Genomic DNA, 144,179 nt, shown 5'->3' with positions numbered 1-144,179 from the left:
AAGGCCAGAGTGGAGGGGACTCGGGCGATGCTGATGGAGTGAGGGATGGAGCCAGCGCCAGGAGAAGACTCACTCAGGTTTGCAGTCTGAGAACTGCAAGAGAATTATTAATGGTGATGATAGAGACAGTGTTTGTTTCGCACAACCCTTAATACAGTTAATCGAAGTTCAAGGAGGGAAAGCTGGGCTCCTTTTTAGAGTGAAAGGCCTTTATCTCTGCTCTTCAGAGGGAGCTTTCATCAATACCCCGCCTCGGTGAAACGCTATTAAGACATACAGCACTGAGACAGCACCGGCTATGAATGCGGCGGAGGAGAGTAAGTCAATAGATCCCTACATACAGAAACAAAACTATTTTATCCCTCTCCCATAATGGGTTGGGAGAACAGCTATCAGGTTATATTATCTTATTGTAAATGTGAATGGAGGCTAATAGCCTTCTCCAGTGCTAAATTAAAAGGAGGATTGAATCAATATATGCGAGAATATGAATCAAGTGTCCATTTCCTTGAACTGATAGCAAAAATAATGTGATAATGCACGGGAAGCCCTACTCTAACATTGCCAGCATGTAACTGTAGAGTTTTCACTCAGCGCCAGTGAGAAAATGAGGCTCCTCTGACTTGGAAAGTAAAAATGAGACTTGATGTAAAATGCATTGCAAAAAGAAGCGAGCACTGCGAATTCAACTACTTACCAAAAACTTGTGTTCAGCAGCAAATCTGTCAACTCATTTGTTTTTCCCCTTCTGCTGGATTGGAAGCAGTGCAAAACGGGATCCTTGAAAATCATTTATTATCATATCTGCTATTGTTGGTTGGCCCTGGCAGCGTCTCCGCCATCAGCGATGCTCCTGTAACGATTCCAAATTGGCTTCAGGAGTTACTTTGCACAACTAAAAGGCAGCAATCAGAAATACATCACCTGCTCTCTGCTGACTTTCCCAGGGCCGGGCCGGGCAGTTTAAAGGTGAGAGGGCACCCAATGTGACTCGATCCCACCTTATCCTCACGAAGCATTTTCTTAATGCCATCGGCACCGCTCGTCACCTTAAATTTTAGAGAGAATTAAACTGTAATTGCAAAATGGTGCTGTTGCAACTGCCCTTATGTTTTCGCTGATTAATCTCACAAGCTTTTTAACAAAACAGCCAGTTCCTCACAGAGGGAACGTGCAAGGGAAAAAGAGGTAAGAGAAATGGTCATTGGCATTATTAATGTATTGATTGGAGTAAAGAGCCTGGGCTCTGTTTCCAGCTCTGTCACAGACTTTCGATGTGACCTTGAGCTTTTCTCACTTCCCTCATCCCATTTCCCTCGCTGTACAATTAGGACAATACTAATTCCTCACCCCTCGCCTTTGTGTTGTGATGGGCAACACAGATTATCTATTGACAGTATGTTAAAGCGCCCTTCCTGAACCCTCTTTGGTGTGACATAATACAGATATAACCTTTTCTGGCACTGAAAGCTAGTTTTCCTAAAAAAAAATAAATAAACAAAACAAAGAGAGATCTCTATGAGTATGGCTCAGAGTATTTCAAATAGCCTTACCATATACCTATATTATTGGTATCTATAAGAATTGTACAATAGTCGAGGTTGGAAAGGATCTCCGGAGGTGGCCTAATGCACCCAGAGCAACAGCTTGAAGCTTTTATTCCCAAATAATAAAACTGCACAACACATTTGCCTGTTAGTTAATCTGAAACATAGCCCAGAATGGCTTGAGACGGGACAATCCTGCAGTACACCAGTGAGAAGACCTCCTTTCTCAGGGAAATTAAGGCCGATTCTCTAATTCTGTGAACAATTTTCATCTTTGTTTCAATCCTATTTCAGCAGCCTCTATTCTCTTATTTGACTGAATCCCAGGACTCATGAGCCTTTCTGGAAATTTGTGCTTCTCTTACTCTTCCCCTTCAGTTATCACTTACTTCTTTTAGTCTCTTTATCTTCTTCTGCAGAACATCCTACAACGAACCTCCTACTTCTCCTGACAACAAGGTCAATGGCCGAGCAGATTATCCACAGACAGTTTAATGTCCATTTTTATACAAATAACTCTCAAATCTATCTATCCAGTCACAATTTGTCTCCTTTCACTCAGCCTTGTCTTTCACACTCTCTTTTGACACCTACTCCTGAATGTCTCCGTGCAAAGTGACCAAAATTGGGCTCCTGATCTTTCCTCTTCAGACACCCTCCTTCCCAAATTCACTGTCAGCCCTGTCAACACTCTCCTCTTCCCCGTCCTTCAGAACTGTAAATGAAGAGGTCACTGGTGATGACACCCTACCTTCAATATTTTAGCCAATTACTGGTGACTGGAATGACAGAGATATGAAGATAATGAGCATCGCTGCTATTATTTGTAATTGTATCCATGAACTTTGATTTTTATCGGTAAAAAGTGTTATTTTAATACAGATGCATAGCCTTATACCTGGACGTGCTAAATCTAAAATCTGGAAATAAAACCTAGTAACTATTAAAAGATTTTCTGTAAATTCTTGGGGGGGGAAAAAAAAAAAGTAAGTATTAGCAAGAAAAGCTTTAAAAAAGTCCCTAATTGGGAGAGGGTGCTAATAGATGGTTTATAAGATGAAATATAAAAGTTTATATATTGGGTTTGGGGTTTTAGAAATATCCACATGTACCTCTAATGCTTTCCCAGCCCAGTAAGGTGTTACAGAGGATATAGGTTCCACGTCATATTATGGGTGAAAATGAAACTCCTCTAAATTTTTACACCATATAGCAACAGGGACCCCATCAAAGTCATATAAATGCTTCCACTGTATTAAATTAACACGGATACAGTTAACCAGGACCTGCCTGGCAGTACTGGTTTGCAGGGAGCAGTACCAGTAGGGCTGGGGCAGGGACCACGACAGGCAGCTTAGTGCCACCTCCATCCACAGCATCCCTTCACGCACCACAGGATCCCAGCAGCCGGCGTGTTCTTCCCTCGTCCCGGCCCAACTGGCTAATAACTCAGCAAAGGGCGGGAGAGGGAATACCAGAAAATACGAGACCAAAATGTAGCTCTTTCTGCAGAAGAAACTTGGTGGAAGGACTGGCAGGAAGGATGCTCCTTCTGAGGTCCGGCCACAATCATCCCACACGCAACAACAGCCGCGTTCCTGCGCAGGGTAAAGAGCGGAAATTCTTGTGAAAAACCTCATTTAAATATATATTTTTAAAAATCACAGATACTTTTAATATCTCCAAGGTTTTATGCTTCCCTTCCCGCTTGCTACAACAGTTTTTTAAACATAATAATTCCTGACTTGGACTGCCAGACTCTGTCATGTGGAGAAGCTACGAGCCGCTCCTCCTGCTGCAAGACTGTCGTCCTGCTGCACCTCACACATGCCTTCTGGCTGTAGATGCTTTCAAGATCCCCCAAAGGCCTCTCCACTCTGTCAGAAAATAAGTAAGCATCTTGTTTTTGTGCAAGATGTTGTTTCCTAACTGCTTTTTTTTTTTTTTTATATAATTTAAATCCTGGAACAAACTAAGGCATTGTCTTGAAATGGAAAAAACAAACCCTCTGCTGTCTGCCAGGTCTTGCAGCTGCTTGAGGAGCCTCAACTAAAGTTGTCCTGGCTGAGCTGTACTTTGGTTCAGAGAAGAGCATTCAAAGTTCATGACAGGCGTGAAATCACCCACGGCAGCTTGGCAGAGGTTGCTTCAGTCCTGCAAAGATACGTAACGTAGATCAGACAAATTAAAGTCTTACACAACCTGAGCTGGCTCACTTAATTCAATATAAATGCATCTTGAAGCCCTGATGATCCTGGGTGCTTGGATAAAAAGAAAGTAGGTCTTCCTAGATAACACACAAGAAAATTAAGAGTAGAGCTGAACAATCTTTTCCAAAGACTGACCAGGGATCCCAGCAATGCTGCCAGTGCTAATAAATGCAAAGTTTGCCATATTTTTTCAAAAAAGAGAGCACACCCCAAGCACTGCCTGTTGCTAAATGACGGGGATGTTCATGTGGGTGCAGGGACTCGAGTCTGTCCCTGTGATCTGCCTGGCACAGATGAAATTTCCTATATACAAGACAAATAATCTGACCACATTGCTATTTGTGCACTCTGGTACCTTCAACGTGAATTTCACCCTGAAATTGAGACGTGTCTTGGCATAGAAGCTTCATCAAAATTGGAAGTTAGGGCTTTTCCTGCAGGGGAGGCTTTACCAGGGCGATAAGGAAGAGGCAGCAAAACGATTCCAGGCAGGACTTCTCTAAACAGGTATTGCTTTTAGAATCGTGCACATATGTCTTTTCCATAATCCTGTTAAGATGACCTCATCATCATCACATCTTATTATTGAGGGCTTCTGCCAAAGTGACAACTTATTCATATTAAAAAAACCCCTCCACCCCTGGGGCTGCTGGAGCTGGACCGAAGCGATGGCCATCATTGAGGCAGCAGAAGGGCTGTTTGTCACCTTTCCGTAAACCAAAAAACGTATGCAGAAAAGCTGTGGCATCATTCATAATACTTGTAAGCAGCAGTTTGAGAACCAATTTTAAGTCAATCATAAAAAAACCCCAACCCAAAAAACAACCCAAAAGCCAAAATAGAACAAGAGGGAACTGTCTGCCCCGAGGCTGCCTTGCAGCCTTTTAGCAGCAACTCACTTTACACCTATTTTTGGTGAAATCTGTGTTAAAAGCAATGGCTTCACACCTTGACTCAGCCTCACCCGCAGCAGCCCCAGGTCTTGCCTGCACATCCCCCTGGCTCCTCTCCCCACCAGCTTGGGCAGCTCAGACCCACCGAGGACAGGTGGATGCCATCTTCTCACTCTGAGGGTGGTGAGAGCCTGGCCCAGGTTGCCCAGAGAAGCTGTGGCTGCCCCATCCCTGGAGGGGTTCAAGGCCAGGTTGGAGGGGGCTTGGAGCAACCTGCTCTGGTGGGAGGTGTCCCTGCCCAGGGCAGGGGTTGGCACTGGGTGGTCTTTAAGGCCCCTTCCAACCTAAACCATTCTATGGTTCTATGATTCTACAAAATACACGCTTGCGGTTTATTCCATATCGAAGCACTTTGATTTACTTAGGAAATAAAGTATCTTCTCTTGCTCCATTCAAACATTATATACAGATTTAATCACAAGTCCCAGGATACCTAGCATTACTCACAAAGCCGTGCTTTTGTACATCTCCAATTCCTTTCCTTTTTTTTCCTTTAGGTACCCATAAGGTTAAAAACCACAGAAGCCAAATACAGGGACGCCAATGACATTTTTCTTTTTACAATCTTATTCTTAAGCCAAATGATGTGATCTGGGGGACTCACCTCAATTCCTGAATGCTTGGGCTCGCTCGTGCATTATGAGACACGCTCCATCATTGGCATACAGCACTTTGTAAAGAACTGAATGCCACAACTGATTCCACAATGCAGCAACAAAAAGGTACACAGTCTGCTGGGGGAAAGGAAAAAAAAATGGTAAAACAAGCAGGAAAGGAACAGAAGCAAGGACCTGGATTCAATTTAGGAGGAGAAAGGCGTCCCTTCAAAGCATTAAAATCTTAGGAAAAGAAGTAAAGAGAAAAAGGCAGAAAAAAAAGTTGAAACAAAGATTTGAAAGGGTCACACCTTTATAAAGACACTTATCTGAACACCAAAGCTTTGTCAGGATTGAACTTCTGAACTTTCTGAGGTCCCTGGACTCCAACCACATCCCCACGCTCCCCCCTCCTCCTCCTCAGCCCTTCCTCACTGCTCGCTCCCCAAAACCAGCTTCTGCGCCCCCCAGGTGAAGGAGCTGGGACTGAGCTTCCCTCCCACCAGCAGGTCTCCAGGAGCCAGCCCTGGAGCGGGTCCCAGGCTGGGAGGCAGCACCGGGAGCAAGGAGGCAGCAGAAGGAAAAGCAGGTGCCGCAGCTGAGCTAAAATCTGTTCCGCTCGCTCCGCTCCAGCAGACGCAGTGTATTTAAGAGAGATTGCACTTACTGCCGCTGCTGCTCCGAAAAACATACCATTTTATATGTACAATCATTCTAAACGCGTGTGGGATAGTTTGTGCAAAAGATACAGCATCAAGCAAAAATTCTCATGCGCGTTTAGTGTGATGTTGGTAAAATTCCTCCATCACATACCACTTGCTGAGAGGAGCACACTGGGGCTGATTATCGGGCAGACAAAGAGATAAAAGCAATGGCAAATCTTGGCCGTCCTTTTCAGAAACACCTTTGGGCGTGTTTCTCTTTTCTGGGGGTTGTCTCTGATCATCTCACCAAGCTTCCCTGACGGCTTGGGGTCATTCTTAGATATCCAACATCAACACCTTCTGATTTCCTTGAATAAATGTTGTCTTCAGCGGTACCAAAAGTTCTTGATCCTTGGAAACTTGCACTGACCACATCATGGAATTCTAGAATGGTTTGTGCTGGAAAGGACCTTAAAGATCATCTATTTCCAACCCCCCCGACTCTATCTTAGCATATCTTCTGACCTTGAATAATTACTGATTTTATTCATAAATATCATAAGTGAATTAATGAATTCTCACTTAAAACAGACCATACCTCCGAGCTCTCCTTTCCAGTTTCACTCAGCCACTGGGAATACAGTTTCCAAAAGCATCCTTGGCAGTCATATGCACCGAGGGCCCTGAAAACTTCTCCTTCCCCTCTCCTTCCCATGTTGTTTACATTTCTTAAATCGTATTTTTGGTGTTTCATACACTGTGATGCAGAAAAAAAGCATTTGAGAAGCACTTTTTTAAGGGTGCAGTGTCAGTTGTGCTGCCATGCTAACAGCCATGGGCAGGCAGCAGAGCATCCGCGGCCCCCTGGGAGCCTTTTTTTGGGGGGGAATCCTTTGATTCTGTTTTCCGATGACTTTGCCAGTCCTGACTGTTATCCCAGGCAGCCAAATTGCTGGGTGGCAGCCTCCCACGTCGGCAGAGGGAAGTTTGGGAGCAGGTCTAGGAGGAAACGGCTCCTCTCCATCCTCTCTCCTTGGCTCCACCGGAGGCTGGGCAGCAGGAGCGAGGTGACAGCCAGGAAACGCTGAGAGCAGGGTACAAGGGAAGGCTGAAATAATTGAACTGCATGGAACAGGCAGAACGTACCTGTTGCTTTAAGCAGCTTTGTCTTTCTTGAATGTCTGGTGGCAGCCAGGTTTTGTAGGCAGATTCGGGCCTGCACATCACAGGATCACAGAGAGCATTAAACTTAAATATCATTTATCTATACATTTGTTTCTCCGTGTGCCACGCTTGCTGCAAAATGTTTATTCCTAACCCAGTAATGATAACCATAGGGGGAGGAAAAAAAAATAATAGAAATACACGATTTGCACCTTGTGGCCATAATTTTTCCCAACAGAGTTCTGTACCCTGACGCACATCCCCTTTACACATCATCCCCCTCGTGCTTTTGGGGATGAACACACCCAGATTGCCTCATTTGCAGGTCAAACCGATGTCTATTAGAGAGAACACCCATATTTGCATCAAAATCTAGGCCAGCAGCAGGCTGGGAATGGCTGGAGCCAGGGAGAGACTGACCAGTGCCAAAGGCATCTTTGGGAATTGCCGCGTTGCCCGAGCTTTGCTGGATGGAGCCGTCAGTGCCCAGGAGTACATCACCCTCGGCTGCCTCGTGGTGGGCTGCAGCTGGGCTTTGATGCAAGAACACAGTCATCCTGTGAAAAACGAGCGATAAATTATTACAGTGCCCTTCAGCAAAGGCGTTACGGGAACAAAATACCGGATCGCCAGTAAATATGTCAAAAAAACCCACCCCAGAGCAAACACCAAACTTGGGCTGTGACGGTTCATGTCTCACCTTCTCTGACTTTTCTGGGACCACAGATGGACCCCCCCACCACAAACCCCGCCAGTGCAGGACGGAGGGACAAGGCACGGTGAAAGCCTCCGCGCTTGCAGAGGGGTCTGGTTAGAACACGGCCACGGCACCGAGCCCCAGGTTCAAGGTAGGAGAAGAAGAAAAAAAAAAAAAAAAGAAAAAGCCAAGGATTTAAAACTTTGCTCATATATATTCTTCAAGTGGTGTTTAATACCGCTTCTTTTGTTTGTTTTGACAATGGATCTTATCTTTTGGTAAGGGCTGTGTTCAGGACTATTATTACCCTCTATAAAAGCCTCATAGTCTTTCTTTGCACTTGTTCAGCGCACCAGAGTGGCATAGCAAATTTAATCGAAGAACGCAGCTCCAGGGAGAGCCTTTGGAGACTCTCCCCTTTCTCATCATGCTGTTATCTCCCCTTCCTTGTGTTGGGGATGCATAAAAATCACAAAAAAAGTCATTCTGAGTATATTCTTCCCGATAATTATTGTCAGACTCCGAGATAAGTACCCTACGTGATGTAATGTGTGTTAGACCCGGCTCTCTGAATGCAAATCCTGCAACACTTATAGGCCCAAACAATGGTCGCCCTAAACACTAGGGCCTGGTATTTTGCCACAGACAAGAGAGAGCTTTGATTTTTTGTGTTTCGATAAGGCGCAATCTGGGTGCCTTTATCTCAGCTGTTATATTTAAAGATGACATTCTAGCCTTGCAGCCTCGCCTATTGTTTTGACCCTGATTATCTCCAAATGTTGTTGTTTAGTCAAACTCACCGGTTTAATGAAAGGCCTGCTCCCAATTTAAGGAAAATTATTTAAATGCAGAGTATCCTATACACTGCGGTTTCGAAAAGAACTAGGCGGTTAATCAAAAGTTAATTGTATAATTCTCATGCAGATTAGGGCCTCTTGCAAATGAATCCCAGGTTGTGATTATTAAAAAAAGGGAAAGTGCTGGAGTAATGCACAAGGGTCTTCAGTCTGGTAAACAATCAGCTAAGGTTTAATTTGTGGTAAACAAAGTGCTGATACACTAGGGGTCTCCAAAGGAGACAAAAAGGTGAAAATAAATTAAAAAACAACATACAGATATGATCTTTTTGTTTTTAGGCATCTTTCAAAAACACAGGCTAAATGAATAAAAAGTAAGCCATTAATATTTCCCGGCAGCATCCTGGCAATATGCAAATGAGCGGTTCTATAATTATACTCCAGCCCTCGGACAGGGATCCTGATCACGCCGTGTCGCCACCACCTCCAATAAATGCCTCCGCGGCGCTCCCGCCTAAAATACAGGGCTGTAATGAACACTTTGATTAATCACAAAGTGTTTCTCTATATGCCAATAAACAACCTTGGCACAAATAAAAAAGGGCACAAGCGGTACATTTAAAGCCTATACGTGGGCTTTGGAGGTATCTGAGCAAGGGAATAAAGGGGCAGCGATGCTTTCCATGCCAAACCCAATCATTTCTAAGTTTACAAAAAAAAAAAAAAGAAAAAAGGCATTGTTCAAGTCAATCTTTAAAGCCTTCTGTGCTGAAGTGGTGAAAATTGTACAGAGTTGTTTGCAGTAGTTACAGCTACTTATGATGAAAAGCAGAGGTGACGTGAAGGCAGTTAGGGGAAGGTCATCCGCCACTGCAAAGCCCACTGCTGTCATCGTTGGGATAGCAGGAACCAGAAATACTTGTCTGCCTGCCCAGAATTAGTCTATTATTAGCTCATTTGTTTACTGATGACAATATGCTTGGTCCCATAAAACCCAGAGGACAGCAGCATCCCCAGACAAAGACAGGAGCTGCTTTTAAGCCCTCAGACAGGGTAACCACCGACCCCCATGAAGCCACCCACCGATGGGGACACTTCTGGAAGGGTCTTATGGACAACCTCACCACCAACCCCAGCTCTTCAAACCTCCGCGGGGCCAGCCCCAGCTCCATCCCAGCGCTTGGGTCTCTCACCTTCTCGCTTTTCACTTTATTGAGGGAATCCAAGTCATAATTTTTCTCTGCAAGGAAGAGATTTATCCTGTAGCTTTCCATTAAGGACAGGATCCTCAGCCAGATACGGGGGGTTTCAGCAAAAACTTCACAGATGGCAGATCGAGCCAGTGTCCTAGAAGAGGAAAAGAGGCGCTCATGTATTTGAGGAGTTATATTTATATACACACAGGCACACAAATATAAATACATATGCACCAATCCATGTATATGTATATATATATGTATTAAAACATGATAATAATTCAAGGTATTCTACACAAAGCAGATTTCCAGGGAGAAATAACACTGCTGTTTCTGATTACTGATGGCGGTGGTCACCATCAGATCCACAATTTAATATTAACAAAACACGCTGAAGCTTTACTGGAATTTGTCTCAGTTTCTGAATGTGTGAAATTAAACACGGAAGCCGGGATGTGAACGGCAAGAATCCATCATTCTACCTTTAGCAATGAAATGCTATCATCAGCCACAGTTTCAAGGAGAAATGGATACAACACACTTCTAAACACCCAGAAATTTAAAAAATTATAACAATCTGCAACATACCAGGATTCAAGAGTAACCATTGCAATATTTTAAAGAGATTATTTATATAAAAGACAACCCCCAGAGCTAGCAAGCCTCCTGTAACTCGCGCCGCAGCCTTCACCTGGAGGTGAAGGGAATGCTCTTTGACAGTAATTAGTAACTACAGGCAAACATGTTTATCTGCCAGTGAATTGAAAAAGATTACTAAGAATCAACAAAATTTGTCCCTAAAGGGAGTTTTATTTCTTTTTTACCCTGCAAAAAGCCAAAAACCCGGAGCCGCGACACTGGTCTACGAATGTATTTATGTACAAATACACCATTTATACACCGGGCATCGCTGCCGACGTGCAACGCCCACCGCTCGTGGTTATTGTTTCTATTAGCAGAGGAACCCCAGAACATCAGAGACCCTTAAACACCGCTGCCCGGGGTGCAGGGAAGGGCAACGTTGACTCTTCACAGGTTTCAATCAGCCCATGGCAGATACCTAATAAATCTTACATCACAGAAAGACTTTTGAAACTAAATTGTTCAGTAATATGCATTTTCGATCAAAACACAAGGGAGACTTTAAAAATTTACCGCGCATAAATAAAATATTTGATCTTTCTGATTCTTATTTTCCAAACCCTTACAGACACTTCATACTAATATTGACATTAAACTTCAATATTGATGTAGGAATGATAAAACAGAACTGTGCGCTATAAATATTTGAATAGGATGCAGTGGGATGTTTCCACAAAAATAAGTGTTTTCTAAGGGGTTCTTGGGATCATTTCCCCACTCATGTGATATGGAAGCGCACGGGGGAGTTGATTCCCCCCTTAATGAGATGAGTCCAGCCCTGGGCTGGGGAAACCCACCACCGTCCCAGGCACCAGCACCCACCTCCATGGAGGAGCCCGGCCGCAGGCAGGAGTCTGGGCAGCATAGCAAAGGATGGGGCTGCAGAGCAAAGGACAGCCAAGGAGGACATGGATTGCCCAGAGAAGCTGTGGCTGCCCCATCCCTGGAGGGGTTCAAGGCCAGGTTGGATGGGGCTTGGAGCAACCTGGTGGGAGGTGTTCCTGCCCAGGGGCAGGGGGTTGGAACGAGATGATCTTTAAGGTGCCTTTCAACCCAAACCATTCTATGGTTCTCTGACTGTAGATGAGCCTGAAGCAACAAAAAGGCACATCTGGAGGTCACCACCAGGTTTTGGGGCAATGTTTGTAAAAGCCATCAAGTCTTTTTAGTCTGGAGAAGAGAAGGCTGAGGGGGGATCTGATCAACACCTATAAATACTTAAAGGGAGGGTGTCAAGAGGATGGGGCCGGTCTTTTTCCAGTGGTGCCCAGTGACAGACAAGAGCCAACGGGCACAAACTTGAACATGGGAAGTTTCATATAAATAGGAGGAGGAACTTCTTTCCTGTGAGGGTGGCAGAGCCCTGGAAGAGGCTGCCCAGAGAGGTGGTGGAGTCTCCGTCTCTGGAGACATTCCAAACCCGCCTGGACACGTTCCTGTGCAACCTGCTCTGGGTGGACCTGCTCTGACATGGGGGCTGGACTGGATGATCTCCAGAGGTCCCTTCCAACCCCATATCGTTCTGTGATTCTATAATTGAGATGGCTCCTACCTTGCCCAAAGCGTTCGTGGTCCTCTGCTGCTCTCTAGCTCCGGGTGAGTCTGGGGAGATGGTGCAAGGGGTCCCCAGCCACACCTTGGGGCTGCAGCCTTCTACTCAAGGGCAGAGCCTGGGAGCACAGAAAGAAAAAATGCCCTGAGAGTGTCTCTGATGGGGTCCGGTCCCACGCAGCCAGGGCCACCACATCCTTACTCATCAGGTGAGCAGAGAAACCTACAGAAAGCCACAATTCTTACTAAAGCACATTAGATGCCTCCTTAGTGCAACAAGAAAGAACACAGTCTCCATGGCATGTCCTACTGTTTCTACAAGAACATTACATGCTTTGTAGGGTTTTTTTCTCTTAAGAACAACCAGTTTTTTACATTTAGGTCTGTTCTCCTTTCGTTCTGGAGGAAAAAGCAAGCGATCAGGGCCAACATCAAAAAATAGCACCTAATCTATTTTAAAAACAGGAAAAAAAATTTCAAATAATTAGAGTGAGGTTGCACGGGAATCATTACAGAAATCAATATCCAGCACCAGTAAAGACCACCAGATGGTCACTAGTAAAATAAAATACATGAGACCTAAAAATACTGTCCTTCAGGGAAAAAAAAAAAGAAGATTGTGAATTTTCCTTGGGGGGAGACAAAACTAATCAAAATTAAATTCTTCAATTTTGTTACCAGCTTGTTTTGCTAATCAATATCCAGGGCACAAAGGCCAGGCTGCAGGGTGAGCAGTGTGCCCCAGCTGGCAGGAATCCGTGCGGGGAGATGGCCAGGGCTCCGCTCCTCTGGCTGGTGTGCACACACGTGCCAAGAGCTCCTCCTGCCTTCCCATGACTAGAGACACCTAATTTTGAGCTACACCGTCAATGAATTCAAACAAAAACTTCTCAAAATAGGTGTTTGAGTAAGACGTGGCAGAAGGAGTAAATAAGAACTGAGGAAGTAACCGCAGTCCCTCTCCTGGTGTATCTCCTGGGCCAGGACCCCGGTGTGTCCCTTGGCCATGTGCCACCCCTCCTGGAGCTCAGACGGCTGCTTTTCCCCAGCTCCAGCTGAGCCAATCGATGAATCTGGTACTCTTTCCTCCTCATACGATGCATTTCCACTGTGTGGCTCAGTTTATGGGGTCTTCCTTCTTTGGGCAGGAAGGCTGGGAGGTCTTTGCAAAGACAAGCAGACATTTCCCTGGTTTTCTCATGTCTGACACATCCACTTTGAGCAATGTCTAGAGAGTGAAAGCTTTTGGATTCAGCCCAGTAACGGGAAACTACATACAAACAAACACATTTTAAAAAATGAATTCAGTGTCTTATTTGGAGTTTAAATTCATAAAGAACTCCTCAGACTTATGCCGTTATTTCCAGGGAAGCTTAAGTAGTTTGTTCCCCAATTAACCTCAGATAACAAAATAAATTGAAGAGAACTCTTCTCCCATCCTACTGAGAACTCATTTTCCACAGCATGTCTGTAGGTACCCTATGGCATAGACCGAAAGAGTTTTCTTTTACCAGATCTTCATGAAGCTGAAAAAAAATGGGGGGTTGTCCTCTTTGCCAGCATTTCTGTTAGTTATGGAAGCGTGTCCATGTGGTCACTGCTTCTCTCTTGGAGTCTAATTAAAGAAGCAATTGCACCCACTACAAATCAAGAGGAAAGTGTCCATCACCACAAATATTTGAGTTTGGAGAAGTCTGGGGACCTCCAGGCCTGAACTGCAGGTGAGCTTGGACCATCACCTACAGAGCTCTGTCCTAACCAGAAACTCAGTAACTCCAACCTTGACTGTAACTGATGGACCTTCCTTCTGCTTGACCCGAACAGAAGCCCAAGACCAATGATCTTCTCATCCATGGGTAAGAACATCCTAATTCAGCCAAAGTGCCTGGTGGATGATGACAATAAATAGCAAAAAAACATTCACAGCAAAATCTGGGTGTTTTTTTTTTTTAGGTGAGAAATTCCTTACTTTGTAAAATTTTTACGAATCGTTTGCTGTAGGTGATGGGGATAACGACTGAAATAAAAGCAAAAAAAAAAGAAAAAGAACAAAATAACCTGGAACGAACTGTCACCGATTTCTTTGAAGTCCACGAAACTAGAAGTATTACATCTAAATAAGCGTGAGTCTTGCAGCCCTGAGTGTGGGACAGAGTAGTAGAGCATCCCTCAGAGGTAGGGCCATGGATGGTGGCCAAAAAAAAAAAAAGCTAAAAAGAACATAGTAAAACCAGGAGTCACAACTCTTGCCTTACCGGTCACCATTGGGTCATTTTTAATTCTTCGAAGCCTGTGTGTGACTTAGGGTTGAAGACTTTTGCAATCTGTGGCCTCATTCACAGGGGATCACACATAAACATGATGGGTTTGGCAGGAATTTTGGGTTGGTTTTGTTTGTGTCTGGATACCCCTCTGAGCTGCCCAAACCAGCCAACATTACCGTTATTTCAGCTAAGGAATAACTTCATTACCTGGTAATTAAAAGCTGGACAAATGTGGGAATGCTAAACACGCTCCAAATGCAAACCGGGCATATCTATAAAGGGGTGAGATCATTTTGATCATTTTATATTTATGTCAGGTTTTAAGGCACTGAGGTCACCTATGCAAATTCCCCTACTATTAGCTTAAGTGCAGAAAATATGCAGAGGCATTAATTTGGTAATTTATACTCTGCCATGAATCAGTCATAGAAAGAGTCGATGGCTGCATTTGTGAATGTCAAGACTGTAGAAAAACAAGTTAGACAGCAAATATAAATTAAAATTATGAAGCATGCAATGTGAAATATCCTGAAGATGGTCCTGTTTTGAGCTGTGCTTTATTTCCCCCATCTATTAGACACCAGATGAGTATTTCTGTTATTGCAACCAAACTCCAAATACTTATCAGCTCATACAAAATGGATTGGGCTGTAGAGCTTCACGGACCCTACACTTTGTGTAACAACCTACAGACGAGTCGTATTTCATCTTTAATTCATTTAAAATAAAGTGGCTGCATGACATCACTCTGACATTTCCTAGGACAGTAACAGCTAGCTGATGTCACGCACATCCTAAGTAAATATGTCAAAATATATTAGCTAATATTTTTATCTGGACAGCTATCAAATTAAGTCAACAGAAAACAAACTAGGTTGAAAGCAAACATTTCCATTTTTACAGTCGTCTCGAAAGGGAAAGAAGAAATTATTTATAACACAGCGATTTTTACATGCAGGCAAGACCTTTCTCTTTAGACTTGAGGAAAAAGAAAACAAGAAGAGTATTACAAGCAAGGCTTATTTTCAAGTCTGCACAAATTCCAATTTCATAGGTGTACAAGCCGGCGTTCCCAGAAGACCGTGATTCACAATTCTGCCTAGAAATGGGCTAAGTAGCACTCGTCGTTTTAATGTGAACATGGTGAGAGCTCGGGGAAAAAAAAAAAAATGCCAGATGACTGTTGCGGCAGTTGTTTTCGCAGCGACAGAGGCTGTTCCTGCCTCTCGCATCCCGGTCCCACCGCGAGCACACACAAATACTGGCACCTCCTCACATTCGCCTTTCACCCAAGCCTCAAAGGCAAATGGCAGTGACTTTGCAAGCCTGGGGAGACTCATCGAGAGGAGTCTGACCCTCTGCCACACAGCCTGCTGCGGCTTTAAATAATAAATAAGGCGTTTTTCCGTGTTATTGACACATTTGTCACAGGAGCCGATGGTGGCAGAGAGCGATGCCCGTCTCTGGTCCCCACCTGTTGCACAGCGGCGGGATCCAACGCCAAACCTCCAAACCCAGCATCGGGTGGGAAGCAGCTTATTGCCATTTTATTCCCAATTTTACCCTTGGCTTCGTGCCCAGTTTTGTTTCCAGAGATAAAACCCTTACACTTTAGCAGGGAATCTCTGACCCCGGGGGCACAGGGGACAGCGAAGGCGGCGGCTCGAGGGGGACCCCAGTGGCAACTAGAGACCCCCTCACCCAGTTGCTTCCAATTTCCTCGAATTCCTGCGGGGCTGAGATTTTCCATGTTCGCTCTCTGCCCAGAGGCAAACAGTTAGTTCCCGAAAGAGTCATCAGAACCTGTTTTGCTCCCTGCAAATGTTTACAAAACAAGTTTGCTCCAGTCCCGCAGTCAAGAAAGGTTCACGTGCAGCCAGTGACGGGGTATTTTTGACCATTTTCTGGACATTAACGGCTCTGAGGAACAAATAAAGTTTGAAGGAAATGATCTTTCTAGGATGGGAACTCCAATTCTTACAAATTTTGGCACAGAAAGCTCATTTTCAGTACTGGATTTTCAGGTAGGATTTTGATTTAGATCACAGCTGTGAGCACTGGTTGTTCAGAAATTCACTTAAATTTTTTCTTATGCTAAAATAGACAAATACTTAAGTCTTTCAAACAGCCAAAGGAAGAAGTGGGAAATACTCCCACCATTTTACTGCAATCTTTCACGGGGCAAGATCAGTTTTTATCTCCAACTAGACAGATTACCTCCAGTGGACTGGTTACATTTTTCAGAGAACCCCACAAAGCCCAAAGCCTTTCCTGCTCCGTAGGCACTGGGAAGTTCAAGGAGGGGGTTTGTAGAAGGGATTTGTAGAACTGTCCTCACGTTAAACACCTTTATTGCCAGATATTGGGCATCACAAACTATTCTGATGATAATAAAGAGCCTTCATCAAGGTCTGCTACTGTTTTCTAATGGGATGGCTCAGGTTTAATGGAAAATAGCCGGTGAAGTTGGACTACATGGTATTTTCTTGAAAAGTCAATAAACTGTGTAACACTCAGGCCACGAGATCTAACAGTCAATACGTCAGGGTAATACAGCTGCAAAACATCTCACAGACTCAGGTTCAGACTTCACACAATATAAATTAACATCCACCCACACCGCAAGTGGAACAACACAACCAGGGAGGGGAGAAATATCCCAGAGGGAGATGGTGAGGAGAGGAGAGCCGGTGGCGAGTCTGTCCCGCAAATGGTCTCAGCCTTGAGCCAGCTTTTATCTCCCATTTCTTTCCAGGAAAAAAATGCACTTTGGGCATCATTCTCAAAGCCACGTGGTCTCTAGCGACTTCTTCACAAGTCTCCACTCTACAATCTGTTCAGATGCAATACCTCAGAACAGAAAAATCTCTGCGTTCCTATACTACTACCCAGTTATGAAGGTAAAACCCGTGATCGACTCCTAATTGACCCATCATTTTGGATACCTGCAAAGATTTTTAAGTCGCTTGGTCTAATTCTCATTTAGGTCAATGTGAAAACAATATTCGTTCTCCCTGAAGTGCTCTTTGCAGCACAAAAGAGTTAAATACGTTTGAATGTTTACAGAAGCGTAGCGTGTAGATAAGCGAAAGTGATCAAAAATTAAGCTCCGGCCGCAGAAAGTCCCACACTTCATTTGTGCTACCGCTTTGGAACAAGCGGCAGAGCGCAGCTCTCGGGAGATGCGGACTCAATATGGGCTCAGAATCAATTTGTGGGACGTCGCGGTGACGGACCGGGCGGGAGCAGCCACAGCCCACTGTGTCAAGGCGGATTTTGGGCAGGCTTTAATCTGAAGAGCCACTCGAGTGCCGTGTAACTACGTATGTTAAACTCATTACATTTTTGATAAAATATAGTAACTCCCTATTCACAGCAGCCACTTCTCAAAATTGTGACTTGACTATTTCTTTTTTTTTTCCAGATAGCAAAGGATGCGTAGTCTGCATCACAGACTGATAATAATCAAGATCATTGTACAGAATAAAGTCACTTTAAATGACGACTGTCCTCGGAAAAGACTCTGTATCCTGAAAATACTGTGTAGGTCATCCTTACTTCATTATCCCTTGTACGTCTACTTAAAGAGTAAATAACATAGGGGAAACTGGAGGAGTTTTTACATTTAACTCAACCAATTCATTATGCATTTGTACTTTAAAAGGTCAAACATTTGCAAATGTTGTCAAACAAGAAGCAATGGAGAGAGAACAATTGACTTGTGCTGAGACAGAGAGAAAAACAGGAGGTCAGTGACCTGACCCCAGCTTCACATGGACTTTCCAGGACGGCACCTGACATCTACTTACTCTTTGCCTCCTGAACATGCGACTGCTTTTCTCGAGTCCTCGAGGAAGAGTGACAGAGTTAAGAAACCCCCTGCAAGACAAATGGACGTGGTTATTTGCCAGCCCTGACAAAAAACACCTCCTTCCTTCCCTCCTCCCCGGAGTCATCCTGCCATTCATGGAATTTACTTTGCTTCTAAGCAATCCTTTGCCCCGGGAACACACAGAGATCAGAGTCCTTATGAATACCCCCACCCACGGCGTCCACCGTTGAGAGTCTTCAACCTTTATTGCCTGCTATAAGCAAGGCTTGGGAGGAGCCACCGAAGCTATTGCTCAATCCCCTGCTACCGAAATAAAAACCTACCAGTAGAAATTCCATTTAGCAGGGATAAAAGACAGGAGAAACTGTATTAGCAACCCCATTCAACAACAGCTTGGGGTTTTCTCTTTCTCCGAGCTCCAACCCAGGCTGAACTGCAGACGGGGCACCCGGTACCTCCCCCGAGGAACACAACACATCTCCCCTGAAGAACTTAAGAGTTGGCTTTGACCGGGATGAATCAGACTTGGAACTGGGCTCGGGGGGTGCCCGGCTCGGCAATAAAGCTCTCGGCTTTCTCCCAAAACTAGCCCCGAGTGAAAAACCTGCTAGGACTACGGAATCTGATGTGTTCATCTGTGTAAATTGTGTATCCCTCAGATAACACGCATACCCAAACATCACCAATATAACTCAGAAAAGCTAAAGTTGTGTGCAAAAATAACTCGAGAAAAGCTTTGGTCCCCAAGCCAAAGGTAGGGAAAGAGCATAGTGATCAAAATATCATAAAGGAGATAAAAATAATCATAAAGGAGGTAATAACAAGGACACGGATAGGCCTGGGAAAGAAAAGGCATTATCAGCTACTAATTTGTAATGCTTTCTCTCGTTTGCTGGGCATCTGAGAGGAAGCAGGGCATGACGCAGGCCCTTCACAATATACCTCGAGTACAAGGAGAGGTAAGATGTCAGCACACTTTACACATACAGCAGTGATTCAAAAAATCACCCAGGAATAATGCTTACAACGTGCAAAAATCTGAAGTGTAAACACGTGTGTGAACATTGAACCTGTGGGTGACAAAGATGATTTACGGATAGACAGAAATTTATGATAAACATATATATAGGGAGTATAAAGATATTAGACAGAACTAGACCATGCTCACAAAACCCCAAATTGGTTAGAGAGATTTTAAACAGCTAGGAATTACTGATACCCCTTTAGAGAGTGGATAAACTGAACCACATGATGAATTTCTTCACTGTTAAAGTAAATCAGAGGAAGGGAGCCCTCCCCTATGGATATCCCCTCTCTTTGCTGACTGTTCTTCCTCTCTCCTGAACGGTCCCTGGCAAAGATTCAAGACGAGCATCTAGAAGTTGGGTTCAGGGTGTAACATCTGTCTGTAGCGCTGTCGTGGGAGTTTGGAAAAGAATGAAAGGATGATGAGTCGATTGTCCAAGAAATTTGTCACTTTTAGAAGCGGTCCTGCTCGTCCCGAGCCGGGTTATCAAAATGATGTGGCCCGAGACCTGCGTGAGCCTCCCAATGGTCCTCGAGATTATAAGAACTGGAAAAAAGACATAAAACAATGCCAGGGCCTAAGACAGGGTAAGAGCATTTGGCAGGAAGCCTGGACTGAGTTTCTCCCTGGAGAAGATCCGTTGGCACTTGTACTGGAAAGCGATGAACAAACATTTCTGCTTGTGCAGCATTTGCAGGATGGAAGGACTGAGAAACCACTCTACAGAAAGGACTTACTGTGGGGTGTGTTTTGGAGGTCCAGGAAGGATGGAATTTGAGATTTGATTTCAAATTGAATATATCAAGTCCAGAGACAAATCACATTCCAGCATCAAAGTGACAACCTCGTTCCTTCAGTTTCTACTCATTTCTGCAGGATATAAGGGGAAGCACCTACAGTTTGAGATCCTAAGGACCTATGGGGAGGAGGTGTCCAGGGGATTCTGCTGGCCCCCAGGAGTACGACTAGTGAGCTTTCTATTGCAAGATGACAGTAATTAACAAAGTTCCCAACTTCCAATTAAGATATCTGTTACAACAGTCGTAGCTGGCAGAACACATATACATATTATACATACACACAGAACACAATAACATATTATGTTATTTCAAGGACATTTTTAGCAAGTTTAGTTATCACACAGAGACAAATACTTGTGTTCACGCCTTGTGAAAGGCAGCTGGAAATTTGCTGTCCAGCAGAAGTCTCTGCTTTGCTCCAAGTCTTCTCCTATGAACTCACGATGATTCAAAACATGAGCTGTTCCTTAAAAGTCAAAAGATTCTCAAAAGCAACTAGATTTAGTAAATCTGAAGACTTGAAAATGTGTCTGGCCAAATCCTGTCTCTCCAATTTATCTGGAAATTAATTGGTTACTACCAGTTTGGTACCAGTACCCTGGTAAGGCTGATATTTATTAAAAATCAGCTTTTCCCTCTCCTGTCAGTCTCTCTTTGAGACTGTATCAATTCCCTTTCCCTCTGGGATGTTGCCCAAATATTTCCTATTTCGTTCAAATCCCACTTTACCATTCACCATAGAAGAAAAATGCAAGAAGGAAGAGAGTCCTCTGTGATCCGTGGAGATCACGAGAAGATGAGAACATTGCTACGGGAGGACAAGTCTCTCCTGAGGTGCAGGATCCATGCCACACAGTCCCTATGGAGATAGGACCATGGTGACCTTCAGTCCAGAACCTCTGTTAACATGGACATAGTGCTAAGTACAAATGGTATCCCCTGCTCTTGAAGGTACTCACCGTAAGGACACTCCCAGAGTCACGGCTACACTTTGAGGATTTCAGGAAATATTATGGAGCCTTGTCAATGCTGGGGATGTTTCCTGCAACAGGAATGAAGAAATTGATTAAGAATCTTAAAACTAAAAAATGGCATAGGGAGGAATTTGTGTTGCAGAAATTTAAACTCCTGTGCATGCAACATTAAAAAATAACAATAATTAAAAAAAAAAAATTGAGGGGTGGGGAGCACGTGTAGACAAGTGTATCAACAAGAAATAACCAGGCTCAGGCATCCCTGCTGTTTGCTTTCATTTCCTTCTGAGCAGAGGGAAATCTTGTCAACTCTTCCCGTGCTACAGGAGGAGGAAACAAAAACCAAACATGGTCAACCCACTTCCCAATCCAGGTGCTGAACAGAATCACTGAGGATAACCCTGAGACAGGATGCCCCTGATGTTCCCAAAGAGTTGCTGGATGGTCGTACAACCGTCAACGACAACGACCAGCTCAATGATGAACGGGCTGGGTGGAAAGCCCAATGCCTGCTCGCCTGGAGAAGGTGAACAGGGGCTGCCAATGTGCCTTACATGGCTACTTACTGAGATACCGATAGTAGCCAGCCCAGCCCAAACCAGCCTTGCACTGGAGCGACAGGAGCCCTGGAGAACAACCATCCTCTTCAGTAGCTCCGAAAGTCCTACTGGCTCTCGGCTCCCATAGACCCACGAAAGAAGATCCTTGGCTTTCGCTTCTGGTCTGGGATGAAAATAGTGAAACTCCTGGTCTGGGCGCCACTGAACCTCTGGGGAAGAAATAACTTAGAGGGTATTCCAAAAAATCCCAAACTCTTGATCTGCACCTGAGAGAGTATATAAGATCATCCAATAAGTGATGGTAGTTTTAAGGAGAAGGGGGGAAAAGCAACCCTGTGTCGAAGGTAAATTGAGAATTTGTGGAGAGAGGAGCCAAATGTTCAATATTTAGAGTTGAGCTCTGTTCCTGGCTCACCATTTAGGAATGTTCTAAATTTTCACTTACTTTTCTGAAAGAAAAAAAAAAAATCCAAATAATAAAGCCTAGGTTTTGATGATGAAGGGTACATCTATCGAGATTTTACTATAAAAAAGGGAACACATTTTGTTTGAACATTACAGCCATTGGCATCTGCTCAGCTCCTTATTAATTTTTAACCACAACTCTATATCGCAGGCTCAGCCCAGTGTTGTTTGAGTGAAGCCGAGGGTGTTACCCAGGGGTGACCTCGTCCCACCGCGCTGGGCTGCCCGCTGGCCTCCGGTGGCCAAATCGGCTCCTTTCCATTTCCAACAAGGGGAGCAAAAGCCCTTTAAAGCTTGGGAGAGGAAAAATTCCTGATAAATAGTAAAATTTGGCCATCATTATTACAGACAGTTCTTTTCTTATGAAAAGCAAGGTTTTTCAGCTAACATGGGTTTCCAAAATTAGGTGTATTTCTATTTTGAAACCTGTAAACTACAAAGATCTCCTGGTTTTAAACATAAGGTGGTTTTTTTAGGTACGTTCACCACAAAACCTGATTTACATTTCTATCACTTTCACTTCTATCAAACTTCGAGCCAATTTACTGCGTAAATTGATGCAACTTTGGAACTGAAAAGCTTTACCTAATACGTTATAAATACTGATTAGGCTTAAAGTATCAATTGGTGCCTATATGAAATATTCAACAAAAAGGTCAGAAATCCTATTTCCAGACACAGAAACTTCAGGGGTGGATTTCTGAAGATGGGGAAACAGTATTTTGGTTTTGTTTGGAAGAGGATACTGAGGATCAGTGAAGGGCAAAGTTATTTATGAGGAAACTACTAGAATTGTGCTGGCACTGATGGACTTGACCCAGGTACCTAGCAGTCTTCATCCCACCTGGCTAAAAGAACTGGACTAAGAACAAAAATATGTTAAAAAAATGAAGTTTACCAGAAAAAAAAAGTGACAGGGCAGGAAAAAGAAAAAAGTACCTCTTCTTTTCAGGCTGATCCCAGTGAAACAAGGACTTCAGAAGAACGGAAAAGAGCTGCAAGTGCTTGACTGTTCTTAATCTTAACATGTAAACGCCTGGAACAGCCAAGGGCTTCTTGGCCAAAAGAGAGAGGCGAGAGAGTCTAAGAAGAATCATATCCTACAATTTTGAAAGAAGATTAAAAGTACTATAACAAATACCCCGTTCAACATTTAACTGCTTCATCTTTTCTAAAGCCAAATCCGTCGTTAATGCGCTTACACTAGAAAAATTGTATCAATATAGCTCATGCCGAATACTTGAAAAGAAAAGAAGTCTTTCCTCCTATTACAGTCTTTTTTAAATTGTATATATGTGTGGGCAGAAGAGATTTTTTTTTTTTTTTTTACCTGCCAAGAGTAAACGCTTCTAGTTGAGGCAGCTGTAGGCATAATTAATTGCAGGAGGAAGTCTGTTTTCACACACCATCTATATAAATCACAGATTCAGGTACATGTATTTTTAATAAATGCACCTTAAAAGCACAGATGAAATAAGATCACCTCAATATCTCAAAAGCAAAATTATTAAAGGTTTGATTCTCTTTCTGCCTAGTCCCAGCATCTGCTTTGCTGAGTGATGGGTGTCTCTTGACATGGAATGTATGTGAAACGGAGGGAAAAAACGTCAGGAGAACAGGAATATAACATAAAGAAACAGTTACAGAAGAACCTCTGTGTATGTTTTCTTTCGCTGCTCCATCAATACCTCAAGCAAACCAAAAAAGCTTGTTCGAGTTTTCTTTTGAATTTTTAAGTCTTTGATTTTACTGCTTTTCTTACTTTGTTTTTTGGTTTTAATTAGTAGATTTTTCTACTAGTTTATAGCAGGAGAGTTTTCATGTATGCCTATCGTTTACCCAAAAACAATTAAAGTGCTAATAGTCAGGTATTTACAAAATCAAGTGCAGATGATGTACAGCAACTGCTGTACGCCAGAAAATAACCTGAAGCAGGAGAAAGAGGAGTCCTGGTACACGAAGATTACTGAAGAGACTAATCTGGGGCAGTAAATTTAAGTAATCTAATGGTACATTTTCTTTTCAAGATTTTTCCACTAGGACAAGAGACCTGATTTTTTTATTTATCATTTACATTTTCAGCCTTCTTCACAGACAAATAAGTATTTGTCTGTGAAGAAGGCTGAAAATGTAAATGATAAGTAAAAAAAATAAATACTTATTTGTCTGTCTTAATGTGATTTCTTTCCATTCTTTTCAGAAGAATGGAAACCACTGGCAGCAAGCCATGCCTCTCTATAAAAATAAAATACATGTTTTGAGTCTGGACAACCAGTAAATCTACAAACCACCTGTGGAAGCTGCTGGGCGCTCAACTCTCATGACTTCAGTGGGCAAACAGCGGTGCCCAGCTCTTTGCCGTTTCAACCACAAATCTTTTCTCTGCACATTAAAGCACTTCTCGATCACGTCGGTGGCAGGTACTTCCCTCCTGCATCGGGGACAAAGGAAAACAGAAATGTTTCTTCTGATAACATGTAACAACACCGCTCGCTTATCAGCCGTTTTCACCTCTGCGATACAGCAGCACCTTTGATAAACAGCAGCGCATCGGTATTTAGTCAGGAGCAGTGATTTAGTCGCCTTGCTGCCAGAATACATTACACACTTAAACACACATATTCTGAACAGGCACTAGAGGAGAGAAAAAAAAAAACCTTCCTTTTTTGTCTTCTTCGGTTTTGCATGCTAATTGTCACGCTCACACAGCTGAGAGATTCCATCAGGCTGGAAAAGCTCTTCCATGCTGTTTTGCCAGCACGCTTCGGTCCTGCCCTCCTGCATCCCTGTTATTCCAAGCTTTTGCCCTCTCTTGAGCAGCCGCTGCCGATTGCGCTAAATTGGGTAGTGGTTTTGGAAGTGAACAAATTGGGACTAGAAAAAGACCCCAAGCTCATTTTCAATTTTGTTCCGAGCTCCTGCTTGAACTCAAGTACTCAGGAAAGCAATAAATAGGCCAGGGCCATAGGGGAACAGCACTTGATGTACATTTGGGTCAGAGGCTACCACTAGGATTTCTTTAGAAATCCAGATGATATTATATTGAAGAAAAAAAAAAAATAATTCAAACCTCAAAAAAGTTTTGCATGGAACATTTTGGCTTAGTCACGCACACGATACTTACTGAGACACTGCAATAACAGGGCAAGCAGCACTGCAAAACAGATAAAAATGGTATTTAGAACAACGTTTATTTTACCCAACCACTTACACATTGTAAACTTACCTCCCCAAGTGTCTCAGCTTCCATTTTAAAATGGGTATTCTACACTTGCACAAATAATTCCTGTGAAAAGACGGTAACTGATGGAGACCGTACACTTTTAGTAAAATTTGTATTTTAGTCTGTATTAAGTCAATAATTTAATAGCAAAATTTCAGTCTTTGTCATTATTATAATAAATATATATATAAAATATATATATTCTATATATTTTATATTATATATAAATATAATAATAGATCCTTAAATTGAAGTCATTCTTATATTATCCAAATTGATTATCGTTGTATAATTAAGCAAAATAACCAACTGCCTCTCCTTTTTTTGTTCTTCTGCCTTGTCCAGATGCCTAACAAGGAACACATTGATGGAAATTAGGTTGTTTTTTTTAAATGGAAACTTTATTAATCATATGGATTTTGGTGGGCTGTTTAGTTCAGGTTTGCTTTACTTCCCTCATACACAGGCTGTAAAGAGTTTATGTTAGAACAAGCAATTTCAGCTTTGCAGAGATATTAGGATCTCTATTTTAGAGGGTTCCACTTGCTTCTTTCTTAAGGAACTTTTAATGACGATGCATAATTACTAGTACATGAAACACCTCCATGTTCGTTACAGTCTTGCCTTTTGAAACAGCAAAGGGGACACTTTGGTATTCGTACAAGTAGATTTGATTAATGGAAACAACAAGCGGCTGTTGTTTATCTTGACTCCTTTCATTCCTTTGCAGTTGGGCACTGTTTATTATCACTCATTTTGGAGCCAAAGAAAATGATAAAATACTTCTTCTAATGGAATGAATCATTCAAAGAAACGACAGAAGAAAACAAAAAAGCAAGAAACATCCACGTTTGCTATTAAGGTCCTTCTCCCTTTACCCTTCAGGGGCATCCTGGTGGTTTTCACTAACCCTAAATTTCCTTCCAGGAAGAAAAAAAATTCTCAAATTGTTTAAAAAATTATCAGAGTGGCACAAAAACTAACCAGAGGTGTTTATTCTCATCTTCTTTCAGATCCTGCCCATATCACTTCAGCAGGCTGTTTGCAGCCCTTTTGACAATACAAAATACACACACTAAATTAGAAATTAGAAATAAAGTTCAGGAAACAAGGATGACAAAGCTTAGAGCTACGTTATTAAACAAGGCCAGAAAAGCTGGTTTCAAAAAACGTAATTTTTGGCAGTAACATGATACCTGATACTAGGGGGATCACATGATGGGTTGCCACCTTGGTACATAAGGGAGAAAATTGTGGAAAAGTAGTAATAAGGGTACGTAAACAAAATACTCCATAGCCAGTTCCCACCACTAAAATTAAATACTAGAGTGAATCCCATCACCCTTGAAATAAAGCCTAAAAAGTCACCTGCCAAGGAAATGACTAAGCCTTTCTTTAAAAAGGGGGCATAAAGTTGGAAAAGCCTGTCAGTATCTGCACCGATATTATTTGTTGGCATCCAAAAAGTCAAAGGGGACCCTGAAAAAATGAAGACCTCTTGGTCCACACAGTCCCAGCTCCCGAGGCAGGTTACCACACTGGTTTTAGACCCGCAGGCAACTCTTTTACCTAAATAGAAAGAGTTTTCATTACATTAGACATAGAAGAACACCAGGTTATAAAGTCCAGAATGTCCATTTACTGATGGGTTTCATTCATAGAATGGTTCAGGTTGGAAGGGACCTTAAAGACCATCGAGTTCCAACGTCCTGCCACGGGCAGGGACACCTTCCACTAGACCACATGCTTATTACAGTGAAATACCTCATAAAGTTGTGACTTTTTAATGATTTTATTAAAAAAAGCATCGAGTCAAAAATATTTGTCCAGGTTCTATATGAATGGTAGAAAACCCTGAATGGCTTTTCTCTCCCCATGAGGAGACCTCCAATGACTTTGCCAACACAACCAAGCCAATATGAAAAGCTTCTCCTGCGTTTCCACCTCAGCAGCACCATCGTGGTCTCCAAGTGTGATGTAGGTAGGACAGAAAAGCTGAGCTCACCTTGTTGGACCTTTGCAACCCGCAGTCAGAAGCGGCAGGAGCTCGGTTCATGCCACGGGATGTGCAACTTTTGGTGTCCCCCAGCGAGCAAGGCCTGCAAAAATCACCTCTTCTGCTTGACACGAAGGGCTCTGTCAAGTGCGGTTTGCAAACAAAAAATAACAAAGTGAATACAAGAAGTTTTGGCCTAGAGTGACAGCCAGCACATTCCCCACCATAAATGATGCAGGGGAAGCAGAGAAATGGCATAAAAACTTACCAGAGTTGATAACTTCTGCCTAGTGATGATCAGTGCCCATCGTGGCAGTGGAGAAACCCCTCACGAGACCTTCTCCGCGCTTCATTGGTAATGAATATCGTCATGTATTTACAAAAAGGTAGAACTAAACTGTCACGACTGCACGAAATACAGTCACTGGTTAAGTAAGAAGTTTGGAAATCTCACCTTTGAACAATTAAGTGCACACAGGACACACCAGTAAACATTAAATACTTTGAAGTAGTGCTATCATTAGTCCAGTCCTAATGATAACAAGAGAAAAGATTTGGAGAAGAAAAGGAGAAATGAGAACTTTGCTGAGGTTACTACAGTTGTCTTCTGTTTCTCTGCATATAAACAGGACTCTTCGTTTTCACTCTCTCATATTTTGTGTTTTAACTTAAGTTTCAGTGTTGGTCAGTTAAAAAAAAAAATCAGATAAATCAGTAACTGCTAATCAACTTATCTTTTCTGAACACGGACATTTATTTGCTTGAAACTAATTTACTTGAAATCAGATTATGGAGTGGAGAACACTAAAACTGCGCCTGTAAGTGTCCTGTTGTCAATACAGTTGTGTGACCAAAGCCACGTCAGGATGCCAGTGAATTAAATCATTTCAGTTTAACAAATCAGTGCAGAGAGAACCTACCCCTAAACACTGCATGGCTGGTTACCCGCTGCCTCTCGCCGTGACTCAGAATTAACTCTCATTATTTCTTAAACACACAGTTTAAAGTGGTTTCTGGAAGGGCTATTATATGGTCCTGAGCACAATCCACGGGTATTTTACACACTGAAAAATACTTTTCTGTCTTCGTCCCCCAAGGCAGACGTTTTGCCTCCTTCCTTTCTGCTTTTCCCAAGGGAACTGGTCTTTTCAAAACATTTCTTTTAAAAAAACAGACCTAGAAAAAGGGTATCACTTTCCGAGAGAGATTAAAAGTTCTTAACATGTGCGCTCTAATGACTTTGCTTAATTACCAGATCTTCTGTGTCATCTTTTTGTTCTGTGTATTTGTACAGGTAAAAGAAGGTGAAAAAGCGAATAAAAACCAACCAAGCCCTAGGTTTTCGGGCTGGAATTTAAGAGGGACTCCAGACGGGAGGGATAGATGCCGGAAAGGTAAATAAAGCAGCCCAAACCCTTTCTTTTTCGCGCGGCGGCAGCGTTTAACCCAGCATTTTCAAAGATGATGCTCACAAATACCGTTAAGTCGCATATTCAATTCTGCTCAACTACTGGTGTGAAATTTTAATCAAAAAAAAAAAAACAAAAAACTTAGAGAGCTCATTCAAAAACGAAATTAGTGAAAAAACTTTGGTCGTCTCTCATCAGTGAAAACTGATTTAGTTATGCAAATTACTGCTATGAATATTAAACCACTGATGAAAGGTTTTTAATGAAGGGATCTTTTGTTTTGGAAATGCAAGGGTATATGCTTTAATTTCTTGCTAATTTACTGTTCTTTGATAATGTTCGCATTTTCCCCAAAGTGACTTCACTGATGGGTTTAATACTGTGAATAGAACTACAGGCCAACAATACTGGTTTTGACAAGCCTTCCCCAGTGTAACTATAGATCATGATTTGCAGCCCCTTATGCACAATTCTATTAGGGTGAATTTTGTCTACAGGGCTTTCCATGAAATGAATTCTCATTTTAATGTTAGCCTCCTGCAGTTTTTAATTTTTAATCTGTAATATGAAATTGCAAATTTTACAAACATCATTTGAAAAAGCCACTAGGACAGAACCGAATGCCAAAGTTTACATATTGCCTAATTAGACTGTTATGAGAAGCAGCTTATCAATGTCAAGCCAAAGATCATCAAAAAATCCAATTACTAATTTGAAAAACACATATATTTATGGGTTCATTTTGTTTAATTTGCATCCGATTAGCTTAATAATTGTTTAAAAATTGTATTAAGGTTAATAATTTTGGTTCAGTTAGCAACACACCTGGGCTGCCAAAGTAGTTTAACAAATTAGTTGGCCGCCCTACCTAAAATAAAACTCAATTGTAATCTTTTCCATCGTAAAGCACGGAGAACTCATTACTCAAATGACAAGGCAATTTTAAATAGGAAAAGGTATTAAATCCGCTTACAGCTGTATTATGGGTCAAACACTAAGGAGGAAGGACCAATCCGTGTGGGGTCTCCCGAACCTTTCTGGAGGATGCACCTCCTTTTAGGACGCTGTTTATCGTGTCTTTAAGAGACAGCCAAGATCTGCTTTGCCATCCTAACCCGGGGCAGGATTTTGCCTTTTAAAAGTTGGCATTAAAAGGGGAATAACAGTGTGCAATGCGAAGGGGTTTCTTCTTTAAAATAAATTTAAGTGAAACTTTAAAAGTTTACATTTATAGTGATAGCAATGACTAGGTCTGTGAAATAGGTCTTATGGTTGGACTCAGTGGTCTTAAAGGTCTTTTCCAACCTAAATGATTCTCCGATTCTAGGAAATAGGTGCCCCATCCAACATTACTGAACAATTTTAACTCATCACTCTCCCATTCCACCCCGATCTTGCGTTGGTGAGGCCAGTGGTGTCCTGAGAAAACACAGGAGCTTGCCAAGAGGAACGTGTTGAGTCTGTGGACAATCCCCATCTTACGGCCAAAAACAAGCTGGGAAGAGGTGGGTTGGGAAGGTGGTGTCCATATTTCATTGGGTGACGTGGACTGGCCTCTTCTCACCGTGGTAGGACGAGCATCTTGGCCCTGAAACTCAAAAGTCAAACTGGGTCCATGACTTCCTTTATTAAAAGGGGAGTGCGGTTGAGAAGGGCCAGCTTTTGCCTGGGGACGCTCGTCTTTCCCTTTAGTTAATGGAAAGGAGGAGGCTTCTCTAGAGGGTGAATGAGAGCAGAAACCCAGGCTTAAGTGCCCTGGAGGAAGCACCGTGTCTCTGCTGACTACACAGGGATCTTGGGAGGCAAGTCTCCCGGTGATCAAATTAGTCTTTGTGCCTGCCTCCGTCCCTAATTGATATGAGGTACACAGCTAATGAACAATATAGAGAGTAACAAAGGAAAAGGAGAAAAATTAGCTGGTGCTAATTGGTGGTCTTGACTTTGCTGCTAGTAATCACACGCGTTTTAAGAGAAGGGCTACAAAGTAAGGCACATACTCTAAAAGACACTAAAATATATGTTTACACAGTGTACATATATAATGATTATATGATTGTATCTTGGTAAATTGACAGACTTGAACTTCAACATATAAAAACCAGTGGTTTTAATCCTGGTCCATCTGACAGATTAGACTGCCGGAAGTCTCAGTTTTAGTTGTAAATTTAGTTGCAGGCTTTGACTAGAAACATGCTCTCCGTGAGTTCAATTAAAATTCATTTGGCCCTCGACTTGTCTTATGCGTGATTTATGACAAAGCGATCTCGCCGACCCTCCTAGAGGGTTTTATCATCTTCCACTATTTAAAAATAGGTCATTCAGAGCTTTACGAACACACGCAAGGTATTAATTACAAAGTTGATGCCACACAGTTTTGGTTCGCTGGTGGAATACCTTCTCTTTCAAAGAAAATCAAGGATTTACGACAGTGCGAGATTTACCTGGTAAACAGACATTAGGTGGCTAAGAAAAGCCCAGCCTTCAAATAACATTTACAGCTCTGATTAGTTGATTTTTAGGAAAATTTGTTTCACCTTAAAAGCAATAAAACCTGCATCTTTTCCTGGTCTTCATAGACACCGAGTTTCAAAATACTTCTAGAGTTGCAAAACTAAATATATTTGAGAAAGACGTAGATGCAGCTCCCTCTGAAAGAAGCAGGAGAGATCATGAACTCATGGCTGTGCCACACAGTAACCATTTAAATTTCCTTACGTTCTTCCATGCCCATATACAGCAGCCTGGAAAAGGCTCTTAACTGCAGAACATCCCAATTTCCGTTCCACCACGTTAGCACTTCAAAAACTATGTTTTTTCCTAGAAAATATGATCCTCTTACTGAAGGGAATATCCTGAATTACAAAGCTCAAAATCAGATGTACCTGGATATTGAAATACTTTTTTCCTCCCTGTGTTTATAGGGTATAACTATCCTTAATTATGAATTCTGACTATAGGTCTCCGAGTTCATAAGGCATTTAGCAGGGAATATGATTTGCAGTTTACTTTCTACACTCTTAAATAGTACAGTATCTTTTTTTTCCCCTAAGTATAAAATATGCAGTATAAAATATGACTTTTGAAAAGATACAGACCTGCCTGTGTTCAGGTATCATGTAACATAAATCACAGTTTTTAAATGGGGATACGGCCACCTTTTCCTAAGTGGCCAGTACAGAGAGACCACGTACGAGAATGATACCCAGTTTGGACCAGGATGGGTAAGTAGATGGCTTTCCACAGGACCAGCACAGTTTTACTGGGTTCTAGTTAAAATTGATACTTTACAGTGAAAGTTAGTGGAAAGTTTTGCTCATTGTTACTTCTGCCATCTATTCTTAGAAGCTTTGGCTACCAAATATCACATACTATCCACATACTATCCTGCATTCTACTGGAATTTAAAAATTCCTTCTTGAAAAAAAAATAATCAAACTGTACTATATTAATATGGAGAACTTTCTTAAACTCATTTTAAAAGAAAAAAATCACTAATTTTTCTTGAGTTTTCCAATACACTGATGTTTTTCCAATTTTTGATGCTTATATCTATTGCTGTTTTCTTTATCATGCACAGGACTTCGAGGAAAAGTGAGGATGACGGTGCTTAGCACAGATTGACAGGTACTAAAATCCCTGCTAGGCATAGATAGCGACTCGTGGACCATAAAAAGCTATTAGTATCTATCCTGAGTGCCGTAAAAAGCTCTCAGATGACCCAATATACCTGCCAGTTAAAATTCTGGTTGGGTTTTCGTTACCTTTTTTAGTACTGTAAAAGGAAAGGTTACTTCATGACATGCTCTTCTAGTTTTATTGCCTCCACAAATTGAAGCCTTTGAAGTGCAGGTACCCTCTAGTCGCAAGCCTGAGAATATTCCCTAATAAAGACTTTTGGAGTTGTATGTAACCTCACATGGAATTATTTTTTTTTTAAATTTTTTTAAAAAGTCCCACCTGCCTCCATTTTTTTTTTTGTGACCTCCTCCGAGTATCAGCCACAAATTATATTCTAAAGGAAGAGGCAAGGAAGCTGAAGTGGGAATCTATGGAGACAACATCCTCAAAGATCATCAATTACCTGATACCTTTTAATCTTGGAGAATTGCCTCCATCAGATCTCAGCCTTTGGGAAATTATCAAACCTAAGAGTGTTTACGACTCGGCATCAAGGTTAACAACTACAATCACATGCCTCTCTCCAAACAGCGTCGCACCTCGGTGTCGAGTCAGGAGAGGAATGCCATGGAAGGATACAAATTAAAAGGTGGAAAATTCAAACCAATACAAGTTTTCTTTCTGCACCTCATGTAATTAAGCAGCTGATCTTGCCGTCAAGAAACTCTTTCAAGCCAAGAAGTTACAGCATTGGGAAAGGATATTGGATCTGAAAGAGAATGTCAGGAACAGACAGAACTGTGGCATTGATTACAAAGCAGGTTTGAAATATTAAAATCCGGTTTTGTTGTCAGGAATTTTTGGGAGGCTTTTAAACCTTCCATGACAATCAAGTTGCTTTTTCAACCTTATTTATGTAATGGAAGTAGAAAGTCCATATATTTTTAATAAGCCTAGAGATTAAATTTGGAGTATATACCTAGATTCTCACAGTGAACTAATGTAGGACGGTGACAATCAACAGCACAGGAGTGAAAATGCCATCAAAAGGCTGCTCATACCAACACCTAGAAAAATAGGGTAACATCTCCTGCTTAAACAATAAATACCCCGGTGGTATTTAAAAGACGTGTAGATCTGGCACTGAGGGACATGGTTTAGGGGTGGACTTGGCAGTGTTAGGTTTACAGTTGGACGCGAGGATCTTAAAGCTCTTTTCCAACCTAAACAATTCTATGATGCTAAATATCTTCAACAGTCAGCTCTCTCCATTGAAAACAAGGTTTAAAATATTTATTTCTTCTTCACTATTGGTTGAAGATCACTTACCAAGTCTGAATACTGAGTTATCTTCTAAAGCTGGGCTTTTAGTCAACAGTTCTGTGACCACATTTAATAAGGTGTGACCATGCTTTTAAACACAAAAACAAACAAGAAATATTCTGACTGTATGTGCACTTACTATACCCACATTACATTTTATTTAAAAGTAACACAAAGTAACAGCCTTTTAAAGAGTATATTTTATACCACTCCTGAAAAAAATTGTTGATCTTATATTAACATTCTTGCTGGTATTTCTGGAATATTGTTGTTTCTTTTGGACAGAAAAAGTACATTTGGTTTAGCATTTCATAATGTAATATTTCTTACGCTGTTCTTTTCCCCCACCTCTCTTTGGTCTAAAGCAAACCTTCTGATGGAAAGGCTGGCAGTTATGGGTTTGGGTTGGTTTTCTCAAGTGTTATTTGACCATGGAAGTTCACCACCACTCCTTATTATTAATTCTCTATTGTCTTTTACCATGTATAATCATCTTTTAAATAGATTTGTAGCTACAAAAATACATAGATATATTTACATAGAAACATGTAAATGCAAACATAGCCATGGACAACTCTAAGCACATTTTTATGCATCCCTGAAACTCTAAGTTGTTACAAAAAAATAAGAAAAGTCAATTGGGTTTTTTTTAACCATCATCAAACAAAAGCTTTCTAGGACCAAGGCACTAAAAGCAGTGAGACATATATAGAAATTTCATTCCATTCTTTCAAAATTCACAATCAAAACATCCCAATCAGGTGGATAAGCCACACACTATCCAGGACAGAAAAGCTTTAGTGCGGACAAACACATTATGGCAACCTCTGCCTGACACTTCGATCCCTCCTGATGTTAAGAACTGCAAAAACTCTTCCAACACTAGAGGTCACCTGTTTCTCCATCTTTAATTTTCACATTATGCCACTTAAAAATCATGCAAGTGTTTCTTTAAATGAAATACAAACTGCATTCTTCCAACAGCGCATTAAAAAATTAGTTGTATCATTGCTGCAATCACTTATAGCTCATGCTCTGGGACAGAAAATGACACTGTAAATGCACTCCCAAAGGTTAATAAATTGAGGTAGTTGATAATTATAAATATCTCCTCACAGAATATTTTACGATTTATATCAAATATGAGCATTATAGCACCTTTGAACTGTTTTAACGCACTTTAACTTTTACTATATTTCAATTTTACATTGAGAAGTTTTGCACAGAGACCCGTGTTGTTCCCTGGAATATTTATTTACCATAAGACTTAGAAAAACAGCCTGTTTTTTAGCAGACATTGTGGCAGAGTAAAAACAATTGTGATTTGCATCCTTTAAGGCCTTCACCATCTATTTGGGGTTCATGTTCTGATTCCCAAGGAGTTTCATTAGAAAAGAAAAAGCCAGAAGTACTTTACCCAATTTCAGTATCTGCCCGGCTGATTTCATCTTTTGTCGGGACGATCAAGAAAAGCAAAAACCCTACCAGAAACAAATTTAAAATAAAAAGAGTGAAACGGAAGTATTACAGTTTGGGAATTATTCTGTCAGCTGTTTTGCAGCTCTAGAGATTTGTTTTTTTTTAAAAACTAGGCATTAAGTTTCCTGAATAGGCATAAATATCTGGCTGTTACTAGCATTTTTAATGTACAGAGGATACATATTTTGGAAATATCAAGAGTTTCCTGAAAGGACCTGAGAATAGGTGTGAACTCGAGAGATAACAAGTGACACATGGTATGAGATGACAACCACACATCCGTATTTGTCAGCAAGGTCTTTGGGGGAAGATTAACTTCATTTGAGATGCTTATCTATACTTGAGAACAAATTGTAAGGTAATTTTTGCGTGCTTTCTTACAGAAAATAATTCCAGGGTTTGTATTTTCCCTTGTTACAAACTGACTGTGAAGTTCGGGAGATAAGGTGGCGTTTCCTCTCTGTCCACCTGAATTACTATGATACTACAAGTTCATATTTGCCATTGCGAGATGGTTCTCCAAAACGGACATTTTCTGGTACCAGCTCCCAAACCATCCCCGTGCAAATTTGTGAACAAGTGGGTGTTACCTCAGAGTGTCCTGAGCGCTGGACTGGAGCAAGAGCAGCCAGGAGATGGGTGAAGCGGTCTTGGTCCATGGATCACCATTCAGTTAGGACTGGAATACACAGATATTAAATGTACGAAGTATTAATTATACAGCGTGGTTAGAAACGGGTATACTGATGTAACAGAAAACAATAGTTACTATTATTCGTACTGTAACTCAGCTCTAAAAAGCTAATTTCGTTCTGCTGCACTTCCTTCAGCTAGAAAAGAGCAAAAATATTTAAACAGCTCATACCTTGGAATCTAATCCACAGCTAAAATCTAAACTTGTATTTAATCTTGTGTATTGCTTTCGTTGAAGGGAATCTTGTCATGGGAATGTAAATCCTTATTTAACTATTTTCTCCCTAAAGTCACGTACACAGCAACTCAAAGCAGTCCTCCAAGGACTTCTTAAGAGAAGTTTGAAAAGAGTCTGGCACTCTTCCTATCAGTGTCATTAGGACTAGGTTGATTTTTAAGAGTAAAAGGACAAAACCATCAAATCATTTCTGGAGGGAATCTCTTGTACTGTCTCAATAGGCCATTAGGACCTATTTTGTTAAGAGAGACATTGTCTTCTCCGGTATCTCGGCAGACACAGCCAGCTGTTAAGTTATGGACAATTTTTTAGTTATAACGTAGGTATTTAAAGCCCATTTATTTAGAGTGGGCATTAGCTGCTCAACAGAAAACAAACACACAACAGTTACCTTCTTGTGGATTGGAGCTCAAATTAATAAGCCCGATAAGCTGCAGAGGATGTTTCACCACTCAGTGCTCACTATCTAAATGTGGGAAGATGGCGTGACCCATCATAACTGTAGGAAACAGCTGCAATTAGAACTGGAGTGTTTTCTCCGAGTAATCACCTTCAGCACCATTTTCTGCTGTTCTGGAAAAAGTCCTGGCCTCTGCGTTAAGACTTTAATTAATCATCAGGCCAGAAATTACTGGCTTGAATGATATCAAAGAAAATTTAGAGAGAGAAGGGAGGTACAGCTCCTTATACACAGTTGATTCTATTATAGAAGTAGGAAAACAGAAAAAAATCTACAGATGTGAACTCAAAAACCGGCGGGGCTCACCTGGAAGAAGGGTATTTCGATCAAAAGCCTCAAAAGGTTCAAGCATTACTGAATTTCCTCTTCCTATCCACATGTCACAGCAAAGGCTACTGAGCCAAAATAAGAACTTGCTGTGTTGATGCAATCAGGACAGGCAGTAGGAAAAACTCCTCACGATTTGGTGAGATGTAAAGGTGGAAGCTGAGCAGCCGTGGAGCAGAACGGCCAAGTTCTGAGCCAAAACCTTCCTTCAGATGGATCAAACAGCAAACAGGATGCCACAAGCGCATAAATGATTTCTTGAGGAGTTGGATGTCAAGGAAAAGGAGAACTCTCCAGACTCTCTCTCCAGAGAGAAGTATCCTCTGCAACATAAAATACACCGATTAACACAACGGCACATACAGCAACGCTCTCCCAACGCGTTTACCTTGATATCGTTTAGTATTTCACGTTCTCTGGATGTTGTCATTCATTACTCCTCAGAAACAATGGGGGATACTTCTAGGAAGCGGCCAGAAGGGGGTGATAGAGCATTAGGTTCATGAAGGGTGGAGTTCTGGGATCTGTTTTGCAATTAGGTAGAGTTAGAGCCAGCAACCAAGCGCAAAGGGAAAGAGACCACCCTTTTGTAGGGCGAGAGGAAACTGGAGAAGGCTCCTCATCCTGTTGGGAGTTAATATAAATATAGATCTAATAGAACAGGTACAATTCCCAAAAATTCTTGGAAATTAACAGTCCAGAAGTATTGCTTCAGCTACTGTGACAAGATGCATGAAGCTACACGACCTGAAAGTTGGGAATACTGCAAATCCTCTGCCATAAATCAATTAAATATTCTGGGTAAAGATGTTCCTCACATCTGGAAGGCTTAAATCACAGCTGGAGAAGGACTCCTCAATCCTATAGCAATAACCAGCACCGTGTGCTGGATCTAACCACAAACAAGGCCTGGGGGTTGCTGCTATTTCCAGAGGAACAGACCATCCACTGGTCCTGATCAGTGGAAAGCACGTAACTACAGTGGAGCAAACACAGGCGGGAAGCAACAGAGCTCATTTCAAAATATTACTCGATCTACAACATCTTACACTTCAAATCTACATACTAGAATTGAAGTCTAGAAAAAAAATAAAGCGCATTATAATTGGATAATGTGCCCAAAGCATTTAAGACTATGAATATGGACACGGCACATTCCACATATTAAAAACACTTAATTAACTTAAAAAAAAAAATTCTTCATATTGTATCAAATCTGAGCTCTGAATGCCCAGACAGCATCCAACACATTTCTTACTCAATCTGACTGTTTTGGCTTTTGAAGAATGAGAAGAAATTTCACAAACAAAACTCACCTGAAGAAAAGGCCATTCATTGTCATTCCCAAAAAGAAGAGCTGACAAGAACATCCAAACAACACAGAACTGACCAGGTTGAAGGGACCTTTCAGATCCAATCATCAACTCAACACCGGCAAAAACCATCACAAACCCATGTTCCTCAGCACCACCCAACTGTCCTTCTGTAGAAACACCTGTAACTCCTCATAAACAACATAAAAAGGTAGGCTTTTAACTCTGGTCTTAATACCACACAATACTTAGATGCCCAAGGTGAATTTTCTCCCTCTCTGCATTTAAGACAGTAAGAGGAAGCTGCAGAAGACCCAGGGTACACTCTCAAAACCGTGCCTTGTGGCTAGAAAGAATGTGGCTTGAAATAATGCTTGTCAGAGGACAGTAATTACACATCCTTAACTGTTCTTAAGAACAGAAAACACACAAAGTCCCAAACTGTTAACAATTTTAATGACTTACAAATCTGCACTTTTAAGTACAACAAACTTAAGTTGATTTTTTTTTTAAAAAAAAAATTATCAAAATTTGAGTATAATTCTGCTAATACATCTATAGGTTTTTAAAGAATATTTACAGAACTGCAATAAAAAAAAAGACTTAAGCACATGAAAATTTAAGCAGAAAATAGCTTACAATTAAAGTGGCAGTAAAGCAATATGGCTTCCTGACTGCTGCACTGATTACCAGAGAAAGAGGGATAAAAACTGTTACAAAAAGATTTATTTTTTATGTTGGCAGCTTTGCACAAGCACCCCGTGGTTTAGAGCCCACTGCACATCGACAAATCTATTAAAACAAATATCTACGCTGTATCTGTAAGCACATGAACAAACATATTTTGCTATCTGTTGCTGTATTTTGCAGTGATTGCTTTACAAAATCTGAGTGCAAATCAATTCACATTTAAAACCCTGCAATTTCAATTACTGAATTGATTTAAAAACTGGTTCTGTGACTGTTAGGACTATTTTCTTGTTCTTGTGCTTGCTCTCGTGGTCGATCTCGTCCTCCTGTCCGTCCCTTCAGCAGCCCGAGTAGCACTCACAGCCTCTTCGCAGAGTTTAGTTTTGTTTCTTCTTCCTCTTTGTAGCGATCTATTTTCATCATTATCTATTTGTACACACACACAAAATAACTGTAAATTTGTATCATAAACCAAACATTTTATACAAAATTCAATCCTGTTACATTGTTTTTAAAGGCAATGTCCCTTCTGACTACATTCCAAAGATCACATCTATGAATTCAACAAACCAGTTACAAACCCCATCGTTATGCACATCCAATATCCTTTAAGAGAGATCCCCGAGGACTTACTGCTATTTCTGAAAGTAGGTTAACATTAATGAGAGCACCAAACCCAATTAGCTACCGTTTTAGCTAAAATTCTTTCTACTGCTCTGTAAAACTAAAATATGGTCAACATCGAAGAAATATCCTGCCAAAAGGTATATATAGCAACTGTTTTATGGTCCAGATAAAGCTGGAAAGCCAGGCTGTTACCCGTAAGTATCTGCATAGCACAGAAAAGTTAAGCTGCTCCAAGAGAGAAGCATCAACCCAAGCACCAGACATAGAAATTGTCACTAAATTCCATGTGGGGTGAGGTGACCTCCCCAAAGAGAGGCCATCCAGGCAGGTAGTACAGCATCAGAAGGAATCAATCATTCGGCAAGTCAATAGATTCAGTTTCAGGAAGCAGGAAATAGCAAACATGTAAAGGGAAACGAAAGAAAATTCAATAAATGAAGAGAAGATACATAGCAAAACAGATGTATGTGTTATACGAGGATAAGCATACGCGATAAAAAAAGGGAAAGAGCCAAAGAGAAACGGACCAAGGGCATGGACAAACCACGATAAAGTTTTTAACACAATTTGGCCAGAAATTTCTCAATATGCAGCTCTAAAGAGTCATTGTTATTTCCATTTGCATATTTATTTGATAGTATTTTCTAATTGTGTCGTGGTAGTTTTTAAGTTGTATCACATCAAGCTGAAAATTCCAGGGAATATTTTTGATGTCTGCAGCAAGAGCTCTATTGGTTTGGGGAAAGCAGAACAGGAAAGGAGGAAATGGGGAACACAAGGAACTTTTGCTGTCTTTTCAGCTCAAATACAACTTCAAGCCCTTTAGCATCAACTTCAAAAAACAGTTGATGACTCCTAAAGTCCTCCAAAACCTAGAGACATAGAAGCGGGATCTTAGATCGTATTTAGGAGAAAGCGAGATGAACAATGAGTGCTACAAACATGGGATTCTCGTGTTCTGTCATTACCACTACCTTCTGCACGTGAGTTAGTTGCTGTATTTACTCTAAACTACAATTTATTGTTATGGATTGAGTGAGAATGTATTCTAGAAGAGCAGGAAGATATTTGAATACCCCAACAGAGGAAGAATATATGTCGTATCCCAAAAACCAAATCCCTTCTACTTAGGAAAAACATCTTGTTTATATAAGATAACATACAACCTATTTTATGTAAGTCTCCTTGCTATACTGAAGAGCTCTCTATATTAGAGCATGGCAGCCCACAGTAACACTAGAACTTTGTACATATTATTGTTATATCTATAAATAACTGAGCTATACTCAGAAAATAGAAAGCAAATTCTTGCCTCACCTGATTTTAATTTTTTGGATGCTACATCATCTGCTGGCAACTGACATTTTCTTCTGCGAGAGGTGGAAGTTGCCCGTCGCACAGGGTTAACCTCTTTTCCTTTTCCAGACCGATTATTATTTTCGGAACCAGTGGAGGTCAAACACACGTTTTGAGTTTCTGAAGCGTCATCGTTTCCTGACAAGTCGCTGTTTTTATGGCTAGAAGTCGAAGTAGCTGCCTCTGATGAGAATTCTACCTTTTTCTTTTTATTCCTCAATTGCCTTGTTTTTTCCTGGGGTGAATTATTTTCTAGAGATGTACCTTCACCTTCTTTTAGAATCCTCTTTTGACCTCGGTCTTTGGGTTTTTCCCTGAGAGAAGCGGAACCAGTTTCTTCAGATTTTGAAGAAATTATTTTCTTTCTGCCCACTCTTGATGAATTTTCTTTTGCAGATGGAGCTACACCCAAAAGCTTACTCTGCTGTTCTTCAGGAGTTTCGTTCTTACCATCTTCTGGCAAACCTTGAAGCGAGGTGGAACCAAGAGCCAGTGAAGTAATTGTTTGCCTCAAGTTCCCTTCTGAAAGATCCATTTTTTCTTGGGAAGTAGAATTTTCCAGAACTAGCTTTTTTGCTTCTCCATTATTATTCCTTCCACCACTTTCTTTTGACAAGCCCCGTTTTCCCTGAACAGAACTTGTGGCTTCTAACAAGACGTCAGTTTCTTTCCTTCTGCCTCTTTGTTGATTTTCTTTTACAGATAAATCAAAAGTTTCTAATGGAACATTTTGATCTTCTTTAGCAGCTTCTTCTCTACCGCTATCTGCTGCCAAACCACGTTTTCCTCTAAGAGAAATGCAATTAGTTGCGTGTGATGCCAGAGCAGTTTCTTTCCTTCTGCCCCTTCCTAATGGCTTCTCGTTTGCACAGGACACCGCTTCCAAAGGAATATTTTGTTCTTCATTAGCACTTTCCTCTTTATTATCAGTTTCTGGCGAGTCAAATTTTCTCCAGAGAGAAGATGAACTTTTTGCCTCTGGTGCTAGATCAATCTTCTTCCTTTTGCCCCTCCCTGATGCATTTGCTTTTGCCTGCAAAGTTTTATTTCCCGAAGCTGGGATTTGATCTTCTCTCCCAGCCATCTTTTGATCCTCACCTTCCAGCAACCTGCGTCTTCTTCTGACAGAAAGAGATCTAGATGTTTGTGATGCTGCAGCAACCTCCCGCCTTCTCCCTCGTCTCGGTGGATTATCTTCTGCTGATGAGGGAGTAGCTTCCAAAGCTGAATCTTGCTCCTCTACAAAAGCCTCATCTTTACTATGATCTGCAACTAATGTTTGGTTTTCCATTAAGGCAGAACAAGCTGTTTGTGGTTGTGGCACAGAATCAACTTGCTTTCTTCTGCTCCTCCTTACTTGTAAAGCAGGATTTTCTGAAGTCTCATGTGGACCATCTTTGTAAGTTATTCCTTTGTCATCTCCAGTTAAACTCCTTTTCCTTCCAACCACTTTGGAACTGGCCTCTTTGAGTTCAAAAGTAACTTTTCTACCTCTCTCTCTTCTAAATGCAGTTCCATTTGTTGGGGCTTGATTCTCTTGTGGGATTTCAGTTGTGTTTGGTGTAAGTATTCCCTGTTCGTTTCTTGTCCGCTTTTGACGGCCACGAGCATGAGTGTTACTGTTTGCAGCAGGTACTGAGGTGCCAGCTGGGTCCTTCTGGTCCTTTGTGACTTGGTGTGTACCCTTGACACAAGCAGAGCTCAAAGAATCTTTGAGAGAAGATTCATCCCTTTCTGTTTCTGACTTCAATTTGGGAGCAATTAGTTCTAGGCTGTTCACATCTTCGGCAAATTCATCAGCCTTTTTCTCCCAAGAGCCATTTTTGCCTCTCCTGTTTCTAGTTCTGTTTGTTTCTTGTACTGTACGTCTGTTTGCTTCCAAGCTCAGAGCAGTAACTGGCATTTTGTTTGTCTCTCCAGAAGGTGACTCTGCCTTTAATCTTTGAGATGCCTCTGTGGGATTTTCCTGAGCGTTTTCTGTTTCATGTCCCTGAGATACCTTAATCTCACCTGCGACGTGTGATTGTGTTTCAGCTGAAGTTTCCTCAGTTTTCTGAATGTTTTCAGTTTTCTTTTCATTTTCCATCCCGCAAACATCTGCTTTCACTTCAGTTGAGTGCTTTCTAGCACTTCTTAAAGTCTTAACTCTTTTCTCCGTTACCTTTATTTCAAGTTTAGTTCCATTTTCAGCCCCTTCTGCTGTGGCAGTCTCAGTAGCCTTGTCAGAAGTCGGTTCATCTCTTTGTATCAGCAGGGGGTCTCTGCGAAGCCTCCTTGTTGTCCTGTAAAGGTCCTCTGAAGGAGCTTGTTTAAGTTGATCATTTTTAGCTCTTCTTCCCCTTTTAGGTGGAATTGGTGGTTCTGTGTTTTCTACTTTTTTTGCTCCTCTGGACCTCTTCCCAGGTGACAGAAGCAGTTCTTCACTGTCTTCTACACCACCGTCATCAGATTTGTTTTCAGGTATTTTTACGCCTGTTTGCAGCTGATCATTTTCATTTTGAACGCTACCGGATACACTCACTGTCTTCACGGTTGGATCATCTTCAGTTTCTAATACGTCGTTGATGCCACATTCCTGCAAAGTCTCTTTCATATTTGCAAGTTCTTTTCGTAGCACTGAAGCATCTTTGACACAAGACTCAAGATTCTCACTCGGATGTTCTACCTCCTTCGGTTCTTTCCTTTTACCTCTTCTTGTTCTTTGAGGAGCTCCACATGGTTCCACAAGTGAAATGGTTTCAACTTTTTCTTGACCAGGGTGCTTTGAAACGATTTCTTCTTGTACACAACGGTTTGTTCTCCTTCCTCTTCCTTCATTTTTAGCTACTGAAGGTGAAGTATTGATCTCTCCCATCTCCTCTTGGGTGCTCTTTTTTTCCAGACTCCGCATGGCTTTTAAATTCAAATCCTTTTCACGCTGCTTTGCTGAAGCAGGATGTACTGTCCTCCGTGCTCGGCCCCTTGTTGATCTCTGGGTAGACTGGTCTTCACTAGTTGATTCCTTCTGTTGAGAATCTTCACCTTGTGAAATATTTCCTTTGTCTTCTAAACCAGTTTTTTTTTCCCCATTCAAAGTTTTTACATAGAAGAGAGCACAGACAAAAGTTATATATTACTATGGCCGATCAAAGTATCTGCGACTTTTGATTTTCCTAACAGAATCATCTTGCTCAAACAAATCACACTTTGTATTCTTAACTTAAAAATTAATAAATAAATAATGATTTTAGCCAACTCCTACATTCACAGGTTTAAGCTACGTTCTTGAAAGTTTTTGCAAAGAAAGATAATTTTAAGTGGAGACCTTAACATCAGTTTTTTTACCTGTTTTTTTGGAGATGTCAACATTACCTCACCAACACACTACTACACTGTTACTTCTGCAACAATAGAACCCCAGTGCCTGGTGTTCACTAAGGACAACTGCACAAATACCATGAGCTACGGATGCTTTTCACGGTATATTTTTGAATTTTAAAACATATGTTAAAACTTCATAATGACATATATCACCTTGTATATTCATTATTCCTCTAGTTAAAGCAAAAGTATTTGCACTTACCAAATTTCTGACTGGAATTAGTACAAGGAGGTGGAGTATCTTCTCGTTTAGAATCCGTAACATTTACTGATCTGGCCTAAGGGAATAAACAATAATCAATTAATGCACGTCTGACAGGACAAAAAATAACGGAGCCAACCAATACAAAATTATTGTAGAGTAATAGCTGAAGAAAGTCTTTAAAATTCTTTTTTCTAAAAAGGAAATCAACTTACGTTTTGTAACCACAGTCATTATATTAGCACACAAATAAAGTGAACTTAATACTTGCCATCTGACCGTAGCAATCTTTAAAGTGAAAGATAACAAGCACTGCATAGAGTTAAGTATTAACTAAATTGGCTGAGAAGTGTCTAAATGAACGCTCATAAGGAATTTAGGGTATTGAAGCCAAATAATTTGAGTATTTTGTACTGTTTTATGATAGTTCTACACTGACAAGCACTAAGCCCAGTGATACTTGGCATTTTACCTATGGATCTGGGAACAAACATTAAAAATCAATACTAATAAAATTCACAAATTACAAGAGTGATGATGCCATGAAATATAAAATCAAAACAGTCACCCAGAGCCACCTCAGTAACTACTTAGGTTCCTTCAAAGAAAACACATAAACTTGCTTATGAAAAGGGAGGCTGAGAAAGAATCTGACTATAGTTTGTGAACAACTTAAAGGGTGCGTTAAACATAACAGGCACAAGTGACCAGAAACAAAAAGAGTGCTCAGACACAAATCTGTAGTAAGTTACATCTTCTAGCAGAGGGCATTCACGTGGACAGAGCTACCAAGGGAAAAAACTTCTCAACTTTACAGTTTTCAAATCAACATGAGGTGTTTTTCTAGAAGATATCTCATGAGGTTACAGACATGACATATTTGAAGTGTTGTAACATCCAAGATGTCATACTAGAGAGGCCTAAGATATTCATTTCAACCACAGGCTTCAAGGTCTAAATACGTTCCTTCCAAAAGCTAAAGAAAGTGTTTTACCTTAATTTCCTCTGGTATATCAAACATTTCTGTAACTCCAACGTAGTCCACTTCAAAATCAGAACATTTCTGCCTGGGTTCTGCCATAAGCCTTTGCAGACCCACAAAATCATCAACTGGTTGATACTTCTCTTTCGGAGTCTTCACTAATCTACTAAAACCAAACATATTTTCTATGGGTTCAACTTTTTCCTTTGGTGTCTTGAAAATACGGCTGACACCAATCATGTCTTCTACTGGTTGATATTTCACCTTTGGAGTTTGCTTGATTACAGTATCACCTGCCACATCTTTCACTGCTCCCCTTTTTTGTACTCGAGTCTTCTGCAATCCTTTAACAGCTACGTCACCTGTAATGGGTTCCGACTCTTGTTGTGGAGTCTTCAAGAGCTGCTTGATGCCTGACAGGACCTCGACTGGCTCTGGCTTCTGTTTCGGGGTCCTCATGAGCTGCTTGATGCCCGACAAGGCCTCTACAGGCTCTGACTTCTGCTTTGGGGTCCTCATGAGATGCTTGATGCCCGACAAGGCCTCTACAGGCTCTGACTTCTGCTTTGGGGTCCTCATGAGCTGCTTGATGCCCGACAAGGCCTCTACAGGCTCTGACTTCTGCTTTGGGGTCCTCATGAGATGCTTGATGCCCGACAAGGCCTCTACAGGCTCTGACTTCTGCTTTGGGGTCCTCATGAGATGCTTGATGCCTGACAAGGCCTCTACGGGCTCCGACTTCTGCTTTGGGGTCCTCATGAGATGCTTGATGCCTGACAAGGCCTCTACGGGCTCCGACTTCTGCTTCGGGGTCTTCATGAGCTGCTTGATGCCCGACAAAACCTCTACAGGCTCTGACTTCTGCTTCGGGGTCTTCACGAGCTGCTTGATGCCCGACAAAACCTCTACAGGCTCTGACTTCTGCTTCGGGGTCTTCACGAGCTGCTTGATGCCCGACAAAACCTCTACAGGCTCTGGCCTTTGCTCTGGGGTCCTGAAAAGCTGCTTGACGCCTGACATGACCTCAACCGGCTCCAACTTCTGCTTCAGAGTTCTCCTTTTACTTCCTGATTTCACCTGATATGCTTGTTTTTCTGGAATTATTGACAAACGATCCACACTAATATTTTTTTCCAGCACAGCTTTTCTTTTTTCAGGAGTTTTTGTAGATACTGCGTCAAACATAGACTTTAGAGACTCCTTGTCTCTCAATAAGTGACAAATGCCTGGGCTATCTTGTTTCTGTTCTGAAGCATCTGAACTGTTTAACGGCGACACCATCATCTCTCCTGAAATAAGTAGTAGATATATGTAATTTGGAAAAAGAATTAAGCAGAAAATCCAAGTATTCTAATTGCTGTATAACTAAGTAAAATGGATTCCAACAGCTGGAGCCTTCTACAAACCAAAATCCAGAAGTGCACATCAACAATTGATTTGGTAATTACCTTCGACAAGGCACAGCAGCCATTTAAAAAAATTTTATTATTTTTTTCTTATTTGATCTGATATAAAAGTAATGTTTTCTGTTGGCCCTAAATTTCTAGTGGTGCAAGTTTTTTTATTGCAATTTCCTTTGTGTTTTAAAGCAATACCAGACATAAATCAGAAATTTTCCCATAAAGTGCAGAGCAGGACAGTCACCTCCATCGACCGGCGAGCGATGCTGCGCCTGTTGCACCCCAGGACGCGGGTGGCCCTTTTGGCTGCCAGGGCACACTGCTGACTCGCGTTGAACTTCCCATCAACCCAAACCCCCAGATCTGTTTCTGTGGGGTTGCTCTCCAGTCTCTCATCCCCTAATTGGACTGTATAACCAGGATTACCCCATCCCAGGTGGAGATTCTGGCACTTGCTCTTGTTAAATTTCATACGTTAGGCGATTGCTCAGCTCTCTCATCTATCAAGATCTCACCATAAGGTCTCTCTTCCCTCAAGGGAATCTACCGCTCCTCCTAGTTTAGCATCATCAGCAAAATTAATTTAATGCACATTTGATTTCTGCATCCAGATCATGTATAAAAACATTAAAGAGCACTGGCCCTAAAACTGAGCCCTGGGGGACCCCACCACGAGCCTGATGTAACCCCATTTACTATAACTCTCATCACCCAATTATTTGCCCAGTTTGCAGAAAGCACTAAATAAGGATAAATAAAAGCTGATAATGGACATCTTCAAGTGGATGAAGATCACTAAGCTAGTTCTTCTTTTCAAAGAAAACCCTTCTGAAGTTATATTGTGGTTTGTTATACCTAAGCCTATCTTCCACAACATCTGAAATAATAATAGTTGAAATGTATTTTGGGTTATTATTTTAAATATTGGAGGATTTAGTTATCATTTTTCTTGGTGTTTCAGTGGATGCTCAGTTTTGCTAAATTCTCAAGAAAACCGAGCTTTATTTTCAAATAAAATTCTGAGCTATACAGGGAAACAATGACTGGGATGCAAGGTTATTTGCAAAAGATGCACTACAAAGCACCATCCTAATATAGATCTTTCTAACCTGACACTTTCTAAAAAAATTTTTAAAAGGACTTTTTCTGCAAGATTACACAATAACTCTCCCCACCGTGAAACTCTGTCACTGGATTTAGATCTATCCACAGACAACTGATTTAGAAAGCACAATGCAGGCACAAGACTTGTCTGAAACAATACTTCAACATCTTGAAGTTTCATACCAAACAGAACAAATAAGAGAATAACACCTACTGAAAAGTTAACTGGAACTACAAAAATGTCTTTTAATACATGGTAAAAATCAATGGTTCCTTTTATGGCTTGCCAGATGCTTCACCTCAACCCATCAAGTCTGCCCAGGCTGAGACTACTCACTGTCTCAAGTAGCAGACACCTCACTACCCTTAAACACACCGAAATATTCCCTTTCTGTTCAAATAACAAACATACCAGATTCTTCAGGAGTGTGCAGTTCAGAAATGTCCGCTGCAGAACAGGATGGTGTAAAATCAGTCTTCTGAACAGCGGTCAAAGGTAATGATTCTCCACTCTTATTTTCTGGAGTTTGAAACATTTCAGTCATTCCTATAAATTATATTCAGAGAAATGAGTCTATGCTTTGACAAAAGAACTACACAGTTGGCAGAGTGAGCAACAGACTTTAAAAAAACCCCTTACCTGTGAAGCTTTCATCCATGTTCATGTTTAGCTTCAAAATAGGATTTTTTACCACTTTAGGGACCTGTCCTGCCGTTCTGACTGTGGTGGAGTAAGCTCTACCCACAACTATTGTAGCAGGTGACTCGGCATGACCTGTACTAAAATGACCTTTTATTTTTCTTTCTGGAGTCTGCAGAGGGGAAAGAAGAAGGGAAAAAGAATTAGTAAACAAAGATTCCTTTTAGATAAAATCTACATTTCTTACACACTGTGACAAAGACATCAACACCCATTTAACATCATACTATAGAAAAATACCTACAAGCTGTTTTGTGGTTATGCAGAAACAAAGAAAAAGAAGCATGAAAAAAAAAAATAATACCTTTGGTGATTGGGGTATCTTTTTTAGGGATCTTCCTTTTTGGACACGTTTTTTAATGGTCTTTGACTGTGGTCTTGCAACACCTAATTTTACCACTTCTGCCCAAGATTTTGCAACTAGAAAGTAAAAGAGAAATAACAACTTTAATTCTCAGCTGTACAACTGGAAATTCATAATTATTTCTTGACGATTCCAGTGGATTTGCTGCAGTCACCCACAGGAAAGTGGTTGTTACATCATCTGACAACACCTATACTAACGTGCTCTGTGAAATGCTTTGAATAGGAACACCCAATTTCAGCTGGAGTTCAGCAAGTGTCCAAGAACCCAGTATGGCTTTCCACAGCAAAACAGCAACAAAAAGCTACATACAGTATCAAACAGATGTTAGATCCTACAACTGGATCCTGACCCAATTCTGTCCTTAGTCTTTTTGTAAGGAAATAATTTTTCCCAGCGGAAACTCGCCATGAGCCTTTCAATCTTGTTCATTATTATACCTGAACTTTTCCCTGGTGGGACGTGAGATTTAACATCAGAGAAATGGTTTTTAAGTGAAACACATCCAGCTTTTCTTTCACCACCTTCCCAAGGAATTTCATAGTCAGGAAATTATTTATTTATACTGCTTACAGTATTTAGGCCTACACAGACTTTCCATAATTTTTCTTATATCACCTTCTCCTTATAACATACTCTGAAAATTCCCAAAGCAAGGTTACCTTCACCACAGCATCATTCTGTACACAGTACAGAAATCAGGGAATCAGTTACAGCTGTGTAATATGAAGCTGTAAGTTGGTAGGATATCTACCTCGTTTACCTCAGAAATAGGATGTAAGAAGATAGGGATTGATAAATTATTATTTTAAGTAGACATAAAAAGGGGAACGTTCCTCAAGAAAAGGGTATTATTATTCTTGTCAGAATTGCTGTGTAAGTTAGGGAAAGTCAGTAAATAAAAAGAACTTTGCTAGGGTGTTCAGGATACATAGAAAAATGCCAAATATGCAGGGAACTACCTCAAAAAGCATTGGAAACACAGAGAGTTTTATTTTGGATAAAAGTGGATATCCAAAATTCTGAAGAACTGTGGTGTACTTTTCACATTACAGAAGAAACTGATGCAATGACATTACAGAGAGGCGGTGAAAAACAGTATGTCATTAATATTTGTGAAGTACTCTGCAGCTATTAACACGAATGGACTAACTAAAGCTACTGAAAAAAAAACCCACTTATTTCACTAAAAGACTAACACCACATTCAGTTGTATTAACCAGGAAGTGCTGTGAAGGCTTGTGATTTTATCACATTGTATAATGATTAGACCAATTCCCAGGTGAATGGTGGTGTTAGTGGGAAGCTTTAAATTTTATTTTGAAACAGTCAAATCGATTTAATTTACAAAAACAGGTGCCAAAGACACCTTATCTTTAAGATTCTTCAAAGATAAAAATTTCAAGAAGCAGAGCTCCCCTATCGTAACGTTTCCAATGCTTTTCAAACTATTTCAAACTAGTGTTCGACATTCAAATTCAAATGTTCATTTTCAAAATATTCAAATTAACACCCAATTCTATAATTATATCTGCTACACACCACTGTCAACAGTTAAGTGCAGTCCACTCCGGATAAAAAAAGCGGACAAAGAAAACAAACTGAAGCAAGATGGCTATAAAGTGCACATTTTCAAACCCAAATCGGTGTAACTGATACAATTCACTTTAGTTCAATACTACTTGAACTTGAAGGACTTGAAGGATCACTATTGCAACTAACTTTGCAAAAATAACCTGAATTCTACCATTTTTCAACTTCTGAACATTAGGGGTTTAAATACGTTTTAGTAACTTGCTTTATAAATATGAGAGAATGTAACACTTTGCAATTCCCTGTTGTTTCCAACAAGTCCAACCACCATCAGAAATACGCCAATCAGTCGGTGGCCTCTGCATAATGAAATAACCCTACTTCAGTTTTGTTCCTGTATTTTAAAGCATTAAAATTAATATTAAAAATTAACTGCTGAAACAAACCTAATAAATTGGCACTAGAGGCACCACTTCTTCTTTTCGCATTGATCACTGCCACAGCCCCACTTCTCCTCTTCATGGGTGTGACCTTCAAAGCAAGTTGTGAACTTCTCCTTGATTTGTCAGGTGTGGCCGTTAAAATGGTTTTATCATCTTGGTTAATGTGAGGAGATTTAGGCGTTTTCACTCGGGCACTATTTTTCTCCTTTGTATTCATGTCTTCCTCAACAGCATCTTTCTCTTCAGCAATTGGTAACGGTGTCGTGATGTGAGAAATAGAGAATCGTCCTTTTCTGTAAGGTGCTGGGGAGCCCGAAGTAAACGTAGTTGTTGCCTTCCCAGAGGCAGGGGATGAGGCAGTCGGGGACTTCTGGGCTGGCAAAGTTTTTGGTGACATTTTTTCTTTCTGCAAATGTTCAGAAAGTTCCTGGGGAAAAAAAAAAAAAAAAAAAACACCACACAACAAAAATAAAGATAAAATGTTACTGCACATACCTGAACTACAAATTCTCATCTCCATCTCTGACAGTAAAGGCAATAGGATAAAAATACCATCAGATAATTTGAAAAAGCCTTAAAATTTGTTAAAAGTTAAACATTTAAATTTCCAAACAGTCTCACAAAACACATGCAAATCCAATTGAAGAACTCAACCGATTTTATAATTCTACTTTAGTCAAAAAGTCTTGTTCACATCAAGTATACCACAGTTTTAACTAATTTAAATTAGTTTAAATTAACAGTAAGTGTTTTCAAGCTTGTAGCCAAACTACGTTTGCACATTCTGCCAACAACCTACTGATCTGTTTCCTGTTATTTATGGTAAACTGGAGGCTTGTAGACGCTGCTGCTAAACATAAACAAATATAGTCCTGCATCTGCATGTGAATGAGCAATATCATGAGGTGAATAAAAACACACCTTCTGTATAAAGGCAGGTAGATATAAAGGGTAAGCTGAATGGAGAAGCTGAAAAAATGCGTCTTAAAATTTGCTAATTTCAAATACAATTTTAATTTGCAATTAAAATTTCCACATCCCATCTACAAGGTTTACTACTAATGAATTTTTAGAAGTCTCTGGAAGTTATAAATTCTGTTCACGTTAATTTTCTTCGCAACTTCATTAGTCTTTAATGTTTACCTGGACTGCAAAGTCCTTCAATCCCTTTTTCAGCACAGCACGAGGGGAGTTTCCGAACGGCAAGCTCAGTCGGGCAGGAATCGCACCTTTTTTAAGGGGCGAGTTGGGAGGCAAACTTTTATCAAAAAGTTCTGGACTCAGATGACCACCAAAAGACACTCGCTTTCTTTTTCCTAAAGGCTGAGGCAGCACATCACCGCTTTTCCTCTTCTGAGATACTCTTCTTGTCTTGCCTAAAAATAACAATTGAAAATATTTCTATATGTCCAAGAATCCAAGTCAACATTTTAACCCGCAGAGAAAAGAGTGCATTTTAGAGTTGGAAACATATCAGAAGGTAATTACCATAAAGAGAAATAAATTCAATTGAGTAAAATTTTTCCCATATTATTGTGCATTTTTATAGTCAAATATGTTTACATGATAAATATTTCAGAACACGTCAGCAATGAGTTCTATGTTTTACCTAAGTGGAAAATTTCTCATAAAAACGCTATGAGAATTTCTCAAGTACAAAACCAATGAGGCAGGGGATTAAAGATCTTTACCTGAGTCTTCTCCAGCCAACAGGCCAGAAGCCTTCAGTTCCGAGACAACCTCATTGTCTTTCAGAACAGCGGGACTTCCAGAAGACCTTCTCTTTGATGACAATCTCCGAGGCCTTGTAACATCAGCATCTTCCAAATCTTGTTTCTGATGATCCCCCTTCATGGCCAGCTCTTCTTTAGTTCCACTGTCTTTTCTGTCTGTCATCTTATTGTGATGTTCTCGACCAGCACTTGTCTCCAAAGCTTTTCCCATCAGCAGTCCAGAGGTCCTTAGCCCACCTCTTTTTCTTCCAGACTCAGATTTCTGACCAGCAGGAGATGCCAGTTCCGATGTTAACTCTTCTGAAGCCAGTGTCTCCGAATGGACACTTTTGTTTGATAACTCTTTGCTTCGCCTGTTACTTCTTCTGGGACTCTTGGAATTGGGAAAAGAGACAGGAGTTTCAGAATGTCCCTCTTTCGAGTTACCAAAGTTTGCCTGATCACAAATTTCTTTCAGCACTTCTTCTTTTACAGCTTTTGGTGTATGTTGTTTACTACTTCGTCTTTGTCTCAAGCATTTATTTTCTGCTAAAGGCAGTTGGTTGAGGCTATCATTTCTGCAAAGTGAAGCTTCCTTTTGAGGTTCAGCTGAAATTTCTGAAAGAGACTTCCGTTTCAACGACACGCGGCGTCGAGTTTTTGGAGTATCTGTATTTAAAGGATTCATTCCACTAATTTCTTTGGTAGGCGATATGAAAGGAGACCGAGGACTCCTCCTTGTGGGTGTTGGCGTAGATAGAACATATTTATCAACTTCAGAAACATTTGTCGTGTTAGTTGTTTGTACTAGTTTACTTAATGCTACTGCGGAGCTGTGTATTCTATCTGCATAACCCAAGCGTTCTATAGAGCACTGATTCAGTAAAAACGCTGCATTTCCATCATTCTCCTTGCTGGGTTTGGGTGTAACTTCAGTACCTTTAGATTTTTCTGCTGTACGTATCTCCTTGTGATCCTGTGAGTGGCTTCTACCAGTATCTCTCGACCCCTCCTTTGAAACAGGAGTTCGAGGACTTCTAGTAAGACTCTTCTTGGTTGCACTTCCTACAGCTGAGCTCTGGTTAAGTTCCGAACCGATTGCTTCTGGCCTCATTGTTATTTTACATTCTTCAATATTTTCACTTCTGCCTATTTCTTTTTCCTTCATCAGGCTTCCCAGATCAATAACACAACTCCATGATGAAATCTGAGCGCTTGGTTCTAGCGGAACTCTCTTACCATCTTCTTTTGCAGCTTGTTGAGATACATTTCCCTCTTGCAGAGATTTTTTCACTTTCATCTCTTGTTTCAGTTTTTCATAGAGTTTACTAAAGGGAGACATTTCGTTTTGCTTTTTAATAGATTGATGTATTCTGTATGAAGATTTGGGTGTTTGTAGTTTGACGGGTAAAGCTTTGGAAATATTTTCCTCTGTACTTTGTTTATTTTCATTGGCATTTTTTTCTTCACACTCAGCATTATCTACAAAGTAAGCAAAACAAAACAAAAAGTAATACAGATGTAGAGTTACCTAAAAATTGCAGAACTAAAATAGGAGTTCCATAAATACAGATAAATATTCCTTCCCTTCCTCTCCCGAGATGGTCAACCAGGGTCCAGGATATAGCACTGTAAATAAAGCTCTGTTAACACTAACGATTTCTCTCATAATAGAAGTATTAGTATTGAAATGTTCGAGTTGTAATCTGGAATTTATTCCATATTCAGGTAAGACACTTGGTATTTCATGCTTTTGCTTTTCTTAAGAATCAATGGCTTATACACATCTTTCAGGGCTGCCACAAAACAAATCTATGAGCATAGAATTCTGTATATAAATAGCCTCCAACAAACCCTGTACCTTCCCCATGACAGCGGCATTACTTAAGACAGGAAGGATGGGAAGGAGAAGTCCTGGCATTTAACCAGTCCATGGTCTTTAATTACCCAGACTTATAGCTCTAGAAGATTTTTACTGGGTCTACATAACACAGCTATTGTAAACTATTATTTCAATCAGCAAGATTAACCCTTCCTATGTATCTCCAAAATTATACCTGTTTCAATTTCTTCTTAGGAAAGAATACAGGAGATAATGCATTATTTGCTCAAAAGGATCCATTTCACGTATCAGTTTCAATTGGCATTTGTATTGCACTTACAAAGCTGGGGCACTGAATTCCCTTCTTAGCCACAATCTTCATAAACTGGATTTGCACAAATCCCTTAAAGCAATATATATGGATTTTGCCAATTCCAGGCTGTTACTGCCCATCTGTCAGAATGCAATTAAACCAATTTCTCTCGGCAGGACTTAGCTTTGGTAAATCACAGCATGTAAGTATGATAAGGTAGTACACTGACATAACAAGGTGTATTGTACTCAGATTGGAAAGTCTTAAAATACATTTCTTTTCCTCTTTTCAACCTTGTTTTTCCCCTTATGCTAAGAATAAATGCAGTTAAGGGGGAAGAAGAAAACAAAGCCCCCATAAACCAGGTACCAACCTGAAGCATGAAGACTTTTAGGTCCTGAAGGTTCTTTGTGTAACGATTCCACTTCTGCCACCTGCTGAACATGAAGAACCTGTAAATTTGTACAATATTACAGCAGAGCAACAACTATTTTACTGTACATTGAAAAACACTATGTTTATAAAAGCATATGCATTGTTTACTAAACAGGCTTAAAAGCATTCAAATGAAATCCTAGAATATTTCAAAGTTTAAGAATGTTGACCAATACACATTTGAGGCTGTAGAAAGCATGAGCTGAAATCTTGTTTTATCACTGTAATTACTAGCTCTAAAAGCAGCTGTAGCATAAGAATATATATAAGCACATTTGAATCCAGACCTAGCGGAAGATTTGTATTTAAATAAGAGAACCATAATATAAAAAAACCCAAAACTTTCAACAGCCACAGTATGCACAAACTAACACTATCCCCTTTAAAGGAGAAAGTTTTGCCAAGAACAAAAAAAAAAGAAACTAATGAAAATCAATTATTAAAAGATAGGCTTAGTTTGATATTTATAAATTCCAACAATACATTAGTATACCACCACACAGAATAACACATTATTTTGGAAAAAACAGAATGCTTATTCTCTAGGGCAAACTTCCCCATTTAAAGTAGAAGAATATCTAATGCCCATGCTCTGCATTTCCTGCAGCCGATCCTCTCTTTGAAAAAGCTAAGGATTAATTTTTAATAGCTTACCTGTACTAGTAACATCACAGATTATTAAGTGTCTATTACCAGAAACTGCAAGTCTAAAATTAATAAATTATTAATTTTTTAAAAAAGTATTTATCTAGAGGAGTTTACTTGTATTTTCAAACAGAAAAGTGGTCTATAGCTGAAAAACTGAATATTCCAAGTAAGAAATCAGAACAAGGAAACAGAAGACCATATCAACACTATGACCAATGTTTTGTAACAAATTGCCACGAAATTACCTGCAGTGTTTCATCTTTTGGAGGCCTAGAGCGTCTCTTTCTTGGAGTTGATTGGCGAGGATATTCAAATCTGGAAGAAATATTTAAAAAAAGACAATCATTTTTTGTCAGCTAGATAACTAAGTTCCCATTATTAAGATAAATGACCTAGCAATTGTCCACTCCCCAACATACACACATATCTCTTTTAAAGGTTTTAACTAAATGAAAATAATTCTAAGTTTTCCCCTAAAACTGACTACCCTTGAAGGAAAATCAAAATGATCTCTCTAGACAATTCTATCTTTATTGCTTTAGCTTAACGCAATATATAAGTGATAAGAAAAAAAAAATCTTTAAGCAATCCTGCCTTCTGAAAAAATTCTCTAAGACTCTGTAAAGAAATATGAAATAAATTGGATTAACTTCAGTTTCTGAAGATGGTAAAAGGACATTTTAGTTTTTCCCATTTATCTACAGCCGTCTTCTGTATCTTCAAACAGCACTAAGAGCGAGTGTCCATAAAGCTGAACTGTTTGCCTTCAGAACACCTTCTAGGATTGAGGTATTAAAACTTTGTCATTGGCACTTACCTGAAAGAACGATCAATAATTGTTAACACGTCACCGTGCTTCAGAGGTACAGGCTGCTGAAAACAACCACCGTTCAGCTGTGTAGGATTTACTGTACTCAAATTGATCAGTATTGCCTAAAAATAAAACCAACATTTCAGTAGCCTGCTGAGATGCAACGATGCAATGCATATATCATTAAAATATGTCTCTTACCTCCTTGTTTTCATTTACTTCAATTTTACAGTGTTCTTTTGAGACCTGAGGCAATTGGATGCGAATATCACATTCTGTTCTCCTGTGGGTGAAAATACAGTTTGAGTTCCAAGACACACAAAAGACGGAAAAATCTGACTGCTACAGAATTAGGTGATCTCCCAACTTTTCAGGTAATAATAGTACAGCAGCATGATACTTTCTTAAATTTGGTAATATGATGAAAATGGACTAAGTCTTTCAACTGTGGCAAGCAATAACCAGAGTTCACACTTCTATCTTAGAGAATCCATACCAGAAAAAATATGCGGAATACCAAAATTGTGAAAAAAGCAGTTAACAAGCCAAAAGACAGCTGTCTATAATAGGTATCTGGTGGTTTGCGACTACCAGTTCCCTGACTTGCAAGTTGCCAAAGACCTGTGGAATATTAGACATTTCTACCTTCTTAAAAGCTGTTAGTAAGTGAAAGCTGGGTTTCTAAGTACACAGACTTTTTCTTTCTTTTTTTTTTTTTTTAAGTTAATCTCTAACACTTTGCCATGCTGTAGGTCTCGTGCAGCAAACGCATCTGCTATCATACCAGAGGTACTGTTCACAGAAGTACCCAACACCTCTCACTGCTGCAACTGGCAGAAATTAATGTTTGTACCATGAAATATCACCCGTCCGGCAGCTCTGCTGAAGCCAAACACCAGTATTATTGACACTGGAGTGCCTCCCATAGACTCTCACTATGGAACCTGATTCTGGATTGACTAATTACAGCTATTTAAGGTATCTATCAGCCAATAAAATGCTGAACAGACCTAGTGTAAGAGAAGTAAAAACATCTTATTTGAGGCCTACTTATAGTAAGATCATCTAGTCAAGTCTTCACATATACCTTCCAGGTATATTAATTTTATACGTTAATGTAAAATACCTGGATCAAGCTCAAAACACACTATCACTCAACTGTGTAAGTCAAATTAAGTTTCAAGATTGGAGGAGGTAGTAAAAGTTCTTATTAATTTTTAATATTAATTCTAGATATTGGCTGATGGATTCCATTACTGAGGTTTTGTAGAACAAAAAAAAAAAAAAATTAAAAAAATTGAGAAGAGCACTGATTAATGAAGATAGTCCAACACAAGCCATGTGCTTCGCTTCACCAGTTAATTATCTGGAAACTGCCTCTACATTAAATGCCACCATCACTTGCCTGTCAACTGTGTATTACTTTCAATCCCTTCCCCACATTTTCTTTGGCCAGAAATTTAAAAATAAACAAAAAAGGTAGTTCTGGCAAGGAAAGGGCAAAAAGCAGTAACAAAAATTAAGTTCAGCTTTCTAGTCTTACAATTATCCTTAATCCAATATCCCCTTCCTTCCCCTGAACATCATTCACAAATAAACAAATATTTATTTTTGCAAAGAAGTACTGAAAGATCTGCAGGAGAAATACCACTAATATTATTTTCATGTAGCCGAGTACTCAACTAATTCTCACCTTCCAAATAAACAAGAACTTGCAGTGAGTGGAAAAGTAATTCCATCAGTCCCATTCCGTTTAATTACAACAATATTCCCAAAGAGCGGCATCTTCAAATTCAAATGTAAGGAACCTTACCTATAAAAGAACGTCAAAAGTACTCATCCATATAACGCTTCACATATTTATGAAAGTAAATCAAGGTAATTATTGTTTTCTTTTTTTTTCACTTCTGTCCAAAGCGACATTTTCCAATGTACAGCAGAAGAATCTCAGTGCATTTACATATTGCCTGTGTAGAAAACTGGGAACTATTTACCACAAGCAGCCACTGGCATCCTAAACGGGAAGTTCAAGGCACTGCGTTATTAGGAGAAAGTATACAGGGTGGCAAGAGCAATCACTACATGTTCCTGCAAATGCGTTGATACTACTTGTACATATGCAACAGGTATTTGCTACCCATCAGAGCCTCTGGCACATGCTATCCTTCATCCCATAAGCAACCTGAAACTATTTTCAGTTAAATCGCCACTCCTCCTCGCCTAAATCTAGACATTACACATTCTTCTACCTACATGGAAATTCTTAGACTTGATTTTAAAGTAAACAGAGACTGTAGTTGTACCCTCCTGAAGGAGGAAAACAGTGGCATTACCAGGAAGGGACACTTGCAGGAAGACAGCTGAAAAGAAGACCGAAAACAGCATATATAGCATGAACTATGAAATATCGTACAGCTGAAAGCCTCAAGCTAAAAACAAGGGACGTAATGTAGTTACAAGCGACCCCTCTGAACTTTTTTTGCTCGGTTTCATGGGATAAAACACTTGTTGAAGAAAAACAAAGCACACCCTAGGACGGATTTGACAGCGCCTCTAAGAAAAGCCTTTACCTGTACGTTAGAGCAAACGACAGCCTTCAGTTTTCCTTACCCAAAGCGCCCTGTTCACAGTTGCCACCAACTCCTACAAGCCAAAACCGCCACACGAGCGGCCGAAGCAGAACTACGAGCCCCAAGGGGGACAAATCGGCCTAACTCCCCTCAGAGCCGCGTCCGCCCGGCCCGATCCCCCCTCCACGAAGGAGGTGAGGGAGGATCGGGCCGGGCGGACGCGGCTCTTCCTCCCCACGAAGCCGCACTCCCCCCCAGCGCCTCATCCCTAAGCACAGCGGCGGCCCGGACACCTCCTACCTCCGTCGGCGCGCTGGCAGCCCGCTGAGGGGCTCAAATGGCGGCAGCGGCGCGGCCCCCTCCCGCCTGCCCGCCCCCTCCTGTCAGGGCGCGGCGCCGACTGAGCCTTCCCGCGCGCGCCGGGCCCTCGCACCCCCCGGGTGTATCACTGCGCCGCGCCCAAACAAGCGCACGGGCGGCAGTGCAGACAGCCCCGGAAACGCCGCCACCCTCACTCGGAGACAGCTACCGTGGCCGAGAGGACGCACCGAGCCCGCCCGGCCGGGACAGGGGCCCCGAGGCGGCGGGACTCTTTTAGCCTTAACCGGTACCTGCTTGGCGGAAGGAGAAAAGAACAACCGAACTGACGGACCGGTGCTTGGTTTGAAAAGGCGCGCGGCAGCCGGCGATTGGCGGAAGGGGGGGGTCACGCGGACGCCCGGCGCGCCCAATGGGGAGGGCGGAGGCGGTTTGATTTCAAATGGCGGCGCTGGTCTGAGGCGCCGCCGCTCCCGCCTCAGGGCGGCGCCGGTTTAAACCTTCCTCCTCCCCCTCAGGCGGGTGAGGGATCCCCGCCCCGGGGGCCGGTGTGGGCCTGGGCCGGCCCCTGCAGCGCCTCCGTGAGGGAGCGGAGTCAGCTGGGCCCCAGGTATGCTCCGCTTCAGTTACTGACGTTGCTTGAAGCTTAAGAGAACTCCTTAGGTCAGTAAATAAAAGGTCCAGAATCAGTTTATATCACTTCAGCATAACTTAGGAAGCTGCTTTCTAAACGAATTTAAGAGTCTCTGTTTTCTGCACTGGTCTTCTGGTAATTAGATCGAAATACTCTTAAAAATGAAAAAAGAAAAAAAAAAAAAAGGAGCAAGGATGAGAGGGAGAAAGCAGCAGTAAAAACTAGAATTTTAACTCCATTTTAACCAGCCACCTTCATTTACCTACAAAAACTGATTCCTACTTCTGCTCTCTGACAGGAATCCATTACTAAGACTTGAATTTGAGAGTGGGGAAGACACAATCGAGACAAACGCTGTTTGTGCTGCTCTGTCTGAAGACAGAAGTAAAAAAAACCAACAAAAACCAAACAAACAAACAAAAAAAAAACCAAACCAACTGGCGAGTAATCAGAATTTAGTTCAGTCACACAAAGGTGGAAAGAGCTGTTCCTAAACAAAGCCAGTATCATCGTCCTCCTCATCCTTGATCAGGCTTATATATTTGATATTGCTATCGTGTGTTTGTATATTTTTAAAAATTAATTTCCAATCAATGAGATGATAATATCTTAGTATTAAAAATGAGAAGAAGCTGTCATTTAAAAACAGCCAAGGAGAGGGAGGTACCTTGGAATATAATCTCAGACCAGAAACACTTTTCAGATTGTAAAGGCTTTTAACCATAACCCTCTCCAGAATACCCGAGATACCTTTTCAAAATGCTTTTAAAAATTTATGCAGATTATGGTGAGACTATACACCTTCCATCTTTACGTTCCTAGAGTTTGAACATTTATACCAGTGGTCTGAAATTACAAAATACAGGCCCCAACCACCTCATTTTATTCTCCCGGAGTCTCCTCTATGTGATGCACAACATTAAGTTTTAAAAGCAAGCTACTTCTTTGCTTCCTCATTCTTCCTGATGTCCAAGGGAGTCACGAAAGTTCTTGGGCTTCTGGGAAAGATATCGGAAGGTGCTGTTTTCACCCCCATGAAAGGGTATAGGAAAGTGCTTAAAACCCAAGGGAACAGAGATTTGCCGGGTGGCAGGTGACAATTCAGGTGACACCACTCCTCCCCTCCCTGGGGGGCCAATATTGAGGGGGACAGGGAGCAAGACTGCTCTTTTGGCCTCCGTTTGCTCAGACTGGCTGAAACCTCATTTTCAGGCTGTGGTTCCACAAAAAAAATCTAAGCCAAATTAACCTCCGTTGCTGGAGAAGTACATAGAAGTTTGAAATAAGCACAAAAACAAAGCACTTCCAGAAATTGTGAATAATTTGGAAAAAAAAAAAAGAAGGAAAGCAATTTACTTTTGCAGATTATATTTAAAATATACCCTGAATAATACACATAAATAAGTTTGAATTTTGGATATTTTTCCTCTCTATTTCTTAGCTACCAACCATAAACTGGGAACTAACACTTCTTTTTTTAAGATGACCATGGGAAAAATCTCCCAAAGGAGAAGCGTGGGCTCCAACTTTCTTGGTATTTTTGATACACACCATCTTACCAAAGACATACAAAGCCAAAACATCTCAGTTACCAGAGTCCTTCAAAAAGCAAACCTTATTTTTACCATAATTCATTTACAGCAAAACCAGCCTCTCTCAATTCCTTTCCTTCTTCCCCAACATCACGCTTTTACAGTTCCCCCCCCAAGATGGAAACTCCAAGGGAAAATAGACAAGTTGTTGAGTGATGCCTGATTTTTTTAAACTTTTATAATAAATATGCATTACTGAGATACGGGATCTGGTGACCTTAATTCCAAGTTAAAGTTCTTTGTGTGGGTGGGGGGAAGAGATACAAAGTGAGAAAGGCCTTTTACAAGGTCATCCAGCCTTTTGTGTTTCAAGGGATAAAATTCAGCTCTTTCACAAAGCAGAACTCCTTTTGATATTGCTACTATTTTATTTAATTATCTAGTTTGCCTCAAATACCATTTTCTGTGGTATGATGACTTTAGGGTACTTCAGATATGGTACAGTTAGATATAAGCAGCTCTTTAAATGCTATTTTTTTCCTTTGAATTAAATTACTCTGAAGTCTATTTTATAAGCTTTGGTGGGGTTTTAATTTAGTTCAGCATATTAAGTCATGACCTTATTATCATACCTTCAGCTTGTCAGGACAGCTTTTTGCTACTGGACAATCTTGTATTTAGATGTTAAATATTCAGACAAAATCAGAATTCTGACACTGAGTATCACCGCCAATAAACAGATATTAAAGTCAGATCCTTCCTGGGGGTCTTTACGATCTATTTATACCTGAACAATGTATCCAAACCAAACAGTTTATACCAGAAAAGCTCTTTGAAAGCCTAATTCATTACAGTCTCTATTAGCCCACATCTGATCAAAGTGAGCTCGACAACAAAAGAGCCATTTTGGTGCTCTCATTATAGAATCATAGAATTGTCCAGGTTGGAAGGGACCTTTAAGATCATCTAGTCCAACCATCAACCTAACTGATAAAAAACCATCACTAAACCATGTCTCTAAGCACGATGTCAACCTGTCTTTTAAACATCTCCAGGGATGGTGCCTCAACCCCTTCCCTGGGCAGCCCATTCCAAGGCTTAATAACCCTTTCAGTGTAAACGTTTTTCCTAATATCCAATCTGAACCTCCCCTGGCGCAACTTGAGGCTGTTTCCTCTTGTCCCATCACCTGTTCCTTGGGAGAAGAGACCGACCCCCCCCAGCTACACCCTCCTTTCAGGGAGTTGTAGAGAGCGAGGAGGTCTCCCCTCAGCCTCCTTTTCTCCAGGCTGAACACCCCCAGCTCCCTCAGCCTCTCCTCATAAGACTGACTCTCCAGACCCCTCACCAGCTTCGTTGCCCTTCTCTGGACCTGCTCCAGCAGCTCAATGTCTTTTTTGTGGTGAGGGTCCCAAAACTGGACACAGCACTCGAGGTGGGGCCTCACCAGTGCCCAGTACAGGGGGACAATCACCTCCTGAGTCCTACTCACCACGCTGTTCCTGACACAGCCCAGGATGCTGTTGGCCTTCTTGGCCACCTGGGCACACTGCTGGCTCATGTTCAGCTGACAGTTGACCAACACCCCCAGGTCCTTTTCTGTCGGGCAGCTCCAGCCACTCTGCCCCAAGCTTGTTTAGATGCAAGGGGTTGTTGTGACCCAAGTGCAGGACACCTTGTTGAACCTCATCCCATTGGCCTCGGCCCATCCATCCAGCCTGTCCAGATCCCTCTGCAAAGCCTTTCTACCTTGTATAGGCGTTGTCATGTTGACAAGGGCCTTGGTGATTTTACATTAAAAAAAAATTTATATATAAAATCTGCAGTGAGCCAATAATTACATATTCCGGCATGACACACAGTTGTTTATTCGCGCACTTACCACACAGAATCCTGTCGCATCCTTTGTGATAAATGTCCCTGCAAACCCAGCAATACTTCCAGGAAAACACAAGTTATAATAAAGGTTTTAAGTGTGCCTTTAAATCTGTCTTCAAGAGCAGCCACGCTCTCTTAAATAGAAGATATACAAATATTTGCAAAAGTAGATCTATAGGAAAGAAGAAATGTCATTTTCTTCAAGGCTTAAATGTTCTGTAAGTATCTGTGATCATTTAATTTACGAGGAGTACAAACTGAGAAATACATCTGCATACAGGTTGAAGTAAAACTGTCAACTTTCAAAAACGTATTGAAAAATAGTGTATTTTAAATCACTCCTTGAATCTCCTCACCAGTTGTTTAGATACTTTTAACTTATTTGACCAATCACCAGGTAATTTAGGGAAAAGCTACTTCACTGAGATCCATCAGTATGGATCTGAGTGCCTTTGCAGGGCTTCACCAGGGTTATCAGTGGAAGACGGTGGCCCAAATAATACAAAAAGCTACAATGAATCACTAGAACAACAACAAAATAAAGAGAATTACAAAAATTAGCATCTTAATTCCTCAGATGAAGATCCTTATACAAGGTCATTTGTTCCAGTTTCTGAGCAGGTGGTTTGGAAGCACTTGAATGAATGAAGCTTATTTCTTGCAGATTTCTACTGCTTTTTTTTAACTCATTGTCTAAGAAAGCACAAATTCAGTTAAAACTTTTACTAAATTATGGCTTTTATAAGCTATATAGGTATTAGGTAAATATAAGGCACTAAATTCAGGCAGTAACTTTAGAATTAGCGAAAAGCCATCACCACCCATCAGCCCCCAATTGTAGAAAATGGAGTTACCTTTGAATATACCTTAAATTTGGGCAGTGGATCCAGAAGACACAGCAGGGAAATGCACAAACAAAACAATCACGATAAACCTTGCTTCTAGAATTGCCAAAACTAGAACAGTTCAGATACCTGGAAAGTGATTAAACCGCTAACTTCTAACAAAAAAGTGTTTATGTAGATGTGATTGGCCTGAATTCGGTTGCACTGTCATCACAGATGAGTTCTCAATTTGATTTACTTCATGAATTTTTATTGGGCACTGAAAAAAGTATATATTTCAGGCCGCTCACACCTTGTAAAGCAAAGTCTAGAGATTAGTAAGTTATTGTATGATGAATCTCTGAAAATTTAATGTTTTGCAATAGACTTCCTCTCTTAAAATGATGATTTATTAGGCATTATTGCACCTAAGATTTTTTGAATGCGTGTCATTCATACACAGAACCTCATTTTGACAAATTATTGTATGTGGGAGGAATCTGCCTGAGTTTATGAACAAACGGGGTATGTTTTCCAAAAGGTTTTCTATTCACATTTAATAAATACTTTGAAATAATACATTTCTTTTTTTTTTTTAAATGGTGACAGAACACAGCATAACAAACTACTGAGGGAAAACATTGCAAAAGATCAAACTTCTGTATATGATGTGAAGCACTTATATTTTTAAGCAAAAAAATCTGTATTTCAAAAAAAATAAATCACAGTTCATCTTGAAAACTAGCTTTCTAATAGGCAGCTTTCCCAGAAAGCCTTCAAAGACAGGAAAGATGACTGGAAAGCAAACTATACAATGTCATAGTGAAATACATCATTTTTTAAATGTAAATTTCTACTCTGTAGTACCTGGGACTGGGCGCGTCTTTGTGTCTGTACAACAGACTTGCCAGTTGCAAAGTTAGAACTGCTCAGATAATACCTACAGTGCTCACCAAGAGATGTATCCTTGACAACTCTGGATACTAAAACAGTGAAAACCTCTCACTTGGGAACAAAATTCTTACTCCAGGAAAGTTTGCCATGAACTTCCAACGGATCGCTTTTAATCCTCAAGATGACCATAAGAGGGATTTTGCGTTTCCCGTTCGGTCCTTCCGCTATCTGCCACGTGTGTAAGAGTCAGTGATTTGTGCGCGTGTTTATTATGACCTGGGGCAAGATTCCACTGTTTTCAGCAAATTACATCAATCTCTATTAAAGTATGCGGTACTCTTAATAAGGAAGAAAACCTATCCCATGCGCTGCTTCCTTGGAAACAGCTTGCACTTGATCCATAGGCTGCCATAAAATCTCAGCTAGAAAATACTTTGCATGTGACACTGATGAAACCACTGGAACAATTTCTAATGTGATGGAATTAGCCTTCCAGTACCTGAAGGAGGGCTACAGGAGAGATGGGGAGGGACTCTTGATCACGGAGGGGAGCCATAGGACAAGGGGGAATGGTTTTAAACTGAAAGGGGAGATTGAGATTAGATACTAGAAAGAAATTCTTTGCTGTGAGGGTGGTGAGAGCCTGGCCCAGGTTGCCCAGAGAAGCTGTGGCTGCCCCATCCCTGGAGGGGTTCAAGGCCAGGTTTTGAGCAACCTGGTCTGGTGGGAGGTGTCCCTGCCCAGGGCAGGGGGTGGCACTGGGTGGGCTTTAAGGTCCCTTCCCACCCAAACCACTCTATGATTCTATGAAACAGGTGAAAGAAAAATATGATTATTTGTGAAAGAACTTCCTTGGCAAAGTCTCAGCTTGTTTAATAATTTAGTAATTCTCCTACTCTGTGCAAAGTAGCAGAGAAAATGTATAAAAATCGTTAGAAGAAAGCTCTTATTAAAATATCTAAATTGCAACATAATCCTTTAATACCTAAGATGAAGAACATTCACGGTGAGGTTCAATTGCTTGAAAAATTCTCAGTCACATCCAACAGTTTCTATATTAAGGAAAGCATAGCTTAGACTTGACGTATACGCCCTACACAGAACAAACGTCTCTCAGTTTATATTGTTTAAATAACCTAGTAAAATAAATGTCTTGAGCCATTTACAACAAAAGTGTCTCTTTCTAAAAGCTGAGTTTTTAAAATCATAACCACCTTCAGCGTCACAAGTTGTAAAATGCAAAAACTTGATGAAAAAGCACAAAGTCTTTATGGTATTTCTTTGTAATGTTTAGAAATAGGAAAAAAAGGTGCACATTCTCATCAGATGGGCCAAGAAAAATTAATTAGAGTTATAAAAACTTTATCATCAATACAGTATCTAAACAGCTGAATGTTACCTGCTTGAAGGAGGTGAGGATCAAGTGATCCCAAGTCCTTTCTGCAACTTTGGATTTGCTGTTAATAAAAACACTATGATTGGCTGAAGGTTAACGAAGATGCTGTTTACTGTTGATCTTTACAGAAGAGACCAACAGAAGCGCACTAAGGTGAACACAGGGAAAAAGTCATTCTTTGTCTCAGAGTTTGCAATCCCCATTATTTAGCTTGAATAATCTAAAAATTTAGATCTATAATAATCTATAATGATCTAAGATACTATACTGCTAGACAGAACCTTATACTAGAAATTGTGCAGAACTGCAGTAATCAATAATTATGGTTACCAATAATTACTTAAATTAACCCATGATGAATTAATAACTGATTAATACTTAAGATTTCTCTGTTTTCTGAAACCACACACAGACATCTGTTCTGTTCTCACACAAAGTTACCTTTCCGTGGGCTCACAAGCTGTGCTTCTTGATACCTGTATAAAATAAAAAGTATACAATCCAATCACATAAAATATTTTTTATTCTCTCCTCTGGAATTAATAAAAAAATTAATAGCTTTTCAAAAAAAAAAAAATATCACTCTTAACTCGGTACTATTTAGTGTCACAGTAAGAAACAGCAGTGTGTTCCTGAACACTAATTTCTTAAAGGCTCTGTATTTCAGTGTGATGTTTCCCTGGATTTAAAACTCTGCAGGCAAATTGTTAATCAGTAAATTTATCTTTTCAGTGAAGCAAAGACACCTCTTGAGAATGCAGATGCTGCTACCTTTAGAAAACAACATTTTGGTAAAGTTACTACTGGAAAACGTTGTGCTATGGTTATTCCTGGTGAAAGCAGCGTGATTGCCAAGCACAAACACTCGAGTGTTAGAGCAGTGCACAAGAAGGACATGAAAACTGAAAGTTCTAAACAAGTTTGGAAAAAATAATCAGGAAATTATCCACACTGAAACCGCACCTCCCAAACACTTGGTGTCAGGTGTAGCAGATGAAACAGGGCTAAAGGGGTCAAACCCATAAATATTGCTTCATTAAATCATACTTTACTAATAAGGTTTAGTCTTTTCAAATCTCAGTGACATAAGCTTGACATGAGGATTGTAATTGTTCCATAAAGTTACTCCTGGTTTACATAAACCTCCCCTGGCACTTGTTACAAGACTGGGCCATCTTGATTATTTTTGGCACCTGAGGTCCAATATAAAGCCTGCTGAAATTAATGAAATTGCTGTTAACTAGAGTGGGCTTTCAATTAATGATGGGTTGAAACGGTGACAGTTGAAAGCTAAGCTATTCTTTTTATCTTGGTATGATACCATAGTGCAGCCCAGCGCTGTTAAACCTCAGGTACAAAGAAGAGAAAGGATTTGAGTGCTGAGAGCGAGCTCTTTTCCCTCTCCCTCCCTTTTGGGAAAGTCCCTTTCCCTTGGAGACCCGCTCCACACCCCCCGGAGCAGCCTATGATGAAATAAGGTGCTGGGCACCCCCTTACAGCCCCCGTCTCTCTCTCTCAAGGTGCTCGACCCCAACTCTGCCCCGCTCTGATGCCTTGCTGGAAGGAAAGGAACTATTGTGCCAGGTGCTGGGCAAATATCCCAGAGAAATAACCATTATTGAGCTATTGCGGGGCCAGACCTGGAATCGCCCCATTTATACCCAAAAGGGAAGGCTCCAACAGGCAGGGTCACGTCAAAGCTCTATATTATCAGGTCTTACTTATTAATACACTTTGGGAAGACCCGGCCTTTCAATTGCTATCACAAGTTTCTACGTGCTTTTTACGCACAACGCTTCAGACACCGATCTGAATATTACTTCCAAATAGCTGCAGATAAGCACTTTCAAAATTATTTATCTGGATAATGGATTTCATCTCCTTTAGCATACTTAATTTAAATGAACACATAGTGCAGGAATGAAATTAAAAGATTTAAAGAAAGCCATGCAGGTTGAGAATAAAAAGGAAGCTTTGTTCTTGCATCAGAATGTATTAGATCTTGCAATTTGCATATACAAATAATTCAGCAACATTCACTGGCTTTAAAAACACAGCAAGATCAAATTATAAATGTAATAAAAGAAAATAATAATAGTGAAACTGTATAATACATACATATATTATAAAGATTTGACAAATTAAATACAGTTTGGTTATACAGAAAAGTTTCAATAACTTTACATTAAAAATGGTACTAGGGAAATGAAAACATTTCAAAATACTGAACACGGGTGGTCAGGCTCATTTTAAAAGTTTAAAAAACTGATACGTAAAAATACCCTTAAAAACACTGGTAATTACAGTATGCATTCTTCATTAAGGCCCAATTCAGCAAAGCACTTAAGGGATTGCTCCAGGATATGGTACTTAAATGTTTTGGGGGATAAAGATGTCACAAAGCCAATGCTTAAATGCTTGGGTGAACTGGAACCTCCCTTAACACATGAGAACAGACAGTCAAGTCACATAGTGACCAAAACGACAGACAGATCAGAATGTACAACTTCTAATCGACTATTTGGCATTTTAAAGTAATTCCATGCAACAGAGGAAAATTTAAAAGAAAATTCGTATATATCGATATATCAAGATAGAGCTCCCCAGTTGTCAGGCTGCTGCAACGAGCAGTCTGTTGGCTGAACACAAGAACTGGAAAGCAAGGTTTCAAATTATTAAAAAAAAAAAAAAAGTCTTTACGTAGCTATATTTGTGACTTCTGAAATATATTATAGGTATTTCTGTTTCCTCCTAGATATCTTTACATAGTTAGCAAGTAAAAATCTGAGCACCCACTTCATATTTGATGTTTCAGCTTAACTCCATCCTACCGAGAGCCAACACCACCCACCATTGCCGTGGCGCTGAGGAGGCTACTCCGGATCCAAGCTTTTATTGAAGGGACCCAAAAAGGCTGCCCAACAGACATTATTCTTCAAATGTAGGCTAAAAATCCCAACACTGGGATCTAAAGGGGACCAGAAAAACAGGCTGCTTTGGAAAACGGTGGGAATTTCTGTGCGTTAATTTTCTCTGGTGATTTAACCACTCTTTATCTCCCTGTGCTACAAGTGATCGTACTGACAACCTCACTCCATAGCAAATTTATTTGTTGTCTTTTTAAAAATGGATAAAATTTTAGCATGCAGCAGTCATGTAAACTTAGCATTTGTTTCCGTTACGCTTTCTGCGTCTGGAGCGTATCTTCTAATAGCAACTCGCAACAAAGGTTTAGTCTTTAAACAATCTTTTTTTTTTTTTAAGTGCATAATTTACTGTACAAATAAATACAGAAGTGCATGGATGGGAAGACACGAAGCAGTAAATGGCAGTGTTCAGAGCAGTGTGCTCAGACGTTTCTAAACTGCACCCTTTCCATTCGGTATGGAACGAAGGGAGAGGAACCAGCACCTTCCCCTTCCCTTGTGCTGTTACACGGGATACGGCCAGTTGTCAGCGGAAGTGAAAAATGGGATAAAATAGTGCAAGAACAACAGTGAAATGAGCAGTGTAAGTTGCTTGTTTTAAATAAGGCTTTTACGTTTGCATTGAAAAAAACCCAACCGACTGGACGAGACGGAACTATTGCATATTAGTCACGTAATTAAAGTACATATTCGCATACTTTGTGCTCATTAATTCATATATGCATTTTAAAGAGTGGAAAAGATATACTTTTTAATTATTCAACATTCGGATGCCCTGTGATTTTTGGATTTTCTAACCCCAGGCATATCTTGTTCAGGGCTACAATAAAGACTTTTAACCTTTATTTCACCAATTATATTATCAGTAGTACTTTTGTTAAAAATATATCTATATACACAATCATATACCCCTTTTAGATAAAGGAATCATTCCTTTTTTGATAATATATATGGGAGAGTAAGAACATAGAGGTGCTTTTTGCTGCAATACAATGTTGCTAGCATTATGCTGCTAGTAAAATGGTTTGGTTTTTTTCAAAATTTTAGCAAATACTGTTAATTAACTCTTTTTCTTTGATTCAACAGAATATCTCCTTCGCCTTTTCTCAAAGTGGAGAATTATGCACATGCCTACAGAGAAGCTTGATGTCCATTTCTGACAACGGCTATAAAGCCTCTTCAAGTAGACAATTTCAAGTGCTGCAAAATATACTCTTCTGATATGCAAAATAGTGGTAAACTCCCATTATAGTCTTTCTAAATTGATAAAAGCTGGTGTAATATTTAGGAAAGAACAAAATAAATGGGCTTTGAAAGCTACGTTAAATCAAACATTTAAATCTGTTATTTATACTGATTTTATCTTAGTGACAGTAAGACTCAAAATAGAACTGCCAGCAATCTGGTGGTTCTTAAAAACAGACTTTAAAAGCAGTTATATTTTTCCAGCTGGGCTGTACATTATTACGCATGAAGGGCCAAATTCTGATACCTTTATCATTAATAGCACTTTCACTCCAACAGTCTCTTTGCCTTTAATGAGACTAGCTGTGAAATAAATGACAAATAAGCACGAGCAGGTTACCAGAATGCATCCCCAAATAAACATCTATTTTCATAGCAAAGAAGGAAGATTTACGGCCAAAACATGTTTAGTTTAAACATATGTACCATAATTCACTTTTTTTTGGTATGAAGTATAAATCACCTGTGTAAGGTTTCAAGAATTGGGAGATAACATTATTGATAAATATTTATAAGTGGGGAAAAAAATATCAAAGAAATAGACCCTCAAGAATTAATTTAATGTTATTTAGAATAAAGATTTCTATACCATCTTATAGTGATATACTGTATATGAACATTATACTTCGCTTTAGAAGATATTTATATTTAAGAAATAACTTTTTACAGCAAACGCAACTTTTAGAGCAAATGCAAGGTCATATTTACAGTAAAGTCAACAATCAAAATGACATGGAATAAATTAACAGAATATACAACTATTTATACAGACAAATTAAAAAATAAGGCAGGATTTTTCATTTGAAATTAGCATAATCTGAAAATATGTCGATGAAATCTTGTACCACTCTGTAGCAGAATTCATACTGTTCCTGAAAAACAAGAAAAAGACACCAAAATGTGCTTGGGTTGCATCAAAACCGTAATTCTGCAAATCCTAGCGGTAAACGCAACAGGTTCTAACTCGGGCCAGAAGCAGAGGACGAGTCAGTTCCGGTTTTTCTTTAAAAAGCCGCTATGCCTTCGACATGATTTGCTGCATTTACAAAATCTGTGACAAGACTGATAATAAACGGAATTGGCACCTGAATTCCCTCCTGCTGGAAAGCAGAGTTTAGCTGGAGCCTTTCTGCAGGATCAACTGGGAATATCCGCAGCAATTCCACCCTTAACTAACGTTATTAACTCGCAGAGCCAGAACCCCCAAAGAAATACGCCATCCCTGTCTCAGCGTGACTGCGGATAATCCAATTCTGCTCCTCCAACCCCTTCCCTCCCATCTGTACTATGGAAAAAAACATCCACCTGAAGAAGGTGGTTTGAGATAATTGTTTCCAAAGAAGTTTCAAATCACAGAATGGAAGCTGCCATTAAAATACTAAATATCAGCATCTTTATATATTTTTCCAAAAACATACTTCTCAATTTTTATTTTTTTTTTTTTAATACTTATTCAAAAGGGAAAAGTATCTGGATGAAGCTTCACATGTTACTTGTAGCTGACTTCCAAGAAGTCGTTTCTCCCTTTCAGCAACCAACTGCAAGCTGATTTAAGCCCAGACATTTTCAGGTAAGAAAGATCAACTAATACATAGCTTAAAAGGCTTTTTTTTTTGTTTGTTTTGTCACCTGCAACACTCAAAAAGGTTTTGGTTTAACTGTCTCCAGGTCCTTAAAGACACAGAATGCTTACCCAAGTTGTATTTTTAGAAATGCTATAAAAACCATCTGTAAAAACACAGATTTCTGATAATACCTTGTACACACACAGCCATCATACATAATTTATTTCAACCCGCAAAAAAAAAAAAAAAAAAAAGCCTTTGTTCTCCTCCCACAAGAATATTTACAAACACACATCCTTTGGCAAGGATCTGGATTGTTAAATATCATACCAGTGTTTGCACCATGTGTGGCCTTTGCAGTCTTAAGCTCTTCACAGCTTGAAATACATCTAAGAGCCCTTCAGCCTTCACTCGTTCCAGGATATTGCTGAGTGCTATGAATGTACCTGTTCTTCCAGCGCCAGCACTGCAAGGCAAACACATTTCACAGAATCACAGAATTGCAGGGGTCAGAAGGGACCTCTGGAGATCACCCAGTCCAACCCCTGGCCACAGGAGGGTCACCCAGAGCAGGTTGGACAGGAACGTGTCCAGGCGGGTTTGGAATGTCTCCAGAGAAGGAGACTCCACACCCTCTCTGGGCAGCCTCTTCCAGGGCTCTGCCACCCTCACAGGAAAGAAGCTTTTTTCCTCATGTTGAGATGGAATTTCCCATGTCCCAGTTTGTGCCTGTTGCCTCTTGTCCTGTCCCCGGGCATCACTGAGACGAGTCTGGCCCCATCCTCTTGCCACCCGCCCTTTAGATATTTATAAGCATCAATGAGATCCCCTCCCAGCCTTCTCTTCTCCAGCTGAACAGCCCCAGATCTCTCAGCCTTTCCTCAGCAGAGAGATGCTCCAGTCCCCGATCACCTCCATAGCCTCCACTGGACTCTCTCCAGTAGTTCCCTGTCCTTCTTGAACTGGGGAGCCCGGAACTGGTCCCAGTGCTCCAGATGTGGCCTCAGCAGGGCAGGGCAGAGGGGGAGGATGACCTTCCTGGACATGCTGGCCACACTCTTCTTGATGCACCTCAGGAGACCATTGGCCTTCTTGGCCACAAGGGCACATTGCTGCCTCATGGGCAACTTGGTGTCCATCAGGACTCCCAGGTCTCTCTCTACAGAACTGCCTTCCTTAACACACCTTAGGATAAATGTCTTAAAAGAGGAAATAATAGTGATATAGAATAGCCAAATAGTACTATTAGGCAACTTCTTTTTTTTTTTTTTTGTGCTTAGTTTGTCAGCTAAGCTATGCCAGAACGGAGCCAGAATTAATGGCACTTAACTCAGAGCCAGGCTGGAAACAATAAAGGCTCGTTATGGGAACTGCTGTAAGCAAGTGGGAGATGCTGAGCTGGCTGCGGCAGCGCCCAGACACCCCCAGCCAAAGTCTTGACACCCAAACAACGAGCCGGCAAAGCTGCAGTCACCTTCCACACGGACAACTTTGGGTGTTCCCACTCCCCGCTTTCCATGTTAAATCTTGACGGGGAGAACGCAATCTTTACACTTTCAGTTGCAAAGCCTGATTATAAAGCACAGAAGCACCACGTGATCAAACCCACATTTTTCTGTTAAGGTTGTGATTTATAGTTCTGCATGGTGGGCAGATATGAAAGCATTATTGTTATCATCATTTATTATTATTACTCAAAAGCAATTTGATGGAAAATGTCCTATCCAACTATAATGCTTTTAAGGACTCTTAGGATCTAAGCCATTTCTTAAACAGATGTATTAATATAAGGACAAACTACTGCAAGTCTACCTATCAGCCTGTAGTACATACAAGAAACTAAAGTCAACTATTCTGCCTTAATGACAATAAGCAACCTAATTTACTCCAAAACAACGTGTTCCTTTTGTTTCAGTGTGTTTCACTGGGTATATTTTGTCCTTAGATCCATTTCAGATCACGATTCCATGGAACTAAAATATATTTCAGTAATTATTATCTGTTTTATTATACCTAATGCCAGAGAAAAGAAATAAATTAAAAGAGATGTCTTTCTCTCTGCTAATCACACTGATTAGGGACTATTTGACACCAACAAAACAGTGGCCGTGCACTGGAAGGCCAATGGCTTTGATAGGGAATAGTTACCAAAACCAGAATGGGATTGGGAACTTGGCAATCAGTGGTAAAACAGAGCGGAAGGTTCACTGGATTGCTGAATAAAACAAATACAACATTTAAATTTAAAAATATTAAATTTAAAATTTTCCTGAGTTTTAAGCATAAGTAGATGAACTGTAATCACGTCATTGCTTTTACCTTATTTCTGTCAAATACAGAAAAAAATCTGATAAGCACAAGCCTTAGGAAAAGATTAAGTGGAAACGTGTGTATCCTCAGCTGGACACATTCAAAGTCTTGGAGGGAAAATGAGCAGGTACGTCGTATGAGATGGGTTATTCCCTTTAGACAATTACTTTTATCAGATTAAAGACAACTACAAAATCTGAGAGGGTTCAGATTTATTTGTAATCAGCTAATCTCTAGCAGCCACTTGTGGTTTCTAGAGCAACCTGTGAGTGATGCATTTCAGAACAGGTTTGCAACTCTCCAAAGATGGGGGCACGAAGACATAAAATAAACCTGTACCCAAAGGTCCTCACCCACACTGCTTATTCATTTATGCCTAGAAGATGTATGCATTGCTTCACACTCCATTTTTAATGCTCCTTGTGCTGGGCTCACTCCCCTTTCTTTCAAAAACCTGCTTTTAGCAAATCCTTAAAGCCCAAAGAAGTTGGGTTTTGGTGGTTTTTTTTTTTTAATTAATTTAAAAATTTTTTAGTATGGATGCACAGAAAACTAAACTGCAGTTGAAAAGCAAGAGAAAAATACTTATTGTCTGAGGGGAACACAGCACTACTCTTTGCATACTTGCTACTCCTTCTGCAAATTAAAAAAGCACAAACAAACAAAAAAAAAAGAAGAAAAGAAGAGAAAAAACACGTGGGAAGCCATGAACAGAGGAGGCAGCTGCAGACACACACTGGAGGAGAAGGGAGTTTGAATTTAGAACAGCTCAGCTTGGAATTCCATTGGCAACTCAATTAGCAAAACCCTTCTAAACTATTTAGGGTTGTGTCTCGGTTCTACTTCAGAATCATCTATTTTAGCAGCTCCTTAAAGTGTTCGTAAATAGTTGGAAAAAAATGAACAGAAGTTTTCACAAGTTCACATGAATTCTCTGAAAACTCAGTGTTAGGCTTGATAGGTCGTTACTTATTCATAAAGTTTCATTTATATTTGAAAACTCAAGTGTGACTTCCCGGAGAAGTTCAGGTAGCTCGAAAGCTGTGATGTGCAGGCTGCCCAAGCAGGAGAGAATTCCCAACATTAAAAATCCTAGAATACATTCTGTGCTTTGGGGTTTATTTTCTTCTTTAATCCATTTTACAATGATTGCAGTAAATTTTGAAAAAATAATACTACTATATCTAGGACAAATGCACAGCAAATGATTAATCTAAAGCTTTGGAGAGGCTGCAGGTCTAAAAGCTCGGGAAAGCAGAAGCGATGTGTAACTCAGTTTTTACACATCTAATTTTTACATATCAAAGACATTAGTTGCTTTTACCTCTTATTGTATCAGCTACAACTCCTGGATATTTTACCCACTTTAATTATTCAGAATTTTAACTCCCCAGCAATTCAATAGAAGTCGCTGTTATAATGTGTCAAATTGCAGAATCAAACACCAAATGCCATCATCGCGCTCGAGTGCAGCCACCAGGGGCTGGTGACCTCTTGGGGTTAATAACTTATTTAAAAAACCAACCCAAAGCAGAGGAACTTCTCTTCTGGGGGCTCTGAACCCCTCCTCACCCCGTCCCTGGGTACTGTCAGCTTGACTTTGTATTGACCAGGAGACAGAAAAGGCTTTACTGATTTATAAAGATTAAAATATTTTAAAAGCAATGTATGATTTCTGAATTAAGAAAAGGCAGAATATTATTTTTACTACTACTTTTTTAAAAAGTCATCATAAAGGGAAAAGACAAATTTAAAAGACTGATGATAAAAAAACCCCACACCCTGAAAAATATCATGAAAATCAGAGGAAAAGACCTATATATACCTTTTAAAAGGAAAAAAAAAAAGCAATAAAAGAAGTGTTGTTCAAAAATAACCTGGCATAGGACAAAGAGATATTCTAGTTATCATTTATCAAGTCATACACAAGCCTCCTCTTAGCATTAATGTAAATACCATTTTCTCTCGGCTTTCAAGGGCAGGGATACAGTTTGCCTCCTGCTTAGATGAGGGATATATTTTGTTCTCCTGATAGTCTGAATTAACCAACAGCATTTTGGTCCCAAGAGAACATTGGAGGGCTGTATTGGTGGGTAACATCACACACCACAACAACAAACCCACAGCTTTCCTTTCCTAATCACGGCATTTACCAAAACTCAGGTGCAAAATTATCACACGGCAAGTTAATAATGCACTTGTTTCCTCCCAGCCATTAAGTGTATGTTCATTTAGCAAAAGACAAGTCACAAATACTTTATGTAGCCCTAATTTTTCTTTTCTGTTCTTTTTTTTTTTTCTATTTTTTCTTGTAGTTCTTAATTTTTATTTATTTTTTAAGGAATGCAGTCTGTTTCATCACAAAGAAAAACTGCTGTAGAAGCAACCAGACTGGGGAAAAAATGGCTACTGGTGGGAAGAAAAGCCAAGTCCTACCTGCAGTGCACCGTAATGGGGTGGTTGCCCGTTTGCTGCTGCTGCTTTTGGACCGCCGCGATCAGGTCGATCATCCCTTTTCCTTCTGCTGGAATCCCGATTTCTGGCCACCCGTGGAAGTGGAACTGCCGGACGAGCCTGCTTTGCTTCTCCTGGTTGCCCTGTGTGCGTGAAAACGGCAGATTTATCCAGTTGTTACTTCGACATGAAAACACATTTCTTACTTTAAATATTCCTAGCATAAATTTTGCACCGCTGGAGTCGAGGAGGCTGTTTTCAACCTGGTCCATAATATATTATCATAGAATGAGAATAACTTTTGTATTGTGCCCGAGTCCAGCTAGACTACAATAAATTTAAAAAAAAAAAACAACCCAAACCCACGAAAAGAAACCCCAACACCCACACCCTGCTTTGATCTCGGACATGTTTTACTGACCGGAATTTTCATAGGGCTTCAAGCAAAAATGTTTCATTAAAGCTTCCTCTTGATTGCTACAGTGGTGGATGTTGATTAACCACATTTATCTTGAACTAGAAATTCCAGCATTTAAGCGACGTAATTGTATTTGTAAATGCCTTCAAATGCAAAAAAAAAAACTCATGAAATTTAAAAACCCTACCTGATTGTATGTAACTATGAAGTCCCTCACACTTATGGCATCTAAAAGACTGTCATTCTTTATTTCTACGGTTATCTCTCCGTGAGTTACAGAGCCCTCTGACGGCCAGTACTGGCAGCATTTTTCCTGCAAAAATGAGAGAGAATAGTAAACGTTCCTTGAATTTTTTTCCCCCGTTATCTACGGCGTCATGAATCTCTGATATAGGAGGTGACATGACATACTGCATAATAAACGTGTTCTAAACACTTGGTAATGAAAAGGATAATAACCAAGAACAGAGTAATAAAATAGTTCTATAATATAAACTATTAAGATGGAAAGGACTTAGGAGTCATCGATAGCAAAGACTGCTTTAAAACAGATCAGAATAAAATAAGTAACTCCTGAAATCAATGCAATGTTGTTAAAGAGCCCCCCAAAATCAACAATAAAAAATATTTCACAGCACTAAGACCCCGGTTGCAGCGCTGAACCCCGAATCTTCAAAGTGCAGCACACAGAGCGTACACAGGACTCTCTTCATTAGTTAATGATGTACCAGGAGAGGGTCAGAACAAGCCACTGGAGCTTACGCTGGCAGGACAGGGAGGGAAGTTTTCACAAAAGCTTTGTTCGCAAATCCCAAACCGCTGTTCCGTATGAGACATCCCTGTAAATGTTGTGCTTGGGCCCTTTCACAAAATGTAATTTTCAGTAGTTTTGGTGGGGTTTCTGACAATCAAGCCAATAGTGAAGCAAGAGCTTATTTTAGGAAAGGCAAAATTCGCTAGAATTTGCAGGCAACAAATCATTTATCTAATATTAATGCTCATATTTTACAGGCATTACCAGCAACTGCTTTGCCGTGGAGCTGCGGGACACATACCTGCTCCCTCTCTTGAACTTCGGTGAGCATGACGATGGTGTGGCACTTCCACTCCCACACCATCCGCCAGAAATCCTCCACCGTGTGCGGCAGCGGCCCTTGGGTGGCAATGAAGTAATCCTTCTGGCGATAGCCCTGCGGAGAGAGCCCAGGGTGCCTTTATGTCATGACAGGTGAGTACCAGTGAAGTGGGAGGGAAGGTGATGCTCGGAGAGGAGGTCGCTGCTTGGCAACATGAGGCTCACTGCAAATCTGGTGACACTGAGCCCACCCCATTCTAGCTTATTGCCAGAAATGCAGGAAAAAAATCCCCCAAATTCACAGTTATAGAATGGTTTGGGTTGGAAGGGACCTTAAACCCCACCCAGTGCCACCCCCTGCCCTGGGCAGGGACATCTCCCACCAGAGCAGGTTGCTCCAAGCCCCCTCCAACCTGGCCTTGAACCCCTCCAGGGATGGGGCAGCCACAGCTTCTCTGGGCAACCTGGGCCAGGCTCTCACCACCCTCACAGCAAAGAATTCCTTCCTGAGATCTCATCTAAACCTTCCCTCTTTCAGTTTAAAACCAGTACCAGGTTTAAAGTGTAGTGGAAGTGTCCTGAATATTATTTTATGAGTTTTTACAGTCACAGCTGGAGAGATGAAATTCGGCAGTTAGAGGTAACAGTATTTCACAAGATTATCACCATTCCATAGTAAAGCTGATAGCTGCAATTGATAATATTTAACTCATTTTTTGAGCTACAGTTCTATTTACGCACTGATGTGATCTTCACAGCTGTAGTATCCACAATCCTCAACCACTAATGGGGTTTTACTGCTTAAGGATATAATTAATTCTCATATTTAAATAAAAATAAGACACAGTGGAAGGTGTTGCCCAGGTTCCAACAGGAAGCTGGGAACAAAATTAGGAATTAACACAGGTCTGCCCAGGTAAACCCTGGCTCCCAGACACTATGGCAGCCTTTCCCCACATGAACTATGGATTATTTTTTTTTAACTTTTTAAAGTCGGAAGAGCACATACTCATATCCGTTGACCTGAACGCAGATAATGGAACTGTTGGACGTTAGTTGTACAGCTGTTTCCCTGCCTGTTTGTTATAATTTAATAAAAAACCTTAGGCTTACAAACCTAACAACAAGAAGAATGTTTAAATTACACAACCATTTAAACTGAAATTGAAAACTCCAGATAAGAAATGTATTTGGAAACTCTCGTAAGACAAACCCAAATGAAAAAGCTGATGTTCTTCGAAAGCCAAGTTGACTGTGTCCCTTTAAAAAGACTTATCAGCAACAGCAGAACATTTGACTTGCATTTTAAATACACAAAAAGTTTGTATACGTACATCTATGAAGGAAGCATTGATGTAGTCTGTGTACTCTTGCCCTCTCTTCATTGACAGAATCACTCTATTAAAATCATCTGGAAAAAAAAAAAGTCATCTTACTTTTGCTAACTGTACGTTGATGCACAGAAAATATGCTGGTTTATAAGGTAAAACTGCTGAGTTGTTTAATTTGGTCCTGAAAAAAATCTGGTCGTATACATTGATAAAGTGAAAAACATCTCATTAAATTGTCTATATACGCTTTATACGGGCATTATATTTATAAGGAGAGGATACTGCTGTTTGCATCATTAGGTTCTCTAGAAACTTTAGAGCAGAGATGCCTGAAGAAAGGATGACAAAACCAAAGGAGTGGAAACGCCCCCAAAAAAATGTTCTAGCTAAAAATGAAACACAACCAAAACCTAGCACTTGGCACAGTACAACAACTTTTGAAAATATTTGAATTTTACAGGCAGAGAAGTTAAAACTTTGCAGAATTCCCGTTTCCAGCTCCAGGCAAGATCTCTATTCTTGTGTTCTCTCAACAGAGCGGTGTTCTGACACAAGGTGTGTTGTTTGTCAACACATAGATACAGCGTGTGTATGACAACCTTAGGATAACCGTGTATTTATAGCACTTGTTTCTCTCTATAAAAAGCTATTTCTTACATGGGATGATCTGGATGACTCGAGCTTTCTTCATATTTGCCGGAAGATTGCCAGTTCTCATGTTTTCTTTCATTATTCGAACATTTGTTAACTTCTGTAATAAAACACAAGCGAGGATGAGAAGTCATTGGAACATAAGCAGTTGTCGCTCACCATATCCTGCCCTCACTGGGTTCCCGAGTGTCTTTATTGGGTACAAAACAGTAACACAAAGTGAGACAAAAGCCATTTCATTGTCCTGGCTATAAAATACCATTAAGAATAACAGTAGTATAACTTTTTCATACTGATAAATATTCAAGAATCTGGACACATGACCAGAGCACATCGATCAAGTTTAAGGGCGAGATTGTGCAAGATAACACAAGAATAATAAACTGCTGCTGCTGGGGTGGGACTCACCAGATAACGATCATAGTTACACAGTTGCACTTTGGCAACTATTCAATCTAAATTCAATTTACATTAAGATTAATTTAATTTTCAAACTACAAGCAGATTTGCAGGCACTTCGTTGTATTTGCCAGGTACTGAGTTTCAGGAGCATCTCTCAATTCCAGTAAAATCTCTAGTACTGGCAATAAACTGTTAAAAAAAAAAAAGCCTGACCTCTGAGAAATCTCTTTTCAGCTACCCTGTAATACTGTGTTCAATAGATTTTATGTCAGAGACTGGTAGCAGGTACAACATAGCTCTACTTCAGGCTTATTTTTATGTCATTTTCTCTTCCCAGTTCCCAATTTCTGATTGAATTACTCCTTTAAAGAAAAGGGAGATCTCCAGTTAACAGCTATATGTCATTTAATGCTTTAGACCTATACACAGAATAAATATTTTAACACAGCAAAAGTCAAGGAAAAGTTCTAACTATTTCCTCAGGGCAATAAAGTCTGTTTTAAACAGACTTTTCTTGTTTTTCCCTGACAGGTCTGGATATTCAGCACAAGATGTGGATGTTCCCTGCGAGTCTCTCTGCTGTGGGCCAGGATGGAGTTAATAATCCCATTGAGATGCAAATTAGGTTCACGTAACCCAGCGCCCTCCTCCAGCCTTATCTGATCTGGCATCCAGTACCAGACCAAAAGAATAATTCCGTTTTTCTTTTATAAACAAACAGAAAGCCTATAGGAAAAGGTCTGTAAGATGATGACGTAGCTTTGAAAGAGCATTTGCAGAACAGGATGTTGAGCAAGGCCCCATTCACCAGCTCCACGGGACCCATTCAGGCAAGCACAAAATAAAACAAGTCGTTCCGTTTTGATGGACCTTTTCTTTTAAGGTTACGCTCTTCCTGCTTTTGAAGTTGTCTTTTTGGATCAGTGTGTCCACACATAGAAATCCTACGGCAAAGGCCTTTCATACTTACTTTAAATTCTTCTTCCAGCCCTATTTTGACAAGGTTTGGCGCCGCGTTGTGTGATGTTTGTAGATGTTTTTCTAAGGATGACACATCTAGCTCCGTGTCACCATAGAGGTAGTATTCAAGTAAGGCTTGATAAATGAAGGAGTATTGCATCTGGAAGGAACAAAGAGGTGGATAACCATAGGAAATGAAACTATGAATTCTGGCACTTCCATCAGCTCATGTGGTCTAGAATCTACTAATTATCAAAATACACCTTAGACTAAATCAGAGTTTTCCTGTTATATCACTCACATTCTCTAGAATTCCACTGGTCTCGTGCATGGGGAAACCTGGACGTGATACCTAAAGATAACGTGCCTTACAGTGGTCTTCACAGCTTCTATCTTCTTCCCCAACCCCATCCTTCTACTGGGCTTTGTTCATCTTCCAGTTATCCAGAACAGGACACACTGGGATGCATATCAGAGTGGAAATACAGAAGCATATTCTTCTTGAAGCGCAAAAAGTCGTAATTTCAACCGATTGAAGTCCACTTACATCAGTCTGAACCATCTGCGGACGCTGATTACGGATTCTTGAAACGAACTCAAAAACATCCACTTTCTGCTCCGCGTGCATCATGTCTATTATGGCATCGATGACGATAAACGTGCCTGTGCGACCCACACCAGCGCTGGAAAAGGAAACAACAAACAAACAAAACACTCTATGGAATTATCAAGTCTGCAGGAATCGCTACAGCAACGACATGGGTCGAGTCTATGCTCTTTATACTGGACGGAAATACTCACTGTGAACCCCCAAATTTCATGTTTTATTTTAGCAATGGTAGGAGCAAAATGCGGACAAAGTCTTTAAACACGAAAAGTCACCTCTTAACAGCTCAGAAACGATGAGAGCAAAATCCTACTAGAAGACACCTTTGGAAAAAAATTGTGCTTGGCCAGCTATAATAATTCCGTCTCAGATGAAATTTTAAATATTTTTTTCTTAAATTTTAGCTCCTTTCTGCATGGTTGCTGTCACATGCCAATTACATAATAGTTACTTGTTACACATTCTTCACTTCCCAACACTGCCATCCCCAAATACTTATTTATTTTTTTAGTACCCATTAACAGCCACGAGAGGGAGCACGATCATTATAAATTACTCAACTCCAGCGACTTTCAGCTCTTCCTCTCAGAGGAAAAGGGCATGGCATCCTGTGCTAGGCATTAATAGCTCTCCTTTAACCTTCTGTTAGCTTGCTTTGAACAGCAACTGCCATCGTGTCCACAAACACCTTCTGGAACAGCACAAAAATCTCTCCCCCCCATCCCAATGTGCCCAAAGATACACAACAATTTTCAGCCAGGGAACATCAGGCTTTAAATAACACCAGGAAAAAAAATTATGGCATGTGTAATATGATTTAGTTCATGTGTACACACACTTTCAACAGCAAACACCACGCCACGTGAAACCAAAGCCCCCGAGCCCTCCTAGTCCAGAGGGATGATGGAGACCAGCAGACCGATGGAGCACCACAGCCTTCCGTCAAAATGTCCCACAACTTCTTCACAGTGACCAAGCCCACTATAACCTTCTGCCTCCAAATTTCTTTGGGTTCAGTCATCCGTTTAGCAGGCTCCCCTCTCTCCTCACCCAGCCACATCCTGGTCCAGTGCTCCCAGCTGCTGGTCCCTTGACCACTCTGCAACCATTGATTGTGGGCCACCACCTCAGCTTCCACCCCACGGTGGCCAAGGTGCCCTGCCCTCTCGCTTCCTTTCATTCATGTTTGACTTTTGCCACTGTGGACGAGTCCACCTCGAGGTCCTACTGTCCTGACCCTTGGCTTACAGAGATTCTCCTCTTCCTGACACGTCCTGGAAGCCACCTCTGAGCGTGGGCTGCTCATCACCGGTTCACACTTGTCCTTCATTGCTCCATCCTGTGAGCTTTTACCCACTGAGCCCTGTGCTCAGCCTGTCCCCTGCTTCCTGACTTCTCTTCCCTTTGCAGACACGAGCCCTTTTTACACATCCTTGTTCCCTCCCCTTGCCCCACGGTTACACCCTACTTCAGATCAGCACTAACTCCATCCTGGTACATTCCTGCTAAAGCTGATAATGTCACCAACCCTGACATTTGCTTTGGAAGTTCTCTGATTTTATCCATCCTTAACCTCCTCTGGGGTATCCCTTACTCAGCCGTTCCTCAACAGAGCTCTCTGCTCACTGAGAAAACATATTTCTGAAAACTTCTGGGAAAAAAAATAAATGGCAGAAATTGCCCTCCTCTTTTATCTACAATTCTTTACTTCCAAAAGCTAAATTAGCCTTTTATTAACTTCCAAAAGATTATGACTGAGCAGTTTTTGCTGAGAATGACTGAGTGATAATTTTATAAAAGCTCACTAAAAGTGGACGGTTACTCACTATCGATGAGTTTCCCTTTCCTTTTTTCAACAATTCAGTAGTGTCATATCCTGAACTGCAGCGGAAATTAAGTGTCACCTCTCTCATCCTTTAATTCTAATGCAGGCTGAAGTACTGCTCTTGGCCCCAGCGTGGACACCTAACGGTGTTACTCTCTTCCGTAGGACCATTATATTTAAATCTCTGCAGATTTTTGTTAAGATAGCTTATATTTTCCTTTAATATGTCTCTACTTCTGCTGATTAAACTAAGCACAGAATTTCCTGCCAGTGCAAAATGAAGCTCAGGCGCAGTACGAGTCTCCACAGAACATATGGCAAAGGGCTATAAAAATATTGTGGGTTTCTCAAAAGAAAGGCTACGTGAGACCACTAAAATCTGCTTTTTCTGTGTAATGCTTTTCTTTAAGCCTCTTATGTATGACACCTGGGAGGGAAGATGAATCCTAAGCAAGGCAAGGTCTGGATGGAAACGAAGGGACAAAAAGGCTGGCTTGGTCAGGACAAACACGCTCTTTTTCAACAGTACACACTTCAAGGACTCTTGGAGAATATTTCTAGGTGTCTGACACAAGCAAGAGAAAAAAGAAACAAATACATGAATCTACAACCATTTCCTTAAACACAAGACCCAGAAAGACAAAGCTGCAATTCTTTTCATTTTATTCTATCCTCGCTATGATAATTGCTCCTGAAAAGACACTTCTTGCTTGGTTCTGAGCTTGCGGTTGCTATAGAGATCACAATTATTCTTTTAAAACCGATTTGGAGTTTGTTTGTGCTCTCATTATTGTAAGATTTCAAACAGTTTAGCGCAAGCCTTTAATGGCAGGAAGTTGGGGTGTGTGTGACCGAATGAGTGGGGATATGTTCTGTATTGGCATGCAGGACATTCTTTAAATTGCAGCATTTAAGACTCTTAAATGCAAGTCTTTATTCAAAACTTTCTAGGCATTTAATGGATAATTTACATAGCAAACTGCAATTTTATTGTGGGAGAAGTGGGGGCTGAATTCTCAGAGGAGCATTTAGTGGCAAAGGTCATAGATTTGTATTACGAGCCTGTTTTTCTGACAAAGAACATATTTATACCAAACACTGGAATATCACTCAGGGATGAAAACCAAACCAAAACAACAACTTGTGTTTGAGTATTAAAGTGACAGCAGAGACAGATCTTTTCAAATTGTTTTTACCCTGGGATCTCAAAAAGCTTAGCATTTTATATATATAAATATATAATGTATGTGTATCTATACACACACACACATCAATACACACACAAACTTCGTAGCCTATGAGCAGAAAATTAACATTTAGCTTTGATATTGTAGCCGTAACTCCAGGTGAAGCTAAGAGAATGGCTTGAAGAGCACATACATACCTACAGTGAACCACAATGGGTCCAGCATGGGCAGGATTCAGCGTTTTGACTTTTTTCAGGAATTTCAGCATCCCAATAGGTGTGAAAGGCACCCCGAAATCTGGCCAGCTGGTGAAGTGAAGCTGCGTAACGAGCCTTGGAGCTTTACAACCGTCATGAAGCTGCAGGGAACACACAGACTCCAAGTTTGACATCTCATTTTTCATGCAGAGATTTATAAACAAACTGCTCTGGTTATTTATGACTTTAATTCCTGCAACACTGAGAGCCTGACTCAAGGATAAGAAGTTTACAGTGTACGTAAAATAAGAACACAGAATAAAATGACTACATATTATTAAAATGCATCTTTGCAGAGAAAACTGGAATAATCCCAGGATAGGGCTGCAAAGAATAAGACTCACAGTTTATGTTAATAATGGATCCAATCCTAAGTCCTTTTTCACTTATAAAATCCTCATGACACTCTTTTAGCAGCCTCAGGTGAAACTCACAAAACTCAGTCTAAAGATTCAGGACCCGCATCACCTTTCAGACCATCTAGAAGATACTACAGAAGCAAGGACCGCAGTGCTCAGCATCGTTTCACCTGCCTTCGCTAACCACAACCTATCCTTGAGGTTAGAAAGTGTATTTATCTCCCAAGCTTTGTCTGTTAGCCAGGGTCAAGGCCATTTCTTTCAACTGGAGAAAGCCAAGTGGCTTTGTAAGGTTGCCTTGTCTCCATCGGTGGATAACCAAGCCTTACAAGCACATGCTCAGCAGAGATCAATGACTGAAAGGCAGACGGGTCCATTCCAGCCCTTCTTCTTAGCTGCAGCACGTACATCTCTGTACCCTTCCTCCTCTCCCATCCTGCTTTCTGAGCACAGCTTCTCTGAGCATTTTTATCAGCGATGCCTTATCAGCCACCGCGTGTCGTACCAAAGTGATCTGCATGCTCAATCAGCAGAGACCACTTCACCGTTCAGGATCTGTAGCTAATGCTGAACAAAGCCACCCATATTTTGAGGGGTTCTCAGCTCTCCGTGTAGTTCTACACAGCCCATATCACCACCCCGTATCACCATTTGTCACCAGCCCGTGTCTTCAGTCTTCAATCGGAATTGGCCATCACACCACACACACAGCAGCCCTCCCTTTAGGGGGCAAGGATCTCTAGCAATTTGCTCAGACTGTGGAGAAAATCAAAGCCATCCCCACCATCTCCCTTGTGATCTGATGCTTTAACTCATGCCAGAGACCAAGGATACAACAGAAATCAAACTGTAACGCTGGCTGACATTGGCCAGCTAATAATCACAGACTAATCCAAATCCCCAACGTATCCAAATTCACTCATTTGTCCCAAAAAAGGTCAAGATGCTGCTGCTGTGCTCCCTCCCCGACAGTCACAAGGAATGACTTTCTGTGGCCCTGGGCTACAGGCAAGAAGAAAGGGAGCAGAACCTCTTGTGATCCATTGACCTGTAGCGGACGCTGCGTGTTGCTGACCTGCAGAGCGTCTCCCCTGCCCGGGCAATATCTTTCTCTATTTATAAATATGTTTAACTAATTTCCCCAAATTTCTTTTAAGCAAAATATTTGACATTGTGACAATTTGCTTTAAAAATTAAAAGTAAGACTCAGCCGGAGCATTATCGTTACTCACCGACTGGACGCAGAACTTGCGGATGGTATAGTCCACCAGAACTATGCAATCTTCCACCGACACCCGGATGTTTCCGTAAGTCCAGCACCCTTGGTCAGGCCAATACTGATGACATTTTTCCTGTACAAACATACAGTTTTCTGCTTTCCTTGTCAGTCACTCACAAAAAAATGAGGTTATTTGAAAACAGTGTACATAAGTATGCGTATGAGTATGCGGAGTTTCTCATCTGGCACAACACAGCTTTAACACTTTGCTTGTGCTATTGATGCTTAAATTTATGCAGAGAAGATGAGAATAGCTTTGAAGTTGTTTTTTTTTTTTTTTTTTTTAACCTAGCCAGACCTAAACAGCTTTAGTTTTGAGGGTTTTTTAATTAGGGGGTGCCTAACTGTGGGGACTGCGATGTCTTGACCTTTTATTTTTAAGCTCTAGGTGCAGTCAGTGAGAAATGCGAGGCAGTCCTCATTTGAGTCATCAAGAACATCCAGATTTAATAGTTTGAGCTTCTCATGGACCACCTTTGCTGTTTGAGCCTCATCAAGCAATACCACAATTGCAGGCAGATAAAGCAGAAATACCCCCATGAAGAGGCAGACAAGGAATGTCCGCCCTCATACCTGGGTGAGCTGACAGTATCTCAATTATCATCTCGTTATTGGAAAAAAACGCACAAAAATAGGTGCAAAGGCCAACTTTCACACAGCAATACAGCACATCGCATCTCACAAGTGTGTCCTCGTCTCTTTCCCAAAGCCATCTCTTGCTGCTTGTCCTCATATTTCCCCATTGGCAGGATGCGTCACCCTTGAGGGGGCAAAAACCCCCATCTCTCCAGCACTGGGTGGCTTCTGCCTCCTCCTCGATCCCGCAACCACCAGGGAAACAAGGGTTTTTTTCCCAGGCATAAGTTTTTGAGGACTTTATATTTATTTCAAATAAGGATGTAGCACCTTCAGTGTGGCAAACTGTCCCCCAGGGGAAAAGAAAACATTTAAAAAGCATCTTTTATGTTTCTGATGCTCCATTTCCTTAATGTTTTAATGGGAATAAAGATAAATGCTTCACGCTTGTTGTGTGCATCTCAGCATTCAGCCAGTACGCACAGAAAGTCTCGCACAACAGGAGGAGTGAGAGGCGTACGAGGAGGAACAGGGGGACAGGAAGGACCAGCATCACCCTTCACGAGAAAGAGGTGTTGGATTTTTAATTGTTACCTGCATGTAACGAATTTTGAAACCTAACCAAAAAATGAATTAAGTTTTTATCTCCATCTCTAACCAAACCCACCCACAAGGGCAGCTTTACGCTGCGACAAAACCAATGTCGCAGAAATTTGCCCTTGGCTACGCAGGACAAAATAAGCTATTGGAATTTTTTTCCTTGAGATCTACATGTACAGCTTTGTATTTTGGAAATTAAAAGTACATTCATGAGCAGAAGCTCAGATGCACTAAGAGGGACTGTTGAAGGAAGTGGTCAGAGAGGGGACTGGCCAGAGGCTAAGCAGCCACCACTGCTTTTTGGAGCACGTTCTCGCAGAGACATCCCAGAGCAAACTGAAAGCTCTTTACCTCTTTTCTTTCTTTCAGGTTGGTTAACATGACGATAACGGCCGACTTCTGCTCCCATATCATCCTCCAGAAATCATTAACTGTTTCTTGCTTGGGCCCTGCAGACAGCACACAGCTTTGCTCAAGAGGGATGATGGAGACAGGCGTGAAAACCCCCGTCCCCCGTGCACGAGGTGCCCACCCAGGTCTGTGCTTACTCCACACTGCTCAGGGTTTGAATATACCACATATTTCTTTAAAAAAAAAAATAATCAAATTTTCTTTTACACAATCACATGTATTCCAATCTACATTTCTAGCAGATACCTCCATCTCTTTTAAGCGGGCTACGGCAGGAGCATCCTTTGGGATTTCCACTTTGCAGCTCTCCCCCACGCCGAGGTCCAACATCACCCGTGCCCACCATGAACTGCTGTGGGGGAGCTGCTCATCGTGCTGGGCAGGACAGGGGCATTTCTGAAGGGCAGGGGCAGCTATTGCTTTGCAGCTGGGAGTGCAGTGACAAAAGTTCCCCAAATTTTTGACTAAATACATCATAAGAATTCATGTGAAATTTATGAATTTGTTTGAAAACAATACTAATTTCTGTATCAAAATCACTTAGAAAGACTGTATTATCAGGAGACATTTTTCAACCCCCCAGTAAATAGATTAAAAAAAAAAAGCAAAGTGGAGGTATGGGAGGAAGGCACGACTCTTCACTCAGAGCACTATCTGCAGGTCTAAAGGCAGTGAGTTACCTCAAGCTCACTTTAATTTCATTTAAACCGTAACCTCTAAATCCCCCTCGCGTTTGGCCACCGTCTGCAGCTGAAAATAACCTTTAAAGCACATCTATAATTAAATACGTGTGGCCATCAGATGTACAGGATAGAGAAATGAGAACAAAATTACCTTGTGCTGCTATGAATTTATTCTTTTCTTTATAACCCTATGGAAACAAGTATCGTAGCAGTTAAAAGATGAAATGCCAACATACACTAGCCAAAAAATACTTATTTAACTCAAAGTTTGCAGTTTGGCCAACAGTGGCCAACTGTGAACTTACATCTATATACGACGCATTAATGTAGTCTGAAGGTGGGACACCATCGATTTGGGTTAAAATCACTCTGGAATGATCATCTGGAAGAAAACACATTGTAAGCACATTTGCATGTTAATCACTCTGAAATATGTTACTTCCTTGCAAGCCAGGCTAAGCACACACTTCCCAAACCAGCTCTCTCCTGCTCTGAGTTCCCATCACAAAACCTTCTCTGCAAAAGCTCTTACTTTGCTCCCACACCCTGAAGTCACTGGGACCGCAGGCTCTACAATACTGGAAACCCAAACTCTGCCACATTTGACTGCCTAAAACTATCCCGAGACACTAAAATATCCACTCAACATAGCGTAATTTGATAGAACCCCGTGAGAGTGAAGGCTTTATAGAGCAGCACCCAATAACTTCTACAGAAAAACCAAAGAGGAGATGGTCAGTACTAGAGACGTGCCACAGAACAGACAGGTTTTGCACATACAACATGTGAAAATCATTTGTGAGCAGTGAAATTATATTACTTGAGTATTTTCAGCAAATGAACACCGTTATCAGCACGCTCAGTGCCAGAGTTAATTATCTGATTTAAAAGAAAAGGTAAAGTCTTACATGGCAGGATGTTAGGATATCTGTTTTTCTCCCTGTTTTCTTCCTTATTGGCCATTTCAAATGTTCCCTGCACATATCCAGTTGTTAATGACTGAAAAAAAACCAAAAAGAAAAAGATACACAAGTCAATGTGTTAGAAAGCAGCTAACTCTTGACTGTGCAGGGCTGAGGGAAAATCTGCGTTTATACATATTGCATCCAACAGAATTAAACATATTTTATTTTTTTTTTCCCTGCAGTAACTTTCATCGCTCTATAACAGGAAACCACGTCCTGGCAGATTTCACTGCAGAACACGAGTTCAGCACTTTTGGAAGAAATAAAGTAATTTTTCCACCAGAGATCACAGTTATTTGGGAGATTGTTAAACTCTGAGCCGCTGCTTCAAGCTGCCATCTGCTGCGGTGATTCACGGCGCCGTGACCCAGCCGTGTGGATGCGCCGCTCCCGACAGCTACTTTTAGCAATAACAGTTGGTTCAATAACATAAATAGAGTTCGATTGTTAATAGGCTGGTGGCTAAGAATGTTAAATATCAAATGTCTTGCCGAGATCCACAGGTGAGGGCCCGGTGCTGGCGGAAAGGGAGGAAGAAAATAAATAAATCCCAATTCTTTTACGATGAAAGGCGCTGTACGAGCGCAAGGCAAATTCTGGGAGTAATCAGCAAGATCTAAGACTGCAGATAAATTTAGTCAAGCTTAAAAAAAAAAAAAAAAAAAAAAGTCTTGCAGAGCAATCGAATGAAGAAGAAACAAAGAGGGTGAAGATGAAAACAAGGAGGTGCTTGATGTGGAGCCCCTCCACCGCCGTGGTAGAAGCTGCTGAGATACCACCACCACCGAGCTTGGGCTGTGGCTGAGAGCCCGGGGCAAGAGATCAGTCGGCAAAGGCATCATCCATCAAGGGACACAACTCAAGGCTCCTGCCCTGCGCTTTTAGCTGCCCCCGCACTGCAAATTCCATAAACAAGAACTGAGTTTCATCCAGTTTCTTGTATTGAACTCCTTAAAAACCCGGTGTCAGCAGGTTGGATCCTACTGAGGTAAAATCCCAGCGGTTTGGGAAGGCCCAACCACCTTCTCCCACCTCCCACAGCCCCGTCTGAATCACGTAGGGGAAGGGAAAAAAACGGTAACCGACTGTACAGCTGAAAGCAGCTATCCCCACTCTCCTGGCAGAGAGCAGGGCTTGGAATTTCCCCTTAAAAGCAGCAATCCGTGTTGTCAGGGTGACATCGGGTAAAAGCTGGGGGTGCGGGGAGGACTTCTCCTCCACCCCAGAAGAAACAGCAACGTGCATCTGTGGGTTTGTTTGTTGTTTGTTTGGGTTTTTTTTAATCTCACTTAAACTTGTGAATGTAAGTAAAAGAAAGGAGAGAAAATTAAAAAAAAAGTTGAAGAAGCTGCTTAAGAGTTGGAGAACAAACTGCTTAATTCCTTATTTAATGAAGACCTTTAATTCCTTATTTGAATGAGGACTCTTTTTGCTGATTAAAATACATTTACAATTTGGAAAACACACAAACTTAATTTATGTTTTGCATAAAAAGAAATAATTAGCACTACAAACACGGCTCCTTCAAACTTCAAAAGTCAGGCAACAAATTCCCAATAAAGTGTCACACAAGTTCTGTGTCTTCCTGCGGACGGCGCATGAAAAGTAATTATCTCTGGCAAAATAACCTCTCCGTCCTCTGCTCCTTACTCCTGCAAGGCTCCGACATCTCCCTGGAAACCTCCTAATGTCCCGCTGCCCTGACTGAAGCGGGTTTTGGACCCGGGTGCAAGGACGCAGCCCGTTTCGCTGCTCCCACCCATTTTCAGAGGAGGATGTGATTCATCGAGGATGCGCTTCATCACGTCCTCTCCAGCACCCCCTGAATCACGAGGAGCCCATGAGTCTTGGTGGTGCTGGGTCATCGGCTGCCACTGCAGCCTTCTCTGCCCCCACCTCGCAGGGATCCCAACATCTCTCTGATGCTTCCGAGGGGGTCAACCTACCCCCGCATGAGCACATTTTCTCCTTTTTTTCCCCACTGAATGAACTTTAGGGACACCTTAATCAAGTGAAAATTAAAATATCGAAATTAAATTTTTAAAAAGTCAAAATTTCAAAAGCAAATTCTTACAGGAAGGTTTTCAAACTTTACTCTGAAAAATCGGGGCAATAAGCAAGCCATCATGAAGTTCAAGCATCCAGGTCATCTTGTGTTACAGATGATAAATAGAGGTAAGGCTTATTTGGAGGGACCACACAGAAAGGAATACATTAATGTTTTTTAATTTTTTTTCTTTTTTTCCTGTGAAGAAAGAACACATGCTTCCTAGTTCTCTGTGCTCACAAAGAAATCAAATAATAAAAAAAAAGCAGCAACTGAGAATAGAAGGAGCCTCTGCTATTTTGGTTAATGTACAAGTGCAACAAGCGCAAGGTACTTCTTTAGGGTAATTTAGGCTTTAAGGATAAAATCAAAAGTATTGAAGAACACCATCAGGCACATAAATCTATAAGAACTGTCCTCAAAAATCCTTTCTGTCCGCTGCATGTCTTCATCTGTCAGCACTTGGTTTGTTTTAATTTTCACCAGAAAAATGAAATGGGGCCTGACTTCTAACCCTCTATGGCAGGGGCTGGAACCAGATGAGCTTTAAGGTCCCTTCCAGCCCAAAACCATTCTGTGATTCTTTGGCTGGTGCATGTGCTTGAGCACCGCTGGCTCACAAGACTCACCACTTTTGGCCTAAATCTGTTTCAAATTCACAATGGAGACCCTGTATCTGCGTTCCCGGAGATGCCCAACCCCTGACACGTCAGACCAGGCCGTGCAAAGCCAACACTGCAGCGGGCAGAGGTGCCCATCAGCTGAGAATCCCCAGCCCTGGGTGCAGTCGAGCTCCACCACGGAGCTCCCATCCACAGGATCTTGGAATGGTTTGGGTTGGAAGGGACCTTAAAGACCATCTTGTTGAAACCCCCCTGCCCTGGGCAGGGACACCTCCCACTAGACCAGGTTGCTGAAATCCAACAGCTTTGGACCCATCCCAAAAACCTGCAGGATTTGGCAGCTACAGCTTCGAGGCGTGGATACAGGTGATGGGAGGATGGAGCTGATGCTGCTCTGAAGGTGAGGTTGTCACACAGGTGTCTTGGTGCTGAAGGGTCCCGATTTCTCCACCCCTTTCCTTCCAGTGCTGCAGTAACAGACTGCTATTTATCAGCTTTCCTGCTACAATATCCATCACTCTGATTTTCAGCTGTCTCTCACCCTCCCAGGCTTGAACAAACAGCTCGTACATCCACACAAGCAGCCACAGGAGATACAGCAGGGAAATAAAACCCCACGACTTTCTGTACCATCACCCCCCATCACTGCTCAGACCGCTCACTTTTGGGGACCAGACCCCAGTTTTCAGACTTTTGTGCAGACAGAAACTCTCACGCTCACAGCTCGGTGAAGGAAATGATCCGAGCAAAGCAGGTTTTCAAAATAAAAATAGATGGCTTGTTTCATTTCTAACCATGGAACAAATTAATCAGGAGAGTCAAAATTCACAAGCGCACATCTCGTCAGATTTGTTTTCACATGCATTTTGTCGACTTTGATAAATATCTCCACCATGCTCCCCCTCCGGTAAGGCAAAGAAATTATGTGTTTTAAATATACCATCAAACAAACTGCAGATATAAATACGCTACCAATTAAGAAGGTGACTTAACAGACTGTCTAATCAATGTGTGCATCGGCTTTGACAACTCTGTATTTGACATTTAAGTTCCTGCTTCTGCCGTTAAGGGAAGCGAGAAGAAATAATGAAAGTATGGAAAAGGCCCGGAACGCAGACGTGCGAGGGCAGACCCAGCGCACCGGGTCTCTCCCATAGACAGCTCTTCCTTTCTTTGCAAGAGCTCGCCACAGACTCCGGTTACGACCCGTCTGTACGACCACACGTGACTGAAGCTCGGCTTATGGGCAGAAAATAAAACCTCCTTTCTGATCGAGGCAGCACTTTAAAGAAAAACCCTTAAAGTGGAGATACTTCATAGGAACGTACGGGCAGAGGGCACAGGGCGCTGAGAAAAGGGAAGGGATGGGATGACTGCAAAGCACAAAAGGTCAAATTACCAAAAAAAAATAATAAAATGAAACCTCACCAGGGCAACATAAAAGGCCACACCGTGTCGTCTCCTCTAAGTACTCCCCAGAGAGGGGAGACTCTCAGACTCCCAAAAAAACCTCCACCACCAAGAAAGTCAATGCTAAAGATATTCATATTCGATTTTTCTCTCCTCCAGCTTTCAGGCAAACACTAAAGACCTTCTGTAAACGTTAGCAAGCCTCAAACAGTTTATATGTTATCAATTTGGCATCACCATATCATAAAGCAGTTAATGTTCCAGATTTTGCCCTGATAAAGGGGTACCACACGCGACAGCGCGTACGATTGCACAAGTGCTGAGACACCAGCATCACACAGCAAATATTTTTAAAATTAAAGAATTGGAAATTATTAAAGAATTGGAAATTATTAAAGAATTGGAAATTATTAAAGAATTGGAAATTATTAAAGAATTGGAAATTATTAAAGAATTGGAAATTATTAAAGAATTGGAAATTATTAAAGAATTGGAAATTATTAAAGAATTGGAAATTATTAAAGAATTGGAAAAGTTTGCCCCCTGCTTTTCACCACGCAGCCATCCACTCCACGTGGGAGACCTTACATTAAACTCCTCCCGGAACAGCTTCCCTTCATCCGCCGATCGCATCCGTATCTCCTCTTCGAGGTTTTCCACTGGAATAGGGAAATACTTCTTTGGGCCCGAGGGAGACCTGCTGAGCAGCATCACCCGTTGCTGTTCTGTCAGTGCAAGGAGAGTAGGTGTTAAACACATGTCCAGAGCAGCAGATAACAAGTTATTTCCAACTACAAATTAATTGTTCTGCTGGAAGATGCCAAAACATACTTCCCACATGACACTTCAATCGGTGATAAAGCCTATTTAAATAAAATAAAAAAACCAAAACCACAGGCCAAGTAGTTGCTTTGGGAACATAATAAATTCAAGTAGAACCACTATGGTTAAAAATGATGTCTGTATTTGCACCGGATTAAAGTGTGACCACATTTTATTTAGAAAAGGAGAAGGTTCCTTCTGCTGATAAAGAGCGTACCGCAGGGCAGGGACCACAGGGACAGCTTTTAGCATCCGTCACCAAAGAGATGCTGCTAGATTATTTCACTTGCCAAGGGGAAATAATAATAATAATAATAAAAAAAAAATCTTTACCTTGGGAGACAACAGAAACTCTGCACCAAGATTGCTCTCCATTGCCCCGATCACCCCAGCACCAGACCAAGCGCCATCATGCAATGGTTTGGTACGGGTACTGCTGTGGGCACTTCTTACCACCTAGACCTTGGCCAGCATTAGGGACATAAAGCTCCAGGAAACCTTCACCATTGCCTTCTTGGCACTTCAAGAACCATCTGGCCATCTGGGAATGGAAACAAGCATCCCCACGGGCTGCCTGGCAGAAGGGTGGGAAGAAGCAGAGGGGATCACCAAGATGCTGGGAGGGCTGGAGCCCCTCTGCTGCCAGGACAGGCTGAGAGAGTTGGGGGGGGTCAGCCTGGAGAAGAGAAGGCTCTGTGAAGACCTCAGAGCCCCTTCCAGTCCCTAAAGGGGCTTCAGGAGAGATGGGGGGGACTCTTCATCAGGGAGGGGAGCCATAGGATGAAGGGTAATGGTTTTAAACTGAAAGAGGGGAGATTGAGATGAGATCTGGGGAAGAAATTGTTTCCTGTGAGGGTGGTGAGAGCCTGGCCCAGGTTGCCCAGAGAAGCTGTGGCTGCCCCATCCCTGGAGGGGTTCAAGGCCAGGTTGGAGGGGCCTTTGAGAAACCTGGTCTGGTGGGAGGTGTCCCTGCCCAGGGCAGAGGGGTTGAACTAGATGGTCTTTAAAGTCTCTTCCAACCCAAACCATTCTGTGATTCTATAATTAAGCCCGCTACTTGGTGAAGACAAGTTTTATTTACAACTGAAGACAACCAGAAAGGCAGACCACTTCCCTACGGGGCGATTTCCACTTGAAAATGAAAAACTCACTGGTGGCTGCATTAACCCTTCAGGGCCCAAGGGCACTACCCTGCACCGGGCCACCGTGGGGATCTCCAAACCACGCTCCCCGGGGATCCTGCGCTCAAGCCCCGACCCAACAGGAAGGTGACGGGTCTGTTTAGAGGTTTGGTTTTCTCTCTGACTGCCGCCGCGTTCGCTAACTCACTCTTCAGTTCCTACGTAGCCACGTGGGACCAGCACAAAGATGTAATTCTTTTTATCGTTAGGTTTTTCCTCTCTGTTACGGTTAAAATAATTTATAAGCAAGAAAAGAACCGAGTCCCTCCACATCTGCTAGGTTTGAATTGGCCCCACAGAGCAACCCACCCAGCAGAAATAAACCCGGCGGAAAATGTTTTTGACTCCTGAGAGTGTTTTATTTTACTGCCGGTGGCTTTCAACACTGCCCCGTCTCAGCCCCTTGCTGGTTTTGTTTTAGGTTCAGGAACTGGCCCATAATTTCACGAAGAGTTAAGGACCTTTGTTTCCCCTTTTAGGAAGAAATATTGCAATACTTTCTCTAAATACAAAGACCACAGTGCCACAAGCCCAGCTCTCAGCTGCCATTCCTAATAAAACAGCTATAGGGAGCACGAGAAACATTTACAAAGAAACATTTGCTGTATCGCAACTTAAAGTGAAAAACTGTTTAAAAGCAACAACTGAAACTTAAGATTTTATATACCCATACTTACATATGGACCTCCTTTTAAAAACTATGTTCTCTTTGATAACAATCCTATAACTTATATTATAAATAAAAAATAAACATAGCTGAATTCTTAATTAGCCAACAAGTGTGTGCCTACAGAAACAAGACTCAGGCTGAGAAGGGAAGGAAAGCAAATCTCTCCATACCTTGCTCTTCTAAGATCCCATTTGGCATCTTTTTGTCCCCGGAGTTCACAACAGCTTTCCTATGTCTTCTGAACCTGAAAGACACACATCGGGTTACTCCGAGGAGCTACGCTGGAAGGTAATGTGTATTTTTTCCCCAAGCCAGCCTCTACCAACCATGTAATTCTGGAGAAACTCTTTCTGTTCATCTTCGCGGCGAGAGCCGCCGCCGCCACGGCACCCTCCTCCGACACTGTGATGGAGGCTCCTGCCTCCCCGTAAGTTAACGCCTTTCATTTCCTCGTTAGATCATATCGAAACAAGACCCAGCTAGTTCTGCGCGTAAGGGCTCCCCCCCGCCCCACACCTACCTGAAAAAATAGCCTGCCAACAGAATGAAAATGATGAAGACCAGGAGCAGAATCAGCATGGAAGTCAGCAGGTCCTTGTGCAAATTGTTCTCCTCTGTAGAGTCTGTGGGTTGAACGTGAAAAATTATAGAAAACAGTTCCCTAATCCCGTGCAGAAACTGCACCTGGGGTATCAAAAATCTGTGCTTCTATGCAATAATCTGCTCGTACTTACTAAAAGCATCACAAATTATTGAATTATATGCAAAGCTGAAATTGAAACTTCAAATTTTTTTCATTTTTCTTCCTCTTCCCTCCTCTCCAAAAGCACAAAAAAAACCCCCTACCTGCTGCTGAGAACACCAAGGGTATTTTTTGGCATGACTGGTGAAGCAAAGAATTTACTTGGAGTTAAAGTGAGTTTAATGGGTACAAGGTATTAAGGTAAATTCAAAGCCCATTGAAAAGGTTTGCTGCAGTACCCTCGAGCGCATCAGCTGCTTCTCAGCCAGAGAGACAGAAACCACCCAAGAAAGCCCTTTTTAGAGATTTTATTGACTCCAGAGATACAATAAGTCTTAAACACATCTCATTTACCAGCCCGAAACACTGCTGCTGACTGCACGAGGCTGCAAAGCACACGCTGAGCATGACGGAGCCAGGAGGGGACAGGGCAAACTGCAGTGTCTTCTGTGGCTTATATTATATATAATATATGTTACTTTATATATAAGAACAAGTAGGAATGATGAGACTTTTAACAAATACTCAGAATGGAAATTAAAAAAAAAAAAAAAAATCTTTGTTATATCTGGTATAATCTGCAAGTCTCATCCTTCTGTTAGTGGTGGTTTTATGTATGTGACTCTCTACGTTTCAGTTCCATGATGCTTCTGTAGCCTTTTAATTTGACTGAACAATTCAATATGTAACACTAAAATCATTAAAAACCCAACAATGTTTTATTTAAGGAAGCAAAACTCTCAGCCTTAGCCTTCAGCAAACAAAACACAGCCCTGCACATGTTCCTCTTTCCAACCAGCCAAATAAATCCAGGTTAGCGGAACAGTGGTGGAAGAGACCTCCTGAAGTGGGAAGGACGAGGCCTTCACACCTGGGATTTACTGCCCATACCATAAAATACCGAAAAAGGCCAATCTTTCCCCAGTTGCAGCCAAAGGAGCCACCTGAGGCAGGAGCCCACCCTTAGGGGCATCTACTGGGATGGTCCCGTGGGGGTCCAGATCCCCCAGCTTCTCCATAGTCACACCAGCCTTCCTCAGCCTCCTTCCTTTGCACTTTTTAATAAGTCTTAGAATCATAGAACGGTTTGGGTTGGAAGAGACTTTAAAGACCATCTAGTTCCACCCCCCAGCCCTGGGCAGGGACACCTCCCACCAGCCCAGGTTGCTCCAAGCCCCCTCCAACCTGGCCTTGAACCCCTCCAGGGATGGGGCAGCCACAGCTTCTCTGGGCAACCTGGGCCAGGCTCTCACCACCCTCACAGGAAACAATTCCTTCCCCAGATCTCATCTCAATCTCCCCTCTTTCAGTTTAAAACCATTACCCTTCATCCTATGGCTTCCCTCCCTGATGAAGAGTCCCCCCTGAAGAGTCCCCCCCATCTCTCCTGGAGCCCCTTTAGGGACTGGAAGGGGCTCTGAGAATACCAATGTACCCTCTTACAAAACTAAGGCAATTTTTGTGGCTGATGGTTTGGGTTTTGTTTTTTTTTTTTTCTTTTGAAACTACATTTACACACTTTTAACCATTCCTACGGCAGTCTTTGAGAACAGCAGCAGTAATTCTCCCAACACCTCTTGCCTTCACACTTCCCTCAACTCTTTCTTTTTTTGCTTGCTTGCAGCAAGGGCTTGTTGACGAGATCTTGCCACAAGCCTCGACATAAAATATCACCAAAGCACAAGATTACAGTAAATACAGAGGAGTACAGAACACCTGCACTGTTAGAGAAAAGAGCTCGTGTTTGAGGGTTGGTTTGTGTCTTGTGAGCAGCTGGAAACTCTCTGGGTGCTCAAAAAGGGTGTTAGGGCACAGGAAAAACTTCCTTTCGAGGCCTATGTGCACCAGGGGCATACAAGGAAAAAAGGTATCTCAAGGCAACATAATAGTACAAAGAAAGGGAAGGCAATAAAATGCCTGAAACTTGACATTTAAGTGGTATATAAAGATAAAAGCGCCAGGCATGATAAAATTGTGATCAGAAACCATCACTCCACAGGGTTTCACAAAATCACTATTGGAAGGAGTGTTTGGATGAACGTGCGTCACCAGAAACAGCTTCACAATTCCTGTGTGGTATCTAGAAATACCGCACTCTGTACAGAAACCAAGCTGTGACAAAGAAACAAACAAACACACATGTCTATTTTTGCCCCTCACAAGCAAAAAGGAGCCACTTTACCCCACTTTTGAAGTTTACAAGTTTCAGGCTGAGTATCTCGGAATCCTCCAGGATTCAGGGGTTTTGCGTTAGTTCTCACCATCGGCTCCGTGTCGAGACCCGTGACACCAGGGGAGGAAAACAACAAGTTTGAGTCATGAGGGAATTAAAATTTCCCTCAGTTCATTACACAATACAAAATCCCCTGTCTCTTCTGAAGAACTGATGGTTTTGGAGCGTCTTTGGAAAAATGATTCCCGGACAACCACAGAAAGCCTCAATCCAGCCCAGAAGAGAAGTTCAACCTCCTGCCAGATGACTGTCTACAGTTCTTTAGTTAAGGACAAGCAAACCCAGCAGCGACTGGTGCAATTCTCTGCATCAAGATCTCACCTCTCCTCCTACCATTTCACAAGGAAATTAGGTCAAAACCCACAAACAGTCCCTTCTTCCTTGTACACGGGCACATCTGTTTTCAAAGCCTTGCAGTGGCTTCACCTCTGCAGAGCCCGTGCGTAAGGCACGGTGTGGTTTTAAACAGTTTCACTTATTACCTGTATTTTCTTCAATATCTGCATTGATAATTTAATCAAGGCAGCCTAAAAATTGTAAGCAAAAGTTATAACCGGGCTGAGGCCACTGTGGACTCAGAGGCTCAAAGATCCTTGGCCAACAAAACTGCCTATATATGAAGTGGGATTTTAAGGGGAGACTGAAAGACAGGCCTGAAGTATTTTTTTAATCAGTGCTAATTCAAAAATTGACAGCGGAAACATAAGAGTAAACTCACGCAGAAGAGGCAGATGTCCTCTACATCGCATCTCTGCTGCAGCCACTGCCAGGGAATATTTTCCACTGCTCCAACACAAAGAGAGCTGTGGTCCAAACCCACAGGGCTTTCTGTTCGCAGCCACACACAAAAAAAGATCATCCTGAGGGTTTTGTTTTTTTTTTTTCCAGAAATACAATGAACCAGTGACTGTCATCTTGTCAAGAGAGGAGGATTACCGCCAGGAGGATGGTGGCAACCCCTCGTGCTTCCCCTGCCACCCACCGAGGCTGACTCACGGGTTCTTCCCAGCTCCCTTCCCAGTCCCGCTGGCCCTGCCGTCGGAACGGCTCTTGCTGGCAGCCCATCACCACTTCCTTTAGTGTTCCAGTTTCCGTATGTGTCAAAAACAAAACCACCCACAAGAAAAAAAAAAAAAAAAAAAAAAAAAGGGAACAAACAGCAGCATATGCACATCAGTAACTGCCCCGCGATCATCCCTCCACACTCTCTTCCCCAACTTTGATTTTCTTCATCCCCAGATCAGTTCCTTTGCAAGTAGGACCTGAACAGTAAAGCAGCCCGTGAATAGAAGTGGGATTAAAACACTTTTTTCTCTCTCCACAAAAGCAAACTAACAAGGCAAGGTGCGTGGTTTGCCCTAGGGAGCAAGTCAGGGACCTGAAATTATTCTGGCGACTGACAAAGAACAGACGAGAGATTGGTCACCTGAGCACGGGAGAGATCCCACAACAGCAGGCTCCATTTATTCACAGGTCTGAACTTGTTTTTAAAAAACAGAGAACTTAACCCTCCAATACTAAAACTAAGCTGCTCTCACCCGTTATTTGGGTTAGATTTCAAGTGGGGTTTTTTTCAGGGTATATCCTTCACCTCTGCTTTCCCTTCAGCAGACACACAAGCGTCCTCTGAAGAGTGCTCAGCCAAATCTGACCACAGAGGCTTTGGGGCAGCGACACGTGCCTCTGGTTTGGGTCAGAACTGTTGTTTCAGACACACAGCCCTGCAAAGGACCCCGACCTCCTCCCACATTTATTTTACACAAAGAGCGGCTGTCACAACATCCTGACACAGACCGTATCCACCACACGGCAAACACAGCACACGCAATCTTAACTAGTGCCACCTTATGAAATGTATGATTATGAACAGAATCCTGGTCAAAGTTTAATAGAGTTGTTTTGTCACCTACCTAAAGGGGCGCCAGGAAAGCTGGGGAGGGACTCTGGATCAGGGAGGGGAGCCATAGGAGGAGGGGGAAGGGTTTGACACTGAAAGAGGGGAGATTGAGATGAGATCCCAGGAAGAAATTCTTTGCTGTGAGGGTGGTGAGAGCCTGGCCCAGGTTGCCCAGAGAAGCTGTGGCTGCCCCATCCCTGGAGGGGTTCAAGGCCAGGTTGGAGGGGGCTTGGAGCAACCTGGGCTGGTGGGAGGTGTCCCTGCCCAGGGGGTTGAAACTGGATGATCTTTAAGGTCCCTTCCAATCCAAACCATTCTATGATTCTATGTTAGTTCTTAGTACTTTTTGTGGACATAAACATTTTTGAAATTTCTGGATTGGGTGAGTAGGAGAGTATTTAAATTATTTTTTGTTGTTGGAAAAACTTTTGCAAGTGCTTAACTTGTGTTCACTCAACTTTCTGTTCAGATTTAACAGCAATTGATTTATTATAATTAAGCCTCTTACACATCAGTGTGTGCTTTCTATACACTGGAAACGTCCAAGTTAACTCAATAAAAAGGAGAGAACTCTCCTCTTTTCTCAGTTTTCATTGAGCCACCCTGTCCCCTTGAGGTCCCGCTGAACTTGTGCTGTGATGACTGGGCAGGAGAAGTCCACCCATGACAACAGGGATATCAAAGTCCAGACTAAGCTCTCTCATGCTGGTTTTGGAAGAGAAAACCCCAACGCTGCAGAAAAATCACTGTGCTTCACTGTGCCTCGACTGCGGAGAGGAAGCAGATACGCAGCTGATAATCAGGGGATGTGTTCAGTACATATGAAAAATGAACCCCAATTAAATAAAGAAGAAATGAAGGGCAGGCAAAGAAATACAGGGAAAAAGACAGGCAGGGAAGACATACCAGTGCCCACAGCCTGCACCACACAAGACGGAAAGCAGCAGCAAACGCAAGAATCGCGCCTGCGTTTGGCATCCCAGAGCCGAACGCCGCACCCAGCACAGCCCCCCCTGCCACGCACTCACAGGATGGTCTGGGTTGGAAGGGACCATTAAAGGTCATCTAGTCCAACTCCCGATCCAAAACCACCTATTTCTGAAGTTCTGCTTTTCAAACTACTTCTTGAAATTGCGCATCTACCAGGAAAGCATCCCTTTGACTTTTAAATACTAAGTAAAAGGAGCCTCCTTCCTCAAAACTCAATTTTCTGACGACGCCTCACTTTCTGCGTGAAAGAAGCACCATGAGTCCAGCCTGAAAATCCCCAACTCCAGGTCCCGTTCTGGCTGTTGTGCAGCAAGACTGCATTCTTCCTATACATTGCTCCGGTTATCTTCAAAGACACCCGCTAACTTCTCGAAAGTTTAAACCAGCAAGAAGTAGGGCATCAAAAGCTGCACCGTTTGCCTCCTCTCAACCTCCCACTCATCTGATGAATTCATTACCTCCGCACATTAATACATCGGCAGCGGAAAGAAATTGTAAAGAAGAGCATGAAACCCATGAAATATTCATGGAGTAAACACTAAAGAAATTTAAATATTTGGAAAGGACTTAAAAGCTTTACTACTGCAACTCCAGGCTGCTTTCACATTTAAACTACGTAACAAGTAAAAATACAAGAGGAAGTAAAAGAATCCTGACTATAATTAATACTGGGTAACTAATTAATATTTGAGTAACCAGGACTTATTGGAATGCTATCACGTATAAATAGTCCATGACACATACTTGATAAGCATAAAGTTTTATCTACTTGAACTATACATTTATTTATGCAAATCCAAATAAATAAATACTAGTTTATATTTATTTAATACAGCTGAACACTGAGTAAATGGCAGGGCAATTTCTCCAGTAAATGGCAGCGCAATAAAGCCCAGAATATTCTGATTTTAATGAAAGGGAGGTTTCATGGTAGCAACTTCACGGTACTCTTGTAGGAAGCAAAATGGCAGTAGTGCTGAAAAAATGAGCCATACAGACTAGGTGTCCACGTTTAAAATAAGAATAAACCCAACACATTAATTCAGCAAATCTTTTAAAAATCAAGTCAGCTAAAATAATGACATGCAGCAAATTATAAATATTCCTCTCAGAATCAAAAGCATCTTATCTTTTTGGATCATTCATCCAATTAGCATGCAAAAGGAAAGCTGGTTTTTTTTAGTATCCTTCAGTTCTTTTCATACTCTTTTAAAAGGAGTTTTCTTGATATTTCAATCAAAAACCTTTATTTTTGTATTAAGAAATACTGTATTAGTTCAATGACTATGAAATGTATTTGATAATCCTATTATCTTGGAACTTTCTATATAGCAGTACTGTTTCAGTGTGCATGTACTTGTCTATCAGACAAAACTCTTCCTTGTTTCTCACTGCAAAGTAATAAAGGCTTTGATATTTAGGAAAAAACAGTTTAGTCATAATAATAATTTCTAAATCATATCACTGAAATTAAGATTTAATTAAGTGACAGATGTTAAGATTACTCTTATCCATATTACCTTACTTAAATTCAACAAAATTTTGAATTAAGCTTTGAAGGCAAACAGCATCTATGGAGAAACTCCCTTTTTACTAATTCTATTAAAATTCTGGGAAGTGATACAACAAACAAGCTGCTTCCCTTTCCCAATTCCCATATTCTTACATATTCAGACCAAGAGTAGTAACTTGTTCTTCCCCTGCTCCAGGTGCCAGAAAAGGAGCATGGCACTGGAAACTACTTGACAATATTTCAGCAGCGCCATTTATTAGTAATTTTTTACTTAGTTAATTTTTTATTTATATTAGCAATTCATTTATTTTGAAAGGCCTAAGCAAAACAACACTAAGGTTGTCATTACTAATGGTAGAACCCGTGCTCCTCTAACCCTGGTCTGTTTGTGCCCAGACAGAGCAGTTCTCACCTGCACCTCATCTCCAGCCTCTGATGTTCACAGAATCACAGAATGGTTTGGGCTGGAAGGGACTGTAAAGATCATCAAGTTCCAACCCCCTGCCCTGGGCAGGGACACCTCCCACCAGAGCAGGGTGCTCCAAGCCCCATCCAACCTGACCCTGAACCCCTCTCCAGGGATGGGGCAGCCACAGCTTCTCTGGGCAACCTGGGCCAGGGTCTCACCAGCCTCACAGCAAAGAATTTCTTCCTGAGATCTCATCTAAATCTCCCCTCCACTCTTCTTCTGATGCAGCCCAGGATGCAGTTGGCTTTCTGGGCTGCCAGTGCACGTTGCTGGCTCATGTTGAGCTTCTCATCCACCAACACCCCCAAAGTCTTTCTCCTCAGGGCTGCTCTCCATCCATTCTCCACCCAGCCTGGATTTGTGCTTGGGATTGCCCTGACCCAGGTGCAGGACCTTGCACTTGGCCTTGTTGAACTTGCTGAGGTTGGCACGGGCTCACATTTCAAGCCTGTCCAGGTCACTCTAGATCCATCCCTTCCCCTTTTCTTTTTTTGGTAAAAGCAAACACTTAACACCTAAATTCCTACAACTGAAGACCAAACCGATCAAAGTGGCCATCGGGCATGGCTGGCATTTGATTCTTGCTTGGCTCTCCTTCCATACAGAAGTAAAGCTCACAGGCAGATTAAAGACCAACCAACCCACAAAAACACCCTCCTATAAAGACTGGGTGTCACTAACAGTCACCTGAAAACTTATCCAGACTTCACCCCACTGTTTATATGGAACATCAGCAGCTTTATTTCCCTTCAAACAAGTGGAGGGAGCAGCTTTCACTTTGGAAAACCCCCTCTGACGTGAGCACGGCATCATGCACTGCCATCACCTGGACAGGGAACCACTGCCGGACAAACACCACGCACGGGGATTCCGAAGATAGCTAGCTAGATTATGGAGGATAAGGACAATGTGCAAGTAAAATATATCATCCCATCACATAACGGTAGAATCAATATCTTAAAAAACAAAACAAAACAAAACAAAAAAAAACCAAACCAAAAAACCCCCAAACCCTTACTTCACTCGGACAAGCCCCGCACCAGGACTGTAACACGTTAGGACGCAGCTGTAGGAGGGCTTGAAGCAAGAAGAACAAATTCCAAAAATAGAAATGACAATGAATAAAAGATGCTGTGATAAACTGGTGAGTAGAAGACTGTGCTCTCAGGTCTTTGAAAAAGGCTTTTCCATTTTTCACCTGACCTAATCTTGTGCAGAACCTCTGCACTACTGTCCATCTCCTCAATTCTTGCCTTAGACAGCTCATATCATTAGAAAACATGGAACACATATAAAGACTGTAGCTCCTCATGATGTTTACGTATGTCCCTCCTGTTGTCTAATTGGTAATTGCTTTATTTCTTATTATCTGTGTCCAGGTTCCATCACATTGGTGATCCACCATGACAGCTCCTGGGGCGTGGAGAGCTGGCAGCCCAGGCAGGAGGAGATATCCTGTGCTTCTCCACCTCTCCCATACACGGGAAACACACCCCGTGTTTCCCATACATGGGAAAGAGAAAGTAAAGGTCACAGCACCAGTCATATGGAGACCAAATACAGAAGTCATGTGGCATGATTAGAAGCTCATTAGTGGGGTCAAAGTCCTGGAAAAATATCCAGGACTATGTCACCAGGGGGACCTCACCCGAAGTCCCCTTCCACACCCACTCCCATCCCCGCAATTCAAGGGATGTCCTTACTTGTTGTTGCTGTTGGTTTTGGTAGTTCGGTTCCATTGGGCGGTAAAGCTTGTGCAAACAGAAAACTAACACAGAGCAGCAGGAGCGAGCAGGAATGTTCCATCCTGGACCTGAAGGAAAATGAAAGCAAAAGGTAAATTTTCAGGTCAAGCTACTGCTACGTTTCATCCTCACGTCAGAACAAAACTAAAAGAAAATAAAACGTTTACTGTAGACGACGTAGGTTTTAAATCTTATTTTATACTCTCCCATTGCCTTATCATTTAAACTTTCAGTTTTGATGAAAAGGAAGATACCAGTTGCACCCACCAAGAATTCATCCAAGAACGGGACGGGAACGCTCAGCCATCGTTCATAGACAACGACAGAAATCAGGCCAGAAAAACTACTCTACGTCAGTAAAACACAGCAGCTGAGGACACCGAGGCACGGAGTCTGGAAGTCATTTTGATATATAGGAAGAAAAATTAAGTACTAGCAGCTGGAATGTTGCGAATAAATGCAAATCAGAAATTGGGCATGTATTTTTGGTGGTTTTTTGGTATTTTGGTAGTTGCTGCCATAACTGCATGGATTATTCCTTCTGCGAAGAGCATGAGGAGAAGAAGCGGGGCCCTGACCAGTGACCAGATGGGCTTCTACCACCAAACAGACCAGTAACAGCCACAAAATTTAAATTACCTGTAACAAGCACCTTTTGGAGTTTCCTTACCCTGACCTTGATTTCCTATAGACGTACACGTGGTGCTTCGGAGCTACCTTCCTTTGGAGACCACGTGTGCCACAGCTACGAGTCTACGAGCTATAAAGCATTTCACCAAAGCCTTCCAAATACAGAGAATTCCAGGTTTTGTGAGATCAGAAAATAATTTCCAATGTAGAGAAGGTTAGAGAAAAAGTGTGATGAGAACATGCTGCCTTGAAGACTATAGAGAAATTCAGGGAAATTAATAGTTGTAGATAAATGAACTTGTCTAGAAATACTCTAGTCCCTCTAAATCAAGGCGTTTGTGAAAAAAATAAATGTTGTTATTAATTTGCTGTACATTTATCCAGTCCCTAATGAACTGAATGATTAATTACAAGAGGCTGCCATCTCAGCCATTAGCCAGTCTTGCTTGATGTAAAAATATTTTCTTTGGCATAACACACAAACATTACTTTCCGTAGTTCGCAAATGGCAGCAGACATCCAGATGGTGGCTCTGCACCCACTGCTAAAATTATAACCACTGTAACACTGCACAACAAAGCTCCCCGATGTGTCAGTGTAATATAACTAATATTAACAACTTCCACAGGTTGTTATTTGGTACTGCCTAACAACAGACAAAAAAAATCCAGCAACTTGGTAGTCATTAGAATAACCATAAGAAAATTCTTCCTTTCAATGTAAAATGGGATAATCCCCAGAAATAAGCTCTGGATAAGCTCAAATGTATAAAAAAAAAACTTCTGTAACAACAATTTTCACACCACTCTCGTGTGTTACTCGGAAGTGAACCTTATTCCCAGCCTCTCTGTGATACCTGGGACTAAATTCAAACTCAGCACACACCTGGTATTCTTTAAAAAAAAAAAAAAAAAGAAAAAAAGAAAAAGAAACAGAACTAAAACTGAATTCTCTCGTGCTCTGAAGGGATGTCAGTAGTGGGGAGGCTCTCGCCAAGTTGGGCACAGGAGCTGCCCAGCCCAGGAGAGGACACCAGGAACCGCAGCTGCCTTAGGGAGCACACAGAGACTTAGAGGAGCACAGCAAGGAATCTCATCTGATATTACAGTTTATTATTTGTTTTCTTTTTCAAGGCTCTGTCAGATACAGAGCAGCCCTTCCTACGGTTTGGAAGCTCAATGGATCTAGCTGAGGCTTTTTCTTTAATATAATGAGCGAAGAAAGAATAATAAAAAGCATTATTAACATCAAACTTTATTTTTTTAAATTCCTTTTTATTTTTCCAGTCCAGCATCCTACTGACAGATTTACTCATTCAATCCCTTCTCCTACTGTTTATAATTTAAGCAGCCTTGGTGTCTTACACTAACAGGCTCTGCCAACAGCCAGGTTAACCCTGAATGAGCCATTTTTAGGGTTAGTCAACTAATTAAGCTTAATAGCTTACTGCAAAATGAATCGGCGTTACCATCACATGCAGATCTGGTCTGACAACTGACAATCGCTTTAGCCAGGTCCAACTAGATAAAAATCAAAACCATTTATACTTTTGTATGACAGTCACTATAGTAAGGGAACCTACTGCTGTCGACCTTACGAAGTTTTATACCTGGCCTACCAGGTATAAAGTTTTATATCTGAAGTTTTATATCTGTTTGGGCTGAGTTAAGCAAATATATTTTCTCAGTCTTGTCTACGCATTGTAACAGTTGAGTGAGAAGTTAATATTTAGATGTTGTAGGGGAAAAAAATATGGGCTGTATTTAAAAAAAAAAATAATTTAAAAAATCCCCAAATTTAAGACAATTGCCTGCTCTAAAAACCTGCAAGTCACTGGGAATTCTTCTGTTCAGCAAAACAAACACCCCCAGTGGAATTTGGTGTAATTTTGGAAGCAATCTGTATTATAAAAACCTGGTAAAGCTACACTGTATTCAGCATGAAACATAACCCTCCAAAATTTAAAATTTAACAGGTCAGCATTATAAAGCACTGGCCCGCTGGAAGCTCGTAAGACGCAGCAGCAGTTGATGTAAATTGATGGGAGAGGAAAGGAAGGAAGAGGATTTGGAAACCTGGACCAAAGCCAGAACAAAAGTGGAATCAATAGGGAAAGGGCTGGTGTTGCCAGGAATGAGGTGCTGAACGCCGCACTTCGCCCAGGGTGTGAAGCATGGAAGGGGGCAAAGGCGGCTTAAATCCACCAGCCCTTGGGCTAATCAATCCCGGCGGCTATGGGCTGCTCTTAAAAAAAAAAAAAAAAGAAAAAACCAAACAAAACAAAAAACATAATTGAAGTTGTGGGCAGGCTTCCAAAAGACTGGAAAGTGTAAGGAGCATCGTTTCTCACAAAATTACTGGTAGGAGCAGTTATTACAGATCCAAAACCCACACCCAGACATCTCGGCTCTATTCTCCTGAACGTGATAAAGAATAACTCCAGTCGATGCCCCACAATTTGATCAGAAATCAACACATCTAGAAAGATTGTGCAAATTCTGGGATCTTGTTTTTGGCTGAAGCACTTTGTATTTCTGCTTGCTAAAGAAAATAAGGATTAAAACTTAGAGCAAATTTAGGCGCAGAGGCTGGTGCAAGAGACTGAGTTTAGCGTGACCAAGGACTCCGTATGGCCAAGTCCTCCTCTTCAGCCTGGGGGAAATGGGGAGGAAAACAAGTTGCAATAACATTAAAACCACTCCGTATTTATGTACATCACATACAGGACCTCAACTATCTGATTATCTTTTTTAAAGCAAAAACCCCACCGCCATAGGCACGGCAGCATTTTCAACCCTCAAGAAGGTACAATGCCATGATACAGTATGTTAAAATTAAAAATAAATAAATAAAAAAAATCATAATAACGGCTCCTCTCTAGAGAGAGCAGGCAAGTAGAAAAGCCCTGCTGAACAAGGAAGGAAACCGTGTACTCAAAAAAAACCTCTTGTTGATAAAATCAGAAAGGAAAAGATCCGGGTAAAGACTTAGACTTGTCATTATTACACAGTTTGCTGTCAGGGAACTGCTGCCCGCCTGGAAAAAGAAATAGGGACTGCTTTCATGATCCTACGGGATGCAATGCATTTTTATCTACTTCTATCCTACTACCTCCAGCCTTTATTTCACAGGTACGCGTGATTAAACGGCTCAGGCGCTTAAACTTTAACTCCACGGAACAATATTTTTTGTAGTGAAGGATTCTTCGCTCTTTCTGATTATCTGAAGCCTTTAAAAAACTGCCAGAGATTCCTGTTACAACCAGTTCCCAAAGCCTGCATTGCTGTAGATAAACGCCTCTAACGTCCAACAGAGAACTCGATACCACCACACACACACAAAAAAAAAATAAAGTAATTCACTGTAACATTGCAGAGCTGACTCAAACCCTGCCGAGGAGGCAGAGCACTTCAGATCCAACCCGATCCAAGAAGGATGGGCTCAGGAGCCAGGGGCGCGTGAAGCCTGTGCATGGCTCTCCCCGGCATCGGGAATCGCTCCCATCACTTCTCGTGCGGCCCAGCTCCCCAAAACGTGAGAAAACCGCATTATTTTCAGGGATTACTAGACTAAATTATTACCCATGCTTAACTTTCTCTTTTGGCTGCAGAACCGAATCCTCACCGGACCCGACAGCTTAAGAATAAAACCTGGGTTTTAAGAAAACAGGCTAATAAACCTGTGCGGTGCTGCTCCAGCTGCGTGACTTTTTCCAAGAAGCCTGATGCACAAGCTCCTTCAGAGCAGGTTAATTAGATACCCAATCCCTGCACCCTCCCAAAGCAGGAATAACACAGCGGAACATCCCATCTAACACACAGGACGGCGGAGAGACCGTTGGGTTTGGGGTTTTTTACCCCCAGGCTTTAGCATCACGCAGCTCAGGTCATGCCCCAGATTTTTAGTGCTAAAAAAAAAAAAAATAGTAATATTCTAAAGGACAAGCGTTATAAATTCAGAAAAAAAAAACCTAATTAAAAATGAGAGACATGAAAGCATTGTCACTGTAGGCTGACAAATGCGTTGGCACCTGGGACGCTGGCCATGCCAAGAGCAAGTGCTTACCCAAAAAGACTGATAGTTTAAAAAGGAGAAAAAAAAAAAATCTCTAAAAAAGGAAGGGGGAAAGCCACCCTCTCCTCCTTACCCTGCCTTTGCCTCCTTTTGCTCTGCCTGCTTTTCGCCCATAACCCCCAAACACAGCAGCAAGAAACTTGGGCAGGGACCTCTCTGCCTGGGAAATGTTCCTCGAAATTCAGCTGTGCGGTCTGTTAAGTTAAATTTCATCATAAAAAATGTATTTTTTTTATGGAACTGTCTACAGCACACTCACTGTTGGGGTTTTTCTACACATAAATACAGGCTTTGTTTCTGACATCTTCAGGAATAGCAATTGAAGGGATAAATATCTAATATTTAAAATCATGGATAATTTAATATAACTGCTCACAAAATTGTATCTGACAATAACAATTCCTCACGTATTCTATACGAATACCTGCAACAAAGATCATTTAAAGGAGATGGAAATAATTAGATTAAAAAAATACAAATTACAATAATCACTTACACGTAAGAGACCGAGTGAGGCAAAGTACCAATTAACTGAATAAAACGAATTCCCATTTAAAATAATCGAGCTTGATAGACTGTCTTACTCGCTTAGTCACTCGGTCTCCAATTCAGGTAGGCAAATTATCACATTTGCTTTCATTCTCATGTCAGAGGAGGTCAGCACACGCAGCACCGAGTATGCGCGTGACAAAAATTTACAGCAGAGAGTCAATGCCGATTTCTGCCGTGCCAGAGGCCAGATCCCCAGGTGAGCACACGGGCAATCTGCACTGCACACACATTCAGGGGCTACATACAGCTTAACAAGGATTTATAGAGAGAATACGTTACCTGTTAAAAAAAAAGTGATGTTTAAAGATACGTAACAATACAGACAAAATTTACCGCTTTTGTCATAGTAATTTTTTTTAAATTCCACTGACCCGGTGTAGCTGGTCCTGTCTGTCTTTCTGAGTATCACGAGCAAGTCTCAAAACCCGCTCTACCATGGCTAATGCCAGCTCAAATCCATTTCAATTAGCAACGCTGGGATCTCTGGCGAATGTAAATCACTGGTTGTCACCAGCAGATTAAGCGCTGCATTAGCAGGTCTGCTCTGAACGGGATTAAATGACAGTGCTGACAGTGGGGTTGACAGGCCACCAGCACGAAGTGACATTTGCCATGTTAAAAATGGTGAGAAATTTTTCCATCAATGGGATTCTCCAAACGCACCCAGGACCAGGAGGCAGCAGCACCGAGTAGGACGGTGACCTGTTTTCTTCCATTTCCTTGGGGTTTTTGGTACTATTGCTCACCAGGATTAGCTTCACAGCAGTTAGGAAGATACACTACGTGATAAACTGTATTTAAACACATTTAGATGTATTTAAAACCAGGAACATAATAAACTTTGACTGCAGCCTTCATTTTGGAAAACTCCGCATATCCCACTCATATTACATATATGGCTTATCTGCAGCCCCACAGTTCTGGAAATGAAGAAAAAAAAAGAGAAACTTCTTTTTCATGCTGTGCTGAGTGCCTCTCAATGAAGCAAGAAAAAGGCTGTGAAGATTTTGGTACATTTAAACCTTAAACATTGGGGATATTTAAGACTACACAGGTCAGACTTGGAACAGTCAGTTTGCAATTCAAAATTAGGAAAGGAGCACACAAGATAAAAGAGAAGGAACTACAACTTCAGAGAGACAGAGATACAAAAATTATTTTTGAATTCAAAACTATATTTCCATGCTGCAATAAAAAAGGTTAGGGTGATTAATACATTCTCTCTCTTACAGATGTGCATTCACTCGCCAACATTATTTAGAGAAAGTCAATGCATGAAGGACACTATTTCACAACCTTCTTACCTGATGTACGGAAAAGTGTTTAAATATTCATGAAAAATTAAACAAAATTCCTGTAATGCCTTCCATTATTAAAAAAAAAAACCCAAACACAACTCCTTACGTTAACTAAAAAAATCCCCTAATAATATATTTAAAAAAGATTCATACCTGTTACGTCATGAACTGTGGCTTTAGTCACAGAATCACAGAATCACAGAATCTTAGTGGTTAGAAGGGACCTTTGAGATCATCGAGTCCAACCACATTAAAAAAAAAAAAAAAAAAAACAAAACACAAAAACACACAAACAAACAAAAAAAAACCACAACACAAAAACCAAACAAACAACAACACCCCCCCCAAAAAAAAAAAAAAAAAAAAAAAAAAAAAAGCAAGCAGCATCCATCAACTAAACCCCACACACAACACCCCACCACAAACCAACAATCCCGGGCACTAGAGCATGCCCTGAAGAGCCACGTCTACACGTTTCTTAAATACCTCCAGGGATGGTGACTCCACCACCTCCCTGGGCAGGCTGTTCCAGTGCTTGACCACTCTCTCAGTAAAGTAATTCTTCCTAATATCTAATCTAAACCTCCCCTGCCGCAACTTCAGACCATTTCCTCTGGTCCTGTCGTTATTCCCTTGGGAGAAGAGGCCAACCCCCGCCTCTCTACAGTTTCCTTTCAGGTAGTTATAGAGGGCAATGAGGTCTCCCCTCAGCCTCCTCTTCTCCAAACTAAACATGCCCAGTTCCCTCAGCCTCTCCTCATAGGACTTGTTCTCCAGACCCCTCACCAGCTTGGTGGCTCTCCTCTGGACACGCTCCAGCACTTCAATGTCTTTCCTGTAGCGAGGGGCCCAAAACTGAACACAGTACTCGAGGTGAGGCCTCACCAGTGCCGAGTACAGAGGCACGATGACTTCCCTGCTCCTGCTGGCCACGCTATTCCTGATACAGGCCAGGATGCCGTTGGCCTTCTTGGCTGCCTGGGCACACTGCTGGCTCATGTTAAGCCGGCTGTCCACTAACACTCCCAGGTCCTTTTCTGCCAGGCAGCTTTCCAGCCACTCTTCCCCAAGCCTGTAGCATTGCCTGGGGTTGTTGTGGCCGAAATGTAGAACCCGGCACTTGGCCTTATTAAACCTCATCCCATTGGCCTTGGCCCATTGGTCCAACCTGTCCAGGTCCCTCTGTAGAGCCTGCCGACCCTCAAGCAGATCAACACTCCCACCTAGTTTGGTGTCATCCGCAAACTTACTGAGGGTGCACTCAATCCCCTTATCTAGATCATCAATGAAGATATTGAACAAGACTGGCCCCAAAACTGAGCCCTGAGGGACACCACTGATGACCGGCCGCCAACCAGATTTTGCTCCATTAATCACAACTCGCTGAGCACGGCCATCCAGCCAGTTTTTTATCCAGCGGAGGGTACACTTGTCTATGCCATGATTCTCCAGTTTCTCCAGGAGAATGCCGTGAGGGACGGTGTCAAAGGCCTTACCAAAGTCCAGGTAGACAACGTCCACAGCCTTCCCCTCATCGAGAAAGCGGGTCACATGGTCATAGAAAGAGATCAAGTTGGTCAGGCAGGACCTCCCTCTCATAAACCCATGCTGGCTGGCCCTGATCCCTTGGCTGCCCTGCACATGCCTTGAGAGCTCACTCAGGATGATCCTCTCCATGATCTTTCCCGGTACCGAGGTCAGGCTGACAGGCCTGTAGTTTCCAGGATCCTCCTTCCGGCCCTTCTTGTAGATGGGCATCACATTGGCCACCCTCCAGTCATCTGGCACCTCTCCTGTTGACCAGGATTGTTGATAAATAATGGAGAGAGGCTTGGTAAGCTCTCTTGCCAGCTCCCTGAGAACCTTTGGGTGAATGCCATCCGGCCCCATAGACTTATGCGTGTCCAGGTGCATAAGCAAATCATTAACTACTTCCTCTTGGATTACAGGGGAGTTGTTCTGTTCTCCATTCTTATCTTCCAGCCCAAGAAGCTGAACTCCCTGGGGGTAGCTGGTCTGACTATTAAAGACAGAGGTAAAGAAGGCATTAAGTATCTCAGCCTTCTCCTCATCCTTGGTTGCAAGGTTTCCCCCCGCATCCAGTAAGGGATGGACATTCTCTGTCACTCTCTTTTTGTTGATGTATTTATAGAAACTTTTTTTGTTGTCCCTTATATTAATGGCCAGGTTGAGTTCTAGCTGGGCTTTTGCCTTCCTGATTTTTTCTCTGTATGACCTAACACAATCTCTGTACTCCTCCCGAGTTGCCTGTCCCCTCTTCCAAAGGTGGTAAACCTTCCTTTTTTCCTTAAGTCCCATCAAGAGCTCTTTGTTCATCCAGGCCGGCCATTTTCCCCGCCCTTTAATTTTGCGCTTCATGGGGACAGCCTGCTCCTGGGCCTTTAGGATTTCCCTCTTGAAGAGCGTCCAGCCTTCCTGGGCTCCTTTGTCTCTCAGGACTACCTCCCACGGGACTCTCCCAACCAGGGTTCTGAACAGGTTAAAGTCTGCCCACCGGAAGTCCAAGATGGAGGTTTTGTTAATCCCCTTCCTTACCTCACTATGAATGGAAAACTTAACCATTTCATGATCACTAAGCCCAAGACTGTCTCCGACCTCCACGTCCCCAACTAGCCCTTCTTTATTTGTGAACAGTAGGTCTAGCAAGGCACCTCCCCTGGTAGGCTTACCTACCATTTGTGTCAGGAAGCTATCCTCCATACACTCGAGGAACCTCCTAGCCTGCCTGCTCTCTGCTGTGTTATATTTCCAGCAGATGTCTGGTAAGTTGAAGTCCCCAACTAGAACAAGGGCTGGCGTTTGCGAGACTGCAGCCAGCTGCTTATAGAATACCTCATCAGCCTGCTCATCCTGGTTGGGTGGTCTATAGCAGACTCCCAGCACAAAATCACCTTTGTTAGCCTTCCCTTTCACCCTTACCCATAAACACTCCACTTCTTCATCACTGGAGTCTATCTCTATAGAGTCAAACAACTCCCTAATGTACAGAGCCACACCCCCCCCCCTCCTTCCTTGCCTATTCCTTCTGAAGAGCTTATAGCCACTTATTGCAGCATTCCAGTCATGACCATCGTCCCACCACGTTTCCGTGATGGCAACTATGTCATAGTTGTCCTGCCGCACCATGGCTTCCAGCTCATCCTGTTTGTTGCCCATGCTACGTGCATTAGCGTAGATGCACTTGACCTGGGCTACTGATTTCACCCCCATCTTTGGCCCTTGACACTCAGGTTCATTACCAGCAGGCCTGGTTTTATCCCCATCCCCCTTAACTTTCGGCTTAAAGCTCTGTCCGTGAGCTTTGTTAACTCTTAGCCTAGTACCCTTTTCCCCTTCTAGGAAAGGGTTTTCCCATTGTTCTCTAGGAGTAATTTCTAAACGTCTATCACCTTTCTCTGATGAAATGTCAGAGTGTGAGTCCTCACTAATGTGGCCTCCTTCAAACCGTGGCATGCTTTCCTCAGGCTTAATCTTGACAGGCCCAGTTATCTCCCCTTCCCCCCTCATATCTAGTTTAAAGACCGGTCAATGAGCCCTGCTAACTCCTGCCCCAAAATTCTTTTCCCCCTCTGGGACAGCTGTGTCTCACCTGACAATGGCATGCCAGGTGTCTCATATAGCCACCTATGTTTGAAAAACCCAAAGCCCTGCCTGTAACACCAGTCCCGGAGCCACAAGTTGATCTGTTGCCTCTTCCTATCAATTTCTTTATTCACAGTTGCCACTGGTGGGATAGAAGAGAAGACTACTTGTGTTCCTGACCCCTTGAGCTGCTGCCCTAAGGCCCTAAAATCTCTTTAATTGATTTCAGCCTCCTCCTACCCATTTCATCACTACCCACCTGAAATACTAACAGGGGGTAATAATCAGAGGGGTTTACTAGGTCTGGGAGTTTGTTTGTCACATCCCTGACCCGAGCCCCAGGGAGGCAACAGACTTCCCTGTGTAGCGGGTCAGGGCGGCATATTGGTCCCTCTGCCCCCCTCAACAGAGAGTCACCCACAACTATGACCTTTCTCCTTTTCCTTTTGGAGCTAGTGGTGAAGTTGGGTCCGCTGTGACGTGTACTTTCTGTCTTCTCTAGTCTTGGTGTGCCATCCTCCTCTCCATCGGCCAGTTCCTCCTGCAGGACTCCATACCTGTTCTGCAGGGGTAACTGGGAAGCTGGGAGAGGTTGGGAGGGGACTCGCCTGTTTCCCCGAGCAGTGACCTGTTTCCATTCCTCCTTTTCTCTGAGATCCTCTCCTGTCGCTTGATGAGAAGAGGGGAGAGGGTCCTCCGATTTACACGGGGCCTCAACCTGTTCCCCTACTCTCAGGGAACAGTCATTAGGGAGGAAGTTAGATAACACCCATGATTTAAGTGTTAAGTCACATTTTATTTATGTGTTTACACAACTGCAAGAGAATTAATTCTAAACACACCCAATACTGCTGTAAAGTGCTCAATAAAACGGCGGAGCCAAAAGGGCCTTCTTTGCAAAAGGTCCTTGACAAGTCCCCGAGGCCATTCCCTCACCACGGGCTGGACCGACCCTACCCACCCAGTTCTTGACGTCTCAGTCTGAAGTGTGCATTCAAATCCCTGGTTTTTCAGCATTCCTCAGCTCTGTATTCCAGTCCTTCACTTTTTCTTTTTATTTATTTTTTAGAAATTTCTTTTCCCTATGCAGAGTCAGCCCATTGCTCTTTCTCCCCTCACCCAGAAAGACAGATCACAAACCACTCCCATTTGAGCTTCCTACGCTTGAAGACAGGGATCTCCCTTGAACCATCTCCTCTTTAAGCTCATTAACAGCAGCAACTCTTTCAGCCTCTCCAAACACATAGAATCATAGAATCGTCTAGGTTGAAAGGGACCTTCAAGATCATCTAGTCCAACCATCAACCCAACTCTGACAAAAAAAACCCCATCACTAAACCATGTCCCCCAAGACCATGTCAACCCGCCTCCTGAACACCTCCAGGGATGGTGCCTCAACCACTTCCCTGGGCAGCCCATATCACTTACAAATCCCTGCAATTCTCATTACTCTCTTCTGGTCTCTCTCAGCCCAGGCTCCTTCCCGAAGTCCTGGTGCTCTGGATAAGGCCTCAGCAACCCAAAGTGCAGAGGTACCATCAGTTCACTGCCCCATAATTTTCATATATTTCCCACACCGTGACATGTGATGGATTAGACAGGTCCTTTCCCAAGTTCTCCTACTGAGGCAAACCACTTCACCTGCTCACCCGGTGCAGCTGACGACTCCTGCTTCAGACCTTGCAACTGCTCTGCATCTGCATGCCATTCTCTCCACAACGTTTCCCTAATTAGTCAAGATTGCTTTGAGTGCCGTTAATACCCTACTTCCTATGCAAGCCAAGCCATTAACAGACACAATTCATAATAACCTCCAGGCTGCTGTGAAGGCCACACACCTGCACTCTTCAGGGTAGAGTTCTTCCAGTTAATAGCTGCTCTGAAAGCACCGGTTTCATCACATCCATCTTTTCCCAATGTGCTTCTGAGAAGGCATCATCTCTGAGACAGGGGCAAAACCCCACTACAACATCTACAGGTTCTGCTGAAATCCATAACACGTTACACTCTCAGAGGACAAAGCCTGGTTTGACAGAATGTGTCACACCCTACACATCTTTCCAACAGCTTCCAGGGGGTTACGGATATTCAGTTGTTCTGGCATTTTTCCTGGAAACACAGTTAAAACACAGTTCAGCTGACCTGTCTGTGAAACCTCACAGAATCACAGAATGATATGGGGTTGGAAGGGACCTCTGGAGATCATCCAGTCCAACCCCCAAGTTAGACCCTCCAGGTCCTCCTTGCCTCCTGCCACAGTGGACTCATGCAATGCCCTCTGCCCGCTCACACCACGTCTCCTGGCCCCTGCACGCTCCCAAACACAAACCTGGAGATGGCTCCAGCCTGTTCCCAGATGAGGATTTCACAGAAGTCACCTAGTTTGAAAATATCCAACTTCATCTGAAGGTGAATCTGCCCTTCCCTTGTTGCAGCCTGGGTTCCCCTCCCTCCAGCGCTGGCTCCTGCTGGGTTTGGTTGCCTGTTCCTGACTTGTCCCCAGGCAGGGACAAGGAGAGAGGAGAGCTAAGCCACTGCTCTTCCATACCTTCTTTCACCTACCTTCAGCATTCACATATGCAGCCCCTGAAGGACCATCTCCATCAGTGACGCTTAAGCCTGACCACTCGCAGTTGTCTCCTGAAGGTACAAGCTGTAAAGGAGCAGAATGGCATCAACTCCACAAAACCAGAAGTCTTTTCAGAAACCAGAAAATTCATGAGAAGTTGATTCTTCTCTTTTTGGTCCCAGGGAGAGACGCTCTCCCTCGCATCTGAACTGCGGTGCACGGTCCTGCCCTCAAACTGCAGCTCTGGAGAGAGAGCTCCACGCTGCAGGAACAACCTGGACCCGGAATGCCAGGTTCTGAGCCCAAATTCCACTGCACGACAGCTTCAGCCGGAGCAGAAGAGTCAGAAACAGGAAACCAGAAGAGCAAATCCCGGGGCTCAATGCCACCATCGCTCCACTTGCGCCCATCCTGGTGTCACCACCCCAATAACCTCATCTCAGCTGCTGTCCACGCTCGGTGCCACACACCACCGCGGGTGACTCCACACCCAGGGGCGATTCTCAGCCCACTGCTTCCACGCAGAGCACAGGTGGTGCTGTGAAAGCACTTCCTGAGCTAAAAGGGTATTTCCTCAGCTAAAGGAAAAGTTTCAAAAGTTTGAAGAGTTTGAAAAGTTTTAAAAGATTGAAAAATTAGTTTCCTGCAGTATTTAAATTGCAAGATTGCTGCAGGCTCATCAGATCCTCCTCTAACATGAGTCTCCATGGAATGACATTTTTACAGGAAGAACAAACTATTTTCAGTTTACTGCCGTTTTCTTTCTCACCTCTGCCGTGCAGTTGGGCTTGGACTTATTCCCTTTTTTTTTTTTTATGACCACTTTCACCATTTCCTTTTTGCTAACATGCCCAGTTGCAGCAGTGGTTTCTGCAACACCGGGCTGCGAGCACGAAAATTAAGAACTCCGCCTTGCTCTTAGCCATTAGCAAAACAACTTATGGAAAGCGAGCAATATATGCTTTAACTACTACTGATCGTAGAATTCACAAAATAGCTAACAATATTTAATGTCGTATTAGCGGCATCGTGAGCCAGTCACGCAATTTTATCTATAGAAAAAGCTTATAATCAGTGAGAAACCAGCCCTTCCCCGGCCCCCATTCCCCGGCACAGGAGAGGGTTTTGATGAACATTTGAATAACTCCCAGCTTTCAGAGCATACAAAGAGGAGGCAATCTGGTCAAAGACAGCGTGGGAGAAAAGGCCTCATCTTATTTTCGGCAGAGGAGGTTTATAAATTGCCTGGCTCTCACTGCGAACCTCGACTTGCCCCGTCGATCCCTTTCCTACCCCGGACCGCTAGAAATTCTAGATCAGAGGCTAAATCCTAAAAGACACTTTAAAGTTTAGAGACAGATACTCATTGTGGGTGAACAGGATTGTGGAAGAAGCAAGACCAGAGGAAGGAACAGAAGCAGCAGGAACCCTGGCAGGGGAGGACCCACAAACAGCACCTAACGACCCCACAGATTGAGGGGAATTCCGCCCTTCTGGAAGTTGGGGGTTGCAGGGGCGTGTTGTCTGCGAAAGAATATACTCAGTACTATATAAACTGCTACAACTCATCACAGAAGAAATTACGTCCAGATAATGAGTTATAACTTTAAAGTGAAAAGCCTGGGCAAATCTGAGAGTCATGGAATGGTTTGGGTTGGAAGGGACCATTAAAGGCCATCTAATCCAACCCCCCCTGCCCTGGGCAGGGAAATCTTCAACTAGACCAGGTTGCTCAGAGCCCCATCCAACCTGACCTGGAATATTTCCAGGGCTGGGGCAGTGGTGGCACATCCTCATCCCATGACTCCTGGCCACCGGAGCCACAACCGCCCACCCACCCCCCATCCTGCCCCACCGTGGCCATGGTCCCCAGGGGATGCTCACACCAGCCCCAGCATTAACAGTTGCCCAATACCCAAGCGGAGGATCAAGCCATGAAAAATGGAGTCGAGATTTACGCACAGAACATTATTATGGTGAAAATGGAAAAAAAACCCCAAACACTGGATTATTTTAAAAGCAGACGTTATCTACCATTAGGTGTGTGCCACAGCCATTTTACATTCCTATTTCATACCCAAATGTGTCTCTCACTGCCTAAATATTCATTGTCAATCCTTCTTGGTCTTATTTGAGATAAAGATCTCCGCAGCAAGGCTCTATTTTGAATTATTTACTATTTTACCTGCGAGCTCACCAAAGGAGTGAGTTCATTAACACAGAAACATGGAGAAGGAGAAGAGACCTATCAAACAGACCAGTGCTTTCAGGGCACTAATCCAACAAATCAACATCAACCAACAAAAAAGTTCCAGGACTTCCTTATAAAATCTTGCAGGAAAATAATTTCAGGAAAAACACCTCGACTGATTTTAAAGCCTCATTAATATCCTCTATAACACTCAGCAATTGCTACCCATAGCCCAAATTAATTACGTTTTACTGAATAGATATGGAGAACCTTTCAAGCAAACACAAAAATTTGCATTTACATTTTTACAGGTTTCCAGCATCCCCCCTCTCCCAACAGGCCTGTGCTGGAGACTAAAGTCACAAATTAGGGTCACCTTTCCCTGTGCATTGTCAGCAAATCAATCTGCGACGCCTTTCAACCAGGGCTCATACATAAATTAGGCAACCTGCGATTGATTCGCAGGAGAAACCCTCAAGCAACGGAGTGAAACACCAATAAAATCTTACAATTAACTTGAGAAGTTGCCTTTTGTTCCGTCCCAGTGGTCCTTTTATTCTTCAGCTGCAGAAAACATATCATCATACAGATGCTCCCTTGTAATAGATCTATATGAATATTTAAAATTGCTTCTTGAAAATGAAAGCTAATTATATATGATGGAAAATACATACAGAAGAATTATATACCGCATAACGGCCAGATTAAATGCTTGTGTTTCAGCAGCAAAGTGTTTCATTTTTGGGGGAGAGAAGGGAAGGAAAGGGAAAAAACAAAAGCACAAGTGTGTGCCCTGTCTACACACTCAGACAAAGCAGAAAAGGAGAACGTGACATCTGGGTGTTTGAGGATTCATTCCTAACACATCAAGAAGGTGGAATAATACAGAAAGGAAGGGAGCAGTGTCAGGGCTTGAAGCTGTTCAGCCCAGCCGGGCTTGGACACCTTATGGGTGTATCCGAAGTCTGGCGCGGCTTTGCTCTGCAGAGATTCAAACCCAAACAATGTCCCTGCAGCGAGAGCAACGCTCAAGCTCCCAAGTTAAAAGGTGGATTTCAGGGTGTCTCCAGACACAGAAAACTCAGACACGACTTTCGGTGCTGTCATTAGTTTTGGCGACAACGCACGGCCAGTGCTCCTGATCCTTCTTCCACTTCTCTACCTCCACACCAGGACCTTGGAGCTCGGTGGTCAAGAGCCCCACATCCCTCTGTGAACCCTCCAGCCCCCTCCAGAACTCAGTTCTCTCAGCCTCTCCTCACGTGGCAGCTTCCCAGTCCTTGGATTATCTTGATGGCCCTTCTCTGGACCCTCTCCAGCCTGTCCACAGCTTTGCTGTATAGCAAGGACCAAAACTGAACACAGTATTCCAGGTGTTCATTTTTTACAAAGAAGCACTAAAACTTTAACTACTAAAAGTTACCCCATAATATTGTTCCAACCATCCCATGGCAGAGGGGTTGGAAGAAGATGATCTTTAAGGTCCCTTTCCAACCCAACCCATTCTATAATTCATCCTGCAATCTAACGGTCTCCTGAGACGGACAGCAGCAACAGCAAAACAGCAACCAAACCAAAGGTTAGTGAAATAGAAGACCACGTGCTACTTGTGAAAGTTTGCAGCTTCCAACCAAAAGCACCTCCCATTGACCAGCCAGGTTACGCAGAAAATTAGATGCGCGAGAAACAATTACAAGACTAATGAAGCAAGCTCTGCCAGATGTTGAACTTACGCCCCAGATAATTTCATGTAACACCTGCTTTGTGACTGGTGTCGTATTTTATGAACATTGTGCGGAAACGTGCAGAGATTCAAGGGTAACATCTGTTTTTATACCTATTTGCTTGCTGAGCATTCATCAAAAGCCTGATACTCCAATTATTTATTTGAAAGACATCGCTGTCTCGGGGACAGACGGCAGCTCTCTGCTCTCCCAGCTCCCCTGCACTAAGAGCTAGAGCAATAGCGGGGCCTGCATTACAAATATATTGTAGCATCTGTCACCAGTGTTCGGTATTTCTCTTTTCCTGCGACATTCACTAAGTTAGCAGATATATTTACTTCATGTAACTAAATTTATGTTATCAACAGCAGCAGCTTAAATTCGAAATAAGGCTTTGGGACATGAAATGCATCTGATTTTTCTCATCCATTATTAAGTTCTAGGCCTGCTAAGAAGCCATTTATCTCAAAAAAAGATCATTACCAATGCAAATTTCCAGGGATAGCAAAGTTCTTTACAGCCTAGAGTCTCAAGAAATAAATAGAAACTGCATTTACTATTAAAATTAAACAAGCAAGCCTCTGAGTTATTAGAAATGTAAAATCCAAGCCTGCAGCGTGGTTTGTGCAGCCAGCTCTCGGAGCCCGTGTCGCATCCCAGGGATGCGGGCACTCAAGCCTGTCCACAGGAACCACAGGGAGCATCCCTGGAATGCTGAGTGCCTGCATCCCTGGGACTCCCCCACACCCTGGCGATTCACTGCCCACCACCCCGTGCACAGCTTCAGCATTGCCACGAGCAGCGCTGAAAGTGTTAACGCGCTGTTCTCCTGCACCAAGAAAATAAAATCCCTCCTGAGCGAGCTATCTGCAACGTTCACGGCGTAACAGAAGATTGAGGTTTCTTGGCGGGGGGGGGGGGGGGGGGTGTAGGGGGTGTGGGGGAGAAGATTTATCTTTGCTCAAGTCCAAAAAAGAAGAATTAGTATCATAAAAGGGGAACAACTAGAATAAAAAAAGAAGTTAACCCCAAGAGGAAAATGCTGATGCAGGCTGGAAAAGCCACCAGATAGAAAAATTACTGTAGTAACGAGGTCTCTACCACTCTGTGCTCCGCAGCAGTTGGGAGTTTAGCTGCAGCAAGAGCTCCCACCTCCTCCCCATAATACGGTCTCTGATACACTGACGCTAGACCGTGAGGGCAATTCACCACCAAAACCAGCTCTCTGTAGGAATACAGCGAATTTTCCATCATTCCAGCTCACATCAGCACTGGGTTGGGAAAATACGGGGAAACCCAAGAAAACAGTATTGGGCTGAGCTCAGTCCTTGGAGCATCTTTCAAAGTCTGAAGCCTTCTCGACTTTAAGTTTGTCCCGGGTTTGGAGAAATGGAAATATCTCAGAAGATATTAAAACAGAGAACCAAATCACTGTCATCTCTTTGGAGCAATGCCCTCCCCGAGACACATGTGATCCTCGAAGCCTGGGCAGCCGCTCCCCTCCGGCACTCTGCCAAAAATTAACATCTTCCATAGAATGAGAAAAATGAGGGAGTAAGAGACAGGGCAGGAAGGTGCAATTTAAATGTTTAAACTTAAAAAAAAAAATTTACATTAGAAAAAAGGATAAAGCTTTGCACAAGTTTTTCTTAACACCACTACTTGCACATTTAAGCTTAAAAATTGAGCTGTAAGTTTGTGTACACTAAAATGATGCTAGATATCGCCTTCAAATCACACACCAGCTGGGGACCATTTCAGGTAAATGATTCTGAAATCAAAGATACAGAGAGAGCTGGAGTAAAATCTACCGACGACGATCATGATCTCTGCTGGTTGCACTGATAACAGACACGGAGCTGCCCGAACTATCGACGGCCACGCGGTTGGAGATGTCCTCTCCGTGTGCCTAACTCACCTCCCATTCATCATCATCACCTCACTTTTACAGCTCTGCAAGTTGGTGGATTCATGCTAGCTCCTCAAGGCAGCGACACTCATATTGCCAAGCCAGGCTCCTGATGAGCTGTAAAAGGTGATTTGTCACCCCTTCAGATTACAGCTGGCAGCGGGGACTCTTCTCCCACAGCCAACTTGGGTCTCTCTGGGGTGAGTGCAGAAGTACCAGCATCTCTCAAGCAAGGCCACCCTGCTCACTTGCCAAGTCAGTGTGCGCTTCCCACCAGAAGCCGGACTGAGCCTCAGCTTGAAGACGTTCTGATCAAATGGTAAGAATTCACGTGGAGGAAAAAAAACAATGCAGAGTTTAAAAACAAAACAAAACAAAACAAAAAACAAACAAACAAAAAAAAAAAACCCACAAGCCAAAAAACCACCCCAACAAGCCAGCTAATCATCTCCTTTGTTCTTGCTGTTTGGGCCACACTTTTGGGGCTGCGTACAAACCTAATCTACGTAGGAATACGATAAATAACAATGGTAAAGTGTCCAATACACGGAGTGAAATTGAAACACTCCATGATACATGTTAAGAGAACATCAAAAGGAAATTAAATTTAAAAAAAAAAAAAAAAATTACCGCTGCCAGTGTTCCCTATTGCCCCACTGCGTTACTTGCTCCTATTTCTCGACTCCCTCCGCTCCTCCCAGGGTTGGCCCTTCCCTTCCCCACGCAGCCCCTGCAAACCTCGTGCTGCCGCCCATCCACCTACCCAGCCGCTCTCCAGCCGCACACCCAACCTCTAGCCTCACGAAGCAACCGCTTTCTCAGAAACAATCCTCCCGGCTTCATGAGTTTTGTTATTCTTAATACAGGAAATAGCTCAAAACAAAAGTGAAGGTTTCCAATTTTTTTTTATTTGTTTGTTTCATTCACCACCAAGCACACTGCTGCTGAGTAATAGTTGTAATATTGGTCAGAAGCTGCTAAATCCCTGTAAGCGTGCCTTTTTTTCCTATTAAAAAAAAAATCACTGCACTTATATTGGATACAGAGATAAGACAGACATCCAGTTCTTGTTACGAACCCAAGGAGTTACTGGAGCTTGTTGAGCTGTCTGACAGCAGCGTGCCGAACAAAACCCTTTACCTCCCACGCCGGGTTCCCTGCTGGGGAAGCTGGTGCTGCACATCTGCTCTCGGCAGAGGCACAGCAATCCTGCTCACAGACCACGTTGGGGAAAGGAGGGAATTTATCTTCAGGATAAACACTGCGATGGCATTTCCATTATTCTGCTAGTTGGCACTAAAAGGAGGATCACAGCATCCCAGCAATGAAATATCATCCTGAATCACATTTCACACTGCAGCCCTAAGCATATTTAAGGTGCTAGAAAAATAATAAATATTAATGCCAACCTACTCTCCTAGTAATTCAGAAAAGCTGGTACAGACCAATGCTTTTGTGCTACTACTCTAAGGGAGGTATGCAGGACCTAACTGACCAATAAAAATCAACTTGCAGCATTTTAACCATCTTTTTAAAAATGTATTTTTAGGGAAAAATAAACACCAAATATACTCTGTGCTTCTGGTCTATGAGGTAATAGATAGGAGGAATCACAAGGAAGGAATTCTTACAAAGAAAACCACTACAGAGTCACACCTCAGTTCCCAGAGCGCATCCCTCCGGAGCGTCCCCTTCCGCCTGCAGAGGCAAAGCCCCTATGGAGCAGCAGCAGCAAAGCACCCACTCCCCATGTTCTGCACACATGGTGCCCTTTTCCTCACATCCCCAGTCCAAGAAGCCTAACCAGACATTTATTCGTATACATAAAGGATAATAATTTTCCCTATTTCCATTCCAGATGCACAGAGCTGCAACTTCATGAACTTATTTAGCAGCAATGTAAACACTTTAAGGTTCCTTCCAACCTAAACCATTCTATGATTCTATGTTTAAAAAGTCTCTGCAGTATCTCCAGTATAGAGACACCCTCTCTCAAACGATGCCAAACTGCAGAGCACATGTAGGTCGACAACAGCAACGTATTTTTACCCTTTCATCTCAAACTTGCTAGAAATTATGGGCTCTCCCAGATGCAGAACGTCAGTGTGTAATAACATCCCTGCCCGTTAGGAGCACCCAGACATTGAGTATCTTAAGACTGGAAACCTTAAACTCTGTTAATTAGAGAAGTCACTTACATTCTCAACTGCAATTTAAAATAGATGGACAAATTCAGAGAAGTCCATTTGCTTTCTATAATTAATCTGCCCCAAAGCAGTGCACTTCAGGCAGAAAGCTTAAGGCTGAAGCCTTTATGCATCGAGAAGCACACAGATAATTCTACTTCTGTAACTTCTTTGGTCTAACACTGGATGGCTTCTAATTTTTTTCTTCTGCATGAAAATATAAATTTCATTACTGGAACATTACTAAACTTTTTTTTTTTCCCCTATCTGAAAAAAAACACCCCACAGTATCATCATCTGAGCATCCCAGTTGTCAATGACAACAGCCTTAGGGGCTGACCTGCAAGAACTTAACCAGTTAGTAATTAATCAGGAGCAAAGTAAAAGACAAGCTCTGTAGCGTGCTGTAGTTATTATATTTGCAAAAATTAGGGTTGTGAGTCCTGGTATCTGGGAGCAGCTCTTAGCGTTTGCATTACAGAGCACAGCCTGAAGTTCATCATTTCTTATGCAAGTCAAGAGAAAGACTTCCTTAAATAAGGGCTGATGGCTGTAATGTTTTCTCTTTTTCTCCTTGAAGTGACATGATAAAACCTCTGTCCCCAAACATACACCTCTTCCCCGTACATCTGCAGGACAGGATGCCTTCCCGCAGTCCAGGTTTCTGCCTTACACACTCCTCTGCTCCTTTCCACTCAATTCACCCTCCAAGGAAAAAAAGAAAAACGTTACTCTGCCTCCAAGATATCTCTCTTCATCCTTGACAGCTGAAAAAGTCTTTGCAGGCAGTACAATTTGCTGAAATTATTATTTAATTTGATTTTCATCCCCACAAATATTTTATTAACGGCATCCTACAGCCATGCTCTGTACGACAAATGGTTCTTCACACTCAGGGAAGGAACAGGCAATGACGGAATCCCCAGCTGATATTCTAGGTTTTTTTTGTATTGCCATTTTGCAGAAGAAACAAGGTTTTTGCAAATGCACCCGTGGCGGCTCTGCTTCCTCTTTTCCAGTCCCTCCTCTGCCTCCCCGATCTCCGCTCCTTCTCCAAGCCAGGAGCCAGCAGCCACGGGGCTCCCCGGGGAAGGGCAGGTTACAAAGGGGGAGCTGGGCAGGCAGCGGCGAGCCAGTTCAAGTGGAAGAAAAATAAATTACACACCAGAGGGCACGTTTGCAGCCTCTTTAGTACATTAGAGATGCCACTTACAAACGTGAGAACAGCAGGGAAAAAAATACAAATCACCAGTCATAGTATATAAAAATTATTGACAGCTTCTCATGAGTAAAGAAAAATGTTTCTCTACCTAGTGCTTCTGAGCCCTAAAGAAATGTGAATTGTTACAGGCAGAAAATCATCTCCTTTGAAATATCCATTTAAAATAAAATAATGAAAATTAGGTATACTATTCAGTCTAGGACGGTGCACTCTAAATCTGTTCTATACCTTCATGCTAAGTTCACATTACTAATATATGGCCATCCAAGACGATGATAAATTGCAAGTTTATTACAGAAACTGTGTCATAAACACAGACTAATGCAAGAGAAGTTCACGCAAATTTATTGGGTCCTGTAATCTTAAAAATCTCCAAGCCTCTACTGATTTAAAGGACTAAGATTAAGACGGCTTTTATTTAAAAACCTCCCTGCGATGGAATAGTTCTTGGATAAACATGTATTTAGGTCAGTGGCTTCCCCGCCTTCTCCAAAAACTGTGCTACTTACCCAAAATACAGGAATCTCTCTGCGACGGAGATGGAGATACATTTTCCTTTGAGAAAATGTATCATTAGATCAAGCAACCAGGGAAATGTTATTCATTTTGTTCTCATGGCTTCACTAAATAATTACATCAGGATTTTTCTTTCTTCAATGCCACCTAAATATAAATAGCAACCTTCAATACAGAAATAGGTTTTCTGGTCAACTGTGGTATTTATTGTGAACTAATAATACTGCAACTTCTGTAGCAAGGTTCTTCTTGAAAAAACCTTACGGAAAAATAATCCAGGTTACTCACTGCTGCTTAAAAATATATTTATGCTACAAATTTTGCATTTGTGAGAACTGCTGAGGTGCCAGAGACATCACGGCCGTGGAAGTTCCACCGTACACTGCTTTACCAAGGGCAGAGTATCTTCTCACGAGTATGCAAGATAGCTGCACAGCCTTCCCAAGACTTATATCGTCTGAATATTCAGAAAAGGGCATACTTCACCTGTTTTAGACCTGCTTCCAAACTGCTGATCGCTACATTATCTCTTACTTTTGACTCTTCAGTGTTTCAGCCTACTGTGTTACGCATCCAGAAAGGACAAATTGTGCCAAAGGGTGCAAATTGTCTGAAACGCATGAATGTATTAACAAGAAACCCAGGAAGAGCACCCATTAGCACTGACAGCAAAGCCAACCTATAGCACTTACGGACATTTCAACATTTACATACATCTTTGTGCAACTGCCATCCTAGAGGGCTGCTGGATCATCCACTCCAAGAGATGTCAAGACGACAAAAGGAGTTGGCTGGGGGACGGAGAAGGTTTCCCCTGGACAACAGCAGACCTCACAGCTTATTACGACCCGCCTTCCCACAGGTTTTACCCGTGTTTAACTCAAACACAAGCAGTATACTGCGCGCGTGCGCTCTGCCGGCAGGCTTTAAATAGTACTAAAAAAAAAAAAAAAATCACAACCTGATTTATTCAAAATGAGCAAAGTCATTAAGCTGCAATGAATATTTGCATACACACAGCTGAATTTTAAATGCCAGCCATTCTTGCAAGAGCTCCTGGTTAAAAAACTAGGTTTAAAATGCTAATGCACGTTTTGGCCAAATATGCATAATGTCAGTCAACCAAGGGGCAGCTTTCAAAAGTTAGATCCTAAAGCAGATTTAAATCTCCAGCTGCCATCACGGAGGCAGGATTCCTCCCCAGGAGCAGGACTTGACACATCTCTGTTGAGCCTCACCAGGTTCCTGCTGGTCCACATCTCTGGCAGGTGCAGGTCCCTCTGGGCAGCAGCACAGCCATCAGGTCTACCAGCCACCCTTCCAGTTGGGTGCTGTTTCCAAACTGGGCACGGGTGTGCCCTGCCCCATTGCCCAGCCTCAGAATCACACAACATTTCAGCAGGGTAGGAGAACAGCATAGAAAATTCATGTATAGCCTCCATGTCTACAAATTACTTCCATTGCTGCCTACACACTCAGTACTCACATTCACCGACTCAGAAACTCGAGCAGGAAAGTTAGCTTTTCTTGCCCCAAAGAAGGGAAGAGAGCTATAAATTAAATATCATCACTATATTTAGAAAATAAGCTCTCTTGCCACTGCAGTTATAATCATGCGAGTGTCATAACATTTTGAGCTTCCTTGGATAAAAAAGCACTATCAGCAGCAAAAAAAACCACATTTAACATGGCACATTCTCACTTACATTAACAGCTCTATCAGAGAGTGTAGCTTAAAAACCCTCTCCAGGAAAATCCATCATAAGCATCCAGTGTCAGTCCCTGCTCTCACCCCTGGGCTGTGCCACCATCCCTGACGCTCCTCAGTCCACCCGTTTCCCAGCTCCCACCTTCTACTATTCCTAGCGCCAGTGAATTCAGAGACTTTTTTGTTTTACGGTTGGTTTGTTTGCGTTATTAAAAATAATGTTTTTCTCATCAGAGCTTTGCAGAATGAAAGCTGGAAGATGCCGGATGGCCTCCTTTGATGTGAGAGGTTTACATTTGACCTTCTATTTTACTTCCTGGATATTTATATCCCGTTGGCTCAGAAAACCGAACAACAGTATGATACGCATAATGACCTGCTAAAGTGAAGCTTAGATCTTTCTCCTAAAAGTCTATCTATGGCACTTGGGGCTAACATTTTCTCTTCAACAGTAACTACAGTGGTAAACGCTAAATCTTCAGTTTAGCTCTCTTGGCATTTGAGCTAGCTAAACTGTTGGTTCCAAGCAAAATTTATCACTTCAATAATTCTAAGATATTGCCTCAAAAGGCAAGGATTAGTATTTCAAGTACATAAACAAAATTAATCTCAAAGAACGCAAAACAGCCCCTGAAACGTAACAGCTGCAAAGTCGAGCGCATCAGCATTTTGAACGGCAAAGTACTGGACCCGACTTTGACATGACCCTGGAAAAAGGAGAATATTCACATGCCATTTCTAAAACACATATACAGGTCTGAAAGTACAGCTTTATGGCTCATTTCTTCATCAAAATGAAAACTACTTGCAAAACAATGAGTCTTTATATCTAAATAACTGTCAAAGAATATTTTCACGATGCGTGAACACTCATCTCTAAGACATTTTCAGGATTTTTATTTGTCTTTATATGCCTATAATCTTTAATTCCTTTTAATCAACATGAAGTATATTGTTTATCTGAAAGTAAGCCAAATTTTATTTGGTAATAAGGCGGCATCATACCTATGAGAAAAGCAAGGCACCAAAGAAAACTTTAAAACTTCCTTTAAAAGGCAGGTGAATGTATGGGGCTATCTCCAGGCAGTTCGAACAGGAAAGACTTGAATATTCATTTGCATTGCAGAATAACTCTGCAGCCCATGCTGGAGTCAGACTGGAGAGTAAATATACTGTATAAAAATTATTTTACTTGTGACCGTATTGAGATTACTTAATTATATTAATTGTGAATAACTTCAATAAAATAGCAGCTATGCAGAATTTTTTAATGCATCTGCTGGAATGCACTTAGATATACCCCAAAAAATAGGGATTCCCTATATGCAACACTTACATCGACTTAGGGGAAAGACTATCTCATTATGAAAAGCAGCCTAATATGTGTGTGCTCCTGACAATGGAAGCTGTAAGCCTGTGATACTTTTCTATTCCATTGTTAAAAAAAAGGATTACAATCCTTCCCCGTCACTGTGTTTTTCTTACCACTTACGCTAATACAGCCAATACATATTTATTGAAGTTCTTCATGCAAACCCAGCAAAGCCCTTGAAATTTAAGCCAAAAGTGTTAAAATTATCGTTAAGTCTTCTTTGGGGCTGTTTTAGACATGTATTTTATATAGTCTCATCAGTAATGTGATAATCTAGAATAATTCTGAGGACTCGACTGCAAATTGACAGCACGTTCTCAGAAGTGTTCAAGATCGTCTCAAAATGTTCCGTTTTGATGTTAAGTTGGGAACAGTTCTTTGAAAAAAAATATAACTTCAAACACTCGAGCAAAGTCTAATATCTACCGCTAACACACTTGTAAAGTGTCCTTGGAGATTTGCTTGTTCAAATGCAGTACAGCCTAAGATTACAGTAATCATTAAATAACTTTCTTTTAGAAGCGTGGCCGGAGACTCTTCTCCATCTCTGAACAACAGGGAAGCACACTGGGCTGCAAATGGGAACACTGGGCAGGGTTCAACCATATTGACTTTGGATGAAAAAAAGAAAAAGGTTTTATTTGCTTCGGTATTACTTGTCCAATTTATACCCAAGGCTGAATCTCTGCAGCTGAGCACAAGATCCACAAATTATGTATCATTCAGTCGAACCTGAGAACTTCCAATTGTGTATTTTTAAATATTCTTTACTTGTCAGTATTTAAGTGAAGGTTTACTTTGCAATGAAGGCAACTTAATCCCTGGTTTTAATAACACAGTAGCAATGATAATTTTTAAAATACTAGGCTTGAATGATCAAAATTATGCATATTCGATACTTGTCCTATCTACACATTCAGAAAAAAAACCCCAAACATTCCCCTTTCTCAGGAAGGAAATGGCATACGGAGCTGATCGATTCCACTGTTAACTTTTTTCCACGCATAAACAAACAGAGGAAAACCATCACAGGCTTCAAATGTTAATAATGGGAGGAAAGGGGTAGAGGTCAGGTCTTTATTGCCAACTCCAAGTTCTCCACTTTAGGAAAAGCAGATTTAATGGACCAAAATATATTTCTTGAAAATAACCTAATGCTAAGATTCTACTTAGGGAAAAAAAAAAATTAGTATGTTTTTCTGAGTAATGATTGCTCATTATCATCTTGAATTCACAGTAAATCTTGGAAACTCTTTTTATACACCACAGTGGAAGCAGTACTTCCCAAATTATGTAGAGGGCTAAAAATATTTCAGCAAGTTCCCTCAAAGTCTAATGTTTCTATGAGAAGAGTAGTTTTCCCACAGATAAACTCACAGTATCCATATGTATAATTCAAAACCAGTTCACATTTACTTCTAAATATCTTAAGTGCAAGGCACCACGTCAGGTCTTTGTATCAGGTATAAAGGTACTTGTAGAAGGGTAAAAATCCTGTATCCTAGATGTGAAGTCTGGTGCCTCGAAAGGTTAGAAAATTTCATTGGGCAACTTTGAGCGCTTTTAAGCGCTTTTGAGCGCTTTTAAGATGGATGTCAGCTTTCAAACCACAGCACGTGAGTAGTTTGTGTAAAGCCAGAAGATAAACCCAAGACTCCAACCATCCAGACCGGTGGGTACTAGCATTGGGAGACCCATGTGTCTTCCTACACCAACATTATGCACCAGAATAAAAATCAACTTTTACCAATTAAAATACCTAAGCCTTCATTTATAACAGACACACAGAAATCCAAGCAGGGCAGCGTCTTCATAGAATCACAGAATCTTCATGGTTGGAAGGGACCTTTGAGATCACTCCTGTCTCCTACACCTTCATTTGTTGGCTGCAGGCTCTCGTCTACTCTCCTTTCTCCCTTCCTTCATCACCAAGGATCAATAGTTAAAATGCAAGAGCCAGAAATAACATTAAAAGATCGCTAACCTTCACCTGGACCCATCTTTAAGAAGGAAATGTTACTAACTGCAATTAAAGGAGGAGGAGAAGGAAGGAGGTCGCCCCAGCAAAGCCCTGCTTCGTGAGGGCACAGTGACCCGGCTTGGGAAGATCTGAAGAACAAATAACCACGATGGTGGGGCAATAGGCCCCCCCACTGCACCCCTCTGCTCAAAGGGAAAATAAATAAAAAATTAAAAAGAAAAAAGAAAAAAGAAAAAAAAAGGAAAAAAAGGAAAAAAAGGAAAAAAGCATGTTGTAGCTTGCCAAGCTAACCTAACTTTTCATTAGAAGTGGTGAGATGTCTTTGAAATGTTACATTCCACATTTATCAGTTAGGCTAAGCAGAAGCTATGTAAAATAAGTGTTATTAAAATGCCATATGTAATATCATATGGTATTTTCTTACATAGTTCGGTTTCTCAGCTAAAGAGGACGTGAAATGGTAATTCTGTGCAAAATAAGCTCTGAGTCAACAGCACACTTTTGTAATTATCAAATTCCCCAATTTTATTTAAGTGTTTTCAAGTTTTGCTAAATAGTTTAAATAATTTAACAACTTCCTGACAAATCCAAAACCCAGCAATTTCCAAGTTTTGCCTATGAAGAACTAGAGAGAACCAATACCTTGAGGGCTGGCAAAGGAGCCCAGTATTAAAAACAGGGTTTTCACATTCGCAAAATGACTGGATGCATGGCTACTTCCTCCAACCCCCAAAACCCAGACCTTAAACTTCACTTAGAGAGTCAAGGTGTTCTGATTTTATACACATATGTCCACACATTTCATGGGGGCTACATGCAGAACTGAGGAATGCAGCAGGCTTCTTATTTTAGTTTCTTTTATAAAGCTACTAAGGGCAAGATTAATGTAATTAATGCAGTAGTCCTTCTATATTTTTGGCTCAGTCCCATTTATTTTTCATGAACCGACAGCACAGGCTTGCAAGTACCTTCACCTGAGCACTAGAGAAATGGCCATTGCCATTTTTATTGACGAGAAGCTTTGACACAAGGATGTGCCAGCGCTGCCATCAGACACTAATAATAATTCTTGGCTGCAACAAAATTTGAAGTCTCTTGTTTTTCCCAGAAGGGGCCCTTATTTTCACCGGTTGCCATGGCGATGGTGCAGCATAGCTGCTGTGGGTTTCTGTAGCTTCCCACCTGGCCATGGTAGGAAGTGGGAGAGGAGCCCTTTGGGTGCAGCTTCCCCACCAAGTCCCATCAATATGGCAGAGGACCACTGTCTTCTGCTGGGGCAACCAGGGCAGGACCACAGAGCTACAACCACCAGGAGCTGGTACATGAAATGACAGGGAATGCCACCAAGAAGCACCCTCTGCCCTTGCAGCACGGATTAATTGGAGGTTTCTCACCCGCTACTTCACGTAGGCTCCAAGTAGGAACATCTTCCTAAACTTCTAAAGAGAGGAAACTAGCCCCCCATCAAATCTTACCCTCTAGTTTCCCACCACCAAGACAAAGTCTGCATTGCTCCTGCTGTTCCGTGCAACTTGGACATACTGAAATATTTACTGGAGAATGGTCTCCATTTATTCCAGCAAAGTTACTGCTGAATCAGAACACAAGACGCATTTATTCACATTATTCACGTTACATTAGTCGCCAGTCAGGCTTGCTTCTGGTGCACCCTAAGCAGCATGTTTTCTCCTTTCAGGAGACTTTGGACCATGCCATTACTAAAAGGTCTCATGTAGGACAACAGGCTTCAACTCATAGATTCAGACAGACAAAGATACAAAGATCCATCACCCCCAGGGCTTTAGTCAGGAGAAGCAAAGCCTCTTATCTGCTGGCTATGACATTTGTCTTCACTTCTGGAAGATTAAAACAGGGGTTGGTGCCCTCAAAACATGCTCTATCCCCCATGGAAGAGGAACGAGCAGACAGCGGGCTGATTTACTGAAGGGTTTATCTGCTCTTAAATGGGAATATTTGGCGAGAGCAGCAAACTGCAGGTTACAAATCACAGCCCGAGCCAAACCTCCACACATCCCAACAGCCGAGGAGGAGAGGGCTGAGTCCCTTCTGCGACATCCCAGTCCCCAAACGCAAGGGCTGTCCTTTCCTCAAGCAGCTATTGCGGGGGAGAAGATGGATGGCCGGGGGGACAACAGATAACGAGGCAGCAACGGCTTTTTCTCATCCTGCAAGTACGACTGCTTCGAGATCCCGTAGCCTGTATATACGTACACAGGCATTTCCACCCACCATTTACAATTTATTCATCTTTCAGGCTACGAAGCCCAAAATGAAAAATACAATTCAAACTAGTTTACATCCTAGAGTCGTACCTTTTCAACAGAAAATATTTTATCAAATTAAGGAAAGTCAGAGTAAGCGCTGACTTCTCCAACAATTCCTGATGCCAAACTTAAAATAATTGTGTGCCAAGACACACTTACTAATTTACAAGTCAAAAAAAAAAAAAAACAAAAACCAACCCACAAACCAAGCAGCCCCCAACAAGCTGTGTTCTTCATTTTGTTCTCTTCCTTTCATAATAATGAGATGACACCAGTTGGAGTCATCGGGAGAATATCTAATGATTTTAAACCTGATTATATATTCTTAATGCAGTGGTTTGCGTGTACAGTTCCTTGCAGCAGCGTGTCATTTGTACCAATCTGCCACATACCAAGAAACTGGACAGTTTAAGGAAATGCCCTTCGAATACAAACGCGAGGGGGCTTAACAGAGAGATCGAAAATAAAAACTAATCGAAAAAAGCTGCCTCCTTTCCATTTACTGCTCATGTTAAAAAAAAAAAATAAAAAAATAAAGAGGTCAAATCAATGGAGTTGAAGCTAAAACTGTGTATCCAGGTTATTCTGCACATCCAGCGCTGTCAGCACGATGCGCCGGCGCCCGGCAGGGCTTCGGCTTAACCCCCCCTTGGCTTAAGGAGCAAAGGGACCTCTGCACGGTGAGTAAAGCAGCACCCCTAGCAGAGCAGGATGCAGAACTACAAATAATTAAGTGATAAGCAATATATAAACATTATAGTAGTATATACTGGTAATCATGGGGTATAACAAACGTTATAGGGAAAATACTGAAGCTAAAGGAAAAGCAAACCAAACCCAGCACAAAACCAAGAATATCACTGATGAATCCCGCCCCAGACAAGGCTCTCGGGGCTGCTACACCTCCCCTTAAGCCAGCAAGAGTCGGTTTGTTTGGAACATTAAGGTTTTCACCGGCAAGCCAAGCTGACAGCAAACATATGTTCAAATGCTGCCAAGCCAGGCAGCAGAGCCCAAGCAGTTATTTTGTAATAACGGCAATATTTTTTATTTTGTATTTCAGTCGTGCACAGACTGTGCCCACATCGATGAACATCATGCAGACATTACAGCTGCTTTTCTGAAGGAGACAAACACTGTACAAGATCATCATCGTGACTAACCTCCTGAAAGGTAGATATACCCTAATTTACAATACCAAGGTCTTTTCTGACCCCATTGACTAACAACAAATGAAACATTCTGCTTTCTCCAGACCTTGTTTATACTATTTCAACACACCTGGTACATTATTCTGTGCATGACATTCCCCTTTTCATCCCAACTTTGCCTGCCAGCTGTAAAGATTACTGTAGATCTTGGACCACAGTTGATTATATTCAGTTATTGCTGCAGCTTGACACGGGAAATGGTGAGTTTCTGCCTCTGCTTTTTTCTCATCCCATTCCCGCACAGGTTAAGCTGTGACTGGTGTTTGCTCCTGTTCATTTCTGATTACAGTCAGTATGGGTTTATTAACTGGTATAGCAACCTCAAACTACTCTGAAAAATTTTACATGGAGAAAAACAGCAAAGTTCTTAAAAAATGACAAAGATTATTGTACTGCAATGAGCCACAATATAGATCTTCAGCTAGGGAGAGCTTCAGCCCTTGTACATTGACCCCATCAGAGTCCAAGCTCCTGAGACTTTCTGCTGAAATACTGAATTCCCTCTTCATCACCTTAAAATTGACCTGTAGATTTAAGGAGCTACAAAAAGTTGTTGCATAAAACTGAATCGAGCTCTTCTGACGAGCAGAGTTCACTGTAGAAGTTCACTCAGACCACCACCACCACGGTTTTTACTGCTACCAACATGATACAGTTGAGTATAGTCCAAGTCAACAGCAGAGGGAAAAGGAAGAAGGTCAACCCAACCTCACCTCATGTCTGCAGTTGCTCTCAGGAACCCCTTTCGTCCTCTGGACACTCCCCTCTACACTTACACCAACACCACCATCTCCAGAAAAGCACCTTATTCTTGCCTCCAGTTAACAAGACTCCTCAAGAATTAGCAGAATGTCTTTTCAGAAAGAAAGAAACTAAGGAGGAGTTTACAACCTTTATATACAATTTCCCCCATAATCTAATTGCTTCATTTTGTGCACTGAAGAGACACACAAGAAGGCAGAACCACATGGAGAGCTACAAACCAGGCAGTTCCTGGACATAACACTTGGCCTCATTCAGCCAAGTTTTTAAAGTAAAGTAATTTTAAAGCAATTCCATCGTTCAACTAGAAAATGCCAAGAACAGTTTGGTTCACTCGGACTTTTGGTAGCAACCCAATTCCCTACAAAACCCAGCAGACTGCTAGAAGATGGAGACACATCTCCAGGTTTCTACTTCATCTTTTGCCCAACGTTGTCCCAAAATAGATGTCGTTAGAGGAGCCACTCAGCTGCTTGTCATGAGCAATGGTTTGTTTTTTTCAGTTCAAACTCAAACCTCTTTAATGCCTATCTAGTAATTCTCAAAAAGTCGACACTTTGAGAAAGAAACAGTTTTCTGGTGGGAATAAGGATTCACCAGAATAATTTTAAGAGTTCAAAAACCTGTATTTTCCCTCTACGCAAAAAAGAAGTGAAAGAGACCATATCTCCTTGGACCAGCGTGACCCTTCTGGAAAAAAGAGCTGCTGTATTTCCCCACCAGTGCCTGGCACAGACAAAAGTGGAAGCTGATGACTACAGGAAAAACTAAAAAAATCCGAGGTAGTCTGGATCTGGAGGGTTGCTTGCCCTCACTGCAATTACCAAATAGCTTATTCAGTTTCACTGACGCTAGTGGGTGCAACATAAGTTCATTTACACCTCAATGCACTTCAAAAAGCACTTTTTTCCACGATTAATGACAGCTCTTCCTTCCTTTTGCTACAGTCCCATTTTTCGCCTGACCCTTAGTGCAGTAAATCACTGCCTCTCTTGTTTCAAATATGGTTTATTGGTTATGGTTTGAAGGGAGTGGGTGAAAGAAAAGAGAAAAAAGCATTTCCAACACATGTAAACAAGACTAAGAGAAGTAAAAACTTGCGCTGGATGGGAGCAGATGGATGCCAGACGGTTCCTGAGATACAGCTGTAATCATGTGCATTTAAGAAAAATCAGGAAGACTCATGGAAGGAAAAGTCCAGCAGAGAAAACAGGGTGACTCTGGTACCAGCAGGAAGGCTGGTGGCCCCTCTGAGGCCTTCGCAGGTACGAACACTGCATTGCATCAGAGGTTTAAAGTCCATTTTCAGCTCAAGGTGGGAGAAAAATTACAGCCTGTACAAGAACGCCCCACAGAAGCATTAGCAGGTGGGGCCAAAAGGCTACAGTTTGTCATTGCTTATTCGTTGAGTAAAGTCCTCGTAAGTCCTTCTCAACTTCTTTTTTCTTTCATGGAAGGAGACAAGTAAGAGGTTGGTGGGGCCAGGACTTCAATCAAAAAATGGTAATGTAGCATTTAATCAGCAGATAATTTCAAGCAGTAAATTTTAAGCAATAAAATAAGGTTGAAAGCATCACTCAGAAGGAAGAGAAACTGGCAGATGCGTGGTAACTGGGATAATACAATGAGAAATAAATCAAGAGACGATGAGACTTCTTCCCCAAAGGCCAGGCAGAGGCTGGAAGGGAGGAAGGTGACCCCTCCTGGATCCCAGGGCCGCATCACGCTGGGGTAGGAAACACCGATGCTCCACCGCCCACCAGACCTCACGCCTGCATTTGCCATTTGTCCCTTCTGCTATTAATACACAATCCGCTTTTTCTTTTGCTCGGGTATTGACAACATTAATTAACAAAGAAGTGTGCAAACACATGCTAATCTGAAGCGGTTTCATTCAGGAGCTGCAGTTTGGCAAGAGGCAGGGCCTGATGGAAAATCCAGCTATTGATTTTCCTATAGGTTGCTGTCATCACTTCTGCTGCCGACAAATAAACAACCTAAATAATATTTGCTTCCTAATGACAGCTGGTGTCGACAGCAGTATGCATTTACTGCCATACTTTCTGCAGAATAAACTGATATTTTATTATTCAATGTGTTTTAAAAATCACCACCCGAACTCCTGATGGCACTGTTGATAAAGTGTACTTCTAGCTTAAATCCCTGGCAAAGCACTGAACATCCACAGCCAGTTTGCATCCAAATTCTTATCAATTCTGTTCAAGAAACAGTATTAAAAAGAATTGATACTCTCGCACATATTTACTAAGGAACAGAAGAAAAATTGTATGTGATTAATAATAGAATAATAATAGCAATAATATAGAAGCATACTCTTGGGAAATATCTAACACAAGCAAGTTTCAAATGCTGCTCAGAGTATTTACAGCAGATTTCATTATAGTTCACAAAAACATAATTTTACAAAGATTTCTAAAAACATTCATGTCTCTTCCTTACTTTGTAAGTGGGATTTTTGCATCAAGAAATGTTTTTTCTTTGATGACAGGGATAAGAAAAGGCAGAGTGTTTTCCCACCAGCACTTGACAGCTTTCTCTAAAACGCCGTGTGTAGAAAATACCAAAGAGGGTCCCATTTTGGAACCTCCTTGGAGTGAAACATATAAATAAATTGTGGATTTGGCCATCATGTTTAGAAATGCTGGCTAATTTAATCCAAAAATATTATTTGGTGGAAAATACCCCTTGGTCCAATGTGGGTTGTTACCATGGGAATAGCTTTTTGGACTGAGACTGTATCCTGGACCTAAGATCAAAGAGAATTATATTTCTATTTTAGAAGTAAACAAGTATGTTAACTTAAAAAAAAAAAAAAAAAAAAAATGCAGCATTTGGACAGGACACTGAGTTCCAAATCTGCAAGCTTTATTTTCACAAACACAACAGCAGACAACAGCAAGAGCGGAGCCGACAACCTGGCACTGCCTGGCAGGGACACGTCCTGCCCTTCGCTGCCAAGCACCAGCAGCATCCTCCAAAATAAGCTTCTCCCATTGTAAAACCAGTTGCTTTCTGAAAGGGCAGGTTTGGGTTTGGTTTTTTTTTTTTTATAAAAAAAAAAGACTTCTGTTTTTTTTTCCCTGCCCCAGTATTTATCATGGCATCCTCTTAAAAAAAAAAAAAAAAAAAAAAAAAAAAAAAAAAAAAGGAAGCTGGCAAGAGGTCTGTGTCTGCCCAAGCCATCTGCTTCTGGAAACCTGCTGGTAGCCCAGCCTCACATGGAGGATGCACAAACACACACTCCCCTGTACTTCAGATGGGCTGGGCATCCCCTTACCCGCTTAAGTGGCGTTTAAATCACTTATTTCACGTTACACGTTGAGGATAAAATAAAAGGCGGGTGTGTCTGGGGGGAGAATGCACGAGATTCCCAGGAACGACTCTGTCCCTTCCCACAGGATTACGGGGACACTGAGGGGTCCCGAGGTCGCTAATCCAACCCAGACGCTTGCACAGCGCATGGCTCAGATTTTTCTGAGGGAGTACTACAGAAATAATTTATTATCCCAAAATTCACTCCCGCTCCACACTTCCAGTTACCCCACAGAGCAACCGAGCGCCTGCGTGCAGATACCACACACCTCAAGGATCGTTTCAGAACAGAGGTTTTTCTTTTCATGTGGAAAAGAATTTGAATTTTTCACTAGAAGGGCAATTTTACAAGTATCAAGCCAGATTTTTATGCATCAGAATAGTATGTTCCCATTAATTCTTCTGACAATAAAAATATACTGCCAGTATGATACAGCTAATTAAACAGTAACTTTTTAATAAGACAACTCCAAAACTTTCAGATAAGCTCGGATCCCCTTAGGCTACAGAAACAAACACTTAATTTTAGTTTCTGTCAGGCACAGGAGGACCCAAAAATTACCTAAACGACACTTTTAGCTTCAGAGGATATGAAACCAAACTAGTCAACCTTACTTCCTTCCAAAAACCCTTTCTGATGAAATGGGCTTAAAATAGCATCACCGGAATCTCCAGTACGAAAGCAGTATCATTTACAAATGCACAGGTACTCATATTTTGACTTTTTTTTGTTTCTTTGCTTTGCATTTTCATCTTATATTTTGAGTAAGCTGCTACCACATTGTAAGAAAATAAATTCTCAAAAAAAAAAAAACCCCAACAAAAAAAAAGAAATCTTTCAAAGCAGTGAATATCTAAAATACCTTCCTAGTTCTCTGCCTGTCCTGGTCCAAAGAACATTATCTTGTGGTTTTTCTCACCTTGTACATTCTGACCCACAATCACTCAAAGCACAGATACACCCCTGTACTTCTATAGTACCAGCTTCATAAAGACGAGTCACACACATGTACATTTTAGGGCAAGAAAATAAACATAGGCCTGAGAGACAAAGGAAGGAGATCCTCCAAATCATATTTCCAACTCTTTTCACCCAAGTGGTCCCAAAGATGACACATAGCTAGAAATACAGCCACACTTTGTTAAATTGCATTATACAGACCGATTATTTTCATTTTCCTTTTTTTTTTTTTTTACCTGCTTTCCAACTGATGCAGAGATGCCCAAGAACAAACCCCACTGCCCCACGGGATCCATGGTTTCAGATCAGTTGAATGCTGCTCTCTGTCAAACAAGTCTTCCAGAAAATATCAGCCAAAAAAAATACAAAAGGGTGAGCTTTTTTATAGAATAAATTCAGGGCGTTTGCATAGTCCCACCCTGGTGATGGAAACCCTGATTGCTGAATATTTTGCTTGCGGCTTTAGCATGTGATAAGTGCTCATCCCTCGGATTGAATGGAATAACCTGAGAGGCTCTGGCCGTGTTATAACATCAAAATTTTCCTCCTGTGACTGGAAAAGTAAACGTTCCGGCTGATCAATGACTGGTTGAGGCAGCAAAGTGAAGTCCTCTCTTTTTTACCAACAGAGCAGCTACTCAGAACCTGGCCATGGATTTCTACCTCAGGAAATCATAGAGAAAAATCTACTTGTGGTACAGGTAAACAAAATATTCAAAATACAGCCCTCAGTCTCGTCACACCCCACTTACAAATACTGGGGGAGGAGGGAAGGGGAAGTTACAGGGAATTTTTTCTCTGCAGTTTTCCCTCTTCCCTACAAGCACACCCTTGGCGTACTCCCAGGGTGGCTGCCTCCCCCCTGCTATGGCAAAACCCAGCTGGGGAAACTGAGGCTCAACTTCTTTAAACACGGTTATCGGCTGGCATCGACGGGCTGCTCACATCCCTCGGGTGCTCCTGCTCCCCTGCCCCCAAAAGAGGGCTCCCACAACCTCTTTGCATGAGATTAAATTCAAAAGCCCGTCTCCAACCACTTTATTTTTTCACACATTTTCATTTTTTTCTGGAAAAATCTCACGAGAAGGAAAGAGAAATTTCGTGCTTGAAAAAGACG

At 41.8% G+C, this 144,179-nt stretch overlaps 2 protein-coding genes across 3 annotated transcripts; both read right to left on the bottom strand.

Annotated features, from left to right (window-relative positions):
• Window positions 1-38,968: 38,968 nt before the first annotated feature.
• MKI67 (marker of proliferation Ki-67) lies at window positions 38,969-58,307 on the bottom strand. The gene is made up of 15 exons (XM_074158875.1): window positions 58,194-58,307; window positions 56,702-56,783; window positions 56,507-56,622; window positions 55,935-56,004; window positions 54,980-55,058; window positions 52,451-53,953; window positions 51,903-52,135; window positions 50,763-51,186; window positions 48,724-48,839; window positions 48,360-48,531; window positions 48,132-48,266; window positions 45,228-46,504; window positions 44,234-44,309; window positions 40,633-43,716; window positions 38,969-39,114 (listed from the first exon to the last, which is right to left on the bottom strand). The coding sequence occupies exons 1-15, from the start codon at window positions 58,283-58,285 to the stop codon at window positions 38,969-38,971; spliced, it is 7,605 nt and encodes a 2,534-aa protein (XP_074014976.1). The 5' UTR covers window positions 58,286-58,307.
• Window positions 58,308-68,528: 10,221 nt separating this feature from the next.
• On the bottom strand, window positions 68,529-107,037 carry PTPRE (protein tyrosine phosphatase receptor type E). 2 transcript variants are annotated; one of them, XM_074159145.1, is made up of 19 exons: window positions 106,934-107,037; window positions 97,907-98,009; window positions 97,557-97,630; window positions 95,302-95,438; window positions 90,577-90,667; window positions 89,974-90,050; window positions 89,820-89,856; window positions 88,926-89,023; window positions 87,352-87,471; window positions 85,701-85,861; window positions 82,432-82,567; window positions 81,895-82,044; window positions 80,529-80,622; window positions 79,875-79,951; window positions 78,521-78,655; window positions 77,653-77,778; window positions 77,030-77,190; window positions 72,614-72,749; window positions 68,529-71,590 (listed from the first exon to the last, which is right to left on the bottom strand). In XM_074159145.1, exons 1-19 carry the CDS (start codon window positions 107,034-107,036, stop codon window positions 71,516-71,518), a joined length of 2,091 nt encoding a protein of 696 aa, XP_074015246.1. In that variant the 5' UTR covers window position 107,037; the 3' UTR covers window positions 68,529-71,515. The 2 variants fall into 2 exon arrangements, with proteins under 2 accessions (XP_074015246.1, XP_074015247.1); XM_074159146.1 differs by lacking the exon at window positions 106,934-107,037 and having other exon boundaries at window positions 85,701-85,879; window positions 97,557-97,624; window positions 97,907-97,965.
• Window positions 107,038-144,179: the final 37,142 nt, after the last annotated feature.

The sequence above is a fragment of the Numenius arquata genome, chromosome 15 (assembly GCF_964106895.1).
Source record: "Numenius arquata chromosome 15, bNumArq3.hap1.1, whole genome shotgun sequence".
Lineage (NCBI taxonomy): Eukaryota > Metazoa > Chordata > Aves > Charadriiformes > Scolopacidae > Numenius > Numenius arquata.
This window is presented reverse-complemented; position numbering and strand designations above follow the sequence as displayed.

Excerpts from the sequence above, each read along its gene's own strand:
- MKI67 (XM_074158875.1), bottom strand. The coding sequence starts at position 58,285 with ATGCCGCTCTTTGGGAATATTGTTGTAATTAAACGGAATGGGACTGAT. Across the intron at positions 56,784-58,193 it reads AGTTCTTGTTTATTTGGAAG|GAGAACAGAATGTGATATTC; the intron begins GTGAGAATTAGT and ends TTTCACCCACAG. Across the intron at positions 56,005-56,506 it reads ATTATTGATCGTTCTTTCAG|ATTTGAATATCCTCGCCAAT; the intron begins GTAAGTGCCAAT and ends TATTTCTTCCAG.
- PTPRE (XM_074159145.1), bottom strand. The coding sequence starts at position 107,036 with ATGGAACATTCCTGCTCGCTCCTGCTGCTCTGTGTTAGTTTTCTGTTT. Across the intron at positions 98,010-106,933 it reads AAAACCAACAGCAACAACAA|ACTCTACAGAGGAGAACAAT; the intron begins GTAAGGACATCC and ends TTCAACCCACAG. Across the intron at positions 89,024-89,819 it reads TAAATTCATAGCAGCACAAG|GGCCCAAGCAAGAAACAGTT; the intron begins GTAATTTTGTTC and ends TGCTGTCTGCAG.